Genomic DNA, 124,638 nt, shown 5'->3' with positions numbered 1-124,638 from the left:
GCTTTTCATACACAAGAACATTGCACAGCTAAATAACACAAGAGTAGTGCAACAAATTAATCTTTTGAAATGAATAACAGTAGGATGTCGTTCTTTCTGTTGACAGAAGAAAAGCTGTACCTGCTGCATGCCGACCTAGTCTAATGATTGTACTTGTAGAATCTATACTCTTGTCAGTGGCCAACAACGTCACTTTGAGCCAACTAGAGAGCATGAACCCCCATGTGTGCAAGCCGAAAAGGGGGAGGGAGAGGGGGGGGGGGGTGAAATAGGGCATTTTCTCCTTACATCCATGGATGAGCCAGTCACACTTCATATGCAATGTAGGCTATGGGAATGTAGCGTAGCTAGCAAGCTAACTAAATGCACACAACACTAAATACTTCCTCCAAGATAGCTAACCACTAACTAGTATTGACATAATTCAATCACAATGGATTAGCTAACTGCAGAGTTAGTTAGTCCAGTGTCCTTAGCTAGCTAGCTCATTGTGCTAGCTGGTGAATATGCCAAGGTTAGCTAGCAAAAACATTTTGGCTATGGGATTATGGAGAGGGAATTAAATTGTGTTCTCGTCATCTAGCTAGTATCAACAAGGGCTTTCTACAAAATAGCAACATTAGCGCAGATAGCTAGACCATAAGCAATATGCACAGATACGCATTGCCACCTTCTGGTTTGGAGTATTTTAATATGGTTGAGTGGCTGACAACTTTCAAGGTCTTTGCTGTGTGAACACAAAAGAGATTGACGGCTGACACCATTCAGAGGTGCTAAATACTGTCGGCAGGCAAACGTTTGACAATCCTACCAGTGTGTCAGAGCTTTAACGCATGAATAGCAAATTAATTAAATACATGCCTATGCTGTGCATTTAAGCAATGAGAAGAAAGCATGTTGTGCTATAGCATGTCTCTGACACCTAGGTAGGGAGTCGACTCACATTTTTGGGTGTCAAGCTTCGGAATCGACTCAAGATTCAGTATTTTTGCAACGGGGGAAACTATTTTCCGTAGTCTATTTCGAGAACAAACTCTCGCATCTTTCACAGAAAAGAAAGAAAGAGCGAGCTAGCATGAGAGCGAATGATGGAGGTGCACAGGCAAACGTCAGATCCGTACATAGGTAATCAAACTATTTAGGCTATCGCAATGCTGTATTTCGCAATTTCTTGGTTTGCGCAAGTTAATTAAAGTAGGGGATATCAATTAGTAGGTAAACTATTCTACATGCAACAGACAGAAGACCAAACACTGGCGTTGTTCATAGTGAAGAGAAAGAGGCGCAGGCGAGGAAGAGGATCGAGGCAGACAGAAATGGTCAGAATCGTGCGCGCAGGATATATTTAGCGATGCCTCGTAAATTCAAAAGTAGAATAAAGTTTATATTAGGCTCCGAGTATGGCACTATGAAGAATAGTTTAGCCAGTGAATTAAAGTTTAACATCGCCAAATGCATCACTTTAATTAGGCCTAAATGTGCAATACAAAGTATTGTCTATCGCTCATTTAATACAACCCTGCCTGGCTATTGATGTCCATGGACAGGGCTCTCCAACCCTGTTCCTGGAGAGCTACCATCCTGTAGGTTCTCTCCAACCCAAGTTGTAACTAACCTGATTTAGTTTATCAACCAGCTAAGTATTGAATCGGATGCGCTAGATTAGGTTTGGAGTGAAAACCTACAGAATGGTAGCTCTCCACGAACAGGTTTGGAGAGCCCTGTCCTATGCAATAGATCGCAAAGCAGCATCCCCATTAAACTTTTTGGGAAATGACTAGTTATGGATGAGAGAGTGAAGTTGCCAAGTGCAAATACAGTCCAGCATCTCAAATCAGCTAGATGTGGGGAATTGTTATTAGTAAGGACGTCTACCATGGATGGATCGCTAAAATAATGATTATGATCACACTTCATCCATGTAAATGTATGGGGAGACCTTTACATTTGGCAGCCAAGCACGTGTTCAGTGTAGCCTATTATCGCATATCTATCATGTTGACATTCTCGCCTACAATAAAAACCTACTGGCGTTGGAAAAAATAAGAATTACAGGGGACAATTTGGAAAAACTAATCCTGTGTGAATCGTTCTCTGGAATAACGCACATGCTTGGATAATTACAAAACCAACGTCTCTAGTAATACCCGTCCGAATAGGGCTGTAACATGGCAAAGACTAGTCTTATCAGCGTAGAGTGCGCCGCATCATCCCACGGCTGCACACAGTAGAAAGATCACTCAAATATTCAAGTTCCTACACATGACCTTCTATATTCAAACAAAATAGGTACTTATATGCAAATGAGCAGCATCGTGCTCATGGCAGTCCTCTAGAACGCAAATGTAGTCTTCCTAGTAGGACTCTGCAATGAGGTGGTGTGTATGTGTGCGCGCATCCGTTTTAGCGTATTTGGGGAGTCGTAGAGGTGGTGGTAGGGTGTCCACAGTATTGTTGTTTACGCGACTTTTTATTATTTTCTCTCTTGACGCATTGCATGTGATGCACAATATGTAAACAGTAGCCGACTGTAACCAAATGTAGGAGTCCATAGCACGTTTCTTCGCAATCTGCTGGAAGTGTTTGCCACCATATTGTGCAAGTGTTTGTCACATGCGAATGTAACAGGGAACCACTACTTCAAGGTCTCAAAGCGAGTGACGTCACCGTTTGAAAGGCGATTAGCGCGCACCACCGCTAACCATTTCACATCGGTTACACGAATTGCATCGGTATTAAAAATACAACCGATATACAGACCAGGGTACTGAAGGTCGGGTTTAACACACTTCCCTCTGGATTTTGTATCAGATTACCTCAGACACACGTAAAGTAAATTTAAATTAAGTTTGTTCAACATTCTGATTTGTAATGGAACTGTTCGGGAATGCTGAGCCTACATGTTAGAGACAAGTGGAAAAGTATTTCACTCTCAGATTCTACAAAGAGGCACCTAAACTGCATCATTAAATTCCCAGCACCTCTCAATCAACAGAACCAAAGACATTACAGACAGTCCTTACAGACTGACACCAGTCAGCACTATTAACATGAACAAACTGGACGTGAAAACATAAATACACTTAACTCATGCTCAGAGAATGTATAAACCACAACATAAGTGACAAAAAGTTTTAGCCTACATTAGTACTTGTTGAGGACAGTTAGACATGATCTATATTTCTATCCAATTGGCGACAGATTTTCATACGAATACTCTAGAATCTGCATAAGGAAAATATACAAATCTTCCCAGTGGTGCATTTCCACCAAATTTACTTTTTTACGGATAAAAATCAGTTCGTGATGATGTACACACAAAATGTACTTTTTCGCTTATGTTTTCATGTACTGAATACAAATCTAAAGTTCAATATGTTTCCATCGCATTTTCAACTCTGCCAATAGTTATGTCACAAAAACTGTGGCTTTAAATAGCAAATGTGCCTATTCTGGCCTTGGCACGTGCGCTCTAGACAACAGCTCGTAGATAAAGTGTGGGTAGGCTGTGATGAGATTATTAAGGATAAGAGCGAGAAAAATATATTTGTCAAACGGAAGTCAAGCATCGATTATCATGTCACCAGAATAAGACTCGATATTTATTGGAAAGGAGCATCAAGATCACAGTGCACTTCCACTACCCTGTTAAGTTCATCATAATTTATTTCATCTGTAGCCTAATAAACGGCATGGTTTCCCGAGTCGGAGTGGGAAGACCACACAACATATCATCGCGTGACTCCAAATTTACTTCAATTTGATGTTTATTATATCAATATTTGAGCATAAAGGCGTTTCCGCCGCCATATCTCACATAATTAATTTTACCGACACTAAAATATCCCACCATGTCGAACTAACAAATTATCATTCAGCATTTATAAAACTGTACCGAAACTTCCAGTTTCCATCAAAACTGTCATGATATTTTTTTTATACAGTATGACTTTACTCGCATAAAAACTGCGGATGGAAACGTGGTTAGTCATATGAAATGGAAGGCATTGTGTCATGTAAAAATACATCTGTTTTGTTACAGCAGTACCAGCATTTCAAACTAAAGCACTAACACCTGAGGAAAACGGTAGGCTACTGTTCGATCCATTGTAAGTAACGCAAATGTCTCTGAGAACCAAGTAATGGTCGAAAACCACAATGTACATTCAATCATAGAATACTTGGAACTGTTGGAATGTCCTTCTGAAATATATCCACATTTCAAAAAAGCTGATGAGCTCAGTAATTCAAATTCTCACTCACATCCAGAGGGGCAAAAATATTAATACAGCGAAAATATTGTGATAAATTGATTCATCAAATATCCCTCTGAAAGTTATCTGTTGAAAAAATAAAAAGTTCCCCTCTCCAGCATCTAAGAGTGGAATTGTAGAATGGAGCTAGGATGTTTAAAGGAACTAAATCTATATTTTGGATGCATATGGCCAAATGCCCAGACACTTTTTTTGCAATTTCACTTGTTTTTGAGTACCTTACCCCAACCAGTGATAACCTACCTCATATTTGTTCTGCAGTGCCAGTGTGTGGATAAAAGCAACAAAAAAACAAATGCATTCAGATGCAGGTCTTTAGATGTTGTACACATGCAATTGTGTCATTTCAAACTTTATCCACAACGTTGTATTCCATATGATGCGGTAAACCTATCCATCTGGCTGCTCCATGTTAGCCATCACATGCACACACAGAAGTATCTCTCGAGCCGTACAAAACGGAATTAAACGTTGCAGATAAAGTTCTGAATTACACAAATTACAAAACACCTAAAAGGACGTATTTGGGTGATGTTGGGGATTTTGTTCATGTTTTCTTTTCATGCCCTGGAACTGCAGAATGAGCATGAGAACCTCTATCGCTGGTTGGGGTAAGTTTTGCAAGAAAAGTGTCTGGGCACTTCTACAACATACCATTTGCATCCAAAATATAGATTCTTTAAGTGTTCAAGAATTAAAGTGGCTATCAATGCTCGTATGGAGCAGCACTAGTGTGAGTCACTCTAGGGGAGCAGCAGATATACACAGGTTGTTTAAGGCACAGGCAACCTGCACAATCTTATCAAAAGTGAAAATGTTGGATGACCGCTCAGCGGCCGTGAAGGGGACCTCCACTGGGCCAGTCAGCATGGAGTACCTTAGCTTCACCATAGAGACGACCCTCTCCACATGCCTCCGCACACTCAGCCTCTCTGGGGAAATGTCTGTCAGCGAGACATCTTCGCTCCCTTCAGACCCCTCTCCGCCATCGCAGCCAGTGATTTTCAGCAGGGCACCATGGGCCGCCACCGACTCACCAATGTCCAAATCCTTATCGGCCAGGACCACGTCTCCTGGGAGGAGCTTGCCCAGGAAGCCACACCCCTCTGCCAGGCTCTTGTCGCTGACACTCCCCGGCGACCCCCTGGAGACAAAAGTGACTACGCCCTGCGGGGCCATGCCTATCATGTATTTCAGAGTGTTGCTCCCTGCTGACGCCCCCTGCTGGTTCAAGTAAATTCAAGGAGCAATTTTTTCTGGGTTTAAATAATGACAGGCAGTACCAGTCAAAGGTTTGGACACACCTATTCATTCAAGGGTTTTTCTTTATTTGTACTATTTTCTACATTGTAGAATAATAGTGAAGACATGTGAAATAACACATATGGAGTCATGTAGTAACCAAAAAATTGTAACAAATCAAAATATATTTTATATTTACATTTCTTCAAAGTAGCCACCCTTTGCTGTGATGACAGCTTTTGCACACTCTTCAGCTTCACCTGGAATGCTTTTCCAACAGTCTCGAAGACCTTCCCACATATGCTGAGCACTTGGCTGCTTTTCCTTCACTCTGTGGTCCAACTCATCCCAAACCATCTCAACTGGGTTGAGGTCGGGTGATTGTGGACGCCAGGTCATCTGATGCAGCACTCCATCTTGGTCAAATAGCCTTTACACAGCCTGGATGTGTGTTTAGGGTCATTGTCCTGTTGAAAAACAAATTATAGTCCCACTAAGCGCAAACTAGATGGGATGGCGTATCGCTGCAGAATGCTGTGGTAGCCATGCTGGTTAAGTGTGCCTTGAATTCTAAATAAATCACATACAGTGTCACCAGCAAAGCACCCCCACGCTTCACGGTGGGAACCACACATGCAAAGATCATCCGTTCACCTACTCTGTGTCTTACAAAGACACTGCGGTTGGAAGCAAAAATCTCAAATTTGTACTCGAATGTCCATTGTCGTGGTTTCTTTGCAGCAATTCAACCACGAAGGCCTGATTCACGCAGTCTCATCTGAACAGTTGATGTTGAGATGTGTCTGTTACTTGAACTCTGAAGCAATTATTTGGGCTGCAATTGCTGAGGCTGGTAACTCTGATGAACTTATCCTCTGCAGCAGAGGTAACTCTGGGTCTTCCTTTCCTGTGGCGGTCCTCATAAGAGCCAGTTTCAACATAGCACTTGCAACTTTGAAAGTTCTTGAAAATTTCCAGATTGACTGACCTTCATGACTTAAAGTAATGATGGACTGTCTCTTTGCTTATTTGAGCTGTTCTTGCCATAATATGTATTTGGTCTTTTACCAATTAGGGCCATCTTCTGTATACCACCCCTACATTGTTACTACACAACTGATTGGCTCAAACGCATTAAGGAAAGAAATTCCACACCTGTTAATTGAAATGCATTCCAGGTGACTACCTCATGAAGCTGGTTGAGAGAATGTCAAGGGTGTGCAACGCTACCAAGGCAACGGGTGGCTACTTTGAAGAATCTCAAATATAAAATGTTTACTACACGATTCCATATGTGTCATTTCATAGTTTGTCTTCACTATTATTCTACAATTTAGAAAATAGTAAAAAAAAAAAAAAAAACTTGAATGAGTAGGTGTGTCCAAACTTTTGACTGGTACTGTATAACAGGATATATTTACCACAGGATATATCATATATACCAAATTAGACAGGACAGATACTCACACACAACAAGTTAACTTCTGACCCGGGTTTCTCCAAGGTCACCCTGAAGCAGTCTATGATCACGGCACAGTCAGGGTAGGTCGAGTGGAGAGCTGCCGGGAGGTTCTTGCGGAGCTCAGCCCTGGAGGGCCAGAAGACAGCCGTGGGTACTAGCGTGGTGGACATGACATTAACCATTCTGAGCACCGTCCTGGTCACCGTGCCAACCTTCACGCCGAAGCGGTAGGCCAAGTCCTGATTCTTGAGGTCAAGTCGAAGACGCATTAGTGTCAGCAGCAGCTGCTGAAACATGGAGAGCTTGACCATGTTCTTGGTCCCATTCATGTGTGGTGCGAGGAGCCACATGACTGTCTCAAATACAAAGTAGTTGGGCAAGCCAGTGTAAAACCTGACCTTCTCTGGGTCGTTCCGGAATGAGGTCTCTGAGAGTGACAATTTATCCACAGACTCCCGGAGAGCCCGGTTCTCCTTCTTCAAGATCTTGAGCACGTCCTCATAGTTGTCAGGCTCTGCGGCTGACCTTTTGCCGGGCTTCCCTCCCCTGTCTTTGCTGTCACTTGACACTGGTTCAGATTCCTCACCATTGTCACTGGTAGAGGATGAGGATGCACTCTGGGCCACGTCATGGTCCTCCTGGCTTGGTCTCCGGTCGACCACAGACCTACCCTGGCCCTGCAGGAAGAGCAAGGCGTTGGCCGCCTCCACCTGGGCTTCCTGCTTGTCTGAGATTTCAAAGGCAGCAGTCTCTTCCTTAATTTCTGACTCCGGGGATAGGGGAGCTGATGTAAATACTGAGGGAACATAGTCTGGCGAGCGTGGATTCTTCACCTGTTTACCTGGAGTTGAAGAAAAAGAGAGAAACTTTAGTGAGGCATCATGCACAATCACATTAGAACATACAGCTGCAGTGATTTCTAGTAAAAAAAAGTAAAGAATAGCATTCACGTTTTATATGGTGGTCAGGTGCTGGTTGGGAAAAGTTCAAAAGTGAATTGAATGGCACATTGATAATTTATGGACTGTTTTATTGACAACGTTGGCTGCGCACCTGAGATGAAATGAGTACTACACAGCCTGCTCCCGTCGTTTGGCAGCCAGCCTTCTCGGTTCACAGCAGCTATCCAACGCTGCTTTCTGTCGGGATCGCGTGGGAAACGGTAAAAAGACAATGATGTGCCTGGTATTCTTCTATTCCGACAGCCAGCCACCACGCACGTGTGTACCATAATAAGGCCCAAAGGGTGGTGGTTTTCCAATACAATTCTGACTCCCAAAATGGTGGCTGTTGGCAAATTAGTAAAGATACTTTTTGTGGCCTCGTTTCACATTTCCAGTGGCGTGATTCGTCGAGGAGGCTCTGTTTTATAACGTTTATCCGACGTCATCAGCACGCGACTAGTATTTATTTTCTGCTGCTACTCGTTGAAAGTTCCACTTACAATTTAGCTAAATTATCAAACGCTGTCAAGCATGGCTGTGGAATCAAGAGTCACACAATAAGAAATTAAGAAAGAACCTGAAAAACCTGTTGACAGAGAGAAGGTAGCTACTAGCTAACCAACTGCATTTGGATAATGTTAGTTCGGAACGCTAGCTACAGCTAGCTGGCTGGTTAGCTAGGTTTTGAGCAGTGGTTTATATACACTAGATAACCGACAGGGGCCGCTAAATTGAAGCCACGGTGCCACCATCTTGGTGCTCCCCTACAATTGTAAAACATATTTTGGAACCTATAGAAATTGATTTATTCATGTGTACATTCGTTTTAGCCACATTTATTATATTAGACACCTTAATGCATCATTTAAAATGGTGAGCTAAACAAAAAAATCTAAATATATAAAATGTTCCTTAATTAAAGTATACGTTTTAAGACTTACTGTTCCCACTATAACAAAAATACATGTAATTGTACTGAAAACATTAATTGAAATACTGTAGAATTCCTATGGAGGACTGCTCCCACTGGGGAGTGACAATATGGCCTCTCGATGGCCAATACATAGCATCAGTAATCCAAGGTTTATATACATTATTGGTTTTGAAGCACTCATGCCATGTTGTTCTGTTAGCTATACCAGGTATTCCCAAACTGGTGTACGCAAAGCCAGTGAATTCTATGTGTTACAGTTGGATGAGTCAACAGACGTGGTGGGCCTGGCACAGCTCCTGGTATATGTCCGTTACGTTTATGGGGGGTCAATTAAGGAAGACATCCCCCCCACGGGTACGCCAAATAAAAATGTGATTCACATAAAAAAAAAAATGTTATTACATTTTTTCAAAAAAGAATTCTTAAAATTTTCAAACAGTCCATTTATATTTTCCAAGGGGGCTATACATTTGGGTGAGGGTTTTTTGTCACCTGAGTAGCCATGTTTCACTGCCAAAAATAAAATTAAACCATCTAGTGTTCAGCAAAATAACAACACTGTCAAATACAGGTAGCCTAGTCAAATAATGAACATCCAATCACCTTAACTGTTACCCTCTCATGGATGAAACCTTCAGTCTTGCGCAGACATTTAGAAACGAAACATGCCAATTTAAAAAATAAGCCACTAGTTTTTTGAGCGAGAGTAAGACATGTATAAAAGCAACAGATACCATTAATAAGAAGGGGCTAGAAGCATCTTTATATGGTGAGCTACCGAGTGACTAGGACAGGCAAGCACCATACTATTGTGGTGTACTTAATTCTTCCTGCTGCCGCGGATATGGCTGGGACCATGCTTGGGGAAAAGGCCAAAAACTATACAGACAATGACTTCATCAAACAACACTGTTTCACAACGCCTCAGTGACATGGCTGGAGATGTTTTGAAACAATTACTGCTTTGCATACAAGCCAGTGAATTCTATGCGTTACAGCTGGATGAGTCAACAGACGTGGCGGGCCTGGCACAGCTCCTGGTATATGTCCGTTACGTTTATGGGGGGTCAATTAAGGAAGACATCCTCTTCTGCAAACCATTGGAAACCAAGACAACAGGAGAGGATATTTTTAAAGTACTGGACAGCTTTGTGACATCAAATGGACTTTGGTGGTCAAGATGTGTTGGTATCTACAGTCGTATGAAAACGTTTGGGCACCCCTCTGAGGCTGCATAATAATTTACTCTGTCGTCACAGAAAATGATCACAGTGGCATGCCATTCATTTTCTAATAAAAGCTGAGAACTGGGGTATTGTCCAGACAAAGATTTTTAGTGTAGCAATATTAAGTTGTATGAAATTAAATCAGAGGTGAAAAATAGGCTATGCAAAAATGTGTCATTCTGTTGATTTGAATACCTGTAACTACTTAGCACTGATTAATTGGAACACACAATTGGTTTGGTGAGCTCATTAAGCCTTGAACTTCATAGACAAGTGCATTCAATCATGAGAAAAGGTATTTAAAGGTGGCCAATTGCAAGTTGTTGTCTCTTTGACTCTCCTCTGAAGAGTGGCAACATGGGGGCCTCAAAACAACTCTCAAATGACCTGAAAACAAAGATTGTTCAACATTATGGTTTAGAGGAAGGCTACAAAAAGCTATCGCAGAGATTTAAGCTGTCAGTGTCCACTGTGAGGAACATAGTGAGGAAATGGAAGACCACAGGCACAGTTCTTGTTAAGGCCAGAAGTGGCAGGCCAAGTAAAATATCGGAGAGGCAAAGGCGAAGGATGGTGAGAACGGTCCAAAACAGCCCACAGACCACCTCCAAAGACCTACAACATCATCTTGCTGCAGATGGTGTCACTGTGCATCATTCAACAATTCAGCGCACTTTGCACAAGGAGAAGCTGTATGGGAGAGTGATGCGGAAGAAGCCTTTTCTGCACACACGCCACAAACAGAGTCGCTTGAGGTATGCAAATGCACATTTGGACAAGCCAGCTTCATTTTGGAATAAGGTGCTGTGGACTGATGAAACAAAGATTGAGTTATTTGGTCATAACAAGGGATGAAAACACAGCGTTCCAAGAAAAACACTTGCTACCCACAGTAAAATTTGGTGGGGGTTCCATCATGCTGTGGGGCTGTGTGGCCAGTGCCGGTACTGGGAATCTTGTTAAAGTTGAGGGTCACATGGATTCCACTCAATATCAGCAGATTCTTGGGAATAATGTTGAAGAATCAGTCACAAAGTTTAAGTTACGCCGGCGCTGGATATTTCAACAAGACAACGACCCAAAACACTGCTCAAAATCTACCCGGGCATTTATGCAGAGGAACAAGTACAATGTTCTGGAATGGCCATCCCAGACCTGAATATCATTGAGAATCTGTGGGATGATTTGAAGCAGGCTGTCCATGCTCGGCAACCATCAAACCTAACTGAACTGGAGATGTTTTGGAGGAATGGTCCAAAATACCTTCATCCAGAATCCAGACACTCATTAGAGGCTATGGGGAAGCATCTAGAGGCTATTATTTTAGCAAAAGGAGGCTCTACTAAATACTAAGTACTTTCCAGAAATGGACGACACAAACAACTGGATTCGTTATCCCTTTCATGCCCTGCCTACAGTCCACTTTCTGATATCTGAACAAGAGAGCCTCATCGAAATTGCAACAAGCTGTTCTGTGAAAATTGAATTCAAATCAGAAGCCACTGCCAGATTTCTGGATAGGGCTGCGCTCACAGTATCCTGTCTTGGCAAATTGTGTGGTTAAGACACTAATGCCCTTTGCAACCACATACCTATGTGAGAGTGGATTCTCGGCCCACACTAGCATGAAAATTAAATACAGGCACAGACTGTTTGTGGAATATTTATTAAGACTGAGACTCTCAAATACAACCCAACATTGCAGAGTTATGTGCATCCTTTCAAGCACACCCTTCTCATTAACCTGTGGTGAGTTATTCACAATTTTTGATGAACAAGTAAGGTTTTATATGTAAGACGGCTAAATAAAGCACAAAATTATTGATTATTATATTATTATTTGTGCCCTGGTCCTATAAGAGCTCTATCACTTCCCACGAGCCAGGTTGTGACAAACTCACTCATTCATATGTTTAATAAATGTATCGTATCGTATAGTGTGTGTGTGTGTGTGGCAGGCTTACGATGGCAAAAAACACAACATTTGAGAGTGCACTGACCCTGGTGCTACAGGGGGTACGCAGCTGGAGGTTGAATGTTTGAAGGGGTACGGGACAGTAAAAAGTTTGGGAACCACTGAGCTTGACTGAAGACTTGTGCTACCTTTCTACAGGCGTTTGAACCAGCCATGCTATAACATACCTGATTCTACTTTCCAGCTGCTTCGCAGGACCTTGATTAGTTGAATCAGGTGTTATAGGGCTGGAGGATAAGCCTGCACACCCAGTAGCTTTTTAGGTGGAAGATTGAAAAAGTCACAGGTGGCCAAACAGTGGGAGGCATAAAGAAATGCCTATGGCTTTGTACGCAGCGGCAGGCTTGCATGTATTGGAGTTCTGATGATTGTGTCGGAATCAATGTGTGTAAAATATTTTTGCCTACAGACGTGTCCACTTCTGAGAGTATTCACCACCACTAGTGGCAGGCATCACAGGATGCACGAGTTTGGTAGAGGGAACGTTCCTTCCAGCGAGCTCCAGATTTACACCTGGTAAGACTATCAATCACCAGCTTTTCAGAATAGACACTAGATTAGACGATGTCGGTCAGAATACCTAAAATTACATTCAGAATCTGTCCCTCCCCTTTGTTTATGAAACTATATTTCATTTAATTCAGGTTGAACGCTACGCTGAAAGAGCTCACAAGTCTTGTGAAAGAAGTCTACCCTGAAGCTCGGAAAAAAGGCACATGTTTTGGCTTTGCCATAGTCTACATTGAACCTAAGCGACAAGGTTACAGGTAACTGATGATTTTCATTCACAGAACTGCCTTGTAAGATCAATGAAGACACAGAAAACACTTAATATGGTTCCTATTGGTTTGTTTCAGGGTGAAGGAGATAGGCAACACAGTGTCTGAACAGAAGGGTTCAGATTATGCCATGACCTTACAGTCACATCGATTTTGGATTGGAAACTACCTGGACATCGCCATCACCCCTCCCAACAGAGCACCCCTTCTACCAGGGCGCATGAGACCCTATTGATACCAGAGGGCCTGTCTGGTTTAAAGGTCCCACAATCGCATAGAAATTGTATGATAGGAGATCCAGGTTTTTACAGAGTAAAAAAAAAAAAGAATATTCAAATTGTGTTCAAGTACAAATCAATTGTACTAACATGTCCTCCTTTGGTTATGTTTTTGAATTAAAATGTTTAATTTACAATTGGTGTAGTTTGTATGCATTTTATAATTCTGACCTGTAATTTAGCTTGATTGTTGCAAAGATCTCTCATTCCTAAACTAAGCCATCATGCTCATAATAATGTATTTATATTATGGAGGTCATATAGATAAAGAGGGATATACATCTATCTATCTAGGTTTTCCACTAGATGTTGTAACATTGTGTGGGGATTTGCTTCTATTCAGCCACAAGAGTATTAGTGAGGTTGGGCGATTAGAACCTGGTTCGCAGTCGGCGTTCCAATTCATACCAAAGCTGTTTGATGAGGTTGAGGTCAGGGCTCTGTGTATGCCAGTCAAGTTCTTCCACATTGATATCTGAACCATGAAAAAACAGCCCCAGACCATTATTCCTCCAACAAACTTTACAGTTGGCAAAATGCATAGGGGCAGGTAGCATTCTCCTGGTGTCCGCCATACCCGGATTCGTCCGTCGGACTGCCAGATGGTGAAGTGTGATTCATCACTCCAGAGAACACATTTCCGGAGTCCAATGGCGGTGAGCTTAAAACCACTCCAGCCGACGCTTGGTATTGAGCATGGTCATCTTAGGCTTGTGTGTGGCTACTCGGCCATGGAAACCCATTTCATGAAGCTCCCGAAGAACAAATATTGTAATGACGTTGCTTCCAGAGGCAGTTTGGAACTCTGTAGTGAGTTGCAACCGAGGACAGACTATTTGTACGCGCTTCAGCACTCGGCAGTCTCGATCTGTGAACTTCTGGCCTACCACTTTGCGGCTGAGCCATTTTTACTCCGTTTCCGCTTCCCAATAACAGCACTTTCAGTTGACCGGGGAAGCTCTAGCAGGGCAGAAATTTTACGAACTGACTTGTTGGAAAGGTGGAATCCTATGACGGTACCACATTGAAAGTCACCGAGTTCTTCAGTGAAGCCATTCTACTGCCAATGTTTGGAGATGGATATTGCATGTCTGTGTGCTCGATTTTATACACCTGTCAGGAATGGGTGTGGCAGACATAGCCAAATCCACTAATTTGAAGGGGTGTCCACATAATTTAAAAATTATAAACTCAGCAAAAAAAGAAACGTCCTCGCACTGTCAACTGCGTTTATTTGCAGAAAACTTAACATGTAAATATGTGTATGAACATAACAAGATTCAACAACTGAGACATAAACTGAACAAGTTCCACAGACATGTGACTGACAGAAATTTAATAATGTGTCCCTCAACAAAGGTGGGGTCAAAATCAAAAGTAACAGTCAGTATCTGGTGTGGCCACAATGCTGCATTAAGTACTGCAGTGCATCTCCTCCTCATGGACTGCAACAGATTTGCCAGTTCTTGCTGTGAGATGTTACCCCACTTTTCCACCAAGGCACCTGCAAGTTCCCGGACATCCCTAGCCCTCACCCTCCGATCCAACAGGTCCCAGACGTGCTCAATGGGATTGAGATCTGGGCTCTTCGCTGGCCATGGCAGAACTGACATTCCTGTCTTGCAGGAAATCACGCACAGAACGAGCAGTATGGCTGGTGGCATTGTCATGCTGAAAGGTCATGTCAGGATGAGCCTGCAGGAAGGGTATCACATGAGGGAGGAGGATGTCTTCCCTATAACGCACAGCGTTGAGATTGCCTGCAATGACAACAAGCTCAGTCCGATGATGCTGTGACACACCGCCCCAGACCATGACGGATCCAAATCGATCCCGCTCCAGAGTGCAGGCCTCGGTGTAATGCTCATTCCTTCGACGATAAACGCGAATCCGACCATCACCCCTGGTGAGACAAAACCACGACTCGTCAGTGAAGAGCACTTTTTTCCAGTCCTGTCTGGTCCAGCAACGGTGGGTTTGTGCCTTTAGGCGACGTTGTTTCCGGTGATGTCTGGTGAGGACCTGCCTTACAACAGGCCTACAAGCCCTCAGTACAGCCTCTCTCAGCCTATTGCGGGCAGTCTAAGCACTGATGGAGGGATTGTGCGTTCCTGGTGTAACTCGGGCAGTTGTTGTTGCCATCCTGTACCTGTCCCACAGGTGTGACGTTCGGTTGGACCGATCCTGTGCAGGTGTTGTTACACGTGGTCTGCCACTGCGAGGACGATCAGCTGTACGTCCTGTCTCCCTGTAGTGCTGTCTTACAGGCTGACTACACCGCTCGGGTCACGTGCATGAGCGTTGCAAAATACATTTAGAAATCTATATTATTCAATTATTGCACCCACTGCTCGTGCGTGCGAACGAGCGTCTGCGTTGCCAAGGGCTAAAATAGAAGTCAGTTCTAGTTCTGAAGTCCTGCCTCTCCTATCTCCTCATTGGTTTATAGAAGCAGGTACCCACGTGCCATCTCCTCATTGGTTATACCCACGTGGGTGACTGAAAGACGAAATAGGTCGGTGGTGGTAATGTACGTAATTTATGAAAGTTGCCAGATCTGGGGAGAGTTACCAAAAACCTTTGCAGCATTGAAGGTCCCCAAGAACACAGTGGCCTCCATCATTCTTAAATGGAAGTTTGGAACCACCAAGACTCTCCCTAGAGCTGGCCGCCCAGCCAAACTGAGCCATTGGGGGAGAAGGGCCTTGGTCAGGGAGGTGACCAAGAACCTGATGGTAATGCTGACAGAGCTCCAGAATTCATCTGTGGAGATGGGAGAACCTTCCAGAAGGACCAACATCGCTACAGCACTCCGCCAATCAGGCCTTTATGGTAGTGGCCAGATGGAAGACACTCCTCAGTAAAAGGCACATGATGGCCAGCTTGGACTTTTGGCACCTGAAGGACTCAGACTATTATAAACAAGATTTTCTGGTCTGATGAAACCAAGATTGAACTCTTTGGCCTGAATGCCAAGTGTCACGTCTGGAGGAAACCTGGCACCATCCCTACGGTGAAGCATGGTGGTGGCAGCATCATGCTATGGGGGTGTTCTTCAGCAGCAGGGACTGGGAGACTAGTCAGTATTGAGGGAAAGATGAATGGAGCAGAGAGATCCTTGATGAAGTCCTGAGCACTCTGGGGCAGGTTCTCAGACTGGGGCGAAGGTTCACCTTCCAACAGGACAACGACCCTAAGCACACAGCCAAGACAACGCACGAGTGGCTTTGGGACAAGCCTCTGAATGTCTTTTAGTGGCCCAGCCAGAGCCCGGACTTCTCTGGAGACCTGAAAATAGCTGTGCGGTGACGCTCCATATCCAACCTGACAGAGCTTGAGAGGATCTACAGAGAATAAAATAAACTCCCCAAATACAGGTGTGCCAAGCTTGTAGCGTCATATCCAAGAAGACTCAAGGCTGTAATCGCTGCCAAAGGTGCTTCAACAAAGTACTGAGTAAAGGTTCTGAATATTTATGTAAAGAAGGTATTTCAGTTTTTTATTTTAACCTGTTTTCGCTTTGTCATTGTGGGGTATTGTGTGTTGATGAGGAAAACAAATAATTTAATCAATTTTATAATAAGGCTGTAATGTAACAACAAAAAGTCAAGGCCTACTCAAAGGATGGTCAGTAAATGGGACCTCACTCAGTAGTGTCGAGTCATTTGGGAGGTTTATGGTAGGGAATGTCATTGTAATTCTGATCAGGTATGCGCCTGTGACAGGATTTTATACATGGCGCTGGTACCTACTCCCTGCACATGCTCCAGCCTCTTCAGCTCAGTCAGACACAGGAAGAACATGGGGGCTTTGGTGCCCACCCCCGTGATCCTCTTCAGCTCCTCCATCAGAAACCCTGCAGGGCCTGCATTATCACCTGAGGCAACAGAGTCCCAAAATACATTTCTGTGGCACTGTTGATCTTCTGAATGGCCTGGTTGAGACTGGACAGAGGAATCTGTCTCACGTAACTTGGAATACTTCTTGTCACCATGGCCAGACACCGCCCTGGAGGGAAGACTTTCTGACACCATGGCCTGACACAGCCCTGAGAGAAGACTGACACCATAGCCAGACACCGCCCTGGAGGGAAGACTTTGGGCCCTGGAGGAATGACAAAAAGAGAGCAGAGGTTTGACTAGTAAATAAATCTATTGGAATTGGTAATGGTGTAACTCTTTTTAGGATATGTTATTAATAAACCTATTCTACTTTCTTGAGTTTACCTGTTCTTCCCTGTTGCTGTGTGGAGGATTGAAGGTATGTAGTGTGGCTGAACTACTGCTGTGGGGAGTTTCTTGCTCTGGGAAATGAGCTGTGAGATGAAAGACACAACCCATCATCAGAACCAGTCAGCACAGAAGGTAAAATCACATCTCTCTAAAAGCCCACTTGGTAGTACAGACACTGAAGCCCTTTCACCCCTATCTGTGCACAGGAAAGGCAGTTCCCACATCGTCTACTCTACACTGACTTCCACAAGTCTCCAGTGCACTCACCTTAAAAAGGTCCTGTGTGACAGAGCTTAGGTCCGGCATCTCGGGAGTGAATGGCTCGGGGTAATCCCCTCACCCGCAGGGTACCCAGGTTGAATGCCTGGGTGGAACCATCCGGCTCCAGGACTGAGGGGGCTTTACTGCCCCATGCTCTGCTCCCCACGGGCTCCACCACCACCCCTCTACAGTCAGGGAGAGAAGAGACAGCGAGGCAAAATAGATACTCAAACGTAACTATTACTATAAGTAAGCACTCAAGTGACTTTATAGCAGTTTCAGCTTACAAAGGGCAAAGAGTTGCCCAGAAAGGACTCTAGGCTTGGCATCTCTGGTGTAGATTTTTTCCACTGTACATCCAATGATCGAGATCTCTGGCACATTATATAACCAGGCTTGATTGGCACCTCTATTGGAGGTTGGAAGTTCCAAGTGATCTTGTTCTTCATCTGCCTGTGTGTGTCTCACCCTGCAACATGACAGTTACTCACTATATTTGAGTGCAATTTGTAGTTTTGTCTATGGTCCATGCCTCCATAAATACATAAACAGACATGTTGACAGACTGACAGTAATACACATCTTTCTGGTGCTAAGGAGCCTGTTGATGTACGGGATCTCAAATACTGGGACCTCAGTGTGGCTTGGGTCACTCTCTCCCTGCAGAAAAGGGGACGTGGACAGACTTTGATCTTCAGACCTGGGGTGAAATAAAATGTATTCACATGCTTATCACAAACGGACAAAAATGTCACATAAAAATTGTCCCAGGCAGTGTCAACATCGGGAATCAGACTTACTCTATCAATACTATGGTGCAGATCATGTAAGAACGCTTGCTCATCAAACTGTCTAAAATGTATTTTAAAAATATAACAGGGTTTGGCGTTGGTAATTTTTCTATTTCTAACACAAGCTTTTGCACAGCGATCACTCACATCATTACAGAATATCCCAGTCGATGTGTATTTGTGAGGGCTATTCGTTAGAATGGCCAATAGTGTTAATTTTTTAGGTGCTCTGGGATTCGGTCTTGTAGGAGCATTAATTAATTGTGCGAGAGTCACACAGTTCTGTAAAAGAGTCCGATACAGATGTAAGCATGGTTCAGTTCAAATCTCATAAAATAATGAATTCAGAGTCATTTAGCTTCTGTAGGACAGAGTTTAGTGCGTCTCCCGAAGCCGAGGGCGGTCTGTAGCATCCGACTACAGTGATGTGGTAGTCCATATATACAGTTGAAGTCGAAAGTTTACATACACTTAGGTTGGAGTCATTAAAACTCGTTTTTCAACCACTCCACAAATTTCTTGTTAACAAACTATAGTTTTGGAAAGTCGGTTAGGACATCTACTTTGCGCATGACAAGTCATTTTTCCAACAATTGTTTACAGACAGATTATTTCACTTATCATTCACTGTATCACAATTCCAGTGGGTCAGAAGTTTACATACACTAAGTTGACTGTGCCTTTAAACAGCTTGAAAAATTCCAGAAAATTATGTCATGGCTATAGAAGCTTCTGATAGGCTGATTGACATCATTTGAATCAATTGGAGGTGTACCTGTATATGTATTTCAAAGCCTATTCTGCCCTTGAGTTGCGTTCCCATGCAAAACTAGACAGATAGCTAACAACTAAGTCTTCAATAAAACTCCCAAGGCGTAACTTTTCTTGAATGAATATATTGTAAACGTTTATGTTGTAAAACTGCAAAACACAGAAAAGAATATACTTTAGTATTCAATTCACACCAACATACTGTAGCTGTACATTATACATTTGAAGTTGCATGAATACAAAGCACGTGCTACGGTACCATGCATCTGGCATGATGCCAAACCATATAGCTAATTGCTTTCTCATATGGTAATTGACTAACTCCTTTCATTACTCTAATAATGTACAACCATCTATGTAGAATAACAAGGCATATTACACTAGAAACAGTAACAAAAATACAGTATTGTATATTTTACAATTCGTTTGCATGACGCACGAGCAAAGTAATACAGCTAACATCATACATGAAAGGCATTGCAATTTGTGAGTAAATGCAACCAACCAACATTGATATGTAAGAAACTCTATCAATAACAAGATTATCATCATTAGCTAAATGCTTGAATCGAACTTACAAACAAATATTTTCCAAGGCTGAAGCGTGACAAGAAATAACTACACTGAAAGACCTGCACCGTAGCGTTGTTTTTAGCTGCTTCTAAGCGTGCAGAACGAATTCTCTACTTCCTGTTTGTGTACACTCTAAGTACCAGAAAGCTCCACTAGGGGGCAAATAACATCATGGAACACAATGAAAATCCATTTTAACTATTGTAATAAAATAATCTGTTACCTTCTAACAGGATGGCAGCACACTCCCCGCCTGGTATAATGAAATTGTGCCACTATGAAATAAAACATATCAAGAAACAAATAATGTCCTTTCTATTATTATCTTTTGTCTCTAGGATGCTTCAGAAAGAAGAACAACAATCTCTGAGATTGGTCTCAGAAACACCTTAGCAGCTCCTTGCTTGACAATGTTTAGTTCTACTTTCCTAACCTTTTTGTCAGTACTGGGAAAGGTTTTTTGAGTGTACTTTGTTTTGGGAACTCTTTTCCTTTTTCAAGGCATTTGAATTCTTCTCTGAAGGCTTCATGTTGCACACAGTGAATGATTGCTGTTTTGGCTTGTGACAACTCACTTGTACCGCATGGTTTATTACAGTCATGCCAGCCTCTGCAGCTGGTGTTGTCCGCACCTTCATGGAAGGATCTGGCAACATGAATGAGTCGTGCTGTGGCTCGATTGAGAGCTTTCCAGCTTGAGAACCTCTCAAAGCGATGAGAGCCGAGTTGAGCTCCAGAAACCTTAGAGGCGAAGACAGTGACGTCTGGTCGAATCTCTGCGTCTGCGTGAGGCTCTACAAGGTCAAAATTTATGTTCTCAGGCTCACTTGAGTTTGTTTGGGTCAGGAAAGGTGGACCTGAGAACCAACTGGTGTACTTTAAGAGCGCAGCAAGTATAGGCCTGGTTGCATGGTCTGCTGGATTGCTGTCAGTGTTTACATAACACCACTGATCTGGATGGGTAGACTTCCTGATGCGAGTTACCCTATTGGCAACATAGAATCTTTTGGTGACATTGCGGATGTAACCGAGAACTATCTTACTGTCTGTGTAGAACTTGGCCACATTTACATCAATGTCAATTTCGTCTCTGATCAGTTCATACATCTCAACAGCTAGCAAAGCCGCACACAGTTCTAGGCGTGGGATAGTGTGGGCCGGACGAGGGGCCAATTTTGATTTCCCCATGACAAATCCAACATGGCATTGACCTTCCGAGTCAATAACTCTCAGGTAGGCTACCGCTCCTATGGCTACTGTAGAGGCATCCGAGAAGATGTGTAGCTCTCTTCTTTGAGTGGTAGACAAGGAGACTGGGATGTAGGTCCGCTGAATATACATATGTTCCAACTCCATCAAAGAATCCTTCCACATTTTCCATTTCTCTTCTTTTTCTGGGGGAAGAGGGGCATCCCACTCACTCTGATCAGAAGAGAGTTCTCTGATTAAGGCTTTACCTTGCATTGTTATTGGAGCCACGAACCCAAGGGGGTCATAAAGACTATTCACTGTGGACAGGATGCCTCTCCTCGTAAAAGGCTTCTCATTGTGGGACACCTGGAATGAGAAGCTGTCTGTTTCCAGGTTCCAGGAAAGTCCCAGACTCCGTTGAAAGGGGAGAGGATCCACTCCTAGGTCCAGATCTTTTAAGTCTTTTGCACGGTCCTCCATAGGGAAGGCTTCCATAACTGTTTTGCTATTGGATGCAATCTTGTGTAGTTTCATGTTGGACTCCGCCAACATTGCTTGTGTTTTTCTTAGAATGTTGATAGCTTCTTCTGTTGTAGCTACTGATGTCAGCCCATCATCGACGTAGAAGTTCCTCACTACATATTGCTTGGGTTCTGATCCATGTTCCTTCTCACCCTGTAGCGCTGCTCGTCTCATGCAGTAGATGGCTACGGCTGGTGAAGGGCTGTTCCCAAATACATGGACTTTCATCCTGTACTCAGTTATGTTTCTATCTGGATTGTTGTCTTCATACCAGAGAAACCTTAAGTAATCTCTGTGATCCTCACGTACACCAAAACAGTAAAACATTTGTTGCACATCTGCTGTTAGTGCAATGCAATCCTTGCGGAAGCGCATTAGGACACCCAAGAGTGTGTTGTTTAAGTCTGGACCACTGAGCAGAACATCGTTAAGTGACACGCCTTGACACTTAGCACTGGAGTCAAATACTACTCTTATTTGTTCAGGCTTTTGTGGATGGTAAACACCAAATATGGGTAGATACCAACATTCTTTGTCTCCCTCTAGTGGCGGTGAAGGTTCGGCTTGGTCGTTATCCAGCATCTTTTGCATGAAGTCAATAAAATGACGCTTCATGTCAGGCTTTTTGTCTAAAGTCCTGCGAAGTGATGTGAGACGGTTTATGGCCTGCTCCCTGTTATTAGGAAGGCGACGTCGAGTGGGGCGAAAAGGTAGTGGAGCCACCCAGTTGTTTCCATCATCCTGGAAAACCTGTTTGTCCATAATGTCCAAAAAGGCTTTGTCCTCCACTGATGGTGCTGGTTTATCATCGTCTTGTGTTTTGTCGAACACGGAACATCCCAGGTTGTCTGTGTTCACAGTTGTGTTTGGATCTCTCGAGTGCATTGTAGAGGGAGAGATGTGTTTCTGAGCTACACTGTTGTAGTTCTCTTTTACCTGGATGATGTCAGGGCAAGGGCTCAGATAGGATGTGCGACCATTCTGAAGTATGTTTGTCCTGAACACGTTAACATTGGCTGGTCGGTGAGCCGTTCCCAGACAGACCTCACCCACGATGACCCACCCGAGGTCGAGTCGCTGTGCATAAGGAGTGTCGTGGGGCCCATTGATTTGCTCTCGTACCTTGTGTACCCTTAAGATGTCTCGTCCTAAGAGCAGGAGGATGGGAGCGTCTGGGTCCACAGCTGGAATTTTGTCCATAACTGGTTGCAGATGGGGATGATGATACGCAATGTCGGGGGAGGGAATCTCCGTCCTATCGTCTGGCATCATATCACACTCTATCAGAGTAGGGAGAGATAGCTGCATGTGTCCGTCTATAGACTCCACCATGAAGTTGACGGCTCTCCTGCCTGAAGTCTCTGTTACCCCAGAACAGGTCTTCATGGTGTATGGAGCAGAGTTGTCATTGATGTTGAAGAGATTGAAAAACTCTGTCTTGGCCAGAGATTTGTTACTCTGTTCATCAAGCACTACATACATTTTGACAGCTTTCTCTCTTTTCCCAGCCGGATAAGCTTTAACTAGGCATATTTTTGAACATGATCTTGGATTAACTGCCTCACCACAGATCTCCGTACACTTTGAGGTGACAGATAGAAGAGCATCGTCACCTTGCTCCCCGCCATGCTCTTTCTCTGCTGTAGCAGTGTCTGTATTTGAAGGGGCTGGACCTGGATGCAGAGCAGCAAGATGTCTGTCGCTGTCGCACTCTGAGCACTTGATTGACACCTTACAGTCTTTAGCTCTGTGCTGAGTTGACCCACAACATCGGAAACAAATTCCATTCTCTTTGAGATATGATTTGCGCTCATCTAGAGTTTTGTACCTAAACCCACGACACTTTTTAAGAGGATGAGGTTTGTTATGTATCGGGCAGTGATGGTCAGGGTTTTCAATCTTTGTCTTACTGGGTTTGGTTTGGTGGTCTGAGGGCTCAGATGACACATCGGTTTTGTATACAGTCACAGGTGTCTTGCTGCTGTACCTGGCAGGTTTCTCACTTTTCATAGACACCTGGTTAGTTGAGGTGTAGAGGGTGAAACTGGGGTCGTTTCTAGTTTTCGCCTGGTTCCTGATGAATCTCGAGAAGAACGAGAATGGTGGGAATGCTACCCGATAGTCCTCCTTGTATTTGGATCCCTGTGCAATCCATTTTTCTTGTAAACTGAATGGAAGTTTCTCTACTATAGGGTTTACCCCCCGAGATGTGTCCAGATAAGCGAGGCCTGGAAGGTACCCTTCTACTTTAGCACACTCCAGTTCGAGAAGAATGTCACCTAGTTCTCTTAGTTTGTGATTGTCTTTGTTAGCCAGTTTTGGAAAATCATCAATTTTCTTCAACAGTGCATTCTCGATCACTTCAGGTGTACCATAGCACTCTTCTAGTCGTTGCCAGACCATGTTAAGCCCTGCTGATGCGTTGAAAATATGGACAGATCTAATTCTGTTTGCTTGCTCAGACGACTCTGCCCCTAGCCACTTGGTAATTAGATCTAACTCTTCCCTGGCTGATAAATTCAAGTCTCTGGTCGCATTGAGAAAGGATGCTTTCCATGCCCAATAATTTTCAGGGCGATCATCAAAGTTCAGGAGTCCGGAACTCACCATCTCACGGCGTAGGAGGTACTTGATGAGGTCTGGTGCCACTTGTGACTCAGGGACGCTTTGTGTGTGTGACTGGAAGTGGGCTTGTTTTCCATTTACACCATGCTGCTGTTCATTTCTTTTGAACGGAGAGTCTCTGCTCATGTTCTGTTGTTTGCTACTTTCTGGATTATAGTATGTAGCTGGGTCAACACTAAGCTCTTGTTTCTCCACTTCAAATGGAAGTTCAGCAAAGTAGGGCCTAGCATGTTGTTGCACATACTCACAGGTACGCTGGACTGGACTTAAGGGCTGTGTCCCTGTGTCTAGTTCTTTGTGAAGTTCTCTGCGTTCTGATCCTACAGCTTCTTCAAAGGCTGCAGCTTCAGCCAACGCAGCAGCAGCTGTTCTCTCAACTTGGAGAACATATAAACTTGCCTCGAGGTCAGCTTTTTGCTTCAACAAGCTGGCCTCTATTTCTGCCTTTTGTTTCATCACAGAAGCTTCCTTCTCAGCATAGGAGACTTGTGCACGCGCTGCGTCTGCCTTGGCGCGTGCTTTGATGGCTGCAGAACTCGCCGTTGAGGATCTGCTTGACTGTTTTGATGACCTTGATCTTGTAGATTGAGACTTGGTCCCAATGTGCTGAAGAGGCTCCTCCATCTCTCTCTGTCGAACTCTTGGCTCTGGTTGTTGTACCGTAGACTGCTGGTCTTCCATAGGAACAGAGGCTTTGTTGGCTGATGAATGTAGAAACAAAACCACCGTGTGTGGTTATTCTTGAGCTTGAGCCCGCCGTGATGATGTTTTTTTACTATTCTGCCCTTGAGTTGCGTTCCCATGCAAAACTAGACAGATAGCTAACAACTAAGTCTTCAATAAAACTCCCAAGGCGTAACTTTTCTTGAATGAATATATTGTAAACGTTTATGTTGTAAAACTGCAAAACACAGAAAAGAATATACTTTAGTATTCAATTCACACCAACATACTGTAGCTGTACATTATACATTTGAAGTTGCATGAATACAAAGCACGTGCTACGGTACCATGCATCTGGCATGATGCCAAACCATATAGCTAATTGCTTTCTCATATGGTAATTGACTAACTCCTTTCATTACTCTAATAATGTACAACCATCTATGTAGAATAACAAGGCATATTACACTAGAAACAGTAACAAAAATACAGTATTGTATATTTTACAATTCGTTTGCATGACGCACGAGCAAAGTAATACAGCTAACATCATACATGAAAGGCATTGCAATTTGTGAGTAAATGCAACCAACCAACATTGATATGTAAGAAACTCTATCAATAACAAGATTATCATCATTAGCTAAATGCTTGAATCGAACTTACAAACAAATATTTTCCAAGGCTGAAGCGTGACAAGAAATAACTACACTGAAAGACCTGCACCGTAGCGTTGTTTTTAGCTGCTTCTAAGCGTGCAGAACGAATTCTCTACTTCCTGTTTGTGTACACTCTAAGTACCAGAAAGCTCCACTAGGGGGCAAATAACATCATGGAACACAATGAAAATCCATTTTAACTATTGTAATAAAATAATCTGTTACCTTCTAACAGGATGGCAGCACAAAGCCTACCTTCAAACTCAGTTCCTCTTTGCTTGACATCATGGGAAAATCAAAAGAAATCAACCAAGACCTCAGAAAATAATTGGAGACCTCCACAAGTCTGGTTCATCCTTGGGAGCAATTTCCAAACGCCTAAAGGTACCACGTTCATCTGTACAAACAATAGTACGCAAGTATAAACACCATGGGACCACGCAGCCGTCATACCGCTCAGGAAGGAGATGCGTTCTGTCTCCTAGAGATGAACGTACTTTGGTGCGAAAAGTGCAAATCAGTCCCAGAACAACAGCAAAGGACCTTGTGAAGATGCTGGAGGAAACAGGTACAAAAGTATCTATATCCACAGTAAAATGAGTCCTATATCGACATAACCTTTTAGGCTGCTCAGCAAGGAAGAAGCCACTGCTTCTAAACCGCCATAAAAAAGCCAGACTACGCTTTGCAACTGCACATGGGGACAAAGATCGTACTTTTTGGAGAAATGTCCTCTGGTCTGATGAAACAAAAATAGAACTGTTTGGCTATAGTGACCATCGTTATGTTTGGAGGAAAAAGGGGGAGGCTTGCAAGCCGAAAAACACCATCCCAACTGTGAAGCACGGGGGTGGCAGCATCATGTTGTGGGGGTGCTTTGCTGCAGGAGGGACTGGTGCACTTCACAAAATAGATGGCATCATAAGGGCGGAAAATTATGTGGATATATTGAAGCAACATCTCAAGACATCAGTCAGGAAGTTAAAGCTTGGTCGCAAATGGGTCTTCCAAATGGACAATGACCCCAAGCAATACTTCCAAAATTGTGGCAAAATGGCCTAAGGACAACAAAGTCAAGGTATTGGAGTGGCCATCACAAAGCCCTGACCTCAATCCTATAGAACAGTTGTGGGCAGAACTGAAAAAGCGTGTGCGAGCAAGGAGGTCTACAAACCTGACTCAGTTACACCAGCTCTGTCAGGAGGAATGGGCCAAAATTCACCCAACTTATTGTGGGAAGCTTGTGGAAGGCTACCTGAAACATTTGACCCAAGTTAAAACAATTTAAAGGCAATGCTACCAAAAACGAATTGAGTGTATGTAAACTTCTGACCCACTGGGAATGTGATGAAAGAAATAAAAGCTGAAATAAATCATTATCTCTACTATTATTCTGACATTTCACATTCTTAAAATAAAGTGTTGATCCTAACTGACCTAAGACAGGGAATTTGTACTAGGATTAAATGTCAGGAATTGTAAAAAAAAATGGAGTTTAAATGTATTTGGTTAAGGTGTATGTAAACTTCCGACTTTAACTGTACGTTCACTTTAACCGCAAGCAATTCAAAATGTTTGGCTTTGGTCATCGAGAGAATTTCAGGTGTTAAACTTGGATTTGACAAATTGCGACCCCTCCTCCTCTACTCATCCGATCTAAAAATTGTGTACCCATCAATAGAAATCGAGTTATGACACAGATTTCCATAGCCAAGTTTCTGATAAAACCATTGTCTGCATTTGTCGTATTGGCCCATATTCTAAATCATGTCTATTTTTGGAAATAGACTTCTGACATTAACATGCAAGAGGCCAAAACCTGCTCTCTTTTTAAAATCCTAGGGAGCCGGTAGAGATTGCATGGTATATACCGGCCCAGGGTTTGGTCCCACACTACAAGAGATCAATAATAAAAGCATAACAATATATCTCAGTTGTCCAATGCGTGAGGACTTGGTGGAACCAGCACCATTGTCCATTTTTTGAGATTTGGAAGTATGCCATCAAGTGTAGGTCCACTTGTGTTTGAGAGTGGTGCAATTGCAGAGAGAGATCAAGTTCCTGGTGTTAGCAAATTGTTGGGCATAAGGCGAAGATAATTCACTCACCCATTGATCATTCAGTCTAATTAATCCAGGATGGCATTGAGTAAAGAGCAGGCACAGTAACAGATACATAATGCTGGTTTTTACAGGTCTTTCAGCACAGGTGTACAACGATCAGTAGACGTTGTGTAGAACGACAGATTTTCCCACGGCACCATCCGGTTTTCCAATCTGGCAACCGCTTCTCCGTAGCAGGCCTTGCGAGCATACAAACGTTCCTGACTCGGCCCGCTCCAACTCCAAAAAAGTGTAGTCTACAGTTTACGAGAGGCCCGAGGCTTTCTCAATGCAGCCTTCTCAGTCAAAATTCTTTGTACAAGAAAATTTTGTGAAATAAAGACTGAGATCTCAAAATAAGTTATATACAGCATCCACATTCACATCAAAAGTTTGCTTCTGTAAACAGGTTCAGGGTCATTATAACATAACTCTTAACTCTGATCTCAAGGATCAGACTGACTGATTGGCTGCCATCTTGGTGTTTTGGGCATGGCCAGGACCAGAGAGGCCGGAGGGAGGGTCATCATGGGCGTGGGGGCCTCAGCGCTGGAAAACACTGCTACAAATCAGTGTCAAGTTCTAATGTACCCTCTTCAGGTGGATTTCCGACAGGTCAAAGTTAAGAGAGCTGGGAGATGCGCATGGGGTCAATGGAGGGCGGAGGAGGTATCTTCAAAGGGGTCACTGAGGGGAGGTGTCCCTCCTTTCCTGCCTCTTGGTCCTCCTCTACTCCCTAGGTGTCATCCTCTTTCTCTGAAGCTTCTGCCTCCTGGCGGTTCGGCTCTGAGCGAGAGACAAAATCTCCAGATAAACCAGCGGCGTTCAGGAGGGGAACATTTTAGATATAAAGTTAACCAAATACTGAATAGTTTGGACTAAGTGAAGTGTTAAATAGATACTTTTTTACCTGTCTGTTTCTGTGTGTTCTTAGGTGCTTTGTAGACATATTTTTCATAGTGTCTCTGTATATCCTCTGTGGTCCTCTGGTTCAGCACCATACACATCTTTATGAAGCTCATCACCTCATTCTCCTTTTTTTTTTTTTTTTTTTAACTAAGTCAGTTAAGAACAAATTCTTATTTTCAATGACGGCCTAGGAACAGTGCCAACTGCCTTGTTCAGGGGCAAAACAACACATTTTTACCTTGTCAGTTCGGGGATTCGACCAACGCTCTAACCACTAGGCTACCTGCCACTGCCTGTTGGCGCATCAGCTGCTTCTTCACCTGGCCCTGGGCATGCACAACAAGCCAGGTATGTAAATCATTCTCTAAATATGTATACCAATGAATCACATAGTTATTATTAACTACAAGCAGATCATCAGGTGCCACATTGAGGGTTACATTGAGGCCGCTGACCTCTGAGTGCAGCTCATGCAGAACTCGCACTGCACCCTCAGTGCTATGATCTTAAACAGTTTTACAGAACGTTACACAACAAAGTGACAATACGGTAGAGGTGGACTGACTCTTCTTCTGCCATACACCTATCAAAATGGTTCTGATCCTACATTTGGCCTCACCTCTAACCAGTGGAACATTCATATAAATTAACTTACATCTAGTTTCAAAGGTCTTTTGGCAGACCGCCTGCTTATCGGAGACCAATCTCGTCATTATATAGCTACTGTATTTTTGGTGGAAGTCTGTTTCATACATTCTTCGTCGTAGTTCTGGTGTGCCTGCTAAAGACCGGCAGTTTCTATCTTCACGGCTAGGTTTCGCAGCGAAAAAATTGCCTACGAGTCAATTTGTTAGCAGATGTGTTTCTAAATGTAGTATGGTTATCTTGAACTGCAATTTAAACAACTTTCGCTGGCTGTTTACATTCATACAAGTTGGCACGGGAATTTGGCGCCACTTCCGGAACTAGTTTAAGTATTTACTATTCAGGACTTTCACCACCGAAGAAGAGAATGCATCTCGAGCTAAATGCAAAACTGCCACCTACCGGCTTCACGATTAAATACATTTAGTTACAGAATCAAATCAAATCAAAGTTTATTTGTCACGTGCGCCGAATACAACAGGTGTAGACATTACAGTGAAATGCTTAGTTACAGGCTCTAACCAACAGTGCAAAATTGTATTAGGTGAACAATAAGTAAAGAAATAAAAACAACAGTAAAAAGACAGTGAAAAATTAGAAATTAGCAAGATAATTTTTTAAGAATTCTGTGGTGGACTGACAATATCATCATGAAGAAAAACTTTAAAGGCAAGAGTTCATAACACACTTCAATATGAACATTTGTAACATTCATGAAAAAATGTCTATCCATCTATTCATTTGCAATAAACTCACTTCCTTTACTTATAACCCTCTTTAGCATGAGGACGATTAATAGAGCTAGGAGGTGGAGGAACCTTATCAGATCGCTGATTATGCTGGAGAGTGTATAAATACTGAGGAAACAGTGAAGGTCACCACAGACCTGACGAAGAAACATTCTGACTGGTGAGTAATGGTATACGCAAGTTTACATGTTAATCTGAATAGCATAAGTATTTACAGAAGATTATGGTTGGTAGATATTGGCTTTCTGTATTGACTACACTGGCGTATTGGCCTATAATGAGATCTATTTCTCTTGATTCCTCAGCACCAGAATCAGCCGGCTATTTCACACTTAACAGATATTTAGTAAATAAAACCATTTAGTTGTAGCGATGGCAATGTTTGGCAAGGTGCTGGAGCCGGTGGGCTACATGCAGACCATGAGGACCCTGGTGGAGGGCATCTGTACCTACCTGGGTGGCAGTGCCTCAGCTGAAGAGACAGACCTGGCCAGGAAGAACCTGGACTACATAGACCAGGAGCTGGCTGCTGCAGGGCCGGGCCTGCTGACCGACCAGGAGGTCCATCGGCTGGAGGATGATCTGGCCGTGGTCTATTACCAGCTGGGCGCGGTCGTCAGGGCCCAGTCTGAGTTCACCAAACGGGAGACAGAGGTGTTTCTCCAGTATGTTCAGGAGCACCGGCTGGAGAGGCAGCTGACGGCACTCCACAGCCGGCTGATGGGGGTGTCGATCCTGACAGACCAGCCGACCCTGCTGGAAGAGCTGGTCCAGAGCCGCAAGCCCAAACGCTGGGAGATGAGGGAGTTCTGTGTCAAGGTCAGTGGGGGTCAGGGAGTGGTCAGCCATCAACACACAATGCCCAACAGGCAACAGAGGTCATCATGTTACATTCTAAATTTCTCTAACAAATCACATTCTTTGGTTTACCAAAATTACCCATGAAGTTCAAAGAACAAAATTGCTTGCCTGGGCACCATGCCTTATCTGACTGTCAGACTAAAAAAGTTTGTATATAGACATGAAGCTAATGCTTTTCTACACTCTTAGAAAAAAGGGTTCCAAAAGGGTTCTTCGGCTGTCCCCATAGGATAACCCTTTTTGGTTCAGGGTAGAACGCTTTTTTGGTTCCAGGTAGGACTATTTTGGGTTCCATGTGGAACCCTCTGTGTAAAGGGTTCAACGTGGAACTGAAGAGTTCTACCTGGAACCAAAAAGGGTTATTTAAAGGGTTATCCTATGGGGACAGCCAAAGAACCCTTTTAGGTTCTAGATGGCACCTTTTTTTCTAAGAGTGTAGCCTACTTCCAGATCTGGCACTCAGCCAAATGATTTTACCCCTAAACATTTTACACTAAATTAGTCAAAGTTATTGGTTGTGTGTTTATTCAAAATAGATAGTGATAATTGTAATGCAGTTGCATATACAAAGTTCACCCCTATCTTTTCCAACACTTGGTACGTCACACTGAAAAATGTATTCCTCTGCTAGTGAGCAGAAAATGTATGTGGAGAGACAACCTTATTTCACCTTGCGAGAAATACAAACACATCTGTTATGTTAACCTTGGATAACTTATCAGTCACAAACATTGCAGCAGAATGTATGATGTATGAGACTGATTAAATACAAGCTATTTTGGGCACTGTGTGATCTTGAAGGATTGTCCCAGCCCCTGCTGCTGAAGCAGATTTTTTCAATCATATACATTATCGTGAATATTGATGAGTGAGAAAGTTAGACACAAAAATATCATATCCCCCTGCCCCCCAGTGTAACCTCCCCTTTTATTGTAATGGTGAAAGGTCTTGGGACATGATGATGTGTGCGTCTAACTTTCTCACTCAACAGTAGTCACAAATTCATTCAGAATTATCTGTAATCATGGTAGCATCCACATTAATGTACAAGTGTTTAGAAACATTGTAATCTTCTTTACAATAAAAGTGACACAAAACATTATTTACCGTTAATTTCTATTGGGCACAAAATAATCTGAAACACAATCAAATCAAACTGCAAATGCGTCCAACAAATTGAGAGTCACAAGCTTGAAGTGGTCATTGCGGTCTCTGAATATGGGATCAAACACTTAAAGTAGTGAAAAGTTAATACACAAGTGAATTTGTCCCAATATCTTCGGTCCCCTAAAATGGGGTGACTATGTACAAAAAGTGCTGTAATTTCTAAACGGTTCACCCGATATAGATAAAAATACCCTCAAATTAAAGCTGTCAGTCTGCACTTTAACCTCAGTCAGTGTATGATGTCAAATCCAAAGTGCTAGAGTAGAGAGCAACACAAATGTGTCTCTGTCCCAATACTTTTGGAGCTCACTGTGTATAACTCTTTGCTATGCCTCTCCAAATGCTGATTCTTCAAGATGCAGTCTGTTCAGCAAAGTAGACCACCAGTTATCTAAGGGGAGCAACACTACTATTATTTAATCTCCTGAACATGAGTCACATAGTCATAGCATAGAACTTGGGTTTTGTTATATCAGCCTCTCTTCCTTCCTCTTGCAGGTGAATTTTGTTCTAGGCACGGGTCTGCTGTGCCTCTTCACCCAGGCCTTCCTTACGGGCCGAGATCAGGCCCTGCTGATGAAGACCTGGTCTGAGCGCATGGGTGCCCTCTACAGGAAGATGAAGACCACTGGGGGTCGCTGTTCGGGCTACTTCCTACAGCAGGCGGAGGAGGACGTGCGTCAGCAGCTGCAGGAGGCCATGCAAAGCCGTTCAGCCCCCGAGGAGGCGGCAGCCGGCATCCTAAAGACACTGGAGAAGAACTACGACTGGCTGCGCTGGGCCGTCATGGTGCACCCTGCCATGGGGCCCTTGGAGGAGGATGGGGGGGAGGGCCAGGGGAACACACTACAGCCCAACCACTTCTTGTCCGTGTCATCTGAGGCACCATGCCCTCATGTGGTGGCCTGCTACCGTGACACGCCCACATCACTGAACAAGAGCCACATCCACCAGCTGATCGTGGACCTGGAGTGGAAGATCCCCAACCCACCTCCAGAGGTGTACGCCGCCATCGAGGAGGACCCAGGGAAGGCCCGACGCTACCTGGCCTCTCGCATGCTGAAGAAGCTGCAGGAGGGGCTGGGCTCAGCGGTGGCCGTCCATGTGGTGCCGGGCAAGATGGAGATGAAGTGTAACTTCCCCCAAGCCTCCTACTACCTGTACGAGTACAAACATAGGCTGGCCTCAGGCACCTTGTGTGTGTTTGGATAAGAGAGAGGGGGCTGGCTAGTCATGCAGGCTTAGGTTCAGCTGCTGCATCTGCTGGGGCTGGGCACACAAAATGAATACACTACTTTAAAAAAACTCCAGATGTCCAGTCAACTGAAACTATGTTTCCCTTTTTATTTCAGCTGTTTCATAACCAAATAGACCTTGTTTTATGTAACTGACAGTTCTTCACAATAAACGATTAGAAAAACAAAACAACTATTTTAATCATTGCCTGTCCTGAAATACACTCTCAGTTAAAGCAACAATATTGTGTGGCATTTGGGATCCACCCAGACCTAGAGTATAACTATTAGTAATCCAGACTATGGGTTGTATGATGCACGGCTAAACATGTATATGTGGATTTGCTAAATTTGAACAAATAAATATTCATAAAATCTTTATACATAAAGTATAATACAATTTTAGACCAGTCTACACAGTACCAAGTCTGAGCTACACTATACATAAGTGGTCACATAAATGGGCGCACTGCACTAGAGATGTATCACATCTTCCTTGTCCTGTTGTGCAAACTTTTCCATGTCCCTCCTTATGTCAGGGAAGCTCTGTAGAACCCTCTGGAAGCGGTCTGAGGACAGGGAGAAGAGTTGGCACGTGGTCAGAGCTCGCACCGTGGCCAAGCGCTTTCCTTTGGTCATGAGGCAGGTCTCTGTAAACCAGTAAGGCACAGAACACAATATGCATTTATTAAAATGCATATCAGATATGCCCACTGTTCGTTGTCATATCCTGCATAGTCCCAGGGATGTAATCAGCACAACCATATAGAACAGGAGAATAAGAATAACTTGTGTTGGGGGTTGGGTCTTTTTCAATTATGTAAGAAATGGATGAAGGATGAGGTTTGACTATCAGAATTTCAAGATTACCCAATCTCTTGTGTGATGGCCTGAATAGAATGATAGTCTGAACAAATGAATGACTGATGCTGAAATGAGCTACTCGAATGTGAGCCTGACCTCCAAAGTAGTCGCCGTCAGCCAGCTCCTGCGGGAAGGAGTCTGTTTCCACCAGGACCTGGCCGTGCTCGATGAAGAACATGCGGTCGCCGGGTGCGTTCTGGTGGAAGATGACATCATCCTCCTGGAAGACCTCGTGCTGAAACTGGAGGAGGACGGTGTTCAGGAAGTTGACATCTCGGTTCTGGAACATGGGTACGTTGTTCAGCAGGCTCGAACACATCACCGTCAGAATCTCCTGTATAACACACACACAAAGCTTTTCTTCAGATTGTTTCATAATAAAGTTGCACAACTAGACAGACAGATGATTCCACTATTAAACACAGCTGTAATAACCTAAGGAAATCACAGGTAAGTAGAATGTAGTTATGTACTTCATGTAGTTACGTACTTATACTTTCACAGAACAAAAATATAAACGCAACATGTATCAAGATTTTACTAAGTTACAGTTCATATAAGGTAATCAGTCAATTGAAATAAATAAATTAGGCCCTAATCAATGGATTTCAATGGGAATACAGATATGCATCAGTTGATCACAGATACCTTAAAAAAAGGTAGGGACGTGGTTCAGAAAACCAGTCCGTATCTGGTGTGACCACCATTTGCCTCATGCAGCGCGACACATATCTTTTGCATAGAGTTGATCATGCTGTTGATTGTGGCCTGTGGAATGCTGTCCTACTCCTCTTCAATGGCTGCGTGAAGTTTCTGGATAATGGTGGAAACTGGAACACACCGTGGTACGCGGCAATCTAGAGCATCTCAAACATGCTGAATGGTTGACATGTCTGGTGAGTATGCAGACCATGGAAGAACTGGGAAATGTTTTAGCTTCCAGGAATTGTGTACAGATCCTTGCGATATGGGGCTGTGCATTATCATGCTGAAACATGAAGTGATGGTGGCGGATGAATGGCATGACAATGGGCCTCAGGATGCATTCAAATTGCCATTGATAAAATGCAATTGTGTTCATTGTCCGTAGCTTATGCTTGCCCATACCATAACCCCACCACCACCATGGGGCACTCTATTCACAACATTGAGATGTAAACAAATCTGTGTACAAAATTTGTGAGAAATACGTTTTTGGTGCATATGGAACATTTCCGAGACTTTTATTTCAGCTCATGAAACATGGGACCAACACTTTACGTGTTGCGTTTATATTTTTGTTCAGTGTATATATTTTTTTTTACATTTGTACATTATTATATAAGGACTGCCTAATGTAAAGTGGGACCTAAAGACACAGTGAATACAGAGAAGTTGTATAAAATAGAATAGAATATGACTGAAGTACCTCTCTCAAAGCTGAGGAGACTGAAATTAGAAAGTTCTTCTCGTCAAACCATCTCCCCCCATAGCGGGCCCCGTAGTACTTGTTGATGCGAAGCCGAAGATCATTAGGAAGCTTCAAGAAAGTCATGTAGTCGTCTAGATGATTCATCTGTAGATTATCAGACATTATGGCCTTTGAATGACATGCCATTACAGTTAAAAGTGACATATCAATAGAGTTCCTTTCTTATGTGATCAAGTTTGAACCTGAGTCATCTGTGTTAGCTTTATGAGCTAAAGCACAGGCATTAAATCTCCATTACACTTAGAATACCTTGTTCTTGTAGGCCTTTGCTGCTTGGTCTACGTTGGTTATTATGGCAGCAGCGTTGGCCACCAGTACAGTGTACATTAGAGCCCCAGACAGCATACTGGTCATGACCACCCACAGCTCCACCTCATCTAGGGAGCAGAAAACCCAGTACACACAAATACAGTGTAATACTTGGCTATTAAACTCCACACACTCCAGTCTTGGAGTAGCATCAGTCTAATATATGAGTACGTATGAAAGACAATCTATTGTGAGAACAGAATATCATCAGATTATGAACAGTCCTTACTTGTTGGTGACTCTGTGGAGCCATAGGATATTTGAATCATATGAGAGAGAGCCCGAAACACTCCAAAGGAATACTTCTCACCAACCGTGGCATTCTGGAAAATACCACATTGTTTATATAGGGTGAATTAACCCTTTCAATGCAGCTGAGACCTACATTTCAGTAGATGTGGGGCTTACCATCAGTTTCTCTCGTCTGACCCAGCAGTCTGATGGGAACTCCTCCAGCATCGGGACAAAGTACTGGATACAGCCGTTCCAGTGGCACAGCAGGAACATCATCATAAACAAAGACAGTATGCGGAAGAACAGCTGAACATACTCCAAGTTGGCATTTGAGACCTATCGAGAAAGAAACAAAGGAAAATTATTAAACATGATGCCACTAAAAATATTGCTTGGACTGCAAAGATAATCTAGATGTGTATGTGTATGCCAATCAAAAGCACTACCCCTGTACATGTTTGTATTGCTTCTTGGCCAAATGTATTTGTAGTACAAGGTTTGACTTTGTGGGGATGTGCAGCATACATATCAGAACTTACCTTCTCAACTTCATTGAAGAAGCGGACAAGCCTGGAGACTCTGAGGAGCCTGACGAGGCTGATGATTCGGACAAACATGAGAATCCGGACCATTCTACTGGCTTTGGAACCTGAGGTGGAGGTGTCACTGTGGGATTGTAACTCCTGGGACAATAAAAATACACAAATACAAATACATATTTTAATTCCATGATCTTACATTAGACTGGAACTACTGTATAACAGCGTGATGCTGGAACAGTTGGAGTAATTTATCATTACCGCAATTAATAATATGTAGCCAATTGGGAATGCTGCAATCACATCTGGTATGAACCAACTCTTTAGGTAAATCACACTGATCTTTTTGATATCCAGGATAGCCACCTGTGGAATTGAATAACAGATAGTAGATGTTCAGGTGATTGATATTAATGATTGGCAGCATGCTTCAGACAAATTAATCATTCAACCATTCAACGGAAGCTAAATGTTTTGGGATTCTGGCCAAAATGAAAGGAGACAGTGATGCCATCCAGAATGTACATCAGAAGCTATTAATAGAGAAGTGCATTAATATAAACTTGACAGGGTCGTCAATTGGCCAAACTTTCACATTAATATTTTAAACCAACTTGGCCTGAAACTGAAACAGCATAATGCACTAACTGGTTCTTGTTCAGCCCCCTTATTTGCCCATTTCCTTTTTATCAAATAACAATGATCAACAGCCATGTTTCATTATGTTTCATCATCGGTGCACTCCTACTAAGCATCTTGGTCCTAAGTAAAGTTTGTGCCTGTTATTTTCTTGAGAGAATTTAAGATAAAAGGAAACCTAATCTATAAATAGTTATCTGTAAATTAATCTACTTCTCAGAATCTTTATCTTCCAAATTTGGAAAATTCCCTCTTGCAAATAACAGCTGCAGGCTTAGCACATGCGCCAGGGGTTCAGTTAATCTGGCCCCTTCTGTGTATTGAAACTAATACAGATAGGGCAAATTGGGATTGCATGCTCGTGGAAGGGGATTATAAAACTATCACAGATTGGGACTGGTCTGAAAATACAGTAAAGTCAGAGCCACGTTACCTCACTGTCCTCAGAGATGATACCCATTCGAAAATTCAGAGCCACATCCATCAGAAACAAAGTGTCTGAGAAGACATTGAAACCTTCCCAGCCCACTCCACTGTACCCGTCTAAGAAAGCTATCTCCATGGGGATCCCAATCAAATTCAGGAATGTGATGGCAACCATACACATGATGTAGTAACTCCTACAAGACACAATAACAAAGGGTTTGCATATTAAAGACATGCAGACACGCAGTTCTTAGAAACACTGTTAGAAACACCCTTTAGTGTTTTCTTTGGCATATACCTAAGCTCTTTGCTGTCTTTGCAAACTTTGCTGTGTTGTGCTTTGACAGGCAAACAAAATGCCAAGACATACCCAAGGTCTAACTTGTTGTTCTAGGACAGACAAAATGCCAAGGCACCACAAACAGTAGTTAGAGAAGAATACCTTATGGGGCTGAATGGGTGGATGACCCAGACTCCACTCTGCAGCTGGCGTATACATTCCTTCTCCACAGCTATCTCGCTACCGTACACAGATAGAGATTGCCTGTTCAGCTGAGGCAGAAAGACACCTCTCCAACCACAGGTGCTGGCTGTGCGTCTGCCGACAGGGGCTTGGGAGTTCTCCATCCCAGAAGGAGCACACAGTTCCTCTGTTCAGCCGACCGCGCTGGCCATCCTTCCCTGGGCTGCTGAAGAGTCACGTCTAACTCTGTCTTTTTGGTCACAGGGTAATTTTCCATCACAGCTCCTGTGGCCGTGGCTTATTGAGGTGGTGTAGTGGGAGGAGAGTGGATGCCAGACCCCTCCCTCCCTCCCTCCATGGGAAACATATGTTTATATTGCCAAAGCAAGTGAAATAGATAAACAAAAGTTAAATATTTTTTTACAGTAAACATTACACTTACAAAAGTTCCAAAATAATACAGTTATTTCAAATGTCATATTATGTCTATATGCAGTGTTGTAATGATGTACAAATAGTTAAAGTACAAAAAGGGAAAATAAATAAATATTGGTTGTATTTACAATGGTGTTTGTTCTTCAGTGGTTGCCCTTTTCTTGTGGCAACAGGTCACACATCTTGCTGCTGTGATTGCACACTGTGGTATTTCACTCAATAGCTATGGGAGTTCATAAACATTGGATTTGTTTTCGAATTCTTTGTGGGTCTGTGTAATATGTGTCATGCCCTGACCATAGAGAGCCATTGTGTCTCTATGTTGTAGTAGGTCAGGGCGTGACTAGGGGGTATTCTAGTTTATTATTTCTATGTTGTGTTCTAGTTTATTTTTTCTATGTTGGTGTTTTGTATGATTCCCAATTAGAGGCAGCTGGTAATCGTTGTCTCTAATTGGGGATCATATTTAAGTAGCTATTTTTCCCACCTGTGTTTGTGGGATATTATTTTGTGTTTGTGCATGTGCACTACGTAATCACGGTCCGTTGTTCGTTTATTTGATTTATTCGTTTTTTTTTTTTTTGCTTAAGTTTCACTTTGGAAAAAATATGTGGAACTCAATATCCGCTGCGCCTTGGTCCCGTTCTTACGACAACCGTGACAATCTGAGGGAAATATGTCTCTCTCTCCCTCCCTCCCAGCTGATAAACTATTGAGTATCTCCACCATGCAAGCATGAATCAAGCCCAATCAAAAGAAGAGTCTGGATCACATTAATACTAAATACAATAGCTGGTTTTGAATATCACAATTATCATCATCTGAACTAGACAACTAGGAGGGCACAGGATGAGAAGTTTAGTAATTGTAACAGTTGACCATTGAATATGAAAAATAACGACTCTCCTTTTGGTCTGATCTGTTACCCACCAGCACCTCCTCCAGTAAGATGGGAATGAGGGAATCGAGTTACACACAAGGGAACTTTATTGCCATATACAGTGCCGGCTCCAGGCATAAGTGACAGGAATCATGTCGTAAACAAAAAAGTGTTAAACAAATCAAAGTACATTTTATATTTGAGATTCTTCAAAGTAGCCATCCTTTGCGTTGATGACAGCTTTCCACACTCTTGGCATTCTCTCAACCAGCTTCATGAGGTAGTCACCTGGAATGCATTTTTTAACAGGTGTGCCTCAACATTGGCATTAGACACCTATAAATAAAAATGTATATAGCATACAGTAATGGGGTAAAGAACTACATGCAGTTCAACTAGTAATTTAATTACATTTTGCTGTAGCTTGGTGGTAGTTGAACAAAATGTAATTATTGGTAGTGTACACCATGTAGTGGTGTAGCTAACTATTGGAACTATACATTACTTATTTTTTTTAAAGAACAGAAAATATGGGTAAAGTAGGCAAGATTTCCTTTTTTGGCATCAGACCTGCCTAATTCTTACTTGAAACAGTTTTTGTGTTTAATAGGCTAAATTACACATCTGACTCCAGAGTGATCTGTCTTGCAATTTGTAGTCTATGACATTTCAGATTTAGATATGATAATTTTTCACAAAGTAGTGAACTACTTTTTCAAAGCAACTTTAGTTGCCCCGCAGCCTTGTGAATGTTGACCTGTTTAAAGATCTTACTCACGTCGGCTACGGAGAGCGTGATCACACAGTCGTCTGGAACAGCTGATGCTCTCATGTATGCCTCAGTGTTGCTTGCCTCGAAGTGATTTAGCTTGTCTGGGCACCACTGGGCAGCTCGTGGCTGTGCTTCCCTTTGTAGTCTGTAATAGTTTGCAAGCCCTGCCACATAAGACGAGCGTTGGAGCCGGTGTAGTATGATTCAATCTTAGCCCTGTATTGACGTTTGATGGTTCATCGCAGGGCATAGCAGGATTTCTTATAAGCTACCAGGTTAGAGTCCTGCACCTTGAAAGCGGCAGCTCTACCCTTTAGCTCAGTGAGAATGTTGCCTGTAATCCATGCCTTCTGGTTGGGGTATGTACGTACAGTCACTGTGGGGACGACGTCCTCGATGCACTTATTGATAAAGCTAGTGACTAATGTGGTGTACTCCTCAATGCCATCGGAAGAATCCCGTAACATGTTCCAGTCTGTGATAGCAAAACAGTCCTGACCACTTTTTTATAGACCGAGTCACTGGTGCTTCCTGCTTTAATTTTTGCTTGTAAGCAGGAATCAGGAGGATAGAGTTGTGGTCGGATTTACCAAATGGAGGGTGAGGGAGAGCTTTGTACGCGACTCTGTGTGTGGAGTACAGGTGATCTAGAATTTCTTTCCCTCTGGTTGCACATTTAACATGTTGCTAGAAATGAGGAAGAACTGATTTAAGTTTCCATGCATTAAAGACTCCGGCCACTCGGAGCGCCAGTGGTTTCCTGTTTGCCTATTTCCTTATACAGCTGACTGAGTGCGGTCTTAGTGCCAGCATCTGTCTGTGGTGGTAAATAAACAGCCATGAAAAGTATAGCAGAAAACTCTCTAGGCAAGTAGTGTGGCCTGCAATTTATCACAATATACTCTACTTCAGGCAAGCAAAATCTAGGGACTTCCTTAGATTTCGTGCACCAGCTGTTGTTTGCAAATATGCACAGACCGCTCCCCCTCGTCTTACCGGAGTGCGTCTTACTGGAAGCAGCCCCGTTGGGAAGGCCCATACTAGGTTCTGTTAAACCACCGCCTTTGCCATTAGAATAGCTGAGATAGTCACTTGGGTCCACGTTACCCACTGCAAAGAGGTATGTACACATATAAGCACTGCTGATCACACACAGAGTTAGGAGAAGAACCGAGTACCAACAGGGTCCGGGGGTTACCTCCTTAAAGAAGATTCCCAATCCCGACCGTTCATCACTGTGGGTGCTCCTTGAAGTGTGAGTATTAGGGTGGTACCTAGCAGACCGACTAAGGGCAGGAGAGGGTTGGCGGTTTTTGGGAATATTAGGGACTCTGAGCTGCATCATAGTCTTGGTAATCTTCCTGATACATCCAGATCCACCACCTTCCGGTACTAATTATATGACGCTGTTGTCATTGAGAAGAAGTAAGAGATAAACTATACAATATACTGACCATCAAGGACGAGTAACTTACAGAATAGGAGTCAAAGAATGTCAAGATGTAGGATTTAAGGTAAACATTAAACAATTCCCTAGGAAAGCAAATAACTTTACAGGGATTGGGTTGGCCAGATTGAAGTACTTGGCCAACCCACCTCGGTTCACTTTAACTCCTGATGAGTACCAGTGTTATAGATACAAGAAGGGCATCGAGAACTTAGGTGATTTTAATGGCTGTAAGGCAATAGTTAATGTGACTGACTTAGGTTTGGAAGTACAGGAGAAAATTCTTAACCTCACAGCACCTATAACTGATGTAGGGTGGGCTTGTACCAGCAAAGGACGCATACGACAGAAACTACCAAAAGGGTGGTTAGGAACTTGCGCCCCGGGGTTATTGGTCAAACCAGTTCGAGTTAGTCATCAGAGGCCAGTTATAGGAGGCTAAAGTAGGCACAGGAGAAGGTTTGACCAGGATGGGAGTAGCCTTGTCTAGATGGATGCTATTGGCATCCCCAGGGAAGTTCCAGATGAATACAAAGCTATGAATCAAATAGGTGCTTTACCACTACGTTCTTTTGGTGGTTGACAATAAATAAAAATGTGCATTGGATTAATTACATCTATTATAATCAACAGAGATTCATGAATGAAACCGGGGATGCAGTAAAGGGGTTCTCTGACCAATTATCCGTCACCTCCCTCATGACCTTGTCACGTTCTGACCTTTATTTCCTTTGTTTTTGTCTTTATTCAGTATGGTCAGGGCGTGAGTTGGGGTGGGCAGTCTATGTTTGTTTATCTATGTTTTTCTATTTCTGTGTTTGGCCTGATATGGTTCTCAATCAGAGGCAGGTGTTAGTCATTGTCTCTGATTGGGAACCATATTTAGGTAGCCTGTTTTGTGTTGGGTTTTGTGGGTGGTTGTTTTCTGTCTTTGTGTGTCTGCACCAGACAGTACTGTTTCGTTTTTTTCACATTTGTTGTTTTTGTATTTTGAGTGTTCACCTTCATTAGAATAGGATGGGAGGCCAAAAGTCAGTGTAACCAATAGAGTCAGAGTCCCGAGTTTGGGAACAAACATAGTCCGTCCCATGGTTGGGTAAAGAAAGTTTGTAGTCAACAAAGTATGCAGGAGTCATGAGGCAAATAGCAAAATAGCTATTTTGCCAGGATCCTGGAGTCGCCTCTTCACTGTTGACGTTGAGACGGGTGTTTTGCGGGTACTATTTAATGAAGCTGCGGGTACTATTTAATGGAGCTGCCAGTTGAGGACTTGTGAGGCGTCTGTTTGTCAAACTAGACACTAATGTACTTGTCCACTTGCTCAGTTGTGCACCGGGGCCTCCCACTCCTCTTTTTATATTCTGGTTAGATCCAGTTTGCGCTGTTCTGTGAAGGGAGCAGTTTTTTATTTTTATTTCACCTTTATTTAACCAGGTAAGCTAGTTGAGAACAAGAACTAATTTACAACTGTGACCTGGCCAGGATAAAGCAAAGCAGTGCGACACAAACAACAGCACAGAGTTACACATGGAATAAACAAGCGTACAGTCAATAACACAATAGAAAAAAAGAAAGTCTATATACAGTGCGTGCAAATGGTGTGAGGAGGTAAGGCAATAAATAGGCCATAGTAGCAAAGTAATTACAATTTAGCAGAATTAACACTGGAGTGATAGATGATCAGATGATGATGAGCAGATGATGATGTGCAAGTAGTGAAACTGGTGTGCAAAAGAGCAGAAAAGTAAATATAAACAATATGGGGATGAGGTAGGTAGATTGGGTGGGCTATTTACAGATGGACCATGTACAGCTGCAGCGATCGGTTAGCTGCTCAGATAGTAGATGTTTAAAGTTAGTGAGGGAAATGTAAGTCTCCAGTTTCAGCAATTTTTGCAATTCGTTCCAGTCACTGGCAGCAGAGAACTGGAAGGAAAGGCGTCCAAAGCAGGTGTTGGCTTTGGGGATGACCAGTGAGATATACCTGCTGGAGCGCGTGCTACGGGTGAGTGGTGTTATCGTGACCAGTGAGCTGAGATAAGGCGGAGCTTTACCTAGCATAGACTTATAGATGACCTGGAGCCAGTGGGTCTGGCGACGAATATGTAGCGAGGCCCAGCTGACTAGAGCATACAGGTCGCAGTGGTGGGTGTTATAAGGGGCTTTGGTAACAAAACAGATGGCACTGTGATAGACTGCATCCAGTTTGCTGAGTAGAGTATTGGAAGCTATTTTGTAGATGACATCGCCAGTGTCAGTTTTACGAGGGTATGTTTGGCGGCGTGAGTGAAGGAGGCTTTGTTGCGGAATAGAAAGCCGATTCTGGATTTGATTTTGGATTGGAGATGTTTGATATGAGTCTGGAAGGAGAGTTTACAGTCTAGCCAGACACCTAGGTATTTGTAGTTGTCCACATATTCTAGGTCAGAACCGTCCAGAGTAGTGATGCTAGTCGGGCGGGCGGGTGCGGGCAGCGAACGGTTGAAAAGCATGCATTTGGTTTTACTAGCGTTTAAGAGCAGTTGGAGGCTACGGAAGGAGTGTTGTATGGCATTAACTTCTCTGCGCTACGGATCCCTTTTACGGGATCACTTTCCTAAACCCCCGCTAGAATTGCAGGGCGCCAAATGCAAAAATATTACAAAAAATATTTATAATCATGCAATCACAAGTGAAATATACTAAAACACAGCTTAGCTTGTTGTTAATCCACCTATCGTGTCAGATTTTGAAAATATATTTTACAGCGAAAGAAATCCAAGCTTTTGTGAGTGTAGCTTTCAATGCTACAACAGTTAGCCCCAAATTAGCATGGTCACGAAAGTCAGAAAAGCAATAAAATTAATCGCTTACCTTTGATAATCTTCGGATGTTTGCACTCACGAGACTCCAAGTTACACAACAAATGTTATTTTTGTTCGATAAATATTACTTTTATCACAAAAAAAACGCCATTTGGGTTGCGCGTTATGCTGAGAAAACTACAGCCTCGTTCCGGTCCTGAAAGGAAGATGAAAAATCCCAAACGTATCAGATTAAAAAATATTACAAAAAATATTTATAATCATGCAATCACAAGTGAAATACACCAAAACACAGCTTAGCTTGTTGTTAATCCACCTATCGTGTCAGATTTTGAAAATATACTTTACAGCAAAAGAAATCCAAGCTTTGTGAGTGTAGCAATAAATGCTACAACAGTTAGCCTTATATTAGCTTGGTTAGCTTGGTCACGAAAGTCAGAAAAGCAATCAAATGAATCGCTTACCTTTGATAATCTTCGGATGTTTCCACTCACGAGACTCCCAGTTACACAACAAATGTTATTTTTGTTCGATAAATATTACTTTTATCACAAAAAAACGCGATTTGGGTTGCGCATTATGTTGAGAAAACCAAAGCCGTGTTCCGTTTGACAAATTCCAAAAAGTATCCGTAATGGCCGTAGAAACATGTCAAATGTTTTTTATAATCAATCCTCAGGTTGTTTTTAACAAACAAAATCGATAATATTTGACCCGGACCATAACCTATTCATTAAGAGACAAAAGGAAAATGGGGTGTCCCTCTCTCGCGCGCAGGAAATATTCAGAGGACACCTGACTACTTTTGAAAAAACTTGCTCATTTTTCAAAATAAAAGCCTGAAACTATGTCTAAAGCCTGGTCACAGCCTGGGGAAGCCATTGGAAAATGAATCTGTTTGATACCCCTTTAAATGGAGGTTAGACGGGCCAGGAAACACAGTTGGAAAAAAAAATATATCACTTCCGGGTTACATTTTCTCAGGGTTTTGCTTGCAGAATAAGTATTGTTATACTCACAGACAATATTTTGACAGTTTTGTAAACTTTGGAGTGTTTTCTATCATAATCTGTAAATTATATGCATATTCTACGATCTGGGCCAGAGAAAATGTCAATTTACGTTGGGCACGTTATTAAAAATAAAATAAAAAATCTTACCCCTAGCGCTAAGAAGTTAAAGCTCGTTTGGAGGTTAGTTAACACAGTGTCCAAAGAAGGGCCAGATGTATACAGAATGGTGTCATCTGCGTAGAGGTGGATCAGGGAATCACCCGCAGCAAGAGCGACATTGTTGATATATACAGAGAAAAGAGTCAGCCCGAGAATTGAACCCTGTGGTACCCCCATAGAGACTGCCAGAGGTCCGGACAACAGGCACACTGCACACTTGACACACTGAACTCTGTCTGCGACGTAGTTGGTGAACCAGGCGAGGCAGTCATTTGAGAAACCAAGGCTATTGAGTCTGTCGATAAGAATACAGTGATTGACAGAGTCGAAAGCCTTGGCCAGGTCGATGAAGACGGCTGCACAGTACTGTCTTTTATCAATGGCAGTTATGATATTGTTTAGTACCTTGAGCGTGGCTGAGGTGCACCCATGACCAGCTCGGAAACCGGATTGCACAGCGGAGAAGGTACGGTGGGATTCGAAATGGTCAGTGATCTATTTATTAACTTGGCTTTTGAAGACTTTAGAAAAGGCAGGGCAGGATGGATATAGGTCTATAACAGTTTGGGTCTAGAGTGTCACTCCCTTTGAAGAGGGGGATGGCCGCGGCAGCTTTCCAATCTTTAGGGATCTCGGACGATACGAAAGAGAGGTTGAACAGACTGGTAATAGGGGTTGCAACAATGTTTGCGGATAATTTTAGAAAGGTATACAGCATTGTAGTATAGTTTCAGAAGAAAGGTCTTTGTTTCTGGCCATTTTGAGCCTGTAATCGAACCCACAAAATGCTGATGCTCCAGATACTCAACTAGTCTAAAGAAGGCCAGTTTTATTGCTTCTTTAATCAGAACAGTTTTCAGCTGTGCTAACATAATTACAAAAGGGTTTTCTAATGATCAATTAGGCTTTTAAAATGATAAACTTGGATTAGCTAACACAATGTGCCATTGGAACACAGGAGTGATGGTTGCTGATAATGGACCTCAGTACGCCTATGTAGATATTCCATAAAAAAATCTGCTGTTTCCAGCTACAATAGTTATTTACAATGTCTACACTGCATTTCTGATCAATCTTGTTATTTTAATGGACAAAGAAATGTGCTTTTCTTTGAAAAACAAGGACATTTCTAAGTGACCCCAAACTTTTGAACGGTAGTGTACTTTGGATGGTGTCCATATTGATTGCGTCCCTGCTTTCAAATATCTGGGCATCTGGATAGATGAAAAGGTGTCTTTCAAAAAGCATATTGATGAGTTAAGAAACTGGGAATAAAAATAGGCTTCTTCTATAGAAATAGGTCTGGCCTCTTGCTAAATAGTAGAAAACAGATTATTTAGGCGACGTTCCTATCGGTCCTAGACAATGGCGACACCATCTATTTGAACACAGCTGCCACTTTATTAAAGCCGTTAGATGCAGTTTTTATTACGGGCGACAATTTTAGTACTCATCACTGCATTCTCTATCAGAAAGTTGGTTGGCCCTCTTTGATGTCAAGTAGGTTGATACATTGCTGTTTTAATTTATAAAGCCCTTTAACAAAAATTCCCCCTGTACCTAATATTTTTACTAAACTTTAGACATACAAGTACCACATGGATGGCTAACTCTGGAAATTCTTTTGATCTCTACTGAATTAGATAAATCAGCTTTTAGGTTTCTTGCACTTTATTTGTGGAACAATCTTCAAAATGTTTTGGTGCACTCAGGGCAATTCAGAAAGATGATTTGAGGACCTTACTACTGATGAATCTGTTTGTTTTTTATGACCATGTTTTTCTTTCTGCCTGCGTTTTGCGTATTTTCTGTAATTCATGTAATTCAGGGCTCATCTGTAAAAGAGACCTTGGTCTCAGTATTACTCCCTGATAAAAATAAAGGTTAAATAAAAACGTTACTAGCTTTAGTATGGGAAAACTACTGCTTGCACCACTTATTTTCTCTTGTGCTTTAATGAGTGACATGTCATCACTTGTCACCACCTATTGCAAGTCAAAATGTGATAGGTTCATTCCACTGACACTCCAAAATTCTGCTCTAATACAGCTGAATGGCAGAGGCCTTCTGTACAGCTTCTTAAAGCCAAATGTTGGCTGAGCTACATTTTTTTTTACCCAGAGACCACAGAAAAAGATTCTGATTGGACATTTTTTTCTCTTCAGTATTAACCTTTCTCTTTCCAACACAAACTGAAGAGATGAAATAAGAAGATCATGACAATTTTTGTAAAGATAATATATACAGTATATATCTGATAATTACAGAGGCATAAATATCATACCACCCCAAAAATGTGAAATTACCCTGTTATTGTAATGGTGAGAGGTTTGCATGTCTTGGGGGTGTGATATTTGTGCGTCTAACTTTCTCACTCATCAATATTCACGATTCATTGAGGGCTATCCGTAATCATGGTAGCATTCACATTAATATAGAAGTGTTTAGAAACATATATTCTTATTTAGATTATAAGTGACTACAAAATGACACAATACATTATTTACCATTCATTTCTATAGGGCACAACATAATCTGAAACACAATCAAAACAAATAGCAAATGCATCCAACAAGTTGTAGAATCACACACGCCAGGTAAAAACATGGACATTAGATTAAATAATCTATAATCATTAAAAAAAACATCAACACGGGAGGGGACAACTTGGTGGGGAGGTCTGGGGGTCCTCCCATTTTTGGGGGCATCTAGAGCTCATTTCCTGCATTTATACACAATCTAATATGACCCATTGCCCTTCTAGCCATCTCTATTTAGAACAACAAAAAGTAAGCAAAAATGCCCACAGTCATCAAGCTAAGTAAGAGATCGTTATTAAATATGTTTAAGTGATTGATGACAGAACTATATTTTTGTTCAGTGTAATTCCTATCATAGGCCTAATAGTACTGTAGACCTCTTTTTACTTGCACACAATATCGCTGGGTCATCCCGTCTTGCCTCTAGGGGTCCATTGCCCTGCAGCGCCCCAACCCAACACACCCCACTCAGCTTTAGGATCTTAGGGAAACATTCATTATTGGTTTCAGGTGTGTTAGGCCAAGGCCAGAGTGACAACCAACAGTGCGGCAGACCCCCAGGGCCAGGAATGAGCAGCCCAGCAGCTAAGGATTGCCTAACAGTCTCCACTATCAACATTTCCAAGCAAACAAAAACAGGGAGAAGGGAGAATCTTAGGACATGCTGAGATAAAAGAACATACTCTTTGTCAGAATTCAGCCAGCGTTCACAAGACCATAAAATATGCAAATAATGCCCCTTTTGTGTTTTAAATAAAATTTAATAAAATGTATTTATATAGCCCTTCTTACATCAGCTGATATCTCAAAGTGCTGTACAGAAACTCAGCCTAAAACCCCAAACAGCAAGCAATGCAGGTGTAGAAGCACGGTGGCTAGGAAAAACTCCCTAGAAAGGCCAAAACCTAGGAAGAAACCTAGAGAGGAACCAGGCTATGAGGGGTGGCCAGTCCTCTTCTGGCTGTGCCGGGTGGAGATTATAACAGAACATGGCCAAGATGTTCAAATGTTCATAAATGACCAGCATGGTCAAATAATAATAATCACAGTAGTTGTCGAGGGTGCAGCAAGTCAGCACCTCAGGAGTAAATGTCAGTTGGCTTTTCATAGCCGATCATTAAGAGTATCTCTACCGCTCCTGCTGTCTCTAGAGAGTTGAAAACAGCAGGTCTGGGACAGGTAGCACGTCCGGTGAACAGGTCAGGGTTCCATAGCCGCAGGCAGAACAGTTGAAACTGGAGCAGCAGCACGGCCAGGTGGACTGGGGACAGCAAGGAGTCATCATGCCAGGTAGTCCTGAGGCATGGTCCTAGGGCTCAGGTCCTCCGAGAGAGAGAAAGAAAGAGAGAAAGAGAGAATTAGAGAGAGCATACTTAAATTCACACAGGACACCGGATAAGACAGGAGAAGTACTCCAGATATAACAGACTGACCCTAGCCCCCCGACACATAAACTACTGCAGCATAAATACTGGAGGCTGAGACAGGAGGGGTCAGGATACACTGTGGCCCCATCCGATGATACCCCCGGACAGGGCCAAATAGGCAGGATATAACCCCACCCACTTTGCCAAAGCACAGCCTCCACACCACTAGAGGGATATCTTCAACCACCAACTTACCATCCTGAGACAAGGCCGAGTATAGCCCACAAAGATCTCCGCCACGGCACAACTCAAGGGGGGGCGCCAACCCAGACAGAAAGATCACGTCAGTGACTCAACCCACTCAAGTGACGTATCCCTAATAGGGACGGCATGGAAGAGCACCAGTAAGCCAGTGACTCAGCCCCTGTAATAGGGTTAGAGGCAGAGAATCCCAGTGGAGAGAGGAGAACCGGCCAGGCAGAGACAGCAAGGGCGGTTCGTTGCTCCAGAGCCTTTCCGTTCACCTTCACACTCCTGGGCCAGACTACACTCAATCATATGACCCACTGAAGAGATGAGTCTTCAGTAAAGACTTAAAGGTTGAGACCGAGTCTGCGTCTCTCACATGGGTAGGCAGACCATTCCATAAAATTGGAGCTTTATAGGAGAAAGCCCTGCCTCCAGCTGTTTGCTTAGAAATTCTAGGGACAATTAGGAGGCCTGCGTCTTGTGACCGTAACGTACGTGTAGGTATGTACGGCAAGACCAAATCGGAAAGATAGGTAGGAGTAAGCCCATGTAATGCTTTGTAGGTTAGCAGTAAAAGCTTGAAATCAGCCCTTGCCTTAAAACTTCTTATGGCTGCAATCCCGGTAACGGGATCGATATGACAACAGCCAGTGAAAGTGCAGGGCGCCAAATTCGAACAACAGAAATCTCATAATTAAAATTCCTCAAACATACATGTGTCTTATATCATTTTAAAGGTAATCTTGTTGTTAATCCCACCAAAGTGTCCGATTTCAAATATGCTTTTCAGCGAAAGCATTACAAACGATTATGTTAGGTCACCACCGAACCACAATAAGCACAGCCATTTTTCCAGCGAAAGATAGCAGTCACAATAAGCAGAAATAGAGATAAAATGAATCACTAACCTTTGATGATCTTCATCAGATGACACTCATAGGACTTCATGTTACACAATACATGCATGTTTTGTTTGATAAAGTTCATATTTATATAAAAAAATCTGAGTTTACATTGGCGCGTTACATTCACTAGTTCCTAAAACATCAGGTGAGTTTGCATAGCCACATCGTTTCAACAGAAATACTCATCATAAATGTAGATGATAATACAAGTTATACACATGGAATTATAGATATACCTCTCCTTAATGCAACCGCTGTGTCAGATTTCAAAAAAACTTTACGGAAAAAGCAAACCATGCAATAATCTGAGACGGCGCTCAGAACAATAGCCAAATTAGTCGCCATGTTGGAGTCAACAGAAATCAGAAAATACATGATAAATGTTTCCTTACCTTTGATGAACTTCATCAGAATGCAGTCCTAGGAATCCCAGGTCCACAATAAATGCTTGATTTGTTCGATAATGTCCGTTATTTATGTCCAATTAGCTACTTTGGTTAGCGCGTTTGGTAAACAATTCCAAAGTCACAAAGCGCGTCCACTATAACGTGACGAAATGTCCAAAAGTTCCGTAACAGTCAGTAGAAACATGTCAAACGATGTACTGAATCAATCTTTAGAATGTTGTTAACTTCTCTAGGATAGGTGGGACGGTAGCGTCCCACTTGGCCAAAATCCAGAAAAAATGTAGCGTGCCAAATCCAAATATATTACTATAAAAATCTATCTTTCATGAAATCACACATGAAAGACACCAAATTAAAGCTACACATGTTGTGAATCCAGCCAACATGTCTGATTTAAAAAAGGATTTACGGGGAAAGCACACCAAACAATTATGTTAGCTCAGTACATAGCCACAGAAAAACACAGCCATTTTCCCAGCAAAATATAGTAGTAACAAAAAGCAGAAATAGAGATAAAATGAATCACTAACCTGTGAACATCTTCATCAGATGACACTCATATGACATCATGTTACACAATACATTTATGTTTTGTTCGATAATGTGCATATTTATATCCACAAATCTCGGTTTACATTGGCGCCATGTTCAGAAATGCCTCCAAAATATCCGGAGTAATTACAGAGGCAAGTCAAATAACAGAAATACTCATCATAAACTTTGATGAAAGATACATGTTTTACATATAATTAAAGATACACTTGTTCTTAATGCAACCGCTGTGTCAGATTTAAAAAAAAACTTTAGTAAAAAGCACACCATGTCACGTTCCTGACCTATTTCTGTTAGTTTGTTTTATGTGTTAGTTGGTCAGGACGTGAGTTTGGGTGGGCATTCTATGTTTTCTGTTTCTATGTTGGTTTAGGGTTGCCTGGTATGGCTCTCAATTAGAGGCAGGTGTTTGGCGTTTCCTCTAATTGAGAGTCATATTTAGGTAGGTTGTTTCACAGTGTTCGTTGTGGGTGGTTGTCTCCTGTGTCTGTATGTATGTTCGTGCCACACGGGACTGTAGCGTTTGTTTGTAGTCGTGTACCTGTTCGTGCGTTCTTCATGTTGTATGTAAGTTCCATGTTCAGGTCTGTCTACGTCGTGTTTGTTATTTTGTAATTTTCAAGTGTTTTCGTGTTCGTTTCGTAATTCAATAAATATCAGTTATGTCATCATACCTCGCTGCACATTGGTCTTCAGATCCCTCTCTCCTCTCCTCGTCCGAGGAGGAGGAGGAATTAGAGAATCGTTACACACCATGCAATAATCTGAGACGGCGCTCAGATTTAACAACATTTCTCCGCCATGTTGGAGTCAACAGAAATACGAAATGACATCATAAATATTCCCTTACCTTTGATTATCTTCATCAGAATGCAGTGCCAGGAATCCTAGTTCCACAATAAATCGTTGTTTTGTTCGATAATGTCCATTACTTATGTCCAAATAGCTAATTTTGCTAGCATGTGTAGTACACATGTCCAAACACTCGCGCAGATGCAGGCAAACGTCGGACGAAAACTTCAAAAAGTTATATTACAAGTCGAATAAACTGGTCAAACTTAGTAGAGATCAATCTTCAGGATGTTGTTATCATATATATCTAATAACGTTCCAACCGGAGCATTCTTATCAATCTCTATAAGTAATGGAACGCATGACGATATCATGAGGAAAGTGCGTGACCAAGAACTAGCACTCTGCCAGACTACTGACTCAAACACCTCCCATCCGGTCGCACAACACAGCATAAGCTTCATTCCACGTTCTACTGACTGTTGACATCCAGTGGAAGGCGTAGGAAGTGCAAACAGATCCATATATTACAGGGAATTGAATAGGCGGTGACTTTAACATCGACCACTCTCAGAATTCTCACTTCCTGTTTGGATTTTTTCTCAGGTTTTTGCCTGCCATATGAGTTCTGTTATACTCACAGACATCATTCAAACCGTTTTAGAAACTTCAGAGTGTTTTCTATTCAATAGTAATAATAATATGCATATATTAGCATCTGGGACAGAGTAGGAGGCAGTTCACTATGGGCACGCATCCAAAAGTGAAAATGCTGCCCCCTATATCAAAGAAGTTAACATACATCTTGAATAATGTTCCAACCGGAGAATTACATTGACTTCAGTTGAGCGATGGAACGGAGCTGCCCCTCACGTGAACGCGCGTGTTCAATGCGTGGTCACCTCATGGCAGTGGTGAATCATTCCTGTCTCCTTCGGCCCCCCTTCACATTAGAGTCATCAGACAAAGTTCTATTGACTGTTGACATCTAGTGGAAGCCGTAGGAAGTGAAAACTCATCCATATCTCGCTGTAATTTCAATGGGAGCTTGGTTGAAAATCTAGCAGCCTCAGAAACAATCCAAACAGGAAGTGGAACTTCTCAGGTTTTTGCCTGCCATATGAGTTCTGTTATACTCACAGACATAATTCAAACAGTTTTAGAAACTTCAGAGTGTTTTCTATCCAATACTAATAATAATATGCATATATTAGCAACTATGACTGAGGAGCAGGCCGTTTACTCTGGGCACCTTTCATCCAAGCTACTCAATACTGCCCCTGCAGCCATAAGAAGTTAACAGGAAGCCAGTGTAGGGAGGCTAGCACTGGAGTAATATGATCACATTTTTTGGTTCTAGTCAGGATTCTAGCAGCCGTATTTAGCACTAACTGAAGTTTATTTTGTGCTTTATCCGGGTAGCCGGAAAGTGGAGCATTGCAGTAGTCTAACTTAGAAGTAACAAAAGCATGGATAAATTATTTGGCCACATTTTTGCCAGAAAGTTTCTGATTTTCGCAATGTTACGTAGATGGAAAAAAGCTGTCCTTGAAACAGTCTTGATATGTTCGTCAAAAGAGAGATCAGGGTCCAGAGTAACGCCGAGGTCCTTCACAGCTTTATTTGAGACGACTGTACAACTATCAAGATTAATTGTCAGATTCAACAGAAAATCTCTTTGTTTCTTGGGACCTAGAACAAGCATCTCTATTTTGTCCGAGTTTAAAAGTAGAACGTTTGCAGCCATCCACTTCCTTATGTCTGAAACACAGGCTTCTAGCGAGGGCAATTTTGGGGCTTCACTATGTTTCATTGAAATGTACAGCTGTGTGTCATCCGCATAGCAGTGAAAGTTAACATAATGTTTTTGAATGACATCCCCAAGAGGTAAAATATATAGTGAAAACAATAGTGGTCCTAAAACGGAACCTTGAGGAACACCGAAATTTACAGTTGGTTTGTCAGAGGACAAACCATTCACAGAGACAAACTGATATCTTTCCGACAGATAAGATCTAAACCAGGCCAGAACTTGTCCGTGTAGACCAATTTGAGTTTCCAATCTCTCCAAAAGAATGTGGTGATCGATGGTATCAAAAGCAGCACAAAGGTCTAGGAGCACGAGGACAGATGCAAAGCCTCAGTCTGACGCCATTAATAGGTCATTCACTACCTTCACAAGTGCAGTCTCAGTGCTATGATGGGGTCTAAAACCAGACTGAAGCATTTCGTATACATTGTTTGTCTTCAGGAAGGCAGTGAGTTGCTGCGCAACAGCTTTTTCAAAAGCTATAGGCCGATAGTTTTTTATATTTTCTGGGTCAAGGTTTGGCTTTTTCAAGAGAGGCTTTATTACTGCCACTTTTAGTGAGTTTGGTACACATCCGGTGGATAGAGAGCCTTTGATTATGTTCAACATAGGAGGGCCAAGCACAGGAAGCAGCTCTTTCAGTAGTTTAGTTGGAATAGGGTCCAGTATGCAGCTTGAAGGTTAAGAGGCCATGATTATTTTCATCATTGTGTCAAGAGATATAGTACTAAAACACTTGAATGTCTCTCTTGATCCTAGGTCCTGGCAGAGTTGTGCAGACTCAGGACAACTGAGCTTTGGAGGAATACACAGATTTAAAGTGGAGTCCGTAATTTGCTTTCTAATGATCATGATCTTTTCCTCAAAGAAGTTCATGAATGTATTACTGCTGAAGTGAAAGCCATCCTCTCTTGGGGAATGCTGCTTTTTAGTTAGCTTTGCGACAGTATCAAAAATAACTTTCGGATTGTTCTTATTTTCTTCAATTAAGTTGGAAAAATAGGATGATCGAGCAGCAGTGAGGGCTTTTCGATACTGCACGGTACTGTCTTTCCAAGCTAGTTGGAAGACTTCCAGTTTGGTGTGGCGCCATTTCCGTTCCAATTTTCTGGAAGCTTGCTTCAGAGCTCGGGTTTTTTCTGTATACCAGGAAGCTAGTTTCTTATGACAAATGTTTTTAGTTTTTAGGGGTGCAACTGCATCAAGGGTATTGCGCAAGGTTAAATCGAGTTCCTCAGTTAGGTGGTTAACTGATTTTTGTCATCTGACGTCCTTGGGTAGGCAGAAGGAGTCTGGAAGGGCATCAAGGAATCTTTGTGTTGTCTGAGAATTTATAGCACGACTTTTGATGCTCCTTGGTTGGGGTCTGAGCAGATTATTTGTTGCGATTGCAAACGTAATACAATGGTGGTCCGATAGTCCAGGATTATGAGGAAAAACATTAAGATCTACAACATTTATTCCATGGGACAAAACTAGGTCCAGAGTATGACTGTGGCAGTGAGTAGGTCCAGAGACATGTTGGACAAAACCCACTGAGTCGATTATGGCTCCAAAAGCCTTTTGGAGTGGGTCTGTGGACTTTTCCATATGAATATTAAAATCACCAAAAATTAGAATATTATCTGCTATGACTACAAGGTCCGATAGGAATTCAGGGAACTCAGTGAGGAACGCTGTATATGGCCCAGGAGGCCTGTAAACAGTAGCTATAAAAAGTGATTGAGTAGGCTGCATAGATTTCATGACTAGAAGCTCAAAAGACGAAAACGTCATTTAAATTTTTTTTGTAAATTGAAATTTGCTATCGTAAATGTTAGCAAAACCTCCGCCTTTGCGGGATGCACGGGGGATATGGTCACTAATGTAACCAGGAGGTGAGGCCTCATTTAACACAGTAAATTCATCAGGCTTAAGCCATGTTTCAGTCAGGCCAATCACATCAAGATTATGATCAGTGATTAGTTCATTGACTATAACTGCCTTTGAAGTGAGGGATCTAACATTAAGTAGCCCTATTTTGAGATGTGAGGTATCACGATCTCTTTCAATAATGTCAGGAATGGAGGAGGTCTTTATTCTAGTGAGATTGCTAAGGCGAACACCGCCATGTTTATTTTGCCCAACCTAGGTCGAGGCACAGACGCGGTCTCAATAGGGATAGCTGAGTGTTACGAGAATTATGTTCTCAATGTTCATAAACCAATTCAATTAAACTGCTCAGTCTGCTAAATCAGGATTTGTAAGATGCTGATTGAAATGAAACCCAGCTAAAATAGTCAATAAGGTTTATTCACAGGAACGTTCTAAAGTCAAGAATACAAAGACATCCATTTTATAGCTGCGCACATACTTCCACACAAACAGTAGATATCCTACGCACATACATACACACAAACAGAAGGTATACTACGCACATACTGTCTCACTATCCAGCCGACAGAGATTAGGGAGACCTTGACCTTGAGACGTACTCCCCGTTCTCTCCCAAATCTCTAGTCAGGTCGGCACCGAATGTTGCTCAGACAGTCTGTGTTTAAAATACCAAAAAGACATAAACATTAGCTATATTGTTTTACTCTAATTCTGACTAGGACTACACATTTATTGATTATGATTTTATACATTCTAATCAACTCCATACAAGTATATGTTTCAGGGTGGAATATTCTAAATCATTCAATTAACAGAGAAATCCCATTAACAATCGCCCCTTAATGACTAAATAATACACACTGATACATCAATTGTATACAAGAATAATCCAGACCAATACATTGCTTATCATATCCTGCCATATGTTACACAATCTATTGCAAGCCCAACGGTTTCTCCCCTCTCTGGGTGGGGAGACCTCCTTCCCTGTTATCAGATTCACAGTGGTCATAAGTTGTCTGCCACAGCTCCTTGTCTGCTATGATTCAAACACATTTCCATATGTTATACAGTGACAGGGTGGAATACTGTTAATTATTGCCTAAACATTAACTAAAAAAAATGACACATCTATTTTTATTAATATTGTCAATGTCACTCAAAATCAACCTCACAAAACCAATATGTGTATTTTCATTCCTTATCCATCAATTACTGTTATAGGCCTACATTAGGTATCCTAACTCTTCCTGTTAGGGTTTTTATTACAATCTTCATTAAAACAGTCTTAAAGATCAAAAATAGTCTCATCCAACATTGGCTTCTCGTAGTTAAAAAAACAGAGCCATCTACTAGGCCTGGAGACCTGTATTCGTCATCCCACTGGCCGGAGCTCGGAATCGGTCCGTACCTCACCATCTGTTGCGGCATTGACCTCTCCAGAGTCCTGGTAATCAAACCTCTCACACAGGGGACCAAACAACATCCACACAGAACCAAAACACTCATACAGGTGAAAGTTGCCCACAACACAGTGATTATGACATTTTTCCATTTCCCAAACCCACTATCAAACCAATTTGTTAGAGCATTATCTACCCCAGAGTTTTCTGCCAATTCGTGAACTAATGTGGTTAAACCAGCCAGGGCCTTGGTCACTGATCCGTCTGGAGCTGTGTTATCGGGTATGAAGGTACAACATTCTGCCCCGAATATCACACACACACACACCTTTTTCAGCCAGTAACATATCCAAGGCTATTCTATTCTGCCACACCATCAAACTAGTTGCAGCTGTCTGTTCTACCAACCCTTGTATCGCATCTCTAGTATAGTTGATGAAACGCTGTTGGTTATAGTAAATATAATTAATCCAATCTACATTTTTATTGAGAGTTGACCACCAGAAGATGCTTGATTCCAAGCCAACCCATATCTGATTCCTAGCTTTGAACTCATCAGGCACCCCCCTTGGAACTCCAATGCTATCAATGTAAACTCTATTGTCAAAAGATCCTGACGGAGCACTCCTTCTTTCTCTTCTACCTGGCCCTAGGTCTTTGTGTTTGATAAGGGTGAAGGGCATGCCTAACTGCACTAGTGCACAAATACCGGTCCAATTTGTAGGCAGGTTGGGCCACAGCTTCATACCTCCACACAACCACCAGACATCCGCTCTAGGCCTTTTTATCTTACTAAAGTCCTCGGAACTCAAGCCCCCAGTCAGGTCCCTCATTGTCTTGTCGGTTGTAACGTTCTCTGTCCTATTGCAAGTTCTTACTTCCCCTACGTCCCATCCGTGTGTGATGTATCGAGCCATACAATAATAATTTCCTCCTATAACTGTGAAAGGGGGAAGTCTGGATGTAATGGGCACATGGGGATACAGATAATGCAGATCAAGGCAACTGTCATTGTCTGGCTTCCCTGCCTTCATGAACAGCTTTACCATACAGGCCATTCCCCTGGGTGAATCAATTCCATCAAATGGAAAGGGGATGGTTGTCAACTGAGGTTTTGCTGTGGCGCAGGCACTATAGAGCTATCACCTGCCCTAACCTCTTCTACCCGGAATGGCACTAGGGTATCAACCGAAACCTGGTCAAATCCAACATACCATAACCCGAGATCCTCTTTCTTTACGTTTTTAGAGGAGGCAATACCCCCCCCCCCCCCCCCCCCCGGATTACAATCAAAAACCCTCACCTTCACTATACTCCATCTTCTTCCATACTGGGTATCTGGATTTATATAGCCCTCTCTCTCGGTGTGAGCTATGACCTGTTTCCATGAACTACACGGGGACCTGCACAGATATCTTCCATAATGGCTCATAGTCCTAGACTGCCACGGGGTCAGAGACCCTAGGTCTACATAGAACTCAACTGAGACATCCTTCCCGATCTCCATTCTCACTTCCTGTTTACCCAGATCAAGTGATCTCTTATACTTGGTTAATACAACATCCTCACTGTCTACACTATGGGTCAAGTTACCACCTTCTGCATTCTCGGATGGGTCATGGTGTATTAGGAATATGGCTCCCACAATAAGACAGCTCAGACCAATCAGCACTCCTGTAAAGCCCCACCCTTTCCCGGAGAACATATCATCAGCTAGAGGCCAGCCCATACTTTCATTTCTATGAACGCACACAGGGAGGATAGGGCGGGGTCAGGGAATCTTCGTTAGAGAGGTAACCCTCGAACCCTATTGGTATTCGGTTCTTCTCCTAACTCTGTGATTGTTCGCCAGTGTCAGTGTGTCTTACCCTCTTGTAATGTGTGACATGAACCCAGGTAGCTCTTTCAGCTATTCTTACCGCGAAGGCTGTCACCAGGAGTACTTGGTATGGCCCTTCCCAACGGGGCTGCTTCCTGTCTATTCTCCTCAGGGACTGAATTGAGTGAATCACCTTCTCCTGTAATTCACCTGTAGAGCATAAAATCTTGGACACACGGTTTGGTTAACAAACAGTCTTCTCATGTGTTCTACCCATTTGCTATATTTATCTATATGAAAAAGAATTCACGTGTTTAATTAAAACTCATAAAATAAACCTTCTAATATTCCATATGTGTGTACCCCTTTAAGACATCGTCTCTAGGAAACAAGGAAATCTCCTCAAACCCAAAGGCTAAAAACAAACAAAACATTACATTTCCCGGCCTTTTCAATTTGGTAGAAACATCTCAATCGCTCCCTTCAAGATTACAGCCCCAGAAAACATTTCCAAATGTCACGTTCCTGACCTGTTTTCTGTTATTTTTGTATGTGTTAGTCGGTCAGGGCGTGAGTTTGGGTGGGCAGTCTATGTTATGTGTTTCTATGTTGGTTAATGGGTGACCTGATATGGTTCTCAATTAGAGGCAGGTGATTTACGTTTCCTCTGATTGAGAGCCATATTAAGGTAGGTGGTTTCACATTGTTTGTTGTGGGTGGTTGTCTCCTGTGTCTGTGTCTATGTTGCGCCACACGGGACTGTTTCGGTTTGTTTGTCCGTTCGTTTTGTGTAGTCATTTTTCCTGTTCGTGCGTTCTTCGTTACATGTAAGTTCTTACGTCCAGGTCTGTCTACATCGGTTTTGTTATTTTGTTTTTATTCAAGTATAGTTCGTTTTTTGTCTTGTTAAATAAATATAATGTAATTTCACAACGCTGCGTTTTGGTCGAATCCCTGCTCCTCCTCTTCGGATGAAGAGGAGGAGGAAATCCGTTACACCAAAGAGAGACAATGAAGCCTTCTTTTCCCAGGAAAACCACTTTATCAGCATTCTAATTCCATTGTACTCCCTCCAATCATTAGTTTTAAATTTCCTCAATGGTCATATGTACTTAATTGAGCATGCACTACCCTTGGATACAATTCTTTACTTTAAATCTATGAAATTCCTACTACCTGACTAGTTTAGCCCAAGTTTGCTTTGCAGCATTAAAACCCATTCGGTCTGTCTGCAAACCATCTCTCAAAATGCTTGATATGAATATCCTGCCACTAGACACCCACAACTGTGATTAACGTGCACTGTCCCTTTAAAATAAAATGAACTCAACCTGCAATCCCCTTTACCGACCTGACATGGGGCCTGTTGCACAAAAGTAGAATTAAGACATCCGGGATAAATGACTCAGCTGAGCTCAATGAAGCCAAAACATGTGCGTCCAGGCTTAATTGGTTGCACAAAGACCAAGCCAGGATGAGCAGACACGGATTCATTAAGCCAGGTGAAACCAATCCTGGATAGGTGCGCGCTCACGGCTCACTCAAATAGACCCCATCACAGATTAACTGATTTACCATGGCAACTAGAGCCGCGTACTTTTCCCCGTCGGAAGCACAAATCCTCATGGAGGCATACGAGGAGGTAAAAGATATAATTAAGAAGAAAGGCAACACCGCCACAGTGATAAAGCAAAGAGAAAAAGCGTGGCAAAGTATTGCAGACCACCTGAATGCGTAAGTAGTGCACAATTACACACTCACCGCTCCGCTGAAACATCACAATTACAATTCAAATATTTAATTCACATCTCCAAAAATGCAGTTGTACTGTAATTATGAAACGGTTAAATTTTTAATTGAAATGCACTGCAGATATGAGTGAAATTGTGTAAAGTAACTCCATCACACTGTATAAAGCTATGATACATTTTTTGATATTTTTACTGAAAACAAGACAAAAATACCAAGTAATTTTTTGCAGTGTGACTCCATTAAATGTGTGTGTGTGTGTGTGTGTGTGTGTGTGTGTAGATTAAACATGAACGGGCCAAAACGGACATGGCAGCAGGTCAAAATCAAATACAAGAACATTCTGCAGAATGGTATGGTCCCTGACTAATATTTAACAAAGCACAAGCATATATTGTACCCAGAAGGTGCCTGCTCACACATTGTCTGTACTGTTTTAGCAGTGAAAAAGAATACCCACAGACAAGGCACGGGTGGTGGGTCACCAAAGGCTGACCTTACCCCAGCAGAGGACATGGCCTTGGAGCTAAATAAAGGCAGGCCCGTCTTAGAGGGGATCCCTGGGGGGAAAGAGACGAGCATAGGTTCCTCCCAAGATGCCACCCGCTTCATTCAAGGTATGTCCTTCCATCTCTACATGGGATACAACCACATTCATATTGAATCAATTTGGACTGTCTGACTTTGGTTTACCTATTGCCTTGCAGTGTCTGGCAGCACTGTGTTCCTGTTAGAGCCACCAGCACAAGCACCAGACGATGCTGATCCAGTGAGTACTCCATCAAAGGCATACTGTAGGCCTGGCATGTCTTGTCTACTAGCTTCAATATGAATCCGATTAAATGTGATAGGGTGAAGGCCCCAGTGCAGCAGCAACAGCACATGATGGAGACGATGATGAGGAGGAGACCATCTCTCTGGATTCCAGAAGGCATGAGGTATCATGTTAAGACTGTGAAAGTACTATTTACTCTACAATGGTGAGGAGTCCTCATCAAAATCAAAAAATCTAATTTCTTTTACAGGACCCAGATGCTATACAGTGGGAAAACCAGCCTGGCAACATAGTGCGTATTAATAAAAGGACACCACATCCTGCCAAATTCCAGCTGCGCTAATTGTATTGTGTTCACAGAGCTCACAAGCTATCAGAAAGTTGTATGGCAACCACCTCCGGCGCCAAATAGAACTGGCAGACATAGACATTCAGTACAAGAAGAAAAAGATGGAAAATCTTGCACTGGAGTCCGAAATAAAAAAGAGGACAATTAGGAAACTGGACCTTGAAATAAAAAAACTTGAGAGGGAGGTGAGATATGCCTTCAATGTACACTGTATGCTAACTGTAACACAAATGTATTAATCATTATTTTTCTTTCCTCCCCCAGCTCCAAGAAGATGACACAGCTCAAAATAAAAATTAGGTATATTCTCGTAAAGTCAAGTGAGCCATGACATATGAGCTCTTATTGTGAGCACACAGGACGGTGGCATCTTTCTAAGGTTTTTTTTATTTTCCCAGCAATCAGTACAACCAAGTCATCGTTATAAGGCATCGCCCTCTTTTGCCCACCCCCCCAGCACCAGGTGTGGCCACTAGCCTATATGAAGGCCCAAAATTGTGTGTTCCTTTCTGCTCTGACAATGGCATGCCCATTCGTGCGAGATGTGGTGGATGAAGAAGCACTTGTGCTGAGGAGAGCCTTCAGGCGAGAAAGGGTCTTCAGGGACCGGTTGGACCCACTGGCCTTCCCTGATGACCATCTATATGAAAGATACAGGTTTTCTGCAGATGGCATCAGGTATCTATGCAGACTACTGGGTCCCAGGATTAAGCACCGCACTGCACGGAGCCATGCACTGAGTGTGGAGCAAATGGTTTGTGTGGCCTTGCGCTTTTTTGCTAGTGGAGCCTTCCTGTACTCAGTGGGGGATGCAGAACAGCTGAACAAGGCCACAATTTGCCGCACAATAAGGAGTGTGTGTCTGGCTATCAAAGCATTAGCAGATGTCTTCATCTCCTTCCCTGGCCACAGAAGACTCTGTGACATCAAAGAGGAGTTCTATAGGATTGCAGGTAAGAGGATCTACAAATTACAGGACAACTGTTAACACATAGTAGGATACTCATTACTTTGTGTGACAGGTTTCCCCAATGTCATTGGTGCAGTGGACTGCACACACATAAGGATAAAAGCCCCCTCAGGTGCCCATGAGGCCGATTTTGTGAATAGGAAATCCTTTCACAGCATTAATGTTCCGGTGAACATAACTTTTTGATATTGTCCATTGACGAACACTCTGCATTGCCAGTGATGTGCATTGATTGGTGTAATATTCCTCATCTTATGATTTCAGATGGTCTGCAATGCTGACTGTGTGATCAGCAATGTTGTGGCAAAATGGCCTGGCTCAGTCCATGACTCCAGAATCTTTCGGGCCTCTGAAATCTATCAGTGCCTATCACAAGGTAAGCCACACAACCCCTATTTATAACCATCATGGCTGTGTCAAGAATATCACTGTGTTTATGAGGTAGTAATGATGAGATTTTGTGTTGACAGGTGAATTCTCTGGTGTGTTGCTGGGAGACAGGGGGTATGGCTGCCAGCCTTTTCTCCTGACACCTTTCACAGACCCCCAGGAAGCACAGCAGGCCTACAACCATGCCCATGCCAGGACCAGGGCCAGAGTTGAAATGACCTTTGGCCTCCTGAAGGCACGCTTTCACTGCCTTCACAAATTAAGGGTCAGCCCTGTTAGGGCATGTGATATTACTGTGGCTTGTGCTGTCCTCCACAATGTGGCCTGCCTGAGGAAGGAGAGGGCCCCCAGAGTGCCACCAGCCATGGACTGGGACAATCCGGCAATCTTCCCTGATGACGACAGTGGTCGGCTGCTGAGGGACCAATATGTGTTGAATTATTTTAGTTAGTATGTGTGCTTTCAATTTTGGTTAAATATGTCCTGCGGTGGCAGAGGAATTTGGTTTTTTTTGGGTTCGTTTTTTGACGAATTTGGCCTCTTATGATGTTTGTGCGGTATACTGTGTGTAATACAAGGCTGCAGGGAGGCTACTGCATCCATTCATTTGTCTGTTCAGTTGATGTGTATGGATTTGTCCTGCATTTATTTTAGTGTGCAGACATGCAGGGTGTGTTATATACAGACCTTTGAATGTGTATGTATCATTTTGTATAATATGCTTGGATTCTGTGCTTTCCATCTTGTAGAGTCACTGTGACTTCAGTTTCGAAAGGAGCTGATGGTTTACCTGCTTTGTTTTGTCCTTATTCAATAAAGGAACATAATGTTACACATTGTGTTTTTATATTCATATGGAATGTGTATTTGTTTATATGACAGAGTACTAGGGCCACACTGAAGAAAAAGGATAAAGTCATAAATTTATGAGGCTGGTTCTTTCTGCAGAAAAGCTACATATTGTTTTTACAGTTTTGATACTTATGACAATGTGATACTTAATATTCTGGCACATCAGCATGTCTTTGTTTATGAAACCATACTGAAGTACAATTTCACGAAATGCCCCACATCTGTCATTTTAACAACTGTCCTCCTTTAAAACAACTGGTTACAATATTATGACTTGTGTTTTTTTCCCCTCTGTGGCCCTAATATTCTATCATTTTATATATAGCCTTATAGTCTATGGGAAACTGTAAATTATCTAATGATAGCAACATCCTCTAAAAATCATTTTTTATCCAAAATCATTGAAATTAATGATCACAAACGTTTAAATAATAACAGTGGGTCTAGTTATATGTGATAACAATGTATAGTGAGCAGTGAAATAACTATTGGTTTCCATTTGTGGTGACTGCTGACTGACATTAGGGATGAGATTAAATAGATCCTGGAATTTAGCCTGGTCTGGAGCAGGCTAGCTCCACAGAATAAATCTCCATGGTAATTTATACCATAACATATCCTCCTGCCCCCTATCCATCTTTAGTGCAACCGGATTACGGATCAATTGAGCCAGGATCACCAAGATATCCTGGCTTAATCCCTTATCCTAGTTTTGTGCAACAGGCCCATGGTTCCACGTAATGGAAACAGATTATAATGTTTAGAATACATTAACTTCCTGTTCAAATTCACTGGTGTTACCTAAACAATCAAACCAAAAATCAATAACCGGGAACTATCACAAAACTTTTACGATTCAACTATTCAGACCTGAATCTCTTACAGCCAAATATAGCCCAGTGAGCGCGACTAACTGTCCTCTTCTTACCCGTGGACAGAAATATAACTTCTCCTCCAACAACGTTCTGCCTTACCGCTATCCTACTATTTAAAACCAAACTTTACAACTGTCCCTTCTTTCAGCTAAACCCTTATGAATTGTTCCAGCCTTAAAAGTAATATGTAACTCACCAAAATGTATAACCTACATCAGTCAATCCATAAGAATAAAAACACATTTCGATGGGCACAACTCTATCGCAATTATCTCTCCGTTATTATTTAGAATTCATTAGATTTAGGTAACTGTCTCTTTTATGATTCAGTAATTTAAATACGAGGAGATCTGCATGGAGGAATGGGCCAAAATACCAGCAACAGTGTGTGAAAACCTTGTGAAGACTTACAGAAAACGTTTGACCTCTGTCATTGCCAACAAAGGGTATATAACAAAGTATTGAGATAAACTTTTGTTATTGACCAAATACTTATTTTCCACCATAATTTGCAAATAAATAAATTAAAAATCCTACAATGTGATTTTCTGGATTTTTTTTCCTCATTTTGTCTGTCATAGTTGAAGTGTACCTATGATGAAAATTACAGGCCTCTCTCATCTTTTTAAGTGGGAGAACTTGCACAATTGGTGGCTGACTAAATACTTCCCCCCCCCACTGTATATACTGTACTCTATACCATCTACTGCATCTTGCCTATGCCGTTCGGCCATCGCTCATCCATATATTTATATGTACATATTCTTATTCATTCCTTCACACTTGTGTGTTAAAGGTAGTTGTTGTTTAATTGTTAGATTACTTGTTAGATATTACTGCATGGTCGGAACAAGAAGCACAAGCATTTCGCTACACTCGTATTAACATCTGCTAACCATGTGTATGTGACCAATAAAATTTGATTTGATTTTGAATTTGTATACCACCCCAATAGATCCACAGACAATGCAATCGCCTGCACACTGCCGTATTCCATCTGGACAAGAGGAATACCTATGTAAGAATGCTGTTCATTGACTATAGCTCAGCCTTCAACACCATAGTACCCTCCAAGCTCATCATTAAGCTTGGGGCCCTGGGTCTGAACCCCACCCTGTGCAACTGGGTCCTGGACTTCCGAATGGGTCGCCCCCAGGTGGTGAAGATAGGAAACAACACCTTCACTTCACTGATCCTCATCACAGAGGCCCCACAAGGGTGCATGGTCAGCCCCCTCATGTAGTCTCTGTTCACCCATGACTGCGTGACAACGCAGACCCCCAAATCAATTATTAAGTTTGCAGACAACACAACCGTAGTAGGCCTGAAGATCAACAATGACGAGACAGCCTACAGGGAGTAGGTGAGGGCCCTGGTGGAGTGGTGGCAGGAAAATAACCTCTCACTCAACGTCAACAAAACAAAGGAGCTGATCGTGGACTTCAGGAGACAGCAGAGAGAGCACGCCCCTATACACATCGACGGGACCGCAGTGGAGGAGGTGAAAAGCTTCAAGTTCATCGGCGTACACATCACTGACAATCTGAAATGGTCCACCCTCAACAGCGACTCTTCAACATCATGAGTCTGAAGAAATTTGTCTTGACCCCTAAGACCCTCAAAAACTTTTACAGATGCACAATTGAGAGCATCCTGTCGGGCTGTATCACCGCCTGGTACGGCAACTGCAGTGCCCGCAACTGCAGAGCTCTCCAGAGGGTGGTGCGGTCTGCCCAATGCACACTGCCTGCCCTCCAGGACACCTACAGCACCCGATGTCACAGGAAGGCCAAAAAGATCATCAAGGATATCAACCGCCCGAGCCACGGCCTGTTCACCCCACTACCATCCAGAAGGCTAGGTCAGTACAGGTGCATCAAAGCTGGGACCGGGAGACTCAAAAACAGCTTCTGTGTCAAGGCCATCAGACTGTTAAATAGCCATCATTAGCCGGCTACCACCCGTTTACTCAACCCTGCCCCATATACATAGACATGGTATAACTGGTCACTTTAATCATGGCTCACTAGTCACTTTAATAATGTTTATATACCGTACTGCTTTACTAATTTCTATGTATATACTGTATTCTATTCTACTGTATTTTAGTCAATGCCACTCTGACATTGCTCGTCCTAATATTTATATATTTCCTAATTCCATTATTTTACTTTAGATTTGTGTGTATTGTTGTAAATTGTTAGATACTACTGCACTGTTGGAGCTAGGAACACAAGCATTTCGCTACACCCACAGTAACATCTGCTAACCATGTGTATGTGACCAATAACATTTGATTTGATGGTCCTAAAGCACACGGGTGCTGCGTTGTGTATCACAGTGCAATGATAAAACTGGGGGGGACAAATATGCAATTTCAGAATGTGGGGGCATCATGCACCCCCCCCCCCCCCCCCCAACCCGGTGAAAGTTGCGCCCCTGGTAGAAGCAAAGATGAGTGGAATGACTTACACTTGTCAATTTGTTGCAGCTTGGAAATTAAAATGTAATGTCCCAGAAATCTTAGCGTAACCATCAAAAACATACCTGGCTACACCGTGTTGTATAAGGAAGGACACACATAAATCGGCATCCATGCGCATGAAGGCATAACAGCTAGCTAAGTATGTTACATAAGGATTATTTTCGCTAGTGTGTTGTTAAATATCTTCTCTACTGAATGTTTAATTGTGCTCTGCTCTTAAATAATCCAGTACGAGTGATCTTGACATACAGTATTACAAGCTAATGTTTTTCGAAAATATAGCTTTGTATGTTAGCTAACGTTAGCTAGATAACTAGCCTAGACATATAGTTTTGGTTCTAGCAGATGGCTAACTATGGGTTTGCAAGTTGAATTTCTACGTGATATTAAGTTACCTATAATGTGACATCAGCTATAGGAAACTGTGTTTGTCTTTAGTTAAATAACTACCTACAATCACAATGTTGCCATCAATTTGGGAAGCTAGCAAATATATTAGGAACTGTTACTTTGTAACACATGTAACGTTAGCAGAGTATCTTCTCGTGTAAAGTTGGCTCCATTTTCACTCTGCATTCTATGATGGTCCGTTCTATCCGGGATCCTTGGGACATCCCTACCCAATTTTGAAGTTGACGCTTAATATGGTTAGGGGTAGGGACGTTCCAAGGATACGAGAGAACATTGACCGTTTTATGATGATGCCATGCAGCTAATCGCTTACACTGTTTATTTTACAGGCTGAAAAATGTCCTCCATGTCTGCTGCCAGCGTCGGGCCATTGAGGGCCAATGAGGGCACAGAGAAGAAACCACTGAAACCCTGTTGTGCGTGCCCTGAGACGAAGAAAGTCAGGGATGTTTGGTAGGCTTACATGTATTGGAACTTGAATTGCATTATACTTGTAAAGTGAAAGTTTCTCGTGGACTGTCTCCTCTGGAGTATGCAGTTCAGTGGCGGTCTGTGCCGTTTATGATGAGGGAGGACGATTTTGTTTTTACACGAGCATGGGATTATTTCTATTACATCATGTTGGATGACTGTCATTCATATTCCATTCACCCAGTTCAATGTAACATCAATAGGTTTAGGCAACTACATGATACTCAAATTTTCCCTATACCCATCATGAGGTTGCTACAACCTGGCTTATGAAGGAAAGTTTACAACGTACACCGGTTGAGAGAGAAATTTGAGATGATAGTGACACACGGACAGACAGTGACACATTCAATACCGCCTTGCACACTCTTGCCTGCTTCTAGATTATCTAGGGTGTAATCATTAGTCCAACAGTTGCAAACAAGAGTTTCTATTGGACAAATGAGTATTTTTATCCCTGTTTTGTTTTCTTCCGTTTAAGAAACGTTTTTCAAAAGAATCAGAGGAATGAATACACCCCTGATCACGCATAAACACAGTTAACTTTCATAGCAGCCACGTTGTATTCATTCTTGCCTCTATGTACTCTACTCCTATCACCTTTTCCCTTCGTTTGTGAACTTCAATGAACAACACATCAGCTGTATGTGACCAGGTGAAAAAACATTTACAAGCCAAACCATGTCATAACCGCTACGTGCAGCCTACATCGTTGTCCCCATATTAGCTAAAGTAAAGTCCTAGTCAACATAGCTAATAGACCTAATGCGTTACTAAACCCTCTACAATCATGCAGTAACGTTAGTGTATAGTCAGTAAGCAGTTACACTGGCGGGCCCCGGTGGCAATAAATTAATAAAACCAAGAACAGCTCTACTTGGTAGACTTCCAGTGTTGTGTTGGATAGTCATAGCCAGCTAGCTAACATAGCATTTGCTTGCTAAGTAAGTGAAACTGAAAGTGATAAAAAAAACTCCTTCATTTTTGAAGAAACACATTTGTTAACTCAAAAATTGTATTTCTCTCTCTTTGAGTCAACTACTCACCACATTTTGTGCACTGCAGTGCTAGCTAGCTGTAGCTTATGCTTTCAGTACTAGATTTTTTCTCTGATCCTTTGATTGGGTGGACAACATGTCAGTTCATGCTGCAAGAGCTCTGATTGGTTGGAGGACATCCTCTGGAAGTTGTCATAATTACTGTGTAAGTCTATGGAGGGGGGTGAGAACCAATAGCCTCCTAGGTTTTGTATTGAAGTCAATGTATCCAGAGGAGGACGGAAGCTAGCTGTCCTCCGGCTACACCATGGTGCTACCCTACAGAGTGCTGTTGAGGCTACTGTAGACCTTCATTGCAAAACAGTGTGTTTTAATCTATTATTTGGTGACGTTAATATAATTAGTATAGTTTTATCTAAAAAGGATAACTTTTTCAAGATTTTTTTTTTTTAATGAAATTCACTGAGGAGGATGGTCCTCCCCTTACTTCTCTGAGGAGCTTCCACTGATGCAGTTGCTGATGACAATTTCCTCTGTTTCAGCATCATTGAGAAGGGTGAAGAAAGTTGCACAGATCTCATCGAGGCACATAAGGATTGTATGAGGGCGCTTGGATTCAAGATTTAATATAACTCCATATAATAAGTGGTCGGTGAGTCTCAAATATGTCTATTGATCTTGCATGTCGTGACGCACAGCTCGAGTATTAATTTAGCCTCACTTGTAGTGCCTATGTTGTGAAAATAACATTCTGCCCGAGATGTGTCCCGTATCCTCAAAATGGCTCAAACGTCCTAGAAATCCTGTTAAAGCCAGTTTTCAGACAAGAACAACTCTGAGTAGATTTTAGGATGATGTTAAAACACTGCTCAGACACAAACTGAGCCAGGAATAAATCAACTCCCAAAACTTTCTCAGCTGGTAATCACAACAGTTTGAGTAAGGTACAACAAAGGAAAGCTGGTGATGATGCTCATTGACCAAGTGGCAAATGATGGGGAATAACCAATGATGAACAGTGCCTTCGGAAAGTATTCAGACCCTTTGATTTTTTCCACATTTTGTTACGTTACAGCCTTAATCTAAAATTGATTTTTTTTAAATACAAAAAATCCTCAGCAATCTACACACACTAGCCCATAATGACAAAGTGAAAACATATTTTTAGACATTTTTGCAAAGGGATATATATTTTTTTAAAGATACCTTATTTACAAAAGTATTCAGACTCTTTGCTATGAGACTCAAAATTGAGCTCAGGTGCATCCTGTTTCCATTGATCATCCTTGATGTTTCTACAACTTGATTGGAGTCTACCTGTGGTAAATTCAATTGATTGAACATGATTTGGAAAGGCACCCACCTTTCTATATAATGTCCCACAGTTGACCGTGCATGTCAGAGCAAAAACCAAGCCATAAGGTCGAAAGAATTGTCTGTAGAGCTCCGTGACAGGGTTGTGTCGAGGCACAGATCTGGGGAAGAGTACCAAAACAGTTCTGCAGCATTGACGGTCCCCAAGCACAAAGTGGCCTCCATCATTCTTAAATGGAAGAAGTTTGGAACCACCAAGACTCTTCTTAGAGCTCGCCACCTGGCCAAACTGTGCAATTGGGGGAGGGTCTTGGTCATGGTCGCTCTGACAGAGCCCTAGAGTTCCTCTGTGGAGATGGGAGAACCTTCCAGAAGGACAACCTTCTTTGCAGCACTCCACCAATCAGGCCTTTATGGTTGAGTGGCCAGACGGAAGCCACTCCTCAGTAAAAGGCACATGACAGCCCGCTTGGAGTTTGCCAAAAAGCACCTAAAGGACTCTCAGAGCCATGAGAAACAAGATTCTCTGGTCTGATGAAACCAAGATGGAACACTTTGGCCTGAATGCCAAGCGTCACATCTTGAGGAAACCAGGCACCTTCCCTACGGTGAAGCATGGTGGTGGCAGCATCATGCTGTAGGGATGTTTTTCAGCGGCAGGGACTGGGAGACTAGTCAGGTCTGAGGCAAAGATGAACGGAATAAAGTACAGAGAGATCCTTGATAAAAATCTGCTCCAGAGCGCTCAGACTTGGGTGAAGGTTCACCTTCCAACAGGAAAACGACCTTAAGCACACAGCCAAGACAACGCAGGAGTGGCTTTGGGACAAATCTCAATGTCCTTAAGTGGCCTAGCCAGAGCCTGGACTTGAACCCGATCGAACATCTCTGAAGAGACCCTGAAAATAGCTGTGCAGCGACACTCCCCATCCACCCTTCAGAGCTTGAGAGGATCTGCAGAGAAGAATGGGAGAAACTCCCCAAATACAGGTGTGCCAAGCTTGTAGCATCATACCCAAGAAGACTTGAGACTGTAACCTTACATAATGGGGAAAAAGTCAAGGGGTCTGAACTTTCAGAAGGCACTGTATATAAACCCCGGATTGCTGATTCTATGTATTGGCCATTTAGAGGCATTGAAGCCACTGGTCGGCCATATGACACTCCACAGTAGGGGCATAGGAATGAATGGAATTCTACAGTATTTCAATTAATTATTTCATGCACAAAGTTTTCACGTATTTTTGTTGTTGTAGTGGGCACAGTAACATTAGTAGTCTCCAAAAGTTATACTAAAAGGGGGGAAAGAAATAATCTCACAATATAATTTAAAAGTATGCATTAAACCTGTGTCTGTAATACAATTAATATTGCACAAACGAATGTAGACATTAATACATGCATTTATATAGCTTCCACACTTCTTTTTTTTTTTACAGTGGTGGGTGATTGCCAAGATGGAGACATGGTGGCATCAACACAGCAACCCCCCCCCCCATCAGTCATCTAGTGGGTATATACAGTGCATCCGGAAAGTATTCAGACCCCTTGATTTTCCCCACATTTTGTTTCGTTATAGCCTTATTCTAAAATGGATTATTCTTTTTCCTTATCAATCTACACACATTACCCACAATACCCCATAATGACAAAGCAAAAACGGATTTTTAGAAATTGTTGCTAATTTATTAGAAATGAAAAAGTCAAATCACATTTACATACCTTCACTCTGCGGTCCATATCATCCCAAACCATCTCAGTTGGGTTGAGGTCGGGTGATTGTGGCCAATTCATCTGATGCAGCACTCCATCACTCTCCTTCTTGGTCAAATAGCCCTTACACAGCCTGGAGGTGTGTTGGGTCATTGTCCTGTTGAAAAATTAATGGTAGTCCCACCAAGCGCAAACCAGATGGGATGGCATAATGCTGCAGAATGCTGTGGTAGCCATGCTGTATAAGTGTGCGTTGAATTCTAAATAAATCTCTCACAGTGTCACCAGCAAAGCACCATCACACCACCACCTCCATGCTTCATGGTGGGAACCACAAATGCGGATATCATCCGTTCACCTACTCTGCGTCTCACAAAGACACGGCAGTTGGAACCAAAAATCATCAGACCAAAAGACAGATGTCCATTGCTCATGTTTCATAGCCCAAGCACGTCTCTTTTTCTTATGGGTGTCCTTTAGTAGTGGGTTCTTTGCAGAAATTCGACCATGAAGGCCGATTTATGCAGTCTCCTCTGAACAGTTGGTGTTGAGATGTCTGTTACTCTGTGACGCATTTATTTGGGCTGCAATTTCTGAGGATGGTAACTCTAATGAACTTATTCTCTGCAGCAGAGGTAACTCTGGGTCTTCCTTTCCTGTGGTAGTCCTCATGAGAGCCAGTTTCATCATAGCGACGTGATGGTTTTTGCAACTGCACTTGAAATGTTCTGTATTGACTGAACTTCATGTCTTAAAGTTTCTCTCTGCTTTTTAATTATTTTATTTTTTTACGCCCCTTTTCTCCCCATCCAATTGTTAGAAGTTACTGTCTTGTCTCATCTCTACAACTCCCGTACGGGCTCGGGAGAGACGAAGGTCGAGAGCCATGCGTCCTCCGAAACACAATCCAAGCTTCTTAACACAGCGTGCATCCAACCCGGAAGCCAGCCACACCAATGTGTCGGAGGAAACACCGTACACCTAGCGACCTGGTCAGCGTGCACTGCGCCCAGCCCGCCACAGGAGTCCCTAGTGCGCGATGAGACAATGATATCCCTACCGGCCAAACCCTCCCTAACCCGGACGACGCTAGGCCAATTGTGCGTCGCCCCATGGACCTCCCGGTCGTGGCCGGCTGCGACAGAGCCTGGGCTCGAACCCAGAGTCTCTGGTGGCACAGCGATGCAGTGCCTTAGACCACTGCGCCACCCAGGAGTCCTCTCTTTGCTTTTTTGAGCTGTTCTTGCTATAATATGAACTTGTTCTTTTACCAAATAGGGCTATCTTCTGTATACCCCCCTACCTTGTCACAACACAACTAATTGGCTCAAACGCATTAAGAAGTAAAGAAATGCATTCCATGTGACTACCTCATGAAGCGGGCTGAGAGAATGCCAAGAGTGTGCAAAGCTGTCATCAGGGCAAAGGGTGGCTACTTTGAAGAATCTAAAATATTAAATATTTTTTGATTTGTTTAACACTTTTTTTGTTTGTTTACTACATGATTCCATATGTGTTATTTCATAGTTTTGATGTCTTCACTATTATTCTACTATGTAAAAATAAAGAAAACCCTTGAATGAGTAGGTGGGTCCAAACTTTTGACTGGTACTGTATATGCAACTGCTCGACAAAAAATACAAATGCACAGGCCACGACCAACAGCATATTGACCAGTCTACAATTGGGGTCAGCCCTACTTCGCATAGTTGATCAGGCAGTTGATTGTGGCCTGTGGAATTATTTCCTCCGACTCTTCAATGGCTGTGCAAAGTTGCTGGATATTGTCGGGAACTGGAACACGCTTTCTTACACGTTGATCCAGAGCATCTCAAACATGCTCAATGGGTCACATGTCTGGTGAGTATGCAGGCCATGGAATAACTGGGACATTTTCTGCATCCAGGAATTGTGTACAGATCCTTGCGAAATGGGGGCGTGCATTATCCTGCTGAAACATGAGGTGAATGCGGCGGGTGAATGGCACGACAATGGGCCTCAGGATTTGGTCACACTATCTCTGTTCATTCCAATTGCCATTGATAAAATAAAATAGTGTTCGTTGTCTGTAGCTTATGCCTACCTTCCCATACAATAACCTCACCGCCACCATACGGCAGTCTGTTCGCAACGTTGACATCAGCAAACCGCTCGCCCACACAACACCATACACGTGGTCTGTGAGGCCGGTTGGACATACTGCCAAATTCTCTAAAAATACGTTGGAGGCTACTTATGGTAGAGCAATGAACATTCAATTATCTGGTAACAGCTCTGGTGGACATTCCTGCAGTTAGCATGCCTAATTGCACGCTCACTGCACGCTCCCTCAACTTGAGACATCTGTGGCATGACAGAACTGCACATTTGAGTGGCCTTTAATTGTTCCCAGCACAAGGTGCACCTGTGTAATGATCATGCTGTTTAATCAGCTTCTTGATATGCCACACCTGTCAGATAAAAAAAAGTGGTAACCTTGTATAGCTGAGGACTCAATGTCAAAGAAACTAAACAATGATATCCCCATATGCATTGGAGTCACGTCTTTCCCAGGTATTTTACCGCTTGTTTGTAGCATAAAGCATTGCGGACCAAAGCGCTGTTATACAGTAGATCACTTTTATATAAATATTTTCTTCAAAATCTGAAACTAACAAGGGGTAGGTCTGTGCTTTTTGCTATTTTATTTAATAAAAGGTAGGCCTATGGCATACCCCCTCAATTCGAGTCCTGGTTTTAACTGAATAGCCCTTCACTGACAGGAAGGAGGTAGGCTATTTAAAGAGTGCATGGTGGGTGTAGGAATCTGCTAGGAAATCTATAGAAATAGACACCTGTAGCTTTCGACTGTGAAGCAGGTAGGCTTACCTCTTATTTCTTTAATAGCAAGAAATAGGCTCCAACACAAAGCCCTCTTGTTGTTAGGAAAGTCTAATTAAAATGAAATAAATGATAGTTGTAGCAAGCTATTCAAGTTGACCTCTGGTCCTACTTCTCCGTGATCTCGTTCTCAAACTGAACTGAATAGGCTAAAATATTTAGTTTTTTGGACTAGTCCTATTAAAAAAAATATATATTTTCAGAAGATGCCTTAGACTCTCCTCCTAATCTGCCAATGTAAGCCTGCACAGCATTGGTTAGGCAGCACACAAAAAAGTTTTTGTAAAATGGCGCCGGAGCAGATGCAGACGTTTTACGTGCCCCCAACACGATTGTGTTTTTTTGTTCGTTTATCTGCGCTGTTTGCAACTTATTTTGTACTATTTTTGTACATAATGTTGCCGCTACCATCTGTTATGACCGAAAATAACTTCTAGACATCAGGACTGCGATTACTCACCACGGACGAGCAGAATCCTTTTTCTTCTTTCACAACTTTGACGAGCCCGAGGCGGAGGATATACGGCTCCCTCGGGAACAGGCCCCAACCCCAGTGATCTGCATGAAGAGGAGGCGGAGAAAGAGAGGCCGGAGGGCGGGCTGCCTTCTGAGCAGTAGACGGCGATCGAATAAACCCCCACTCCCCTTGATTCTGCTCGCAAACATGCAATCTTTGGACAATGAAATTGACGAGTTATTCGGAAGATTAAACTACCAACAGGACATTAAAAACTGTAACATCCTATGCTTCACAGAGTCGTGGCTGAACGACGTTAATATCAACATACAGCTGGCTGGTTATACGATGTACCGGCAGGATAGAACAGCGGCGTCTGGTAAGACAAGGGCGGCGGTCTATGTATTTTTGTAAACAACAGTTGGTGAACGATATCTAAGGAAGTCTCGAGCCATTGCTTGCCTGAGGTAGAGTTTCTAATGATAAGCTGCAGACCACATTACCTACCGGGAGAGTTCTCATCTATATTCTTTGTAGGTGTTTACATACCACCACAGTCAGAGGCTGGCACCAAGATAGCATTGAATGATCTGTTTCCATCATAAGCAAACAAGAAAACGCTTACCCAGAGGCGGCGCTCCTAGTAGCCGGGGACTTTAATGCAGGGAAACTTAAAAGTTTTACCTAATTTCTATCAACATGTTAAATGTGCAACCAGAGGGAAATTAACTCTGGACCACCTATACTCCACACACAGATATGCATACAAAGCTTTCCCTTGCCCTCCATTTGGCAAATCTGACTACAATTCTATCCTCCTGATTCCTGCTTACAAGCAAAAATTAAAGCAGGAAGCACCAGTGACTCGATCAATTAAAAAGGGGTCAGATGACGCAGATGCTAAGCTCCAGGACAGTTTTGCTAGCACAGACTGGAATATGTTCCGGGATTCCTCCAATGGCATTGAGGAGTACACCACATCTGTCATTGGCTTCATCAATAAGTGCATCGACGATGTCGTCGACACAGTGACCGTGCGTACATACCCCATCCAGAAACCATGGATTACAGGCAGCATCCGCACTGAGCTAAAGGCTAGAGCTGCCACTTTCAAGGAGCGTTATACAAACAGGCAACATGTCAATACAGGACTAAGATCGAGTTATTACTACACCGGCTCTGACACTCGTCGGATATGGCAGGGCCTGCAAACCATGACAGAATACAAAGGGAAGCACAGCTGAGAGCTTCTCAGTGACACGAGCCTACCGGACGAGCTAAACTACTTCATAGCTCGCTTCGAGGCAAATAACACTGAAACATGCATGAGAGCACCAGCTGTACCAGAAGACTGTGTGATCATGCTCTCCGCAGCCGATGTAAGACCTTTAGACAGGTCAACATTCACAAGGCCGCAGGGCCAGACGGATTACCAGGATGTGTACTGCGAGCATGCGCTGACCAACTAGAAGTATCTTCACTGACATGTTCAACCTCTCCCTGTCCGAGTCTGTAATACCAACATGTTTTTAGCAAACCACCATAGTGCCTGTGCCCAAGAACACTAAGGTAACCTGCCTAAATGACTACCGACCCGTAGCACTCATGTCTGTAGCCATGAAGTGCTTTGAAAGGCTGTTCATGGCTCACATCAACACCATCATCCCAGAAACCCTAGACCCACTCCAATTTGCATACCTCCCCAACAGATCCACAGATGATGCAGTCTGTATTGCACTCCACACTGCCCTTTCCCGCCTGGACAGAAGGAACACCTATGTGAGAATACTATTAATTGACTACAGCTCAGCGTTCAACACCATAGTGCCCACGAAGCTCATCATTAAGCAAAGGACCCTGGGACGAAGCTCATCATTAAGCTAAGGACCCTGGGACGAAGCTCATCATTAAGCTAAGGACCCTGGGACTAAACTCCTCCCTCTGCAACTGGATCCTGGACTTCCTGACGGGCCGCTCCCAGGTGGTAAGGGTAGGTAACAACACGCCACGCTGATCCTCAACACAGGAGCCCCTCGGGTGCGTGCTCAGCCCCCTCCTGTACTCCCTGTTCACTCTTGACTGCACGACTCCAACACCATCATTAAATTTGCCGATGACACAACAGTGGTAGACCTGATCACTGACAACAACGAGACAACCTATAGGGAGGTCAGAGACCTGGCCGTGTGGTGCCAGGACAACAACCTCTCCCTCAACGTGATCAAGACAAAGGAGATGATTGTGGACTACAGGAAAAAGAGGACCGAGCACGGCCCCATTCTCATCGACAGGGCTGCAGTGGAGCAGGTTGAAAGCTTCCAGTTCCTTGGTGTCCACATCACCAGCAAACTAACATGGTCCAAGCACACCATGACAGTCATGACGCGGGCGCAACAAAACCTATTCCCACTCAGAAGACTGAAAAGATTTGGCATGGGTCCTCAGATCCTCAAAAGGTTCTACAGCTGGACCATCGAGAGCATCCTGACTGGTATGGCAACTGCTCGGCCTCCGACCGCAGAGGGTAGTGCGAACGGCCCAGTACATCACTGGGGCCAAGCTTCCTGCCATCCAGGATCTATACCAGGTGGTGTCAGAGGAAGGCCCTGAAAATTGTCAAAGATTCCAGCCATCCTAGTCATAGACTGTTCTCTCTGCTACCACACAGCAAGCAGTACCGGAGCGCCAAGTCTAGGTCCATTTACATACTACCTCAACTAACCGGTGCCCCTGCACATTGACTCTGTACCAGCACCCCCCTGTATATATTATTTTTTACTGCTCCTCTTTAATTACTTGTTACTTTTATCTCTTATCCGTATTTTTTGAAACTGCACTGTCGGTTAGGGTCTTGTAAGTGTTTCACTGTCAATACAACACCTGTTGTATTCGGCGCATGTGACTAGTAAAATTAGATTTGATCAGCCAGTGCAGTCCGGGCTCAGGTTTGGAATATCCATTGCAGTGTGTAGTGCAGACTAGTTTTATTTACACCATCCCAGCAGCTATCTTAGAAATATAACTTTGCTCTGTGCTTCTCCGCACATGTACTTCGTAGCCTGTAGGCTATGTATCATTTGATTTAGACCACACTAAATAGACTGTAGACTCACTTGATATTGCGTGCCCAGTGGAGAATCAGAGATGAGATAACTTGGGTTAAATGTTTCAAGTAGCCTTCCACAAGCTTCCCACAATAAGTTGAGTGAATTTTGGCCCATTCCTCCTGACAGAGCTGGTGTAACTGAGTCAGGTTTGTAGGCCTCTTTGCTTGCACACACTTTTTCAGTTCTGCCCACAGATTTTCTATAGGATTGAGGTCAGGGCTTTGTGATGGCCACTCCAATACCTTGACTTTGTTGTCCTTAAGCCATTTTGCCACAACTTTGGAAGTATGCTTGGGGTCATTGTCCATTTGGAAGACCCATTTGCGACCAAGCTTTAACTTCCTGACTGATGTCTTGAGATGTTGCTTCAATATAGCCACAATTTTCCATCCTCATGATGCTGTCTATTTTGTGACGTGCACCAGTCCCTCCTGCAGCAAAGCACCCCCGCAACATGATGCTGCCACCCCCGTGCTTCACGGTTGGGATTGATTTGCACTTTTCGCACCAAAGTGTGGTTATCTCTAGGAGACAGAACACGTCTTCTTCCTGAGCGGTATGACGGCTGAGTGGTCCCATGGTGTTTATACTTGCATATTATTGTTTGTACAGATGAACGTGGTACCTTCGGCGTTTGGAAATTGCTCCCAAGGATGAACCAGACTTGTGGAGGTCTACAGTTTTTTCCTAAGGTCTTGGCTGATTTCTTTTGATTTTCACTTGATGTCAAGCAAAGAGGCAATGAGTTTGAAGGTAGGCCTTGAAATACATCCACAGGTACACCTCCAATTGACTCAAATGATGTCAATTAGCCTATCAGAAGCTTCTAAAGCCATGACATAATTTTCTGGAATTTTCCAAGCTGTTTAAAGGCACAGTCAACTTAGTGTATGTTAACTTCTGACCCACTGGAATTGTGATAGTGAATTATAAGTGAAATAATCTGTCTGTAAACAATTGTTGGAAAAACTTGTGTCATCCACAAAGTAGATCTAACCGACTTGCCAAAACTATAGTTTGTTAACAAGAAATTTGTGGAGTGGTTGAAAACAAGTTTTAATGACTCCAACCTGAGTGTATGTAAACTTCAACTGTAACTTTATAAATGCCCCCTGAGCTTAGTTGAAATGTACCCAACCAGAAACCAAAATATAAGATTGTTTACAAACATTGGAATAAAAACAAAGTAAATGTAAACCCTATATAGCCTCAACATGGTTAAAACACATTTTTATATCATGGATGGTCAGTCCTTGCGTACATAGTTCTAACTACATTTAAGAGTGATTACATTTTTCCAGCCCCATCCCTCAGCATTTTAGTGAAATGGGGACGAGATAAAAGCTTTGCTTCAACTGGGGATTGCCGTTTAAGGATGCAATACTGTCCTAATTTCATGCTGAACCATACCAACGCCATAACTATATACACATAGGCAGACTTTACTTCCTGTCACCCTCCAAAAACTTCCTGGTTTGAATGTCCTTTGATATTCTCCTTCCTGTTTGAGGCTGGCTTGTGACAGCTGCTCTCTCTGGTATGCACTTTGGCTTAAAATAACTTCTGCTCAAGTCAACACTTGGCATATCTGAATTCTTCTCACAACAAGGGCTGCGTTTACACAGAGCCCAATTCTGATCTTTTGCCCAATTATAAGCAAAAGAGCTGATCTGATTGGTCAAAAGACCAGTTAGTGAAAAAAAATATACAGTATATCTTAATTGGGCTCCCTGTGTAAACACAGCCCCAGGTGCCACTGTTCTGTGAAGTGCTGAGTACCTTGCAGTTTAGAAGCCTGCTTGCTAGCAATGGACTTGAAGTTGTAAGACCTGATGCTTGCTAAATATGCGAACATAATGAGCAGTGATATGGAGGTCATTCAATGGCCTATGCGCTGCAAAGGAGCCAAGTGCTTAATGGAAATGTAATGAGCGTTGCCAGTGTCCCAAATTCTGCAAATAGATTGACGTAGGTATTTTAGGCAGTTAACAACCTGGAATGTACCAACTGCAGAAATCTTCCCAGCACAATTTGTTTCTTGGTAGTTTAGGACAAGTATCTGTGATACATCTTGTTTTTGTGTCCTGCAGAAGAATGTCATTGTAATATACTAGCAGAGAGAACACTGAGATATTTCTGCATTGGCACCCTTTCCCTGGCCCAATGCCTTGTATGGACTTCATGCCATGCCAGGGAACCAGCCCTACACTGTGACCTTTCCAACTTATCTGCTGCTGCAGAGGGCGGGAGCTACTCAGGACTGCCATGTGAACAGCCGTTGCTTGACTGATGTCTTTGATAAACACTAGTAAAGGAGATAGTATGTGTACAGTACGAGAAAGATGTGAGTGGGGGCATAGCCTACACACCTTGTATAGAGTCATTAGACAAGTCTATATGATTCAAAGCACCTGTGCTTTTGAAGCAAATGTAACTTTCAGTCCAAATTTTTTGTGAATCTCTAAGACAACACACACACACACACACCAGAATCATGTGTGGCTTTGAATATATCCCAAGTGGTATGATATCAAAGCCACTCACTTCACCCTGACCTCTATTCCAGTGACACAGTCCCCTTAGAACAGTGTCTGACTGGTGGGGCATGGTGAATCTTTGAAACCCGACCTACACTGTAATTCTACTATTTCAGTATTTCTAAATATGCACCCAGCAGACCCACTCTCTTGGCACCACATTGAACCAGAGGTTTAGGGGCCAAATAAGTATTCTGTTAAAAGATGGTTCCGTTTTGGCAGAAGGGAGAGTTTTTATTGGTGTGACTTACCTGGAGGCATGACTATAGCCTCTCTCTCTCAATTCAATTCAAGGGTCTCTCTCTCTCGCTCTCTCTCTCTCTGTCACTTGTTATCATCTCGCTCCTCCCTCTCTATTTTTCTCTCTCTCCCCAGCAGTGTTATGATAAGTAGTTGGTCTGCTTTCTGTCTGTGGCTTTCTACTCCTTGGGTTTCAATTCCAAACATGGTTATCCTACTAGGGGTCTGTCTCCCCTCTCCCTCTCTCTCCCCTCTCCCTCTCGCTCCCCTCTCCCTCCCTCTCTCTCTCTCTGTGCTGCCAACTGTGAGCTCTCCAGAGTAAGCAAATGGCTGAGGGAAATAGAGAGAAAATCAAGAGACAGACACAGCAAAACATAGACGGGGAAAAGAAGGGACGAGAGGGTGGGAGAGACGCACAATGTGAGGAGAAATCCATTCCAATCATGTTTATGGTGTAATAACTGAAGCAGGACAAAGAAAATCTGTAGTCCGGCTGTACGGAAGAGGGCAACAGAGCAACTTTTGACAATTCATAAAAAAATATTCAACGTTTTCTCTGTTTTGACAATACCTTGATTGACCTTTTAAGAAATAGACCAACTACAGTGACAACTTTTCAGACTCACTGGTAAAGCAACAACAACAACTTGAGGCTTGAGTGGAGGACAAACTTTTTCTTCCAGCTTTGACCTCGGGTAGCGTAGTAAACTTTGGAATATTCTGAGTGTAACTGTTTTTTTGGAACTTATTGAACAACTAGACAGTTTTGTTTGGAATAACAGCCTCCCTCCACCATGAGTGCAGACAACTCCACCCTGTTGGAGACAGTTTTCTACGGCCATCCACCATGTGATGGCTGGACCAACAACACAGAGGGGGCCTTCTACCACCTGGGCAACACCGTCTTGTTCCTGGGGTACATGGGGGGCAGCAGCGCCTACGGCTCCCTGTTCATCTTTGGTTTCATGACGCCTGCCTTCACCTGCCTGGCCCTGTGGGGCTGGATGACCATGTGTGGGGTGGACGTGTTCACCTGGAACCTGCTGCTGCTGGTGGCCTGCGTGTTCCAGATTTGCCACCTCATATACAGGCTGCAACAGGATGGCTTGGCCAACGAGGAGCTGTCGGCCCTCTACTCAGCCATCTACCTGCCCCTGGACGTGCCCGTACAGGTGTTCAAAGACATTGTGGGGGCCTGTGAGAACAAGGTGCTGGCCCTAAGAGTAGAGGAGACGTATGCAGTGGAGGGCAAGACGCCCATCAACCAGCTATCCTTTCTGCTGTCAGGGAGGTGAGCGAGAGGAGGGTGTCAGTTCTAATGTCCGTATCATACCACTTAGAATGCATGATCAATAGTACATTACTTAATTCGTTCTTGGTAGTATGTTACTGGAGATATTGGAACAGACCTGAGTCTTGTTTTAGTTGAGTTGCTGGAGGAACATGGCCAACTGTAGTTTAGTTACATTGCTGTAGGTAGATTGCAATTGTCAAGAAGTAGAGTTAGTGTTCCCAGTGAATGTTCTTCTCTTAGCATTTTATCTCTTGATCTGTCTGTCCCAAAAAAACAATGGCTTAGACTAGAGCTTATGGAAACCTGAGTGAGATATATCACTTACCAACAATATACAGTGGGGAGAACAAGTATTTGATACACTGCCGATTTTGCAGGTTTTCCTACTTACAAAGCATGTAGAGGTCTGTAATTTTTATCATAGGTACACTTCAACTGTGAGAGACGGAATCTAAAACAAAAATCCAGAAAATCACATTGTATGATTTTTAAGTAATTAATTTGCATTTTATTGCATGACATAAGTATTTGATACATCAGAAAAGCAGAACTTAATATTTGGTACAGAATCCTTTGTTTGCAATTACAGAGATCATACGTTTCCTGTAGTTCTTGACGAGGTTTGCACACACTGCAGCAGGGATTTTGGCCCACTCCTCCATACAGACCTTCTCCAGATCCTTCAGGTTTCGGGGCTGTCGCTGGGCAATACGGACTTTTCTATTGGGTTCAGGTCTGGAGACTGGCTAGGCCACTCCAGGACCTTGAGATGCTTCTTACGGAGCCACTCCTTAGTTGCCCTGGCTGTGTGTTTCGGGTCGTTGTCATGCTGGAAGACCCAGCCACGACCCATCTTCAATGCTCTTACTGAGGGAAGGAGGTTGTTGGCCAAGATCTCGCGATACATGGCCCCATCCATCCTCCCCTCAATACGGTGCAGTCGTCCTGTCCCCTTTGCAGAAAAGCATCCCCAAAGAATGATGTTTCCACCTCCATGCTTCACGGTTGGGATGGTGTTCTTGGGGTTGTACTCCTCCTTCTTCTTCTTCCAAACACGGCGAGTGGAGTTTAGACCAAAAAGCTCTATTTTTGTCTCATCAGACCACATGACCTTCTCCCATTCCTCCTCTGAATCATCCAGATGGTCATTGGCAAACTTCAGACGGGCCTGGACATGAGCTGGCTTGGGCAGGAGACCTTGCGTGCGCTGCAGGATTTTAATCCATGACGGCGTAGTGTGTTACTAATGGTTTTCTTTGAGACTGTGGTCCCAGCTCTCTTCAGGTCATTGACCAGGTCCTGCCGTGTAGTTCTGGGCTGATCCCTCACCTTCCTCATGATCATTGATGCCCCACGAGGTGAGATCTTGCATGGAGCCCCAGACCGAGGGTGATTGACCGTCATCTTGAACTTCTTCCATTTTCTAATAATTGCGCCAACAGTTGTTGCCTTCTCACCAAGCTGCTTGCCTATTGTCCTGTAGCCCATCCCAGCCTTGTGCAGGTCTACAATTCTATCCCTGATGTCCTTACACAGCTCTCTGGTCTTGGCCATTGTGGAGAGGTTGGAGTCTGTTTGATTGAGTGTGTGGACAGGTGTCTTTTATACAGGTAACGAGTTCAAACAGGTGCAGTTAATACAGGTAATGAGTGGAGAACAGGAGGGCTTCTTAAAGAAAAACTAACAGGTCTGTGAGAGCCGGAATTCTTACTGGTTGGTAGGTGATCAAATACTTATGTCATGCAATATAATGCAAATTAATTACTTAAAAATCATACAATGTGATTTTCTGGATTTTTGTTTTAGATTCCGTCTCTCACAGTTGAAGTGTACCTATGATAAAAATTACAGACCTCTACATGCTTTGTAAGTAGGGAAACCTGCAAAATCGGCAGTGTATCAAATACTTGTTCTCCCCACTGTAATTAAACACAGAACACTTTCAAGAGGTCATGTGTCCTTAGCAGTGTTGGGGAAGCTACTCTGAAAATATAGTTTACCAAGCTACCAATTACCTCACACTGGAAGAAGATAAGCTACACTGAAGCTACCCTTAAGAAAAACATATCTTACTTAACTGAAGTTACTAGTTCACTACATCCAAACTACTTCCTGAAAAATGATCATATCTAAATCTGAAATGTCATAGACTACAAATTGCAAGAACAGATCACTCTGGAGTCAGATGTTAACATAATGTCTAATTTAGCCTATTAAACACAAAAAGTTAAAATTAGGCACAAAGTGTTTCAAGTGAGAATTAGGCATGTCTGATGATGAAAAAGAAAGGACATTCTTGACTACTTCACCCATATTTTATTTTAGCTAAAATAAAGTACTGTGTAATTCCAGTAGTTAGCTACACCACTACATGGCAAAAAATGTATTACCTACTGAAAACACTACCAAGATTTTAATTTAGTTCAACTACCACCATGCTCCTGCAAAATGTAATGCAATTACTAGTTGAACTAAATGTAATTCACTACTCCCCAACACTGGTCCTCAGCAGTGACTCCATCACTTCTTTGCTTTTTGGCTAATATCAGGTTTAGTGTGTGTATCAAGTGTGTTGGGATTGGGAGGGTATGGTTAAAATGTCAGAGCCCCAGACGTTGTAAAACACAGAGTATTTGTGTCACTGACTCACTGTAGTGTACTTGCTCCCCTTAGCGGCAGACAGCTGGGTCAAATACATAATGTCAAAAACTTTATTTTCAAGTATTTGAGGTGTGCTTGATTTAGCTCATGTGTGACTATTACATTGATTCCATTGTACCGGGCAAATTAAATCAAGTGCTGTTCAAGAATTTGGAAGTATATGATGTATTTGACCCAGGTCTGGCGTCTGCTAAAGTGTTGTGATATTCTAAATATTTTTTGCTCTCCTTAGGTTGTGTACCAACACAGTTAACTAACTCCTCCTATACGGCCTCTAAAATGAATGGTTCATTAAAGGTACTGACAGCTATGTGAGTGCAAGTCAAGTTTATAACTTCAGGATAGCTAATTATTATCATATGCAAATAACATTTGGTGTCATAAGATGACATCTGTTGATTGATTCAAATGAATACCATCAACATTAATCAGACATGAAAGAGCACTGTTGGAATGTCTGTGATTTATAAACCAAGAATAGATGTTTTCCTCTGTCTATGTTTAACTTGGATTACTTCCCTGAGTGTTGAGGTTAAGGACATAGATATTCATGTTAACTTGTTTCAAGGTTTTGGATCATACCTAGTGATGTGTGTATTCTCTTTCTTCTCTCATTATCACCTATCCATACTTTTCCCCCTCTCCTCTCTTACTAACCTTGCCCTTTCCTGCTCTCCCTGGTAGGATCCGTGTGTCTCTAGAAGGACAGTTCCTCCATTACATCTTCCCACTCCAGTTCCTGGACTCTCCTGAGTGGGAGTCTCTCAGACCCAATGAAGAGGGGAACTTTCAGGTACTGGACGGATTCTCGTTAATTCATTCATTCATTAATTTCTGAAGCTTTAGCCTTTTCCTTCACACTTACCCCTGACTTTTGACATTCCTAACCACCAGGTGACCCTGACGGCGGAGACGGACTGCCGCTACATCTCGTGGCGCCGGCGCCGCCTTTACATGCTGCTGTCCAAGGATCGCTACATCACCCGCCTCTTCTCCGTCATGCTGGGCAGCGACATTGCCAACAAGCTCTACTCACTCAATGATAAGCTCTTCGCCAAGAGTGGTGTGCGCCTCGACATCCGCCTGCCCAGTCTCTACCATGTCCTGGCCCCCTCACCCCCGGGCAGCGAGGGTGAGGTCTGTAGCGGCAGTGGTAGTGCAAGGGACCGGGTAGACCCAGTGGAGCAGCAGGAGGCAGCAGTGGTGGATGTGAACCCGGTGCCAGCCTACCAGAAGTCAGAGCCTCCAACACCCCCGACCCCACGGCTGCAGATCCAAGAAAAGTCCCCCAATCCATCAACTGCAAGCCCCCGCCAACCCCAGGGCCCACACCCCCAGCGCCAGCCCTGGCCCTCAGACATGGAGATGCTCTCTGGTGAGGACTCCACCAGCCTGGTCCTGGAGGACTTCGCTGATATGACCGGGTCCTTAATGGATTATGGGAGTGAGAGGGATTATTTGAGGTAGAGGGCAGGGTGCTGGAGCTAACACACTGGGCCACTACTTAAGCTACATGTAAGTACACCTGTGTGCAGTGAGAGGGTGGGCTGGGGGGGTTTGTGTGTTTTGCTTGCTGTGTCCACACTCTCACTAATCCAGTGTTAAAATGGCAATGCCCTGTGTTAAAGAACCTCATTTCAACTTTGCAATTATTTAAGTGATTTTCTGTTTGTTTTCACACATATTCCATCTATCTTATGCAGAGGCTATGCACTGCTTGCGCCTTCGCTTTTGAAAATGATATGAATGTTTAGAGAGTGAGTTAGTAAACTTAATACATTTTTTGGTCAAAATGAATGAGCCTGAAGGGAAGAACATTAGATTGACCAAAGAGTTGGCAGAACTGGGACACCTCGCCTCTTGGGTACCCACTCAAGTCTCTGAGGATTGTTGTTATAAAGTTTACCTCCACTCCATCTCAATGGAGATCTGAAGCCTCAGGAGCTCTACCCCCAAAACTCTTGCTGGTCTTATTCTCTACGTTATACTGTATATGTATGTACAGTATATTACAGCCTCTCCACCACTCCTCTTCCGGTATGTGGCATGCCCTCTTGGTAGCTGGATGTACTGTAGAGTGTGTATGGAGAGTGTGTTTGTTTAGCTAGGTTAGTTAGACTGTACTTTCTGGCTGGATTCCAAAGCTTGGCCAGATGAAAGACAGTGTTGTACACAACAGTTTACCTGAGGGTGACCCTGATAGCTTATGTTGGTTCAAACAGATGGGGGTACCATCTGTATATATGTTGGAGGTTTGTAGTTTGGACCAGGATGTGGAGACAGCAGGGTGGGAGGCTGGCAATCATCTGTGTGTTTTTCTCTGACAGAGACAATGATTAGAGCCTGCTGGAAACTGGGGATATCCTGGCAGTCAGAGATCCAGTGCCATGCCATTAATCCACATGCCTACCCACTACCCCCTCCCTTTCCCCCCTATCCCAAAATCCTCCCTGACCCAACCGGGGGCAGATCGTGCTTCGGGCGGAGGAGGGAGAGGGGGGCAGGAGGGGTGTTGGATTCCAGGACAGCTGCTGGGTGCTTGGTGGAGGGCTCTGGCTCTGCTGTCATTGTAAAGGCTGCTGCTGACCTTCAGATGCAGGCTATGGTCAATTAGACAGTGGCTACGGCAAGCAGGGGAATGAGAGGGGTGAGGGTTTGACAGGGGTAAGGGATGAGAGAAGGGCGAGGGATGTGGGTCATGTGAAAGCAGAGACCAGCCAGGCTCAGAGAACAGCCTATCACTCCAATGTCATTGTGACATCACAGGTCAGTAGTTCCTCCATCTCTCACTGTTAACCAGTTGTCAGGAATGTGAGGACTATGCCGGTGTAATTCGACCAATGGGAACGTTTGTTGTGAGATCATGTTGCAACCTTACACTATGTTCAGCTGTAATGCGTGATACATATCATTTAGGTGAAAATTAAATACTCTCTGTACTTGGACAAGGTGAATATGATCTGCTTGCCTGCCATAAGGAAGGTTGTCGTAGTAACAGTTATGCTTGTTTTTTGACAGATGTTCTCTGTTTATTCCACAGGAGGGGAAACCGCTGGGACTCTACCAATGCGATACCAGAGAGGAAGAGCTCCTCTGGCTCCCACTGACACCCCTAAGCTGTGATAGTTTTACCAAAAGTGCAAACAGTTCCAGGTTGTCTTTATTACAGTCATGCTGTGCAGCTTATAACACTATCACAGAATGTTTATGCATATCTATAGCATTTTCCTGAGAAGACCAGTGGAACTGCAGGAAAGACAACCTGGGATATAACTATCACCACTGTCCTGGGTGGAGTCAGGCCCACCCAACACCACATCCCAGTCTCTCACCTAACATTATCTCACTCCTGCGATGTCATCTGTGCATGACAATAAAGGAGAGAGTGAGACTCTGGACACTGAACATAATTATGTTATAAACTGAATTTATTAGTTAATGTCACAGAAAAGAATGGTATTCTCTTTTTATTATGCCACTCACATCTCCCATTCATCTGGATGGAAAGCCGTTTGAAGTGGAGATAGGATTATGCTATTATGATTCCACATTAAACTAATCATGTGCATTAGATTTTTTAACAGCCGGGGTTGGGTTGGCTAGCTAGGGGCATGTTAATCTTGTTTGTTTGTGCAGACATAATCTGAGAGAATAATGTTTGACTGAGAGCATGCTAAAAGGGTTTTCTCTTCATACATACATATTTTCAAATCATGATTCCAAATTTAACAGGCAGACACACACTTCTGCATTTTGTCTACATGCTTGTAAACGTGAGATGTCTCACACATTTTACATTTAGTCAGAAAACATAGAACAGGAGTATTTTGTTTTTGTTGTTTCCCCCCCAAAATGTGGGCCTACATATACATAATGTGATAAACATGTATTTTCATGGGGCCAATCTTTCTCCATAAAGTTCTTGGTGAAAATGCATTGACTGTCATTTTTTCATCTATGTCTCCTCTCTCCTCCATCCTCAGTCAGAATAAGATTGAGTCTTCAAGTTTATCATGACGAGGTATTCAAACTCATCACAATTTGAACACATTGCTCACCTCTGCTTCTGAGAACTGTTTTGCTTCAACAGAAGCTCTTATTAAGAAAGTAACATTCAGCTGCATCGGAATGATTATGTACAGCAATACTAATGCTATTAGAAAATACAGAAGAAATGTAACAATAAGAAAGTTGTAGCATAGTCTAGCTGTAGGTGGTCCATCAGTAACATATGAGTGTGTGAGTGTGTTTGTATGTATATTTCCAACAGGAGCTATTGGCTGCATGTGTGTGTGTTTCTGTGTGAGCTGGAAACAGGCTGCGTCCCAGTAAAACTCCTAATTTCCTTTCCTTCATGCCTAATGATAAGGACAAGATAGGCTTCCTCCTTACTGCTTAGACCTATCAAAGCATTCCACATCATTGATGACAAAGGAAAGGAGACAAAGAGAGGATGCCAATTCAGAACTATTGGGATGTTGACACAGTGAAAGAAACACATGTTGGTGCATAGGTTGTGTGTGTTCAGGACATAAGGGTTCTCAGTCATTCCCACACAGCTGCACAAAATCATGGTTCCACGGAGATCCTCGTCTAATGTCAATCTTCTTCACACACAACGACTCCACTTCTCTGAAAGAGCAACAGACGAGAAACAGTGTCATATGCACGCACAGGTACGCACACACAGACTGCATGCTGGTGTGTGTGTGTGTGTGTGTACGCGTTTGTTAAATAGATGAAAGGACATATACCCGACAGAGGGGAACTCTGATATACAGACAGACACAAAGTGGATGTCTCCCTGTCTGTAGAAGCGTGCTCCAGTGTTCTTCAGCTGAATGGAGTCTATCTCACACAGTGGCACCAGGTGGGCTATCACCCTCCTGTAAACTGTACCGTCTGTCTCTCTGGAATACACACACACAGCATGACTGTTACTGAGAATATAATCCATGTTTACGTATCATAAAGTGAACAGCTGTGATTCATGCTGCTGTCAAAATATTTGTTTTGTCTCTAACTTTGAGGTTAGAGGTTGTTATACCTACAGCCTGAGTCTGTGCTCTGTTTCAGGAAGTCCCCTGGTTCTTAGGGTCACCTGCACCTCAGCAGTCTTGTCCAGGGGGGATACCTCCAGCTGCACCAGGATGTGATGGGCTGAGGGGGAGAGGGTGGCGGAGGGGGACGGAAAATAAGTTTAGCATAATCACTTCAAATATTGCTTTATTTAAGCATTCAACTGTGGGGTGAAAGTAGTGGTGATGTGTCATGAAAATTTAACAATCTTCTGCTGGACAGTCAGTCTGAGATCATGAGAGGTAGGCTAGATGCAGCTACTCACCACAGAAAGGAGGTGCAGAGGTTGTCAGGAGGAAAAGCTTCTCTTGTTGAGGAAGAGGAGAGGCTGTTATACCGCTGTTCTCCAATAACCCTGAAACACACAAGGACACATGGATGTACAAAAGACAGAGAGAGTGAGATGTAAAGTAGCCCTTCCTATCGCATCTATGACAGATGAAAGGTCTCCAGACTACATTAACCTCTTTGTCTGTATACTGTACGTCTGTAACTGTATCTGCAGTGCCAGTGGCCACAGTGATACTGTAAGTGGACACCAGACCAGACGTGACACTAGCTAAGTCAGACAGAAGCCCTATCTCTCATTGAGTGAAACCTGATTAAGGTGAAAATGGAAAGTGTGCTGGGAACTTTTAATATGATTAGGCCTATTCAAAATATCAAAATATGAACATGATGAAAATCATTTACATATAGCCTACTATACATGTATGAAGTGGCTATTTATATGTTTTACATTCCCATGATCAAAGTACTCACAGACAACAGGTTAGTTAAGTTTTCAGGAAATTGTGTCATGTTGATAACCCTACCTATTTGTGGACATGTGCCATTGAAGACACCTTGGCAGCCTAAACAGCGCCCCTTGAGGAATTCCTCATAGCTGGAACAAGGGATGCCAGTCAGTGGGCAGGTCCCGTTCAGTGCGCTTATGTAGACGTGGAGCGCCCTCATGTGGTCACAGATCACATAGCCATACACTGGAAAGTAGACAAGAACTGACAACAAACGAAGAGGCTCAGGTAGCCATCAGCTTACCACCAAATATATCAGCTTGCTAGCAGTGAATGTTAGTGCTTAGTTGACAATGACATGTCTGAAGTTTATGTAGGTATATCATACTATCATACACATGACCAGGGGCATCATGGACGTTGTATAATATAGCATTTTTCAAACACCTGAAACAGATTTTTCCTGCAATTTAGAGACATAATTGTTATAATTGATTCTATATGAAAAAATATATGTCTATTTTTTTGCATATCTAAGCATACCTCTTGAGGTGTTTGTATCCATCTGACTGGTGGTTCTTATTTTTTAAGAAACTAAATATACTTCTCTTCATCTCTGCTAAAATCTGGGTAAAAGATTGAAAGGAATGTGAGTCTTAGTCAGTACATTTAGTTATTTATTGCTTTTCTAAAGTCTACCAACCTTGCCAGCAGGCATGCCAGCTAAGATAGTTAGACACGCTAGCTACTCTAACTTGATTGATAGCCTGAAATGGCTTCTCGATAGCTAGTTATCAGGTTGGGAGATTGTGAACCTATCTGGTCTAGCTAAATCCAACTTCATAAAATTGCTAGGTGGGCTAGTAGTATTACAGAGAAACAACCAAAAAAATAAAAAAAATAAAGGAGAAATCTGGGGGAACACGTGCCCCTGTGCCTCCTATGGGTATGACGCCTCTGCACAGGCTTCTTTGCCAATTGTAGTAGGATGTGCTCCTCAATTTAAATAATATTACACCAATTAAACATTTTGTTGGCAAAAGCACACACTTACTTGACTCAAACCTTGAGCGTGCACAACCTGCCTGGTCCATCCCGCCATTCAGGAAGAAGTCAGCATGGCCAACAGGGATGGAGATACCGAAGTCTGAGAGAAAATATAGACAAATGGCTGATATCAGGAGATTGTCAGGTAAGCAGTGTTGTTGGGGTGCAGCCAACCTTTGTGTAGTGACTATGACAGAATTTCCGAGGAACTAGACCTACAACAAAACAGAACACACTAGCATCCAAGCTAGCCCAATAACCAGCAAGCGAGGTGGAAAGATAATAGCAGAAATCTCTTTGCAATAACATTGTTTGTGTGTTCTCTTACAGTCAGAGTCTGTGTGGATGGCCTCCACAAACAGTGCATCTGAGGGGTCAAGACGGTCAAACGTGTCGGCTCCCTTAAACATGGGTCCAGCTGGGTCCAGACCTACAGGAGGAGATACACACAGAGCAGTGAATGACTGAGATGAGTGAGTGATAGGCTACAGCAGAGATGGGAAACTTTGATGGGGTTGGGGTTCACAAAAAATCTGAACTCATCGTGAGGGGCTGCGGTGGCTCGTAGGTCTGCGTACGCACATTCATACAGAGCCATGCAAGTAAAACATTTAAGCGGTCCTCCTCTTGCTAGCGGTTTTAGAGTTAATTTCCGGTAATTCTACTCATTTTGCCATGGGGCAGTTTTACAGCAAAAAGAGGGGGCATATGGCACACACACACAGTCTTGTACAGCTAACTTTATTGGGACATAATTCAATCCCATTCAAAATCATATGTTCTCTAACCCCTAACCCTAACCTTAACCCAAAAACCTAACCTTAACCCTAAACCTAGCCCTAGCTCTTAACCCTAACCGCAATTCTAACCTTAATCCTAATCCCCCTAGAAATAGCATTTGACCTCATGGGGACAAACAAAATGTCCCCAGTTGGTCAAGTTGTTGTTTGTTCACTATTCTTGTGGGGACGCACGCACGCATGCACGCACGCACGCCACGCACGCATGCACGCACGCACGCACTCACACACACACACACACACACACACGGCTGTGAATTACTGCACCTAAACATTCAGACTACTTCACATCACAAGGCTGAATGCCTCTACTCAGACAAAAACACCAGAGATAATGTGAAGACAGACAATTGTATGCATTGTTGTGCCATTGTGTGTCCTCAGAAGGGTAACGTCTCCATCGTTCACAAATTCAGAGCAGCGCTTTTCAGTGTCTGCTGTTGTTGTTTTCTGAAGCGTGCTCTCTCTTTCTCTGAAAGCCTCATTCAGTCCAATTGGCAGAGATGAAAGGGTGAGTGACTGCCCTGCTTTGTGGTGACCAGTCGTTGTCTGGCCCTGTAGAGCCTTGTTCTGCAGACAGTAGGGGCCCTGTGCAACTGTTACTGGGTCAGACACAGATGGAGCTCACCTGTGATTCTCCCTATCTCCCCCTTGAACAGGGTCCCCACGAATCCAGACACGTGTGCCCCGAGGCTAACCCCAATGAAGTGAAATGACTCCAGTTTGCATCCATGGTTCTGTGAGACAGACATCAGTTCTACGTTATTTTCATTACTTTTAAATTAATTTGCTGTTGGTCAGTGAACATTGAGATTGCATTTATTAGTATGTAAACATAAACAAATGAGTAGGCCCTGACCTGGAGCTGGTTGATGAGGACAGATATCTGGACGGCCACCTCCTTGTAGTTCTCCACCACCAGGTTGTAGGCGAAGGAGGCCCCATAGACCCAGTCCACCACCACCACATTGGCATCCTGCGCCCGCAGCAGAGCCTGGGCCAGCTGTTTCACCCAGGACGGCTTACTGCCCAGAGCCCTGGGAGGGGGGAAGGGGGGAGCGAGATAGCTTATACGTTTTATATGTAGATCTCCTTGCACTTTATATGTGCCCATCAGCATAACTTCTCTCTCTATCTCTCTCACCTCTGTAAAGAGAGTATGAAATTACTGTGTCAAGTTTTGACCTCCCTCCCCTTCTCCTCACCTGTATCCATGGACAATGATCTTGGTGGGTAGGGAGGAGTTGAAGTAGGAGGCGTTGTTGCTGAGGGACTCCTGACTGAAGAGGCTGGCACAGTCTGTATTCTTGCGTGTCAGGAGTAGGTATTGCACCTGTAGCTTGCTGCCCTGCTGACGGTACTCCAGCCAGGTCGTGTTGTTGAAGTCAGCACATTCTGATCTGGACTCCTCATCCTCCCCTGCTGGTTCAGAGGAGAAATGTCCATAAAGAACCTTGACGAAAACAACACCACCAACAACAACAACAATGACAGATGCACCATTTGCACAAAAAATCATGTTTCACAACAGAGTTATTTACATACAGTGAAGTGGCATATGCTATAATAAATATGCTTAGAGCAAGGATAGTGTTTATTCATTACATGAAAATGTATTAGGAAGAAGCTTCTGCAATAGAGATGAGTGGTACTTACCTACTGTGGACGTGATGTAGAATGCTAAAATACTGAGAAAAGTTTCCGCTGTTTTCAGTTTCCAGCCCATTCTCTTGAAAGAAGAATGTCACGAATGGTAAACTGTTCTGTAGCTTTACCGCTTAGGTTGATGAACTGTGCCTCAGATCCTTAGCTTTGGAAAACCTATTTTCCCTCCCAACAGTGCTTGAAGTTATGCAATGACTATTTAACAGTACTGTAGTTCACTTTGGATCTAGAAATGCCATTTAATCCTCTACTGGTCAACAGTAACCTCAAACAGGGCAGGAATCTCCTTAAGAGAATTAAGTCGAACAAAATACGTTTTCACAATGCTGGCATTGAAATATTAAGTTACAACATCTGATTACAGTACAGAGATGGGGGGTTGGAGGAATTTCCTTCCCTGCTTTCTCGTAAAGCTCAGCTGGCACAGTAAACTAGGCTTATGAAAACATACCCACATACCCATGTACCCCTCCTGCTCCAGTCGTTGGTCGGTGTTTTGCTTAGGACCCAGTGCTTGGTCAAGTGCTTAGTCTGTATGGGGTTGGGGGGGGGCACTGGACGAGGATCCATGACCTCACCGATGATCAATGCCTGTTTGTTTTCATGCTGGACTCTGGCCATCTGGGGGTGATACTCACTGTGTTACATGGTGATAAGCTACATTTCAGCAATGGATGACCAATTCTACCTTTATACTAGTCCATGTGAACATAGAGATGGACCTGCAAATGTAATCTGTCACACAACTTTAACATAATAATGATTATAAGCATGGACCAGGGGATGGTCAGCTATAGGAACAGTCTTACAGGCAGGGCCTTGGGCAGTTATTTAGCCTTTATTCACTTTCTTTCTTTGGGTAACTGGGATGCCAACCAATCCATGGTCCACTTGCGTACCTCGTTCCAGCTATACCGGGGGACGTACCCCATGTCCCTCTGAGACCTCCGATAGGTGAAGCTAAAGGGCATGTTCAGCATGTTGAGGAGCTGCCGGTTTATGGGCGGGTACCTGAAGCCCAACGGCGACAATACAACACGGTTAAAGTCAAAATAGCTGATGGGCGGCGTGTCGTCTGAGATGTAGTAGAAGTTCCCTCCGCTGGGGGTCTCGCAGGGCGGGCGCGGGCGGCCTGGAGGTGGGCCAGTGCTGCGTTCCCCATGTACACATGGTTCACCTGGGCCTCCGGGTGGGAGGTACGGTACAATACGTCCCTGTTCGGAATCCCGTCACTCATGTGGTCCAGCAGGAATCGTCAGCACTCTCCGTAGATGTACATTGGTCTGAGGGTGCAGGTGGAGCCCCTCGCCCTGGGCTTGTAGTGTGACCCGCTCAGCTTTCTTTTTGGTCCTGCAGTAGGGGGAACTTTATGGAGCACGTGTAGGGGGTGTTCTCATCAACGTTGATGATGGGGTCTCCGTTGGCATTGGGGCCGGCCACCTCAATGCTGCTGGTGTAGATGAAGGACGCCACGTTTTCCTGGATGTACGTCTACAGAAGGAGCTGGGTTCCTGAGGAAGAAATTAGATTAATGAGTATATTAGCAGGGTCAATTCAGTTTTCAAGTGCAGCTCAAGTATTTGAAAGTATTGGACATTTCACTCAGGACTGCTGCCAATCCCAACCCAATGTTTCAGTGAAACTCGACCATACCTTTGACGTTGACTCCGTGGATCTTGCTGTAGTCCACCTTCTCGATGACATCTATGAGGGACGCAGTGTGGTAGACCTGCGATGCTCCCTTACACGCTGTCCTCAGCAACTCACTGTCCCTGATGCCCCCCTCAAACACACTCACCACAATGTCACCTCTGACCTCTAACAACAAACAGAGAAGAAAAAAACGAATCAGAGAAGAAACAAACCAAATAAAAAAATTTAAATATCAATATTTACACCAACCCTGGTAGGAACGGAGAACAAAAGGAGAGCTGGTACAGTATTTACCTTCCAGAGACTGTATGAGTTGTGGTCGGACATGCTCCGGACTTGGTCCCCACTCCAAACCAATCACCCCACTCTATTATCCCCCTCTGCGACAACCTATTTTTCTAGCCTGCGGGAATGTGCTGGAAGTGACGGTAACTCTGCCACTCTGGGGCGAGAAGTGAGGCAAGTTCTAGAGGCAGGCAGACGCGAGAGAGGGAGAGAGCAGGGACATTTTATTCAACCAGTATCTGCCAGGGATGGCCACCAAGGCTGCTGGCCCCAGACCAGCCAAGGAAAACAGTTTGCAATGACTTGAAAGTCAAGACGACGTCTGCCAGATGACTAACGATTCGCTTTGCTCTCCCATTGACACAGTGATGAACTGATTCTGGTCAGAGTAGAGTCAATACGCTGCAGATTTAGTGGCTGGGTTTATTTTGACAGGCTTGGCCACTGATTATTAATGTGGTCTATAAAGCATCTGCAGTATATTCACCCTAACAGTGTCATTTATTCTATATCTGAGTAGCATATGTTGAAGTGGTTTCATCCTCTCAGAAACCTCTCAGAAACTGTATGTGATTGCAGCTGGTTTTGTAGGGTTTTGAACATATTAAGATTCCAGGGTTACACACTAGACATGTCTTATAATGAGAGGCTACAATATCAATGATGTATATAAACCCCGGATTGTTAACAGTATGTATTGGCCATTGAGAGGCTTTGAAGCCACTGTCCGGCCATATTGGCACTCCCAAGTAGGCACAGTCCTCCATAGGAATTAATGGAATTTCAATTAAATGTTTCAAAGATAAAATTACATGATTGTTGTAGTGTGGAAAGTAACAGTACTAAAAAAATACTTTAAGGAAAATGTTTTTATATATACAGTGCCTTCGGAAAATGTACAAACCCCTTGACTTTTCCCACATTTTGTTACGTTACAGCCTTATTCTAAAATTTATAAAATTATATTTTATTAAAAATAAAAAACAGAAACAGAAACACCTTATTTACATAAATATTTAGACCGTTTGCCCCGCCCCAGAACTTTGGGCAAACAATCACACCGCTCCAATGGAAAGGAACTGTTGTCAAGTCCCGAAACCTCGGAAAAGCTTACGTTTAAATCGCATGAAAGCAAGTGAGGACTATGGCAAAAACTGAGTTTAAAAAAAAAATATATATATTGAAATGGCTAAATAATTTAACAGTGCATCAGGAGAACTTGCTACTGTGATTCCTGAAATACAGAGCCTGTTGATGAAATTATACTTTTGTTACATCGTTTGCTAGCTCAGCTGTTTAGCTAGCTTTCAGTCTCATTGGCCACCAAACGTTGCTAACGCTAGCTAGCCATTTAATATAATTTGGCTGCAGTCCAAACTCAAAGTAGACAGCCCTCGGCCCTAAACCCTCAGCCCTTGAATTGCCTTTTATATCGTCACAGCCGAGTGTACCTTACTAAATGTCCCTTGCCCAAGCGATGATCGGAGAGGCAACATCCTTGGTGCTTAAACACAACCAACCTAAAGTTATTAATGTACCGAGCAAGCTACAGTTAATCATAGCTGGCTAATTAGTTTAATAGTTTGGTCATTTATTCCAATAAATGTTATAATTCCCCAAAATATGTTTATGAAGCTAGTTATGTATTATAGGCTCCTCACTATGAGACTAAGCCAATTTCCCAACTCTAAAATCAATGTCATCTATATCTTTTAGCAAGCTAGTATCATCATATTAACTGACATCCTGAAAATGCAGCTCTGTTGATTAAATTTGACACTTCGCGGCCACCGGAGTTTGACACGTGACTACAGTTTGCATTGAATTGTGGGTCATATCAACACCAAAAATGATCAAAGTTCTTCACTTCTTCAAGCCAAATCGAGGGGGCGACTTTTGTGAATTGGACCATAACTTAATATTGTAGTTGAACTGCATCTGGGTTCGATGGGGATTGCCGCTAGGGAAAGTGACAGGCAAGAGGGCTGAGAGGGTAAAACATTATGTTTGGACTGCAGCACTTGTTTTCTCAAAATGTGTTTGCTAGCTAAGTTAGCAATGTTATGAATACAACACCCATCTGCTCTAGACATCAGGATGCGATTTGAGAGCACCAGTTGGCTCCAAAAGTGGTTATGGCTTTGACTGCCTGCTGGCAGTGAATTCAGAGCCATTCAGTGTAAGATCTTAATTTGAGCCAGTTTGCTACAGCAACAGGAAATGTAATTAATATGTGAATTCTAATTAATGGATTTTTTTTGTAGGGGTTGATACATTTTTTGTTAGGGCAAATCAAGTCTGTCATTTGAAAGTGGAAATTACAAACTTTAAAAGCCTTTTTAAACCTCAAACACACTACAAGTTTGCATTAGCTGCTGTACAGTAAAATTATTAGCAATAAAAGAGTGATCAATTTAAGATCCTACATCGGTAGTTATATTAAAAACATAATTGTACCATGTTCCCATGAAGCAATTGTAATGACAGTCCACCACAACATACCTAAGAGTTTCCTGGTTAGCAATGGGTAGTCTGAGTTCAATTCCAGTGTGTATTAGAAACACAGTTTGAGATCATTGTGAGAGGATTTTGCCAGTGGTTGAATGGGGAATTGGGCTTCCTGGGAAAAGGTTGTCCGAGGTTGCAACAGTAACCAAGAAGGGCAGAGACCCTAGACTAGTAAGTGGGTTGACTTGTTAGATTGTGTGGTGTCTGTTTAGTATTGAAAAGTATGATGATTAATAGTATGCATTTTATTTTCATTACTCATTCATATACAATACAAAATACTCGTCCAGCAATAAAACATAATTCAAGCCATAACTTATAGTTTGAAAATACATTGTCAAAGTAAAAAACATATTCTCCATGAAAAGGAGCTTTTTGAGAGGTGTTTCACATTAAAGAGCAAAGCAGAAGTCATTCAGATACGAAAATAATTCCAACACAAAGATTACAAAAGAACAGTCAGTCAACCAAATGTACGGATATATTAGAGAAATGCTACTGCAGACATTCGTTCCACTTCTCCCACAGTTCAAGCTTGCAAAAAGGTCAAATTTTTCAGCATCACAAACACAGAGAGGCTAAAGCCATATGTCCTTGCTCTCAGTTCTTGGCAGTGTCCAGTGGGCACTCATGCATCTGTCCGTCGTCCACGGCACCCTCAGGTAGGTGCACAGTCATGGTGCAGGCCCGGATCCCGCCCAGTGGTTCTAGCACGTTGAACACCCGGTCCCACTCGTCCTTCTCTGGGTCGTAGCGCTGCACAATGTCCACCATGCATCGGCTGTTCCAGGAATAGCCCCCCACTACATAGATCTGGCCCTGGAACACGGCCACCCCCACATCACTCTGGCCCCATGGCATGGCTGCCACCACCGTCCACTGGTCCACCTGGGGGAAGATATAAAACACAGGTCTTTGTTTTGGGACAACATCATAATAAGATCTGAGCTCTGATTGGCTAGCTGCCTCACAGAATTCCGCTTTTCTCCCCTAATTTAATTTGTTCCTTGTTTGGTCATCATTTTCGCCCAAGCCACAAAGCTCCTGTGACATGTGACCATCAAAGTCAGAACAGTTAGGATAAGGGTAAGGTATCAAGAAAGTGGTCAAATTGCTTATCATATTGTTGGGACCAAAACTAAGGCCTGTGCCATGTCTTACCTCGGGGCTGTAGAACTCACAGTCCAGTACGTCATCGTAGTCACTGCTGCCCCGGAAGTGGTTCCCTCCCATCACGTAGAGCCGGTCGCCCACCGTGCACATGCAGTGAAGGCCACGCAGTTCCATCATGTCGGCACGGTAACTCCATGTGTCAGTCTCAGGGTCATAACATGACAGCTCCTTCTGGAATGTGTCTTGTGTGATGCCACCTGTTGGATCAGTGGATTGACATTGATTTTATTAGATAGATACCATGAAAACATGTTTACTAAAATACAGTTTTATGTGTACAAACTAATATCCTATGGTTTTAATAAGACAAACATTTCAATCCATCCATTACATTTTCATCTGACGTGGAATACACCACAGTCAGAGAGAGTTCAAGGGGAGGGCAGTGTAACTTTGGTACTGTAGCATATGTAAAGGATGGACGTTGAGAAAGAAAGAGTGACGGTGTAGGGGGCTGAACTGTGAGGCAGTGGTCGGGTGCTCTTCTACCCACATGATCAATCACCAGCATATAGTGGGGCAGGAGCAGTAGGGCCCTAGTGTGAAAAACAGACCGTTTGGGTCTGAACAGGAAGGATGTGGTCTGGTGCTGTGAGCTGCAGAGAGCTGTGACCATTATTCCATTACACCATCCTCTACATGTCCCCACGCCTCTGATGGAATCCACCTACTCTTTGCCATACCATCCCCACTCAGCCTTGGGCTCAAACTACTTAGCCACTGCTTTGTAACTTTAACACTTGGATGCTGAAATTAATGCAGATAAAAAATAATACATTTTCTGCATGGACTTTTTAAAGCATCTGTTCAGAATAAGCTGTTTTCTGGTTGTCTCCGCGAGCATAAAATCGACACAATTGCTCTTCAGAGAGCTGTGGTTAACCTACACTCTGACCCATTTCAAATAAAGGTCTTTGTGTTTCCTGGCCCTCAATCCCATATCTACAACCTCTGTTCTCAACATGAGAAATTGGTTTCTACTCCAAGGTTGCTAGGAGACCATCATAGAAATCGACCAAGATGAGAATGATAACGGTTCAGAGCTACTATGTTATGTTAAAGTCTATCAAAGCTGTTAAGCGCCGAGAGTGGATTAAAACAGGTCAACAACACATCCTTTGTTTGCCTGAATACATTAACTGAAAACCTCTCCGTTCTGACTGAGCTGATTGCATCAGGACAGCAATCATAGTCAATTCAAGCCTTCACGTTGTAGGTTTGAACTGTTTGGTGAGTTTGTATTCTAACTGTTAGTGGTCTGAGAAACTTACCTGAGACATACATCAGGTCACCATGGACTGTCCCAGCATGCCCGTAGTGGGGGTCGATCATGGGTGACACGAACATCCACTCATTCTTTCTGAGGTTGTAGCACTCCACGGTGTCTAAAAGAGTAAAACAAATGTAAATTCACTCAATATGCACCTTAAAGATCACTATTTCTCTGTAACAGATTGCAGTAAAAACATCTCCAGTACACTAGTGCCCCACCGATCTCTCCTGAAGCGTTCCTGCCCCCAACAGCATACAGCTTCCCCTTCAGGGCGCTCAGGTGGAAGAAGGTTCTCTTCTCATTGAGCGAGGCTACCTGCAGCCAACGGTCAAAGCGCGGGTCATAGCGGTAGACGCTGTCCACCGCTGTCTTGCCCTTGGTGTCGTAGGTGCTCTGGCCGCCCACGATGTAGAGGAAGCCCCCGAGCAGAGCCACGCCGTGCTGGTAGCATGGAACCTCCATGGGCCTCAGCGCCCTCCAGTGGCCGCTCTCCTCATCGTACAGCCTCAGCTCCCTGCTCACCACCAGCTGTTGCCGCATCACCCCACCCAGTGCCAGCAGGTGTGTGGCGTCGGACCGGATGCGCGTGCGCTCTGTCTGTAAGGAAGGTTGGAGGAAGGGCATCATCTGGTAGTTGCTGGCCTCTAGCAGGAGGTTTACGCAGGCCGTGTCCGAGCGCATCATGGCTGCCCCGCCATCGCCGTGCCCCTCGTCCTCCTGGGAGATCTCGAGCAGCTCCGTGGGGGTCATGAGGGGGAAGCGGACGTGGCGCATCAGGGAGTAGGCGGCGGTGCGGCGGGTGGGAGGGTCGTGGTCCAGCCAGGAGCGGGCGATGCGGTACAGCTCCATCTCAGAGAAGCCCTTGAGGCTGTCGCTGGCCAGGGCGTTGGCTAGGCTGGGCTCGGAGAGCTGCAGGTAGCGGCCAGACTGCAGCAACGCTGACAGGTTCTGACAGACAAACTTCCCAATGTGGGCCTGCACGTCCTCCAGGAGCAAGTCCCCGGCAATGCGCTCCACCTCCACACAGTTATCAATAGTGATCTACCACACACACAGGAAAACAGACACGACTGGATGAACTTGTGACAGGTCTCCTGTCTTTACATTGGCCATGTTTTTCACTGTCTCTTCAATACACCCATCCAGCACATCCACCTGTTCATTGTTTCAGTACCGGTAAGTAACCTGATCAACTCACCTCAGTGCTGAGCAGCTCGTTGCAGAAGCCGAGGACGGGGAGGACTTGTAAAAAGTTGGCAGCCTCCAGAGTGTCCTGCAGGTTGGCCATGCTCAGACTCAGCCGGGATGTGTAAATGAACTCTATGATGTTCTTCAGACCCGTCTTGCTCACACCATGGAGCTTAATCTCCCTCATCTCCTGCTCTCTCATACCCCCTAGAGAGAGGGAAAGAGGAAAAGTGAGAGATATGGAGGGTGAATGCTGTTACAGTTAATGATGTAAGAGTGCAAGAATTTTCAAACATAGTTTGAAAATGGTCTGAGTGGACGTGATGAGAGCAAATACTGTAAGAGAGAGACTTTTCATAGGCTCAGCCCTAAAAAACTCATCTGTGAAAAAATATGACTTACTTACTTACTCGATGACTGCTCTCGATCACACATTGTGAAACAATCCCCATTGAAATATACTAGCATATTGAAATATATTTACATATTGCACATATTGAAAAACCTCATTGAATGTTATTTATCACAGACTAACCAGTGAACATGGCTTTGAAGTAGTCGCAGGCGGAGGCCATAAGGACTCTGTGTACTGGGAAGGTGTCACTGCTGTCCCCAGGCACTAGGATGACATCACACAGAGTCTCATCACCTCTGAACAACTGAAACCCCTGAAAGGAAGAACAACATTAATTTTACATCTATGGTTTGGATCCCCTTCAATGTCTAATGGTGTTGGCCACCATATTTTTTCTCTCTTAATGATATACAGTACCAGTCAAAAGTTTGGATACACCTACTCATTCAAGGGTTTCTAGAATAATAGTGAAGACATTAAAACTATGAAACAGCACATATGGAATCATGTAGTAACCCAAAAATTGTTAAACAAATCAAGATATATGTTATATTTGAGATTCTTCAAAGTAGCCGCCACCCTTTGCCTCGATGACAGCTTTGTACACTCTTGGCATTCTCTCAACCAGCTTCACCTGTAATGCTTTTCCAACAGTCTTGAAATAGTTCCCACATATGCTGAGCACTTGTTGGATGCTTTTCCTTCACTCTGCTGTCCAACTCATCCCAAACCATCTCAATTGGGTTGAGGTCGGGTGATTGTGGAGGCCAGGTCATCTGATGCAGCACTACATCACTCTCCTTCTAGGTCAAATAGCCCTTACACAGCCTGGAGGAGTGTTGGGTCATTGTCCTGTTGAAAACAAATGATAGTCCCACTAAGTGCAAACCAGATGGGATGGTGTATCACTGCAGAATGCTGTGGTAGCCATGCTGGTTGTGTGCCAGCAATCACAGACAGTGTCACCAGCAAAGCACCCCCACACCATCAGACCTACTCCTCAAAGCTTCACGGTGGGAACTACACATGCAAAGATAATCCGTTCACCTACTCTGCGTCTCACAAAGACATGGCGGTTTGAACAAAAAATCTCAAATTTGGACTCATCAGACCAAAGGACAGATTTCCACCGGTCTAATGTCCATTGCTCATGTTTCTTGGCCCAAGCAAGTCTCTTCTTCTCACTGGTGTCCTTTAGTAGTGGTTTCTTTGCAGAAATTCGACCATGAAGGCCTGATTCACGCAGTCTCCTCTGAACAGTTGATGTTGAGATGTGTCTGTTACTTGAACTCTGTGAAGCATTTATTTGGGCCGCAATTTCTGAGGCTGGTGACTAATGAACTTATCCTCTGCAGCAGAGGTAACTCTGCGTCTTTCTTTTCTGTGGCGGTCCTCATGAGAGCTAGTTTCGTCATAGCGCTTGATAGTTTTTGCGACTGCACTTGAAGAAACTTTCAAAGTTCTTGAAATTTTCCGTATTGACTGATCTTCATGTCCTAAAGTAATGATGGACTGTCGTTTCTCTTTGCTTATTTGAGCTGTTCTTGCCATAATATGAACTTGGTCTTTTACCAAATAGGGCTATCTTCTGTATACCACCCCTACAACCCCTAACTGATTGGCTCAAACGCATTAAGAAGGAAAGAAATTGCACAAATTAACTTTTAACAAAGCACACCTGTTAATTGAAATGCATTCCATGTGACTACCTCATGTAGCTGGTTGAGAGAATGCCAAGAGTGTGCAAAGCTGTCATCAAGGCAAAGGGTGGCTACTTTGAAGAATCTCAAATATAAAATCTATTTTGATTTGTTTAACACTTTTTTGGTTACATGATTCCATCTGTGTTATTTCATAGAGTTGATGTCTTCACTATTATTCTATTTTCTATTAATGTAGAAAATAGTACAAATTAAGAAAAACCCTTGAATGAGTATGTGTGTCCAAACTTTTGACTAGTACTGTATATATCTTTTTCACTTCAGATACAAAATTATACATAAGTACAACAGCATATAGACACACACAAACAATGACTACATCTTATCTGCCCTGACCCGGATGCTCACACCTCCATCCCCATCCCTAGTTATTGTTTGCCACTTGGCCTTAAATTGTAACAATTTGTTTTTCTCGGTTGCCCATGCTATTTCAATATTTCAATAATAAATCATTATATTTTTCCATTGTGTTAATTAAGGATAGCAGATTGGTTGATTTCCACGTTTTTAGACGAGTGATGAGAAGAGAATCGTCCACGCCATTGGGTATCTCACTACACCCTCATATGCCATGTCTTGAAATATGCAGACAGATGGATTACAAGTAAGTTTACATTGTAATACTTCTGACAGCCAATTTAGAATTTGTGAATTTTGTCTCTTGCATAATAAATTATACACATTAGTTTATACTGGATTAAGTGTACATTTCTGTAACTTAGTTAGTTATGCTCCAACTTTCCCTCCATCTTGTGCCAACATCCGTTCTTCTTAAATCTTGGTTCCAATAGATTATATTTTTTTCTAAGAGATTGTAGTTGGATGAGCTCCCTGCAAGGTTTTGTATATCTTCCCTATCATATGGACATTCTTTTCTGACTCAACTAAGATTCCCTCCAGGTTGCTCTGATATGTAACTTTTAACTTTTATTTGAAACTACTTTTTACTTCTGCCATGAAAATAAATGTATTTCCTATTACCAAGTAATTTCCAGGTGGACCAATTTATCGGTGAATTGTGAAAAGCTATCCAAGGATTGTTCCATAAGGTTGTGTTTTTAGGGAGTGATATTGTTCCTGTAGAATACTTTAAATTTTCTTCCATATTGTTATAATGTTCTTAACTACAAATTTGTTAATCTTCTTAGCTTTATCCTTTGAAAATAGATAGGAAAAAGGTTCTGGGGATGAGCATGCGTATCTTAATTATGTACCACTTGTTCCTCTTTAACTATATGTCGCAAGTAGAATAGTTGGGTAGCAAATTGATACAATTCCAAGTCTGGAAGGTTAAAACCACCTTCAGACTTAGGAAGATGTAAAACTTTCCTTTTTATTCTATGAATTTTAGTTGCACATATAAAGTATGTTTATGACCGAGTGTACTTTTTTAAAGAATGTCTTCAGTGGGGTAATTGGTATTACTGAAAATAAAAACAAAAAATTTGGTAGCCATGCCATTCTAAAGAGTTTTATTCTACCTGTAAGATTTCTGGGAAGTTTATTCCATTTAATTAGATCTGCTTTCATATTGTTGAGTAATGCAATAAAGTTATCTTTATATATTTGTTGTTTGTTGTCACTTATTAAGCATCCTAAGTATTTAATATTTTTTTGTGGTCCACTTAAAGAATAACTGTAGATCGTTAGTTTCTTTTTCCTACTGCCATTATTTTGTTTTATCGACGTTCATTTTATATTCTGAGATTTTTGAGTCGTCTGAAAATATCTTCAGCAAAGGGTGCATTGAGTTTTCAATATTGGTCAGGTATATCAGGAGATCATCTGCAAATAAGATAGTTTATATTAATTTATATTTACCAATACTGACACTTGCTACGTTTGGGTCCTGTCTAATTCTTTCTGCAAGCGGTTCAAATGCCAGTCAAACAGGAGGTGGGAGAGGGGACATCCCTATCTTGTGCCCCTTTCTAAAACAAATTAATCAGACTGTCACGGGTGTGCGTACCTGTAGCGAAGTCAGGTGCAGGAGGGCAGAGAGTTGTGAACAGGCGTACACTTTATTTATGCAGGAGTAAACAGCAAACGGACGCAACAAACGGTGTTGGAGAACCATATGCTTTTTTCCCCATCATGGAGCCCGTGGACATTACATGCTGCTCTTTACTAGTATAGAATCAAAGTTAACCTTATCTTTTCTGTCTATCATTTAAGAACCAATTAAAACATTTTAGCATACATGACATATGAGGGCGGTGGGCATTCCATAGAATGGGAGGATCATAGTATAAATACATAGTTATTGTATACATTACATATACAGTGTGTGGGCATGTGGGCTGTGCAGAAAAAAAAGAAATAAACCCTGCAAAGTATGTATTTTTTGCGCAGACTCCTCTCCTAATGTTACCCCCCAAAAACTGTGGATACATACATTGTACATACATTTGAATAAAGACTGCCACTTAAGTACTGTGGTTGGTTTGTATTACGTTATAAATTAAATGATAGTGGTTGGTGGGGGTCTACTTAGGGTGAGTGGGTCCTCCGAGAGACTGAAATGGGATGAGTGGAGGCCCCACACACACCTCAGAGAAGTATCTGATGCCCTCCCAGTCACCCAATCCCCTGGATATGGCCCCTCTACATTCTCACCAATAACCATCATTAAATCTTAGTTGTAATTACAAACAAGGAATAATAATGATTCGACATCCTTTCCTAATCTATCCAGAACTCTTATTAATTTTACAACAGGTTTACAAGTTATAAAAAAACAAATACAATGACATTGTAGTATAATTCCTTTCTTCTCTTTCTCCCAATCCAAATCCAACACAACACACAACATATATTCGATGCCTCCGCATACCCATCCTTCCTACACATATTCATATTCACCCTCCTTCACTCTCCCATTCATATGGGACACCAGTTGAGGCTGCTGAGGGGAAGACGGCTCATAATAATGGCTGGAATGGCGTGTAATGGATGGAATGGAGTGAATGGAATGGTATCAAACACATAAAAAATATGTTTTTGATACCATTACATTTACTCCATTTCAGCCATTATTATGAGCCGTTCTCCACTCAGCAGCCTCCACTGACAAACACATACCCACACATACACCCACTCACACCCTCTTGCACACACACACACACAGACACACACACACACACACACACACACACACACACACACACACACACACACACACACACACACACACACACACACACACACACACACACACACACACACACACACACACACACACACACACACACACACACACACACACACACACACACACACACACACATGTATGTGCTTATCTGTTTATTCCGCTTCTGCTTCTCCTCAGGACTGGTCTCTCTCTCTTCAACTGGAAATGTTTCCTGCAGCCTGTTCACGGTACTGCCGGGAATCGGAGTTGAGACTTGATTTCTTTTTTCCTCCAGTGACTGTCTGATTGGAATGAATTGCCTGTGTTTTTTCCTAAGCCTAGCAGACACGTCCTGGGCGAATCGAATGGACTGGCCCTGAACCTTGATCTCCTTTCCTCCCTGTGCCCGCAGAATGTTGACTTTGGTATGATAGTTCCACAGCTTAAAGATTACCATGCGAGGGTATTTAGAGTTCTTCTGCTTCATGCAGATCCGATGGCATCGCTCCAGATCTTTCGGTGATTCATCCACACCAAGCTCCTCCAATATCAGCTTGATCACGTAGCTGGAAAGGTCCCCTTTTTCCTCATCTTCCAGTAGGGACAACATTATCATATTATTTTGTCTCTATCTGTTTTCGAGCTGAACCAGTTCATCTTCTAAAGTTTACACCTTTGTTTCCAGAAGGCCAATTTTGTTGTCTTGTTCGTCCATGTGCCTCTCCTGTATATGCATATCTGACACGATAGAATCTACTTTCATTTCAAGCAAATCTACTTAATTTTTTTGGTGAGCATTGAGAGCATTTTAGCTATGTTTTCCTGGATATCCTTCAGCTGTTCGTTGCTCTAATTTGCATCTCCAAGTTGTTCTTTGTCGATACCTCTAAGGGAAGCCAAGGTTTGTCGGATTCGAGTCTCAGCGTCACTTTACTCACAGATTGGTTCGCTGTTGTGTATTACAGGCCGCTCACTCTCTCCCGTTTGTTTAGGGATATTCTTGATCTATCGATTTTAAAGGCTTAATTTAAACTATGCTGTCTGGCTTCTACATATAATCACAGTTTTGATGGTACAAAATAGAATAACTATCTCCACATGTATCCTATTGATATATGCATTTGTTGGACACCATTCAGATAGATTACAAAAATAATCGGCCTAGGATCCTAATACATCTTGACAACTTTCCCAGCTAAGTAATAACCCCAATGAACCTTTCATAACTCTGGCTGGTGTATGAGCGGTGTGGTTGGGTTGTACCTGTAGGACTGCGGTGCCATGCTCATTGCTGCTGAACATCCTGGTTAGAGGCCTTGGAGGGAGGCTTGGCTTCAGGTTGATATCAGGGGGTTTCGGGGGAAGCTCCAATGGTTTAGGTGCTGGGTCTGGAGGGGTTGGAGGGTTTGGTGTTGGGGGAGTGGGAGTGGGTCTGTCAACTGGGGCCGGAGCTGGGGCTGGGGCCGGAGCTGGGGCAGGAGATGGTGCTGGGGGTTGGACATGTTGGGGTGGAAGTCTGGGGGGCTCTCTAAGAGAGCCTCTGCTCCCCAGACGAGACAGTCTCCTGTGAAGCCTTCCCGGCCCACTCTCCTTCTCCTCACCACTGCCACTGGAACACAAAATAATAGGGGTCGTTGCTGTATCATCTTCAGCTACTGTAGTAGTTTAGTCCACTGCTTGGCAGCTCACATTGCAGTTTACTGAAGCAAGTACATTCTAATATTGATTGTTATGAAATATACAGTATTTAGTCACTATAATCTACTATTAAATTACCTAAAAATGACCCCAAAAATTGGATCAGCCTACCCCATATCAGTTGGTGTGTCGCTGGATTTCCTGTTGCACCTCTGTGAAAGGTTCCTAAACGGATGCATAAGACAGCATTAAAACAGGGCAGGATTAAATTGATGTCTGGTCTGTCAGTACCAAATCATTTGCTGTTTTCTTTTTCAGAGCCTCTTCACTCTGAACAAGCTACAAAATGGGAAATGAAACTGTTGAGTATGTCTTTGTTTTATATGTAGGTTGTCTGGTAGGCAGTATGACTCACTTAATCAACAAGCCCAGGGAACATATGCAGATGTGGGGCTTTCCTGATAACATTGTTACTATACTATGTGTATTTGCTGTAAATGTTAATACATTGAACTCCTGTAACTTAACTCATTAACTTCTCTATTTTAATGGTGTTGTCCTCAACTTGATTATGTTGCAGCATCTCATATTTCTTAATTTCTTTAATTTTGGGGATTTGTGTGTATTGTTTTGTATTGTTAAGTATACTGCATTGTTGGAGCTACAAACAGAAGCATTTCGCTCCACCTGTGATAACATTTCCATAATACGTGTACGTGACCAATACAATGTTATTTGATTTATCGTGATATAGTGTTGTTTCAATACTTCCACATTGGTTGATGTTTCAAGTGGATAACAGTAGTGTTTATAAGATCTAACTCAGTAGCCTCTGAACACTGAACTTATGCTTCACTTCGTATTCATCATTTGTATTTATATTCTTTATTTTGGGTCATGGCAGTTAGTTTCTGTGCAAGACTGTACTCTATATCAAGTTTACAAACTTTACACCCGCATTAACATAAATGATAGGAAAGGAAGGAACCTACCTCGAAGCTATTCTTTTCAACAGGTTCTCCTTAACCGAAAGGCCTTCTTCTGACATATAACCAACATACAGCAATCTATTAAATTCTTTACAGACCACTAAATGTCTCCTTGCAGCAGCTGGATGCAGAGTGGAACCGTTATGTAGAATGGGGTAAGCAGCAACACAGTCAGTTTCTCACAGCTAACCAAGACCTCAGCCACTTCCTGTGTCAGTTCTCTTTCTCTCTCTTTTTGTTCTCTTTTTGTTCTCAACAATCTTATTTTTACACATTAGTTGTTGTAAAGACAGAAGCATACAATGACTTCCCACTGGGCACAGACTTCAAATAAACATCTATACCACGTTGGTCCAACGTAATTTCATTGAAATGACATGGAAACAACTTTGATTCAACCAGCGTGTGCCTAGTGGGTTTTTGCTCATCCTTTCAGTCCCTTGAGTCTGCTATACTTCTCTAGTGTAAAATGTGGCACTACAGTTTCTTACAATTATTTTTTAGAATCCCATAATAATCTCATGGTACTAAGATGTCATATCTAAAGAAATGTCAATTAAATTGTAAGAGGAAACAAATAACATACACCATCAAATATTTTAGCATCAAATAAAACTAAATGAATGACAGGAGGCAGAAAGTTTTTTTTAAATATATTTGATTCTCAAAGTGGTTTTACAGTAGTTCTCATCTCATTGTGTCTCCAGGGTTCTGAATCAAATCACGCTGTTGTTCTCAGAGGATTAGGAACTGGAATGCCAAACAGCCCTGTTACATCACTCTATCAACTACACTCCTCTCGCTTCCACCTCACCAGCCAGAACAGTTATTACAATCAAACCAGAAGGGATCAATCATTTCACCCTCAACCTTTTTTGACTGATGGATCTCTGTTGGCCACTGATTTAAAAGCAAATTCACCTTCACAATTCACTTACAGTGCCTTCAGAAAGTATTCACAACCCTTGACATTTTCCAAATTTTGTTGTGTTACAGCCTGAATTTAAATTAATTCGATTTTTTGGTCACTGGCCTCCACACCATACCACATAATATCAAAGTGGAATCATATTTGTAGAATTTTTTACAAATTAAGCATGGTGAAGTTATTAATTACACTTTGGATGGTGTATCAATACACCCAGTCATTACAAAGACACAGGCGTCCTTCCGAACTCAGTTGCCGGAGAGGAAGGATATTGCTCAGGGATTTCACTCTGAGGCCAATGGTGACTTTAAAACAGTTTAATGGTTGTGATAGGAGAAAACTGGAAACTGGAGGATGGATTAACAACATTGTAGTTACTACACAATGCTAACCTAATTGACAGAGTGAAAAGAAGGAAGACTGTACAGAATAAAAATATTCCAAAACATACATCCTGTTTGCAACAAGGCACTAAAGTAATACTGCAAAAAATGTTGCAAAGCAAAAAAAAATTTCCCCCGAATACAAAATGTTATGTGTGGGGAAAATCCAATACAACACATTCAGCGTTTTTCAGGATAAAAGATTTACGGAATGGAGCTAAGCAAAGTCAAAATCCTAGAGGAAAACCTGGTTCAGTCTGCTTTCCACCAGACACTGGGATATTTATTCACCTTTCAGCTGGACAATAACCTAAAACACAAGGCCAAATATATACTGGAGTTGCTTACCAAGAAGACAGTGAATGTTCCTGAGTGGGCAAGTTACAGTTTTGACTTAAATCTGCCTGAAAATCTTAGGCAAGACTTGACAGATCTTGAAGAATTTTGATAAGAATAATGGGTAAATATTGTACAATTCAGGTGTGCCAAGCTCTTACAGACTTACCTAGAAAGACTCACAGCTGTAATCGCTGCCAAAGGTGATTCTAACATGTATTTACTCAGAGATGTGCGTGTGAATATTTATGTACATTTGATATTTCTGTCACGCCTGCTCCCGCTCTTCCTCCCCTGGCGCTCAAGGGGCCAGGCTGCCCTGCATTATGCACTCCTGCCACCATCATTACGCACACCTGCCTTCCCTCGTCACGCGCACCAGCGATTACTGTACTCACTTGGACTCGATCACCTGTTTATCACCTCCCTTATATTTGTCAGTTCCCCGGTGCTGCATTGACTGTCATCTGTCTTTGTGTCTCCCAGTTCTGACGCTGTTCCTGTCCTGTTACATGTCCGCTCCTAATTAAATGCCAACTCCCCGTACCTGCTTCTCTTCTGCAGCGTCGGTCCTTACAGAATGCAGCCGCCATCAACTGAAGCATCGGTGAGTGCTGGCGGTTCGGTTGGTGGTGACGTTGGGTCCGGGGGTTGGCGCTGATGGAACCGGGGGTGCTTTAGCTGGGTCGTTGGGCTTCCATGCCCTAGCCGGCTCGAGAGGTATCCTTGCCCAGGTTGGCTCGGAAGGCGCATATCCCACGTCACGCTTCAGCCGGATCATCGGGCTCCTACGCCTCAGCGGGATAGACAGGCTCCTATGCCTCAGCCGGCCCGCCAGGCTCCCACACCTCTGCTGGTTCATCGGGATTCTACCCCCAGCCGGCTTGTCCAGCCCCTGTGTCTCGGCCAGCCCGTCAGGCTCGCCCAGGTGGAACGATGAGTGGTGCCCCTAGAGGAGGGGGGGGGGGGGTACTGTCACACCTGCTCCCGCTCTTCCTCCCCTGGCGCTCAAGGGGCCAGGATGCCCTGCATTATGCACTCCTGCCACCATCATTACGCACACCTGCCTTCCCTCGTCACGCGCATCAGCGATTATTGGACTCACCTGGACTCAATCACCTGTTTATCACCTCCCTTATATTTGTCAGTTCCCCGGTGCTGCATTGACTGTCATCTGTCTTTGTGTTTCCCAGTTCTGACGCTGTTCCTTTCCTGTTACATGTCCGCTCCTAATTAAATGTCAACTCCCCGTACCTGCTTCTCTTCTGCAGCGTCGTTCTAAATTTCTTTATTTAGTTTTCAATACATTTTCAAAAAGAAATCTAAAGGCATGATTTCACTTTGTTATTATTGTGTAGATGGGTGAGAGAAAATATATTTATTCCATTTTGAATTCAGGATGTAACACAACAAAATGTGTAATAAGTCAAGGGGTATGAATATTTTCTGAAGGCACTGTACTTTAGTCACTGTACTTTAGTCACCATATTCTCATCAGAGACACAATATCAGGCCTCTCTCACTCATAGATGGGTTGACAGGGGGCTGGCAGCCATTGAAAGTTAGGAATATCTGAGTGAAAAACATATTTTGTTGGTTATATCATATGGAAGATGCTTATATTTAAACATGTCTGGTTATTTTTTCACAAGAACTAAGGTAGCCATATTGGATAAAACTATTCAAATTTATTATGATTTCAGGATTTATTTGATTGATGTCAGATTCAGTTTCAGTTCATTATGATTCACATGAGATGTTTCGTTTTGTTGTCCCAAATTCTGGTTTAATTGGAAGTTCTATTGATTGAATGGATAGCGCTGTATTGCTTTCGTCGTTATTCGTCAAGCTGGTTCTGGCGCCCCCTGCTGTTAAGTCACAGTTTGGAGAACTGGATGAGGTTCCTGTTGATCTCAGCCACGTTCCTGCACCCTAAGGGAGGAAAGACCAACAAAACATTAGTGTTGCAATGTTATGAGGTTGAGGTAATGATAGCTAAGCAAGGGGTTTTAATCTCAGACTGGAAAATATATGATTATGTAAGAAGTTTGGTTCCTTACTCACCAGACAGAGCCATTGACAGACGGAACTCATCGTTGAGGATATGTAGTACCTCCTTCAACCCCTCTTCACCCTGAAGGAACAAACACAGGCAGCAAGACAGTTTGTTATTCTCAGTATCTCAAGTTAATAGTTTGATCACACACAATGTTAATTGTTACCTTATAGGCGAGGCCCCACACGGCCGGCCTGCCGATGAACACACACTTGGCTCCCAGAGCTACAGCCTTCAGCACATCACTACCAGTGCGGACACCCCCGTCCAGATATACCTCGATCCGCCCCTGCACTGTGTCCACAATCTCAGACAGGGCATCAATCTGGGTGGTAGAGAAGAAAGCAGAGGAAACTTCCTATGGAATATTAACAGTATCATTTAAAACAACTGATATTCAAATCAACATTCTATGATGTGTGGACCTCCAACCATCTTTGTGGTACCATTTGAAAGTGAATATTTATATTGTATTCCCTTTTAGTACATTTATCAGCCAAAACATGACACCCACCCTGTATTCAAGAGCATGCTGTATCTAAACCGATGGCTGGCACAACACAAACACTTCAGATTATGTAAAATAGGTTCTAGGCTAGGAAATAAAAAAAAGTATAGAACAGTTTGACAACCCTGTTTCTAAGATTTTCAATGATAACAAACTCAACTGTTTATCTTTTCCAGTGATGAGGACACGGACGTCTCATGGTATGGTGGGTTTTGCAAAAAGGGTCAACTTTGAGCACATCTATCTCTTGAATGTGTTGACATTCAGGTCCAAAATTTCACTTCTGACCACATGTATGAAAAGGGGTGTGATGAAAAGTGATTGAAATCAAATGGAATGACCCTGTCCTTTAAAATCAACATTTCATAAACAAAATGGTGTTTGGCTTGCTGATTGTAGGATCAAATAGAGGTGAGATGATGATGAAGTGATATACTCTGTGCCCATTCTTACTGTGGCGGGCCCTCCGTCCAGCTGGCGTCCTCCATGGTTGGACACGATGATGCCCTGGACGCCATGCTCCACGGCCAGCTCAGCGTCCTCCTTCGTCAGGATGCCTTTGATGATGATGGGCAGGCGGGTGAGAGACTGCAGCCAGTACACATCCTTCCAGCTGATGGAGGGGTCCAGGGTGTTGGCAGGGACTCCATACTCCTCACCCGCAGGACCGGCAGCCTCCTACAGAGGTAGTCAGAGGGACACCCACCCAGACACGACAGACGCATACAATACAGAACACAATACAATACAGGAGACAGTACAGTACAGAACAAAACACATACACACAGAAGGAGGCCTCATGGGAAATACATTAGTTGGATTATTCTTAAATAATTCTAGAGCAGCTACTGTCTCTCTACTATGGCACTATGGGCTGGTTTCCCAGACACAGATTAAGATTCTCCATTGACAGTGTTTTTTAGTCCAAGACTAGACTTAATCTTTGTCCAGGAAACCATCCCTATATGATTTTATGGTAAAAATCATTACTGTTAAAAATATTGACCTGGAAGACACCGTCAAAGTTCTTGACCTTGAGGTGTGGCGGGAGCTTGAACTGGTTGCGTATATCGTTGCGGCGCTTCCCGGTGTAGGGCACGTCGACGGTGAGGACCAAGGCCTTGTAGCCTAGGGCCTCCACACGGTGAATGATTGATTCAGAAAGCTTTCTGTCCCGGTACACATAGAGCTGGAACCAGCGGTAGCCGTTAGGTGCTGCAGCTGCGATCTCCTCCACAGAGCAGGTGGAGTAGGTACTAGTGATGTAACATGTGTTCACTGCCTCCGTAGCTGAGGAGAGAGAGAGTTTCAAGTAGAACATACATTTTTTTTTGCACAAGTATAATACAGGAAGGCACAATTTATTTACACATGCATCAGGGAAGGGGGGATTGGGGGGCAAGTGTTTAAATTGTGCAGTATTAGCAATAGTAAACAAGAGAAAGAGACTTTGAGTGGACCACCCCTAGGATACTCAGTGACAACAAAGCTATTGGCCTAAAGAGCTCAACCTCTACAGCTGTTAAACCCCTCCTAGTCCTCACCCCTGGCGGTGGCCATCTCTCCCTCATGCCAGGCCAGGCAGTGGAAGGCAGTGGGGGCGATGCCCACAGGGAAGCTGATCTCTGTGCCCTGCACCGTGGTCCTGGTGTCACTCACTGACACGTCCCGTAGAATCCGTGGCCGCAGACGGATCCTGGGACCGAGACAAAGTGATTATTTTGGATCTTCCAAGCACTACTGTTTGAGGTGTGCTGTTATTGAGTGATGTTAGTGACTGACATTGAATCGTGGGTACTGTAGTTTGCAGGATGGGGAGAGGTACTTACCGTTTGTAGGCCAGCAGATTGTCATCCCTGGTGCAGCACTCGTCTGCTCCGGCTGCGTAGTAGTCCCATGTGGCCTTGGAGAGGTGCTCCTTCGCATACTCCTCAAAGTCTGTGAGACATACCATAGCCATCTCAGCACAGCAGGTCCCCTCTCTGTAGGATATATGATCACTGTCAGGGACAGCAATTGTAAAGAAATGCTATCAATATGTCAATTACACTATCAGGTAATCCTGTATTAAAAGCAGAATGGATAAATACTTATGGCATTTGTAGAGATTTAACATAGTAAAAATACTGTTCTTTGTTGTAAGCTGAGTTGTAAATTGTGCAATTTAAACGCATACAATAACTGCAAACATCTTCTGGTGCATATTTTACACAAATACAGCAATACATTCAGTGGCGTCACCAGAACCTGGGGGTGTCACGTATACTCCCTCTCCGGCGCTCTAGGTCACGAGGCTGCTCTTTACGCACACCTGTCACCATCGTTATGCGCACCAGCGACGTCATCAGACTTACCTGGACTCCATCACTTGCCTGATTACCTTCCCTATATATGTCACTCCCTTTGGTTCCTTCCCCAGGCGTTATTGGTTCTGTTTCATTTTCATGTCTGTGCGTTGTTCGTGTTTCTTGTTTTGTATTATGTTTAGTTTATTTATTAAATGATTCACTCCCTGAACTTGATTCCTGACTCCCAGAGGGCTAATGCTGTGTTCGTAACCAAGAAGAAAGTGGAAATGTAACACATACGACTGGTAAAAATCCACTTGAATGGTCCTCCATGTAGACAACTCGTCTATCATCCTGAACTCCCACTTCTCCCACATGCTGACCTGTGATTTCACCTACTAAGGAAATTAACTCGATAACAAATGTAACAACAAAACATTATGTATAAAAAACAATCTATTAATATTAATTACAAGCATGATAGTTGTACTTTTAGTTTATGGTTTACGCAGCTTTTTGGCCATTAGCCAATCCGCGTTTCTCAACGAGTTCAAAGCATGTGAATGCATCCAACTGGTATTTACGACTTCACAACTGGTAAAGTCCCACCTCCCACTTGGCTACGAACGCTGCATTAAACCCAAATGATTTTGGGATTGGGATGTTCCTGCATGTGGGAACACCCCGAGCATCCCATTGGTTACTGCATGAACACCCCCCCTTGAGCATCCCCTTCATTCCCCCCACTCCCCGAACATGCCATCTTCATACTTGTGTGACACTTTGATGTTCTGGATTTTCCCTGATTGTCTATGTGATTATTTGTTATCAGCCTGCTGTGTTCCGGCGTCCTAGCTAGCTAGCACATGGTGTCCTTCACTCCTGTCTGCCAACACCTGACCTCACTGTTGTTACGACATACCTGTGTCCTAGCTAACTAGCTACCGTTGTCATCCCTGCCTATTTTTCTTCTGTAAGGTTTATCGGCGGTTGGCAACCAACGTTATTGTGCATTAACTCCACCTACTGTACTGGAGCGTCCACACCTCCCGTCTGTGTACCGGAGTCCTAGCTTAAAAATGGACCAAAAATATGTATAAAGAGGGGTTCCTGCAGATGCAGGAATGCCCACATGCAGGAACACCCTGAATTGTGGATTGCAATTAACCCTTCTCAATAAAACTAGGCTACACTGCATTACAAACTGCATTGGAAATACAGCTGGGCTTGGCTCTTTGCGCACATGGAGGACCTCAAATTACCCAAAGAAAATTAAGGACAAAATGCAAAACTAGCCTACTTGTCAACACCAGTTTTTTTTTTCATTTGTAAAAATGTCTACTGGACTAGCACAATACTAAACAATTACCACGACAGAGCAAGAAATCTACACAATACATTTGTTATCCAGAAAACATAACAGTGCAGTCACTTTCATATTTTTTCCTTATCAAACAAAATTATTACAGTAGCCTATAAATCTCCTTTCCTTCAGTTGAGTAGCGTAACTAGTTTACCACGTTAACAGACTATGTATTCACCTAGTAGTTGTCATTTCACGAAATGACAGCAAAAAATGCAACACACGCGGTAACGACTGAACACAGACAGACAGAGGGCGGGGTAAAAAAACTCCAAAAAAGAAACATAATTTATCGATGCTACAAAAGTATTAGGGGAAAATATAGGCCTACCTTCTCACACATAGGCTATGGTGAATGATAACACAAATTGCAACCCTAGCGAGCCCTAAAAACCAGGCAACTGCTTATTCTGAAAAGAGCTCTGTAAAAGTGTTAACAAATGGTTAACAGTGCATCTCTCATCTTGGCAGTGTTGTACTATGAACTCCATTAAATATTAACCATTTTCAAGAGACTAAGGCCATCTTAGTCCATTTGAAAACACCAACGCACCCAAACACATTTTAATTGGCCTAACCTGAGAATGAACCTCATAACATCATAACGGATTGTAATTTTAGTAGATGTCAACAACATTTCATCAATCCCACTTGCTTCAAAATACATTTAGGTATTGAGTTTGAAGGATCTACTAATATCATTCTGTATTACTCACCACTCTAGTCCTTATGACATCAACTCCATTCTGAAATGTCTGGTGTCTGATGATGCAGCTCATAGTTAGTTCTATTCCTATTGTGTGATTGTATGCTTTTGTGTGACTTCAATAAAACTATCACAGAGATTAACACTGACAGTGAGTGTGACCCCACAGAGGCTAGAAATGTGCTGATGCCACAGTGATCCATAGAGAGGGGAGGGGGGGGGGGGGTTGCACATTACATACTACAGCACAGATGGGGAAATACATACTAGGCCTACATTTAAAACACACAGAATGTGGCAAACAGCAGCATGGTCAGTAACACAAAGCACTACAGTAATAGTACTGTAACAGCAGGGTGGTCAATGACTTCTATAGACCACACATCACACACAAAAACTTGCAGCGTCACTGTAGCCTACATACCAAATGATCACAGGGTTGTCAGTGACACCTCAGATATAAAACTGCCATAGGTTTATCTTTGAGTTTGCCTGACTGAGATTATTATTCTACAGTTTTTTCTGAGTATACTGTATGTGACTGTATCTGACCCGCTGACCTGAGCAGCCATCCATGGAGAACCACTCACCGATTACAGCTGGTGCTCGTAGTCTCTGAATGGATTCGATAGCTCTAAAATAAAGTCAACCTCAAAAATAACAATTCCAAAAAACGCAAATCATAAAACTCATTCATGTTTTTGTTGTTGTGCAGAGTGTTTATCTTTTGGCCTGTACGTCTCCAATGCTATGGTTGATAACAATGTGATCTATGAACACTTGAGGGCAGTGCAATACTGAATAAAGGTATTATACACAGAACTGTTCAATCTCAACCTGTATAATATCCCAGGCCATCACACATTCAGTGAGAGAACATGACATGTACAGTACCTAATGCTCAGCAAGTATACTGAATTTCCATTCAAATGAAAATGGCCATTGACATAATACTATATGTCAGATGCATAGGGGCCTACTGTAAAATGCATTGTGTTGAATTTAGATTAGTTTAGATTAGTTGTTCAAACAATGATCAAACTATTTCTGATCAATTCTGTCTTCTTTAGAATGTGCAAGATAGACTTGCATGTAATGTTCATATCCGACCAGGCCTATGTTAACGTTTCTCCACAAATAACAGTTGAAGTAAGATGAACACTATGTTAAATACATTTTAGCCTTTGTCCTATAGATGATGAACGTTAAACTACCTACAGTACCTCTCTGTCAATGTCGGTCATTTATGCGGTCTCAACATTGTTACGATACATTTCTAGAAAAGCAGCTAAAATAAAATCTAAAATAAAATTACATTTTGACTATTTATTTCAAGATTTGGTTTACTGAAGATCACACAATGTAAATTATTATGACTTCAGATGTTTTGATATTAATCAAAGAAAGCAAAGCTACATATCAGTTTCCAAAAATAAATAGGCAGTGATGGTGTTATTGAGTAATGTACATCGGAATTATGCCTAACTCCCTAAATTCTATCAGCATATCGATTGTGCTACCAGGGCTGGAAAAACACTAGACCATTGTTATACTAATTTCCGCGACGCTTATAAGGCCCTCCCCCGCCCCCCTTTCGGAAAAGCTGACCACGACTCCATTTTGTTGATTCCAGCCTACAAACAAAAACTCAAACAACAAGCTCCCGCGCTCAGGTCTGTTCAACGCTGGTCCGACCAATCTGAATCCACGCTTCAAGACTGCTTCGATCACGCGGATTGGAATATGTTCCGCATCGCGTCCAACAACAATATTGACGAATATGCTGATTCGGTGAGCGAGTTCATTAGGAAGTGCATTGACGATGTCGTACCCACAGCAACGATAAAAACATTCCCAAACCAGAAACCGTGGATTGACGGCAGCATTCGCGTGAAACTGAAAGCGCGAACCACTGCTTTTAACCAGGGCAAGGTGACCGGAAGCATGACCGAATACAAACAGTGTAGCTATTCTCTCCGCAAGGCAATCAAACAGGCTAAGTCTCAGTACAGAGACAAAATCGAGTCGAAATTCAACAGCTCAGACACAAGAGGTATGTGGCAGGGTCTACAGTCAATCACGGATTACAAAAAGAAAACCAGCCCCGTCGAGGACCAGGATGTCTTGCTCCCAGACAGGCTAAACAACTTTTTTGCCCGCTTTGAGGACAATACAGTGCCACTGACACGGCCCCCTACCAAAACCTGCGGGCTCTCCTTCACTGCAGCCGAGGTGAGTAAAACATTTAAACGTGTTAACCCTCGCAAGGCTGCAGGCCCAGACGGCATTCCCAGCCGCGTCCTCAGAGCATGCGCAGACCAGCTGGCTGGTGTGTTTACGGACATATTCAATCAATCCTTATCCCAGTCTGCTGTTCCCACATGCTTCAAGAGGGCCACCATTGTTCCTGTTCCCAAGAAAGCTAAGGTAACTGAGCTAAACGACTACCGCCCCGTAGCACTCACTTCCGTCATCATGAAGTGCTTTGAGAGACTAGTCAAGGACCATATCACCTCCACCCTACCGGACACCCTAGACCCACTCCAATTTGCTTACCGACCCAATAGGTCCACAGACGACGCAATCGCAACCACACTGCACACTGCCCTAACCCATCTGGACAAGAGGAATACCCATGTGAGAATGCTGTTCATCGATTACAGCTCAGCATTTAACACCATAGTACCCTCCAAACTCGTCATCAAGCTCGAGACCCTGGGTCTCGACCCCGCCCTGTGCAACTGGGTCCTGGACTTCCTGACGGGCCGCCCCCAGGTGGTGAGGGTAGGTAACAACATCTCCACCCCGCTGATCCTCAACACTGGGGCCCCACAAGGGTGCGTTCTGAGCCCTCTCCTGTACTCCCTGTTCACCCACGACTGCGTGGCCATGCACGCCTCCAACTCAATCATCAAGTTTGCGGATGACACTACAGTGGTAGGCTTGATCACCAACAACGACGAGACGGCCTACAGGGAGGAGGTGAGGGCCCTCGGAGTGTGGTGTCAGGAAAATAACCTCATACTCAACGTCAACAAAACAAAGGAGATGATTGTGGACTTCAGGAAACAGCAGAGGGAGCACCCCCCTATCCACATCGACGGGTCAGTAGTGGAGAAGGTGGAAAGTTTTAAGTTCCTCGGTGTACACATCACGGACAAACTGAACTGGTCCACCCACACAGACAGCGTTGTGAAGAAGGCGCAGCAGCGCCTCTTCAACCTCAGGAGGCTGAAGAAATTCGGCTTGTCACCAAAAGCACTCACAAACTTCTACAGATGCACAATCGAGAGCATCCTGTCGGGCTGTATCACCGCCTGGTACGGCAACTGCTCCGCCCACAACCGTAAGGCTCTCCAGAGGGTAGTGAGGTCTGCAGAACGCATCACCAGGGGCAAACTACCTGCCCTCCAGGACACCTACACCACCCGATGTCACAGGAAGGCCATAAAGATCATCAAGGACAACAACCACCCAAGCCACTGCCTGTTCACCCCGCTATCATCCAGAAGGCGAGGTCAGTACAGGTGCATCAAAGCAGGGACCGAGAGACTGAAAAACAGCTTCTATCTCAAGGCCATCAGACTGTTAAACAGCCACCACTAACATTTAGCGGCCGCTGCCAACATACTGACTCAACTCCAGCCACTTTAAAAATGGGAATTGATGGAAATTATGTAAAAATGTACCACTAGCCACTTTAAGCAATGCCACTTAATACAATGTTTACATACCCTACATTACCCATCTCATATGTATATATACTGTACTCTATATCATCTACTGCATCTTGCCATCTTTATGCAATACATGTACCACTAGCCACTTTAAACTATGCCACTTTATGTTTACATACCCTACAGTACTCATCTCATATGTATATACCGTACTCTATACCATCTACTGCATCTGCCATGCCGTTCTGTACCACCACTCATTCATATATCTTTATGTACATATTCTTTATCCCTTTACACTTGTGTGTGTGTGTAAGGTAGTAGTGTGGAATTGTTAGGTTAGATTACTGTTGGTTATTACTGCATTGTCGGAACTAGAAGCACAAGCATTTCGCTACACTCGCATTAACATCTGCTAACCATGTGTATGTGACTAATAACATTTGATTTGATTTGATTTGATTTACAGTCTCTCTCTCTCGCTCACTCCCTCTCCTCTCTCTCCCTAGCTCTGCTGTGTTAATTGGCTGTAGGCCTAACTGATATAAAAAGGCCCTGGGGGCAACCACAAACGAGGAAAATATGTGAGGTGTCTTACCTTGTCCTTTACCCTGACCTGGTTTTCTCTCGTAGCCTGTCAACTCTCATGTGACACCTGTGCAGGGCAGGACAGTGTCAGGGGCAGGGCAACTCTAGCTCCACACCCTCCCATTGGGAGAATCCCTTTGATACCGCCCCCCACTGCCCACTCACACACACTGGCTCAACACTAGCCTCCCCTGTCAGCAGTATCTGTCCTTGAGCAAGGCACTTAACCCTAATTGCTCCTGTAAGTTGCTCTGGATAAGACTGTCTGCTAAATAATGTAAAAATGTAGGAGTGAGTAAGGCGACAGTCATATTGCTCACTGAACGGTGTGTGTGCATGTGTATCCTGGATACAGTCGAATGTTTACCGCTTTTTGTATTCTTGATTAATTATAATCTTCGTCTTGTCATGTGTACAATAACCCATTGACTCTAAATCATTACTGTCAAAGTCCTGTGGAAATGTCCAACTTATTTTCCAAAGGACTTTGTACACCCACACATACATCTTTTCATTTTCATTACATAAAAAGGATGGAGTAGAGAGACAGAGAGAGAGAGAATTCTTTTTATTGATAGAGAGCGAGAGAGAGAGAGATAGATAGATAGAGAGTGAATTCAATAAATGTCACAGCGTCTGAACTTGCCACGAACGTAACAAAATGCCATGAAACGTTGTTCAAGCGTTCTAAAACAGACGTGGGTGCAGTGTTGCTAAATTAGATTTTGTCTCTCTATTCCATTACTACTTTGGAATTTGATTTACTCCTAGTAAATTTATCTGCTGCAGTAA

At 43.1% G+C, this 124,638-nt stretch overlaps 9 protein-coding genes and 2 pseudogenes across 26 annotated transcripts; 5 read left to right on the top strand and 6 right to left on the bottom strand.

Annotated features, from left to right (window-relative positions):
* Nucleotides 1-3,749: 3,749 nt before the first annotated feature.
* On the bottom strand, nt 3,750-8,376 carry LOC139538784 (uncharacterized). Of its 3 annotated transcripts, none has more exons than XM_071341216.1 (3): nt 8,032-8,376; nt 6,984-7,819; nt 3,750-5,498 (listed from the first exon to the last, which is right to left on the bottom strand). In XM_071341216.1, exons 1-3 carry the CDS (start codon nt 8,207-8,209, stop codon nt 5,013-5,015), a joined length of 1,500 nt encoding a protein of 499 aa, XP_071197317.1. In that variant the 5' UTR covers nt 8,210-8,376; the 3' UTR covers nt 3,750-5,012. The 3 variants fall into 3 exon arrangements, with proteins under 3 accessions (XP_071197317.1, XP_071197318.1, XP_071197319.1); XM_071341217.1 differs by having other exon boundaries at nt 3,750-5,495; XM_071341218.1 differs by having other exon boundaries at nt 3,750-5,441.
* Nucleotides 8,346-13,242, top strand: LOC139538785 (histone deacetylase complex subunit SAP18-like; annotated as a pseudogene).
* Nucleotides 13,243-14,329: 1,087 nt separating this feature from the next.
* LOC139538782 (uncharacterized) lies at nt 14,330-29,445 on the bottom strand. Of its 6 annotated transcripts, none has more exons than XM_071341211.1 (6): nt 29,069-29,445; nt 28,415-28,739; nt 25,654-28,290; nt 17,614-19,193; nt 17,341-17,429; nt 14,330-17,218 (listed from the first exon to the last, which is right to left on the bottom strand). In XM_071341211.1, the coding sequence occupies exons 4-6, from the start codon at nt 17,650-17,652 to the stop codon at nt 16,819-16,821; spliced, it is 528 nt and encodes a 175-aa protein (XP_071197312.1). In that variant the 5' UTR covers nt 17,653-19,193; nt 25,654-28,290; nt 28,415-28,739; nt 29,069-29,445; the 3' UTR covers nt 14,330-16,818. The 6 variants fall into 6 exon arrangements, 3 of the variants coding, with proteins under 3 accessions (XP_071197312.1, XP_071197313.1, XP_071197314.1); XM_071341212.1 differs by having other exon boundaries at nt 17,614-18,307; nt 27,511-28,290; XM_071341213.1 differs by lacking the exon at nt 25,654-28,290 and having other exon boundaries at nt 17,614-18,307; nt 28,652-28,739; nt 29,069-29,387.
* Nucleotides 29,446-29,879: 434 nt separating this feature from the next.
* LOC139538781 (uncharacterized) lies at nt 29,880-33,260 on the top strand. The gene is made up of 3 exons (XM_071341209.1): nt 29,880-29,967; nt 30,113-30,626; nt 32,334-33,260. The coding sequence occupies exons 2-3, from the start codon at nt 30,180-30,182 to the stop codon at nt 33,045-33,047; spliced, it is 1,161 nt and encodes a 386-aa protein (XP_071197310.1). The 5' UTR covers nt 29,880-29,967; nt 30,113-30,179; the 3' UTR covers nt 33,048-33,260.
* On the bottom strand, nt 33,155-38,287 carry LOC139538780 (potassium/sodium hyperpolarization-activated cyclic nucleotide-gated channel 1-like). 3 transcript variants are annotated; one of them, XM_071341206.1, is made up of 10 exons: nt 37,995-38,286; nt 37,560-37,746; nt 36,749-36,853; nt 36,488-36,631; nt 36,123-36,284; nt 35,944-36,037; nt 35,655-35,782; nt 35,343-35,489; nt 34,031-34,268; nt 33,155-33,720 (listed from the first exon to the last, which is right to left on the bottom strand). In XM_071341206.1, the coding sequence occupies exons 1-10, from the start codon at nt 38,177-38,179 to the stop codon at nt 33,545-33,547; spliced, it is 1,566 nt and encodes a 521-aa protein (XP_071197307.1). In that variant the 5' UTR covers nt 38,180-38,286; the 3' UTR covers nt 33,155-33,544. The 3 variants fall into 3 exon arrangements, with proteins under 3 accessions (XP_071197307.1, XP_071197308.1, XP_071197309.1); XM_071341207.1 differs by lacking the exon at nt 36,749-36,853 and having other exon boundaries at nt 37,995-38,287; XM_071341208.1 differs by lacking the exons at nt 36,749-36,853; nt 37,560-37,746 and having other exon boundaries at nt 37,995-38,182.
* Nucleotides 38,288-60,596: 22,309 nt separating this feature from the next.
* Nucleotides 60,597-64,330, top strand: LOC139538779 (uncharacterized). Of its 4 annotated transcripts, XM_071341205.1 has the most exons (10): nt 60,597-61,346; nt 61,434-61,610; nt 61,701-61,762; nt 61,845-61,931; nt 62,019-62,060; nt 62,129-62,302; nt 62,382-62,417; nt 62,516-63,070; nt 63,352-63,463; nt 63,558-64,330. In XM_071341205.1, exons 1-7 carry the CDS (start codon nt 61,283-61,285, stop codon nt 62,415-62,417), a joined length of 642 nt encoding a protein of 213 aa, XP_071197306.1. In that variant the 5' UTR covers nt 60,597-61,282; the 3' UTR covers nt 62,516-63,070; nt 63,352-63,463; nt 63,558-64,330. The 4 variants fall into 4 exon arrangements, with proteins under 4 accessions (XP_071197306.1, XP_071197304.1, XP_071197303.1 ...); XM_071341203.1 differs by having other exon boundaries at nt 62,129-62,417; XM_071341202.1 differs by having other exon boundaries at nt 62,129-63,070.
* A 3,294-nt stretch (nt 64,331-67,624) lies between these two features.
* Nucleotides 67,625-74,174, top strand: LOC139538778 (cytochrome c oxidase copper chaperone-like). Its single transcript, XM_071341200.1, has 4 exons — nt 67,625-67,828; nt 68,430-68,553; nt 70,112-70,221; nt 72,323-74,174. Exons 2-3 carry the CDS (start codon nt 68,438-68,440, stop codon nt 70,194-70,196), a joined length of 201 nt encoding a protein of 66 aa, XP_071197301.1. The 5' UTR covers nt 67,625-67,828; nt 68,430-68,437; the 3' UTR covers nt 70,197-70,221; nt 72,323-74,174.
* A 7,744-nt stretch (nt 74,175-81,918) lies between these two features.
* On the top strand, nt 81,919-89,704 carry LOC139538777 (popeye domain-containing 2-like). Of its 2 annotated transcripts, none has more exons than XM_071341199.1 (4): nt 81,919-83,108; nt 86,457-86,565; nt 86,667-87,147; nt 88,813-89,704. In XM_071341199.1, exons 1-4 carry the CDS (start codon nt 82,612-82,614, stop codon nt 88,893-88,895), a joined length of 1,170 nt encoding a protein of 389 aa, XP_071197300.1. In that variant the 5' UTR covers nt 81,919-82,611; the 3' UTR covers nt 88,896-89,704. The 2 variants fall into 2 exon arrangements, with proteins under 2 accessions (XP_071197300.1, XP_071197299.1); XM_071341198.1 differs by having other exon boundaries at nt 81,940-83,108; nt 86,667-87,287.
* Nucleotides 89,183-98,534, bottom strand: LOC139538241 (phospholipase A1 member A-like; annotated as a pseudogene).
* Nucleotides 98,535-99,776: 1,242 nt separating this feature from the next.
* Nucleotides 99,777-111,183, bottom strand: LOC139538775 (kelch-like protein 9). 2 transcript variants are annotated; one of them, XM_071341194.1, is made up of 9 exons: nt 111,017-111,183; nt 110,196-110,249; nt 109,650-109,995; nt 103,716-103,848; nt 103,191-103,387; nt 102,211-103,033; nt 101,991-102,104; nt 100,708-100,916; nt 99,777-100,434 (listed from the first exon to the last, which is right to left on the bottom strand). In XM_071341194.1, the coding sequence occupies exons 1-9, from the start codon at nt 111,070-111,072 to the stop codon at nt 100,147-100,149; spliced, it is 2,220 nt and encodes a 739-aa protein (XP_071197295.1). In that variant the 5' UTR covers nt 111,073-111,183; the 3' UTR covers nt 99,777-100,146. The 2 variants fall into 2 exon arrangements, with proteins under 2 accessions (XP_071197295.1, XP_071197296.1); XM_071341195.1 differs by having other exon boundaries at nt 110,196-110,272; nt 111,017-111,147.
* A 3,145-nt stretch (nt 111,184-114,328) lies between these two features.
* Nucleotides 114,329-119,347, bottom strand: LOC139538774 (2-Hydroxyacid oxidase 2-like). Of its 4 annotated transcripts, none has more exons than XM_071341191.1 (8): nt 119,207-119,347; nt 117,054-117,206; nt 116,769-116,920; nt 116,231-116,514; nt 115,678-115,902; nt 114,883-115,041; nt 114,725-114,794; nt 114,329-114,592 (listed from the first exon to the last, which is right to left on the bottom strand). In XM_071341191.1, exons 2-8 carry the CDS (start codon nt 117,182-117,184, stop codon nt 114,537-114,539), a joined length of 1,077 nt encoding a protein of 358 aa, XP_071197292.1. In that variant the 5' UTR covers nt 117,185-117,206; nt 119,207-119,347; the 3' UTR covers nt 114,329-114,536. The 4 variants fall into 4 exon arrangements, 3 of the variants coding, with proteins under 3 accessions (XP_071197292.1, XP_071197293.1, XP_071197291.1); XM_071341192.1 differs by having other exon boundaries at nt 117,054-117,224; nt 119,207-119,298; XM_071341190.1 differs by lacking the exon at nt 119,207-119,347 and adding an exon at nt 119,054-119,200.
* Between the last annotated feature and the right edge of the window lie 5,291 nt (nt 119,348-124,638).

This window comes from Salvelinus alpinus, chromosome 14, assembly GCF_045679555.1.
Source record: "Salvelinus alpinus chromosome 14, SLU_Salpinus.1, whole genome shotgun sequence".
NCBI lineage: Eukaryota > Metazoa > Chordata > Actinopteri > Salmoniformes > Salmonidae > Salvelinus > Salvelinus alpinus.
This window is presented reverse-complemented; position numbering and strand designations above follow the sequence as displayed.

Bases quoted from the DNA above. Each gene is read 5' to 3' on its own strand.
- LOC139538784 (XM_071341216.1), bottom strand. From the start codon at position 8,209: ATGGTACACACGTGCGTGGTGGCTGGCTGTCGGAATAGAAGAATACCA. The intron at 7,820-8,031 runs GTGCGCAGCCAA...CTTCAACTCCAG, and splicing joins TAGTACTCATTTCATCTCAG to GTAAACAGGTGAAGAATCCA. The intron at 5,499-6,983 runs GTGAGTATCTGT...TACTTGAACCAG, and splicing joins CAGAAGTTAACTTGTTGTGT to CAGGGGGCGTCAGCAGGGAG.
- LOC139538782 (XM_071341211.1), bottom strand. From the start codon at position 17,652: ATGCCGGACCTAAGCTCTGTCACACAGGACCTTTTTAAG. The intron at 17,430-17,613 runs GTGAGTGCACTG...TTCATCTCACAG, and splicing joins TCACACAGGACCTTTTTAAG to CTCATTTCCCAGAGCAAGAA. The intron at 17,219-17,340 runs GTAAACTCAAGA...TCATTCCTCCAG, and splicing joins ACAGCAACAGGGAAGAACAG to GGCCCAAAGTCTTCCCTCCA.
- LOC139538781 (XM_071341209.1), top strand. From the start codon at position 30,180: ATGGCAATGTTTGGCAAGGTGCTGGAGCCGGTGGGCTACATGCAGACC. The intron at 30,627-32,333 runs GTCAGTGGGGGT...TTCCTCTTGCAG, and splicing joins TGAGGGAGTTCTGTGTCAAG to GTGAATTTTGTTCTAGGCAC.
- LOC139538780 (XM_071341206.1), bottom strand. From the start codon at position 38,179: ATGGAGAACTCCCAAGCCCCTGTCGGCAGACGCACAGCCAGCACCTGT. The intron at 36,632-36,748 runs GTAATGATAAAT...TTATTGTCCCAG, and splicing joins GCTACATATTATTAATTGCG to GAGTTACAATCCCACAGTGA. The intron at 36,038-36,122 runs GTAAGCCCCACA...GGTATTTTCCAG, and splicing joins TCAGACGAGAGAAACTGATG to AATGCCACGGTTGGTGAGAA.
- LOC139538779 (XM_071341203.1), top strand. From the start codon at position 61,283: ATGAACGGGCCAAAACGGACATGGCAGCAGGTCAAAATCAAATACAAG. The intron at 61,611-61,700 runs GTATGTCCTTCC...ATTGCCTTGCAG, and splicing joins TGCCACCCGCTTCATTCAAG to TGTCTGGCAGCACTGTGTTC. The intron at 61,932-62,018 runs GTATCATGTTAA...TTTCTTTTACAG, and splicing joins TGGATTCCAGAAGGCATGAG to GACCCAGATGCTATACAGTG.
- LOC139538778 (XM_071341200.1), top strand. From the start codon at position 68,438: ATGTCCTCCATGTCTGCTGCCAGCGTCGGGCCATTGAGGGCCAATGAG. The intron at 68,554-70,111 runs GTAGGCTTACAT...CCTCTGTTTCAG, and splicing joins AAGAAAGTCAGGGATGTTTG to CATCATTGAGAAGGGTGAAG.
- LOC139538777 (XM_071341198.1), top strand. From the start codon at position 82,612: ATGAGTGCAGACAACTCCACCCTGTTGGAGACAGTTTTCTACGGCCAT. The intron at 83,109-86,456 runs GTGAGCGAGAGG...TCTCCCTGGTAG, and splicing joins TCCTTTCTGCTGTCAGGGAG to GATCCGTGTGTCTCTAGAAG. The intron at 86,566-86,666 runs GTACTGGACGGA...CCTAACCACCAG, and splicing joins ATGAAGAGGGGAACTTTCAG to GTGACCCTGACGGCGGAGAC.
- LOC139538775 (XM_071341194.1), bottom strand. From the start codon at position 111,072: ATGTCAGAAGAAGGCCTTTCGGTTAAGGAGAACCTGTTGAAAAGAATA. The intron at 103,034-103,190 runs GTGAGTTGATCA...TGTGTGTGGTAG, and splicing joins ACGAGCTGCTCAGCACTGAG to ATCACTATTGATAACTGTGT. The intron at 100,917-101,990 runs GTAAGTTTCTCA...CTGATCCAACAG, and splicing joins TGACCTGATGTATGTCTCAG to GTGGCATCACACAAGACACA.
- LOC139538774 (XM_071341190.1), bottom strand. The intron at 116,921-117,053 runs GTAAGTACCTCT...TCTCGGTCCCAG, and splicing joins AATCTGCTGGCCTACAAACG to GATCCGTCTGCGGCCACGGA. The intron at 115,903-116,230 runs GTCAATATTTTT...CTACCTCTGTAG, and splicing joins ACTTTGACGGTGTCTTCCAG to GAGGCTGCCGGTCCTGCGGG.